Here is a 144,179-nt window from a genome sequence, read left to right on the forward strand (position 1 = left end):
TTTAATTAGCAGTATTTTTGATAACATTTACACTGAAAAAATATTTGTAAATCTTGGCTGTTGCAGCAGCATATTTTGAGGTATATTCAACACATCCTCTCACAAACATTCCCTTTATTCTACACATCTCTCCCTTACCTTCTCTTCCATGGAAAACTATCTTGGATCTCTGACTTCTGCAGTTCTGATGAAGAGTCATGGACCAGAAATATTGACTGTTTCTCTATCCACAAATGCTGATTGACCTGCTGTCCTTTTTCAGCATTTTCTGTTTTGATTTCTGATTTCTAGCTCCTTTTTTTAAAAATTACTGTATTATACTCAAATTAATTTGGGGGGAGAAAAGCAAGATAAATTGTGATTGAGGTGCCGAAAATTCTGGGCATTAAAGTTACCAACACAAAAATGATCAAGAGGAACACAGCAGGTCAGCAATATCTCTGCTGGGAAATGGACAGTTGGAGTAAAAGATGCTCTCAGAGAAGAAAGCAGGTAATATATTAACCCTTACCAGGTATTATGAAGGCACCTTACAGGAATTGTGAACATAGACAGAGCTAATGTGGTCTCCTCTCCAATGAAGAAACCAAATGTACTCCTAGAGTGAGTGATTTCCAAAGTACTGCGTTCAGTTCACAGGGGTGGGCAAAGGATCCTACTCTTTGCCACTTTAGTACGAGATCTCACTCCACTCTGACTTATCACTCTGTGGTCTCCTGCGCTGTTACAATGAGGCCCAATGCCAGCTAGATGAATATCACCTCATCTTCCGTTTGGGCACCAATATTCTGGACTCAATAATGAATTCTACAAATTCAAATAATTGGATTTCTCTGTATCCATAAGATCATAAGACCATAAGATATAGGAGCAAAATTAGGCCATTTGGCCCATTGAGTCTGCTCTGCTATTTCATCATGACTGATTCAATTTTCCTCTCTGTCCCAGACATTTGCCTTCTCCCTGTATCCCTTCATGCCCTGACCTCTCAAGAATCTATTAACATCTGCCTTAAATATACATAAAGACTTGGCCTCCACAGCTGCCTGTGGCAAAGAATTCGACAGAGTCATGACTCTCTTGCTGAAGAATTTCCTCCTCGTCTCCATTTTGAAAGGACGTCCTTCTATTCTGAGGTTCTGTCCTCTGGTCTTGGTCTCTTCCACAATGGGAAACATCCTCTAGGATTCACTCCATCAAGGTCTTTCACCATTCGATAGTTTCAAGTTGTTTCTCCTCATTCTTCTGAATTCTACTGAATACAGGCCCAGAGCCATCAAACGCTCTTCACATAACAAGCCATTCAATCCAGGAATAATTTTTGTGAATGTCTTTTGAACCCTTTTCAGTTTTAGCACATTCTTTCTGTGATAAGGGACCCAAAATGTTCACAATACTCCAAATGAGGCTTCACCAGTGTTTTATAAAGTCTCAATATTATATCCTTGCTTTTATATTCTAGTCTTCTTGAAATGAATGCTAACATTGCATTTGTCTTCCTCACTACAGACTCAACCTGCAAGTTAAACTTTAGGGAACCCTGCACAAGGGCTCATAAGTCTCTTTGCAACTCAGTTTTTTTGTATTTTCTCTCCATATAGAAAATGATCATTCCCTTCATTTCTTCTACCAAAGTGCATGACCATACACTTCCCGACACTGTATTTCATTTGCTATTTCTTTGCCCATTCTCCTAATCTATCTAAGTCTGTATCTATCTGTAGCCTCACTACTTCCTCAAAACTACCTGCCCCTTCACCTACTTTCAAATCATCTACAAACTTTGCAACAAAGCCATCAATTCCATCATCTAAATCATTGACAAATAACGTAAAAAGAATTGGTCCCAACACAATCCCCTGTGGAACACCACTAGTCACTGGCAGCCAACCAGAAAAGGCTCCCTTTATTGCGACTCTTTGCCTCCTACCAATCTGCCACTGCTTTATCCATGCTAGAATTCTTCCTGTAATACCATGTGCTCATAACTTGTTAAGCAGACTCATGTGTGGCATCTTGTCAAAGGCCTTCTGAATATCCAAGGACACAACAAAAACTGATTCTCCTCTGTCTATCCTGATCATTGTTTCTTCAAAGAATTCCAACAGATTTGTCAGGTAAGATTTTCCCTTCAGAAAACCATGCTGACTACGGCCTAATTTATCATGTGCTTCTAAGTACCCTGAGAGCTCATCCTTAATAAGATACTCCAACATCTTCCCAGCAACTGTGGTCAGACTAACAGGCCTATAGTTTCTGTTCTTCTGCTTCTCCCCTTTCTTGAAAAGTGGAGTGATGTTTGCAATTTTCCTGTCTTTTGAAACCATTCCAAAGTCTAGTGATTCTTGAAAGATCATTACTAATACTTCCATGATCTCCTCAGCCACCTCTTTCTGAACTCTGGAGTGTATAGCATCTGGTCCAAGTGACTTATCTACCTTCAGATCTTTGAGTTTCCCAAGAACCTTCTCTCTAGAAATGGTAACTTTATACACTTCATGACCCCTGACACCTGGAAGTTACACCATACTGGCAGCATCTTCCACAGTGAAGACTGATGCAAAATACTTATTCAGTTCATCTGCTAGTTCGTTGTCCTGCATTATGACCTTTCCAGCATTGTTTCCCAGCAGTCTGGTATCTACTCTTTCCTCTCTTTTACACTTTAAGTTTCTGAAAAACCTTTGGTATCCTCTTTAATATTATTGGCTGGCTTACTTTTGTATTCCATCTTTACCTTCCTAATGACTTTTTCAATTGCCTTCTGTTGGTTTTTAAAAACTTCCCACTAATCTTTGCTTTATTATATGTCCTTTTTTTTAACTTTTATCGTGACTTTGACCTCTCTTGTTAGCAACAGGTCTGTCAACTTGCTTCTGGAATACTTCTTCCTCTTTGGGATGTAAATATCCCGTGCCTTCTGAATTGCTTCCAGAAATTCCTATCATTGTTTCTCCGCTGTCATCCCTGCTAGTGTTCTTTTCCAATCAATTCAGACCAAGTCCTCTTTCATGCCTCTGTAATTCCCTTTACTCCACTGCAATGCTGATACATCTGACTTTAGCTTCTGCTTCTCAAACTTCAGGGTGAATTTGATCATATTATGATCACTTGCCCCTAAGGGTTCTTTCACCTTAGGGTGGCTAATCGATTCTGGTTCATTGCACAACACCCAATCCAGAATAGCCAATCCTCTAGTGGCATCAACTGTGAGGTGCTCTAAAAAGCCATCTCGTGGGCACTCTAGAAATTCTCCCTCCTGTAATCCAGCACCAACCTAATTTTCGCAATCTACCTGCATATTGAAGCCCCCCATGGCTCTTGAATCATTACCTTTTTGGCATGCATTTTCTATCTCCCATTGTAATTTGTAGGCCACATACTACTGTTTGCTGGGTCTCTATACAACTCTCATCAGGGTGTTGTTACTCTTGCAGTTTCTTTGTTCAATCCACATTGATTCCACACCTTCTGATCCTATGTCACCTCTTTCTAATGATTTGATTTCATTTTTTATCAACAGAACAACACCACCCCTTCTGCCTTCCTGCCGACCCTTTCAATACAATCTCTATCCTTGGACAATCACTCCTAGACGCAACACCTTCAGTCCGGTATTTACCTTTCTTGAATTTGTCTGCCTTTAACATTGCAACTCATCCTGTTGACTGCAATTTTGCCCTGATCGGCAGCTTCTCCTCACTACCCATTGCCTCTGTTTGTAAACGAGCAACCTCATCTTCAGCACTGTTATCCACTTTCCTACTCCTTGCTTTGAAAAATAGGCGGCTCAGGACACTAGTTACACCATGCTCAATTTTTTATTCCTATATTGTCTGTGGTCTTACCGTCATCTGTCTCTACAACCTCTCCTCTATCTGTTCTGGCACTGTAGTTCCCATCCCGCTGCAACTCTGGTTTAAACCCCACCGTGCAGCATTATCAAACCTTCCCACAAGGATATTAGTCACCCTCCAGTTCAGATGCAAACCATCCTTTCCGTACAGGTTCCACATTCCCTGGAAGAGAGTCCAATATTCCAAAAATGTTATGCTCTTCCTCCTACACCAACTCCTTAGCCACATAATAAACTGTACAATCTTCCTGATTCGGGTCTTACCAGCACAGATACAGGTAGCATTCCTGAGGTCACAACCCTGGAGGTCCTGCCTTTTCGCTTAGCAGGCAACTCCCTGAACTCTCTGTGCAGAACCTCTTCACTTGTCCAACCTCATCACCCGTATCAATCATCCATCTGTGATATTGGCTTAACTTGTTGGCTTTCCTCTCCTTTTTCCTATCTGTATGTGGAGGACATGTCCAGCCTAACCTTTAGATCATGTCAGTCTGATTTGCATTTCACAACTCCTGCATTCTTTTGTCAACATTCCTTTGTTTTCCTGACCGCCCCCCACCAACCTTCCCTGTAGCTTAATGAACTTACTTGTTTTTCTCCTTCCCAGTTCTGATGAAAGATCTTGGACCTGAGACATGAACTCTGTTTCTGTTCCCACAGGTGTATAAGATGATGGGAGGCATTGATCATGTGGATAGTTAGAGACTTTTTCCTAGGGCTGAAATGGCTAGCACGAGAGGGCACAGTTTTAAAGTGCTTGGAAGGAGGTACAGAGGAGTTGTCAGGGGTAAGTTTTTTACGCAGAGAGTGATGAGTGCATCGAATGGACTGCCAGCGACGATGGTGGGGGCGGATACGATAGGGTCTTTTATGAGACTCCTGGACAGGTACATGGAGCTTAGAAACATAGAGGGCTATGGGTAACCCTAGGTAATTGCTAAGGTAAGGACATTTTTGTCACAACTTTGTGGGCCGAAGAGCCTGTATTATGCTGTAGTTTGTCTATGTTTCTAGATGCACCTTACTTGCTATTACAGTTAGAAGTTATCTTAATTAATTGAAGCAGAAGAATTCACTGTTATGAGGACATGCAGTGCAATCATGATTAAATGGACAAGTTGCACTGATTGAATTATGTAAGTCTGATCTAATTTTTGCTTGCTACCTATCGAAATTAAACCTTCCAACTTTTGCTCTAACCTTCTCTAAATACATGATAATTAGTCCATTATGCAATCTATTAAAGCTAAGGAGGAGAGAGGGAAAATATTATAAATGGTGTCTAATGCATCATTATCCATTAACAAACTATACTTGGGAAATCATCTTGAAACCACAAAGTGAAATGGTGTGAATCATGCTGTTCAATGTCAATAAATGAGACTGCACCATAAGGAAAAGTATATCAACAATTTAATACTGACAACTGTACAATTCAGCCAAAGTACCATGAAACCTATACAAATCAGAATTTATTCCAAATTTGAAAGTGCAGTGAAGGAAATACTAATTGGATAAATCTTGAAGCTAGGATCTTTCAGCTGTGGTAAGTATTTTATGAATTTAAATAAGTTTTATACTTGGAAACTATAAAACAGTTTCCTGATATCCTTTCTGAGATTTGGTTTTTCTAGGCATTTTTGTCAGGAATTTTAATGCATGTGCTACATAATTTTATTCTTAACTTTTTCATTTGAAGACCACAGTCAGTGCAGATTGGTAATAATATCTTCTCCTTGCTGACATCAACACAGGCACGCCTCAAGGACATGTGCTTAGCCCACTGCTTTACTTTCTCTACACTCATGACTGTATAATTAGGCACAGCTCAGACACCAACTATTATTTCACAGATGACACTACTGTTGTTGGCAGAATATCAGATGGTAATGAGGAGCTGTACAGGCACAAGATAGATTGGTTGGTTAAGCACTGATGCAAATACAACCTTGTACTCAATGTCAACAAGACCAAGAATCTGATTGAGGGGTGAGCAGGTTCAAGTGCCTGGGTGTCAACATCTCAGAGGATTTATCCTGTGCTCAAGGCATTGAAGAAAACAGGATAAAGGCTAGACCATTCGGAGTTTGAAGAGATTAGATATGTCACCAAGGACTCTAGCAACTTTCTACAGATTTACCATGGAGAACATTCCAATGGGTTTCACCTCTAGCTCATATGGAGGTTTCAATGTACAGGATGAAAAGAAGCTGGAGAGTATTGCAGACTCAACCAGCTCCATCTCAGCACAACAATCCCTAACGCTGAGGACATCTTCAAGAGGTAGTTCCTTGAGAAGATAACATCCATGGTTAAGGACTGTCATCATCCAAGACATGCCCTCTTCTCATTACAAACATCAAGGGGGGAGATACAGGAGCCTGAAGATCCACACTCAACATTTTAGGAAGAACTTTTTCCCCTCTGCTGTTAGATTTTTAAATGGACTATGATCTACCACTCTATTCCTTTTTTTTCACTATTTATTAATTTACTTATTTTTTGTGTGTAAGTTTCTGTTGTTTGTTTTATGTCATGCACTATACTGCTGTCACAAAGCAACAAACTTCACAACTTCACTTCTGGCAGTGATAATAAACCGGATGCTGATTGAGATGGTGGAACCACTTTTGGAAGATCATGCATATTTTGGATATCGCAATGAGATTATTTTTTCTTGTTAATTTCGCTTCTGTCGCCCGGGCTCAGCCACTTGTCTCGCCTCATAGTCCCCCCAGGCGAATCTAAGCTCTAGGCGGTCATCCACATACGTCAAAACTCCACACATCTTCACTTCCCCCATGGTCTTCCTCATGCCCTGTGGGAAGGTTGCAGGAGATCCAGATATGCCCTTTGGCATCTTTTTGGATCGGAAGAATCCTAGGGAACTAATAACGGCCGTCTTCTCCTCATCAGTTGCACTCCTCAGGATCTGGCAACATCCACTCCTTAGATCCAGCACGTTAAATCACGTCGCATAATCCGCACACATGCTGCCTACATTTCCACGGTGCCAGGGTCCAGTCGCCGCTACCTCTCTCTCACTAAGGTGTCTTCAACGGTCAACTCCCCTCCCTCATGGTAGTTCGGAGCGTCTACTAAGGGCGTCACCCTCAGCTACTTCCCCCAGGCCGTACCACCGCTGGGTCTCGTTTAAATTCGGTACCGGCTCAAGGCTGCTCCACACGTCCTCAGAAGCAACTCGACTCGCTGGGTGCCCAGGCAATGCCCCCAGGAACTCCAGGGTCATTAACCAATCATCATCTTCTGGATAATTACTGGGAATGGTACCCCAAATCTCCGGTGCCCTTGCAGTTGTCAAGGGTAAATGCTTCAGACACCGGTTGTAAAACAAACTGTACAACAACTTGACCTGCGCCCTGGTGTCAAGGATGGCTTTAGCATCGCTTCCATCCATCCGTAACGACACCCTGGGGCGTGGTCCCTGTAAGCCTTCAGGAATAAGGCTTTTTCCTTTCAGAAGTTCCTTGGTACATTGCTGGGAATGTGCTCCCCCAGAGACCCCAAGCTGTTCCCCCACTGGGCCTCCACTAAGTTTCCTGACCCCTCTTTGATCAGCTGAACAACTGAGGGAGGGGCTGATCCCATGAAATGATCCCCCTGGCACTGCAAGCAATTTAGCTGCCCTCCTAGCCAGAGAAGACACACTGAAAACTTTCTCCCCTCTTTCAAATAACTGGCAGCTGTCACTACGGTGCAAGTGAAACTGACAGTTCTAACACTGTCACCAGCCCGCCTACTCAAACTTTCAACCAATCCCTGTTGCTGTCCCTCATCCGAGCACTGCCACTCATCTAACAACTGAGAGATCCGCTCCACCCACGCCTCACACGCCTCTGCCCCTCTTGGGGTGGACACTATTCCAAACGCTAGGCAGTGCCTGCTAGAGCTAGAACATTTATTCGCAGACACTACCTCCGGATCAGACCACTCTTTCCTCTCTCTCCCAACAGCATGGACAGCCCTGAGTCCCACCACCAACTTGTCAACGCTAGTCTGAACTTGAACAGAGATCTCACCCACCACGCATGCAGCAATAACCAGCAAATAACCCACAGAGACACACATTACTGATTTAAACAGGGCAACCACACAGCACACCACCGAATCCAATCCCGGACAAAAACCTCTAAATGTAGCCCCCCGGCAAGCCTCGGGGTCGCTCAGCTCTCTGTCGTCTAGGGAAACAGCCCTCGGCCCCACCAAACTGGTTTGTGTGGATGCTGTGTGATGTACCCCACCCCGCCCGAATAACAGACAGTACACCAGTTACGATTAAATGAATTACAGTTTATAGATATTACTGGAAAATAAAATATAAAAAGGAAAATAAAAGGCGCCACACTTGTCAAAATTCAATCTCTTCGTGCACAAACAGTTGGAGCTCGGGAACCTCCTTTTTCACCCTGCGATCCCCTCAAACCACCTCGACCTGCCACCTGGGACCAACAACGGTGGTTGACCAGACGCTCCACATGAGTCTGTCTCCATCTCCTTTCCTTGCCGAACACCCCGGACCTCAGACTCCTGATTGGGGTCTGACCCCATTAGCTCAGGGGTCCCCAACCTTTTTTGCATTGCGGACCGGTTTAATATTGACAATATTCTTGCGGACTGGCTGACCGGGGGCGGGGGGAGTGTGGGGTAGGGTTGCCAATGGATGAGAGTAGCAGTCAAATACGTTGTGTTTTCCCAGTGTAAGACTACAATGACCATGAAGCCTTGCGCGGGCACCTGTGTGTGCATGCATGTACATGCCGATTCTCCCCCCTCTCCCCCCCCACAAATCGATTTTAGCGATTCTGTTCGAGGGTGGGTTGTTAATCACGACCCGAATATAGGTGATAAGTGGCTAATACACTCAATTTCGTTTCTAAAAGGGTTTTTCTAACGAATTTAATATTAAAAACACAGCGCATATTTTCCTCGCATGAATATAGAGATAAGTCAATTATCAGGGGAGCTTGAAGTAAGTGTTAAACGAACTTCCAGTAGAAGTGGTAGAGGCAGGTTCGATATTATCATTTAAAGAAAAATTGGATAGGTATATGGACAGGAAAGGAATGGAGGGTAATGAGCTGAGTGCAGGTCGGTGGGACTAGGTGAGAGTAGCATTCGGCACGGACTAGAAGGGCAGAGATGGCCTGTTTCCGTGCTGTAATTGTTATATAGTTATGTACGTCAATAGCATCATAATATTTTAAGTAACATTTGGATATTAAACACACAGCACATATTTTCCCCGTATGAACATATAAAATCATTGCAACACACCAACATCGCTGAAACAGTGGGAGCCCTGGGCATGTTTCCCTGAACAACATGGTCCTATCGAGGGGTGATGGGAGACAGCGATGCTCGAAGGGGGTTCCTTATGTCCAATCTATTCCGCAATTTAGTTTTCATTGCATTCATTGCAGAGATATGTTGGAAATGGAAGCAACATTTTCAGTGCTTTCGGGGCTATCTCAGGATATTTAGCCTTTACTTTGAGATCCAGAATGCCGGCAGAGATGTTATGTGAAACATACTTTTCAGCCCGCCGTCATTTCCAAGCTCGAGGAGTTGATCTCCTTCCCGCGCTGACATGGCTGATGTGTGCATAATGACCACGCATGTGTTCAAACTCAACAGTGCGTGACAGGGAATGAGAAAAGGTGCAGCTGACTCCTATCGCCAAATCATAATCGTTTCCTCGCGGCCCCATAGCACCTGCTTTGCGGCCCGGCACCGGTCCGCGGCCCGATGGTTGGGGACCGCTGCAATAGCTGACTCACAGCACCTTGTCCATCCTCACTCTCTCTCTCTCTCGCCTTCTGCCCAAAAACCCGTGCATCACAATAACTTACTGACACACAGAAAGAATAACATCTATCCCAATTGGTTCGTAACATCCTCTTATCAATAACATAATCCAAACAAGCTGCTAGCGGGAGAACTTTCTCAGCAGTTAACATAACAAAGAAGCCATTTCAATTAGCCTACGCAGTAACATAAAAGAAGAAACCCCTTACAAACGTATCTGATGCAACACCAAAAAAAAACATCAGAAGGTAAAGAACACAATAATACAAAAAGCAATAAATACAGAACATAGAACATAGAATAGTACAGCACATTACAGGCCCTTCGGCCCACAATGTTGTGCCGACCCTTAAACCCTGCCTCCCATATAACCCCCAACCTTAAATTCCTCTATATACCTGTCTAGTAGTCTCTTAAATTTCACTAGTGCATCTGCCTCCACCACTGACTCAGGCAGTACATTCCACACACCAACCACTCCCTGAGTAAAAAACCTTCCTCTAATATCCCCCTTGAACTTCCCACCCCTTACCTTAAAGCCATGTCCTCTTGTATTGAGCAGTGGTGTCCTGGGGAAGAGGTGCTGGCTGTCCACTCTATCTATTCCTCTTAATATCTTGTACACCGCTATCATGTCTCCTCTCATCCACCTTCTCTCCAAAGAGTAAAGCCCTAGCTCCCTTAATCTCTGATCATAATGCATACTCTCTAAACCAGGCAGCATCCTGGTAAATCTCCTCAGTACCCTTTCTAATGCTTCCACATCCTTCCTATAGTGAGGCGACTAGAACTGGACACAGTACTCCAAGTGTGGCCTAACCAGAGTTTGATAGAGTTGCATCAATACATCCCGACTCTTAAACTCTATCCCTCCACTTATGAAAGCTAACACCCCAAAAGTTTTCTTAACTACCCTATCTACCTGTGAGACAACTTTCAGGGATCTGTGGACATGTACCCCCAGATCCCTCTGCTCCTCCACACCACCAAGTATCCTGCCATTTACTTTGTACTCTGCCTTGGAGTTTGTCCTTCCAAAGTGTACCACCTCACACTTCTCCGAGTTGAACTCCATCTGCCACTTCTGCATCCTATCAATGTCTCTCAGCAATCTTCAACAATCCTCTACACTATCTACAACACCACCAACCTTTGTGTCATCTGCAAACTTGTCAACCCACCCTTCTACCCTCACATCCAGGTCGTTAATAAAAATCAGGAAAAGTAGAGGTCCCAGAACTGATCCTTGTAGGACACCACTAGTCACAACCCTCCAATCCGAATGTACTCCCTCCACCACAACACTATGCTTTCTGCAGGCAAGCCAATTCAGAATCCACCTGGCCAAACTTCCCTGAATCCCATGCCTTCTGACTTTCTCAATAAGCCTACCGTGTGGAACCTTGTCAAATGCCTTACCAAAATCCATGTAGATCACATCCACTGCACTACCCTCGTCTATATGCCTGGTCACCTCCTCAAAGAACTCTATCAGGCTTGTTAGACACGATATGCCCTTCACAAAGCCATGCTGACTGTCCTTGATCAGACCATGATTCATAAATGCCCAGAGATCCTATCTCTAAGAATCTTTTCCAACAGCTTTTCCACCACAGATGTAAGGCTCACTGGTCTATAATTACCCGGACTATCCCTACTACCTTTTTTGAACAAGGGGACAACATTCGCCTCCCTCCAGTCCTTCAGTACCATTCCTGTGGACAACGAGGACATAAAGATCCTAGCCAAAGGCTCAGCAATCTCTTCCCTCACCTCGTGGAGCAGCCTGGGGAATATTCCGTCAGGCCCCAGGGACTCATCCGTCCTAATGTATTTTAACAAATCCAACACATCCTCTCCTTTAATATCAACATGCTCCAGAACATCAACCTCACTCATATTGTCCTCACCATCTTCAAGTCACCTCTCATTGGTGAATACCGAAGAGAAGTATTCATTGAGGACCTCGCTCACTTCCACAGCCTCCAGGCACATCTTCCCGCCTTTATCTCTAATTGGTCCTACCTTCACTCCTGTCTTCCTTTTTGTTCCTCACATGGTAGATAATATAGCTCATGTACATAAATTGACTGCACATCAATAAACTGAAGAGTCTGTACATGAGGTGAATCTGACAAGGAATGATGGTGGGGGGTGTGGAGGGGTGGTTTAGTGGGTGGAGGTGTTGATCAGCCTTACTGTTTGGTGAAAGCAACCGTTTCTGAATCTGGTGGTCCTGGTGTGGATGTTATGTAGCCTCCGCCCTGATGGGAGTAGGACAAACAGTCTATAAGTAGGGTGGGGGGGGGTGCGATATTTCATGATGTTGCTAGCCATTTTCTGGTTTCTTTCTGTATTAACCTCCTGGATGGTGGATCATTTAGTGCTGCTGATGCATTTGGGCAGTGTCGAGCCTCCCAATTTGCCATTTTGGTTTACGCACCATGCAGTGATACAGCATGTTTGGATGCTCCCTATTGTGCAACTGTCGGAGGATGTGAATATAGTTGGTCATAACCCAGCTCTCTTCAGCCTCATCAGAAAGTAGAGGCATTGGCGAGCTTTCCTGATTGTGAAGAATATGATCTGGGACAATGAGAGATTGTGCAAGTGCGCTCCCAGGGGTTTGAAACCGCTTGCAGTTTCCATTGCTGTGACACCGACGTGAAGAGGATGTGAGTTGTCTGAGTTCTCCTGAAGTTGATAACACTCCCTGAGTGCTCAGCCTGGTATGTTGTCTGGCCAGCCACCTTATGAGGGTTAACTCTTTGCAGAGTCACAGTGGCTCCTCCCATGGCTGGTGTTGTGTTGCATATCTCAAAGCATGCATTAAAGTTGCTCAGAGTGGCAGGGAGGGAGGTGTTACTGGTATAGTTGACACTTGTTTTAAATGAAATAGTCAGAAATACCCTTACTGTCCAGCCACATTCAGTAGGGATCATTATTGGACAGGTGTTCCTGAATATGTTTGTGCATTAGACAGTCTTTGGACTCTTGATGTCAAAGATGAGGTTTTCCCTGACTGCTTTGTGAGCTTTCCTGTCTCTAGACCTGAAGGCATCGTCCCAGGCTTTCAGTAGGGAACACACCTCTGCATTCAGATGGGGATTCTGGTTTGGTTTGTGAGATGACTGTTCTGGAGGAGTCAACTTCCTCTGCACACCTACAGATGTAGTCAATGACAGACAAGACATGTTCCTTGAGCTCTGTGTCTTCTTTATTTGTGGCGACCTCCTTGAACATTTGTCAGTCCATTCAAAACAGTTGTGCCATTCTGCTGTGCTTATTGATGTTCTTGATAGGTGCAGACTGGTCGCTGCTTGACTACTCCTATGTAATATATACTCTTTATTAATGCACAAAGTTGTACTGAGTTCAATATACAATGATTGTCTTATACAATAATATCCACTCATTGACCCAGAGTCAGTTTAGATGATAAATTATCAACCATGGTTACAAATTTTCTGTGTTCCCGAGAAACTAAGATGGTGAAAGAACTCAGTTACAATCAAGCATTGAGGATAGTAAACAAACTTATTTTCAGTAAGGGACTCAACTTAGGTAACTATGATGCAATGAGGAGTTATGTCATTTCAGGATAAATCATGCATTACTATCAGTCAAGAATCTCCAGGTACCTCTGATGCAGGTTGTCAGGATGAAAGAACATTTGATATTTTCCCACCAACAGGCAGCAATTAATGTGATCTCTTTTTAATCAATAACAGATGCAATCACTTCAGCCAAACAGACCTTAAGAGAAACCTATTCACACTAATGGTATTTTAGGCCATTGGCTAACTTTTTTATTGACTTGTAAAAGCTCTATAATGAGGACCCTGGGTGTCATCTGGAATTTCTATCACAATTTCATGTGGAAATATTTCCCAGTTGAAGGTTAAAGGGTCTGCTCTTTATCCACACAATATTTTAGCCTTTCTCCTGAGAACAGAGTGCAATAATGATTGAACAGTGAATAAGTAATTGATTAACTGGATGGCCAAAAGATTCATTGGATCTTTCTTTCCCCAATCTATTCTATATTGAGCTAAAGGAGAAAACAAGCTGATCATTGAAAGGTAATAGTCATAAGAAAAAGTGAATAGAGCACTTTATAATGAATTTTAACATTGCAAAGAGCTGGAAGGGAAAATTGCTGGTGTTTAATGTAAAAACATGAAGAAATGTTTATGGGATTATTAATCTGAAAAATACCAATTAGATAAAAATAAGTGGTTGCAAATGGATATAGGAAGGAGATGACAGCTGAGAATGCTTTCATTTGTTTTTATATTCTGCTGAATCTGAGGGATATTTTATGTGCTTTCCCAATGACAGAATCTGCATCACCTGGATTTTATAGAAAGTTGGTAAAAGTAATTTTGGACCATAATAGAGGCATCTGAATATCTCAGAACCCTGAATGAAACCATTGATGTTACAGGAATTTCGTGACCTGAAAATGCCCCATATATTTTACAGCCAATGAAATTCGTGATTATATTGGAGTAATTGGCACTGCAAAGTACCATGAACAACAATAGCTAAATAACCAGGTGATGTGCTTCATTGAAGCTAATTTTTGGCAAGGTCTTGTTTTTTTTCTCAAGCAGTGCAATGTGATTTCTGTTGAAAATTCATCTGAAAGACCAAAAAAAAATTAAAATGAATCAACATTTTTATTATTTAATTGCAGAAGAAAATTTAAGATAATGTACTTCAGGCAAATTAGAAGACTTCATCAAAAAGAGAAAACAAAGCATGATATATAAAGAATTTATGCAATGCTTTGCTTGTCTTTAAAAGACTGGAGATTTAAAAATGTTTAGTTAGTGCAAACAAACTGAGTTCTTTATCCCTGTGTCATTTGCAAGGAATCTTTTGACCCATGTACCCCTTTGAATTGAGATTCATTGATTTAAAGGAAACAGCCAATAAGAATTGTCAATTTAATTGAGATTCCAAATGCAATATATTGGTTAGTCTCAGATTTTCCTAGAAAGAAGAGAACATGCATTGATATTGCTGCTTTTACAAGATTACTACTACATCCTTGATGCTCTGTACTTTTGATGAGAATAGTAGATGAACATCAGAATTAGAGCAGAAATGCTGTAAAGCCTTCAACAAGAAACAGTTAACATCACAACTCATAACTTCCAGTTTGGGTTTTGGATGTGTGGCCCCTTATCATGATGTAGGAAAAATGGTGTCACAGTTTCTAAATTCTCACTGATTCTTGGGAATCTCTGACTCCATGACCAATCAAAGTGGAAAAGGAACACTTGGAGTTGTGTTAAACCTTGAGTCCATGTATTGGAAGGACAGGAAAATTTTGTGTCTGTGAGGGACTAAGCAGAATTCTTGCAAACTACCCACTCATCTGCCCATTCCCTCCGAACCCATGACATTAAAGTGAGAGGAAGTCATCCACAATACCAAACACTGCTGCAGTTTAAATCTGAGAAAGTCATAAAACTCAGATTAATACAGATCGGAAACAAGCCCTTCAGTTCACTGGATCTCTGCCAACAACCAAGCACTCAGCTTACACTTTTACCATCTAGACATCTCTTGATGGCACAACTATCGTTGGCAGAATTTCAGATGGTAATGAGAAGGCATACAGGAATCGAGACGGATCAGCTGATTGAGTCAAGTCGCGGTGACAACCTTGCACTCATCAGTAAGACCAAAGAGTTGATTGTGGACGTCAGAAAGGGTAAGATGACAGCACACACTCCAGTCCTCACTGAGGGATCAGAAGTGGAAAGCATAAGCAGTTTCAAGTTCCTGGGTGTCGACATCTCTGAGGATTTATTCTGGGCCTAGCCTATCGATCCATTTACAAAGAAGACGCCACTGTGGCTATGTTTCATTAGGAGTTTCAGAAGATTTGGCATGTCACTGAAAACACCCACAAATTGCTACAGGTGTATTGTGGAGAGCATTCTAACTGGCAGCATCACCTTCTGGTGGGGGATAGGGGGCACTGCACAGGATCAGAAAAAGCTGTGGAAAGTTGTGAACTCAGTCAGATCCATCATGGGCACTAGCCTCCCCAGCACCCATGACACCATCAACGAGCAGTGCCTCAAAAAGACAACATCCATCATTAAGGGCCCCATTACCAAGGATATACTCTCTTCTCATTGCTACCATCAGGGATGTGGTACAGGAATCTGAAGACACACACTCAATGATTCAGGAATAGCTTCTCCCCCTCTGCTGTCAGATTTCTGAATGGACAATGATCCCATGAACACTGCCTCCCCACTTCTTATTAATCTTTTTGCATTACTTATTTAATTTAACTATATATATATTTACTGTAATTTAGAAATCTTTTATTATTATGTATAGCAATGTACTGCTGCTACAGAACAACAAATTTCTCGACATATGCCAGTGATATTAAACCTGATTCGGATTCTTCATGCCTATTTTCTCAGTGGTAAAATCATAAATCTCTGTATAAGGTTTTACTTGAAATTTGATGATAAATGAGCAGTCTGCCCTATTTAATCTCAGCTCCATTAGTTTGCATTGTGACCTCCCTTATATTGTTGGTGATTCCTATTGTAATGAATGGAACTATACACAGGTATATCATGAAATTGCTCTCTCTCGCTCATCAAGCTGATGCTTTGTGAAGTGAGTTATTCTTTTTCAGAAGCAAAAGAAAGTCTGCAGATGCTAGACATCCAAAGCAACATACACAAAATGCTGAAGGAACTCAGCATGTCAGCCAGAATCTATGTGGATGAATAAAGAGTAGATATTTCTGACCAAGGTCCTTCTTCAGGACTGGAAAGGAAAGGGGAAGATGCCAGAGTAAAAAGATTGGAGGAGTGGAAGAAGGATGGCTAGATGGCAAGAGGTGAAGCCAGGTCGTCGGAAAAAGTAAAGGACTGGAGATGAAGGAATCTGATAGGAGAGGAGAGAGGACCATAGGAGAAAGGGAAAGAGGAGGGACAGCAGGGAGTTGATAGGTAGTTGAGAAGAGGTGAGAGGCCAGAGTGAGGAACAGAAGAGGGGAGGAGGTAGGGAAAATTTGTTTTTACTGGAAGAAGAAATAGATATTCATGCCATAAGGTTGGCAGCTGCCCAGATGAAATCTATTGTATAGCGTCAAACCTCCACCCTGAGACCCGTTGTAAACTGGGGGACCACTTCATCAAGCATCACCGCTCCATCTGGCCAACTTCCAGGTGACCAAACATTTTAATTCCAATTCCCATTCCAGTTCCAATATAGACATAGAAACATAGAAAATAGGTGCAGGAGTAGGCCATTCGGCCCTTTGAGCCTGCACCGCCATTCAGTATGATCATGGCTGATCATCCAACTCAGAACCCTGTACCAGCCTTCCCTCCATACTCTCTGATCCCTTTAGCCACAAGGGCCATATCTAACTCCCTCTTAAATATAGCCAATGAACTGGCCTCAACAGTTTCCTGTGGCAGAGAATTCCACAGATTCACCACTCTCTGTGTGAAGAAGTTTTTCCTAATCTCGGTCCTAAGAGGCTTCCCCTTTACCCTCAAACTGTGACCCCTCGTTCTGGAGTTCCCCAACATCGGAAACAATCTTCCTGCATCTAGCCTGTCCAATCCCTTTAGAATTTTATATGTTTCAATTAGAACACCCTCAATCTTCTAAATTCCAGAGAGTATAAGCCTAGTCGATCTAGTCTTTCATCATATGAAAGTCCTGCCATCCCAAGAATCAATCTGGTGAACCTTCTTTGTACTCCCTCTATGGCAAGAATGTCTTTCCTCAGATTAGGGGACCAAAAATGTCAATATGTCAATCCATGGCCTCCTTCTGTGCCAAGATAAGGTCACCATCAGGGTGGAGGTGCAACACGTTGTTTGGGTAGCCTCCAACCTGATGGCATGAATTTTGAATTCTCCTTTTGGTAAAAAAAAATTTCCTCCCCTTCTCCTCTTCTTCTTTTTCCTACCCTGGCTTCTTACTTCTTCTCACCTGCCTATCACCTCCCCCAGAGTCCTATCCTCCTTCCCTTTCTCCTATGGTCCACTCTCCTCTCCTATCTGATTCCTTCCTCCCCAGCCTTTTATCTTTCCCACTAGCCTGCCTTTACCTTTCACCTTCTAGCTGTCCTCCTTTCCCTGCCCCCACCTTACTTTTCTCTTTCAGGTATTCCTGCAGCACTAGAAGCACCTTTGATACTTTGAAGATAACAGAAACCGTACTCCAGCATCTGCAGATGTTCTCTAGTTTGTAACAGAAGGGTTTGTATTGTTTGATTTAATAAGGAGGATCCAACAACAGGATAGGAACTACAGTGACAATTATGCTGCACTACTTTTACACTTGCTTATCAATATGAGTACCAGCAAGCTTTAAAAAAAAACAAGGTTAAAAAACTGACTTACTATGGTTGGCTTGAAAACTCCAAACTTCTCCTTGTCAGGTCCTCATGGGAAATGAGACAATACAGGAGTTTGGGTGGTTTGCCAGCAGCATGGATTTTCGTTCAAAGAATGACTTCAGCTAGTGAAGGTGCAGTGTGATTCCACTGTTCTCGCTCACCATTTGCAAGAGCCACTGTCAAGTCTTTCAAATGCAAAGTGACTAGTACAATAGAGTGATGGATAACAATTGGTGCCTGGCATGGGACTGAACAATGTGAAACATGTGGATATATGCAGCAGGTATTGATAATGATTTCTAGTATAGAACTACTTAAAGCAATGGTTAAAGAAATACCATTGTAATTTTAACAGCAGCCACTTGAAGTGAGGAAGAAACCATCATTTTTGCAGGTCAAAGAGTGAATGTAAGTGGTTCGCAGATGAAGTAAGTCCCACTCAAGTGTCCAAAATCTTAGAATACGTCTGAATTGAGGGCATTCTATGAAATGATACATATTGCTCTTGCCTTCTATTGTGAAACTGCTAAAATCTTTTGGGATTGTGGTGGTGTTGGACTAGAAAATATTCTGGAGTGCTAGACATTATTCCTATTAATAAAACAATATACCTTTATTTCACTTTTTTTCAAACATGTTCTGCAATAGTAATAAAATTTTCAATGAGCTCTGTCTGTTTAAATAGTGTGCAACAAACAGGGCCCCAGTAATTTTAAATGGATTATGGGGAATGAGGCCTTGGTGTGTTTAAAGGAAGTGTGGAAAAATAATCTGGTGAGTTTAAAGTGAACATGGGAAACAGGGCCTCGACTTGTTTAAAAGGAGTTCAGGAAATGGAGCTTGGCAAGTTTTAAGGGAGCTCGGGAAATATAACCTTGTGAGCTAGATCATAGTATTTCTGAACAAAACCGAATAGGGCCAGTCAGGACATTTTGATGGTCCTAAGATTATGAGGATCTGTTGGTTTGTGCATTGTGAAAATGAGATTTGAAAAAGTGAGTGGGTTAAGTCAAGATATTTGGTGTGTTACAGATCATGGAGTAATTATGCCTCTGGCAAAGACCAATAAAATGATGTTAGGTTTAAGTAGAGTGGCCATTGTTGGAGTGGGACAGTATCAGTGTGGAGAGTTAAAGCTTTGGTGAGAAAAGGAGAAGGCCATTTCATGAGTAGGCTGGTGGAGGAGCCTAAGGCTGTGGCTCAAGGCATTTCAACCAGGGGGCACAGGTGAGTAGCAGATGTTTTTTATTATATTATTAGTTTTATGTAACTAAAAAGATACCAAACTACAACTTATTGAATAAAAAAAGGGATGCGGGATCAGGTGATATGTTGTAATTGCATGATGTGGGAGCTGAAGACCATATCTGCAGCAAGCGTTAACTGCGCAAGGAATTCAGCCTCAAATCTGATGACCTGCAGCCTGAGCTTCAAACACTGTGATACATCAGGAAGGAGAGAATTACCTGGACACTTTGTTTCGGGAGACAGTCGCACACATTTGATTAATGACTTCAAATTCAGCCTGTGGCCAGGGCAAGTGGGTATGACTGTGAGTGAGGCAGGTAGGGGGATCAAGGAAGAAGTGCTGGAGGAGCCTCAGCCCTTGAGCTTGTCCAATAGATCTGGGATCGTTACTCCCTGTGAGGATGAGAGTGGGGGCTGTAGGAATAATCAGCAACTGAACTGTGGCTCTGTAGTTCAGGTAGCCATTCAATAGGGGGTGAAAAGAGAAATCTAGATATAACTGGGGACAGTATAGTTTATCCTCTGTCGCGAGCATTAAGAGTGCCAAAGGCTGTGTTGCCTGCCTAGTACCTGGGTTTAGGACATCTCACCTGACTTGCAAAGGAACTTGGAGTAGGAGACTTGTCCCTTATTAGCAGTGCAAATCCCCCACCCTATCTTTTCTAAAACTTCAGAAACCTGGTACATTAATCACCCATTCCTGTCTCTCTCTCAACCAAGCTTCAGTCACGGCTACAACATCCTAGTTCAATGTACTGATCCAAGCTCTAAGTTCATCACCCTCACCCATAATACTCCTAGCATCAAAACATATACACGTCAAATTATTCAATCCATCATACCTGGCATTTCAATTTTGCCTTTCAATACCTTCACCAACATCTATTTTTAGTCTGATACTTCCCTTACTGACCTGAGACTCCAGTTCCCAGCCCCCTGAAAATATAGTTTAAGTGCCCCCAAGTGGCATCAGCAAACCTCCCAGCTGGATATTGGTTCCCCTCCAGTTCAAGTGCAACTATTCCTCTCGTACAGGTTACCCCTTCCCCAGAAAAGGTTCTAATGATCCAAGAGCTTGAAGCCCTGTCTCCTGTATCATCTCCACAGGCACTCATTCATTCATGCTATCACCCCATTCTGACCTGCACCAGCCAGCGACACAGGGAGTAATCCAGAGATTGCAACCTTGGAGGTCCATCTCTTCAGCCTCTTTCCTAACTCTATATACTCACTGTATAGCACCTCTTCCCCTTTTCTGCCTATGTCATTAGTGCTAATATGCACCACAACCTCTTGTTACTCCCCCCCCCCACCCCAAGAACATCCTACAGTTGCTTCGATACGTCATGCACCCTAGCACATGGGAGGCTACATACGATCCTAGCATGTCTTTTGAGGCCACCGAATCTCCTTTCTCTCCCCTGACTATCGAGTTCCCTATAACTATCCCATGCCTGTCGAGCCACAATGTCCCAGCCTGGCAGCTGCTGCTGTGCCCTGATGGGTCACTCCCCCACTAATTGTTGCTGAGGGGAATGGCCAAAGGGGAACCCTGCACTGACTTCTTAATCGCCTTAGCTCTCCTGGTGGTCACCCTGGTAGTCCAAAGCCCGTACTGTGGATTTGAACACTTGTCCAATAGTCTCATCTACGACCCCTTCAGCCTCATGAATGATCCTGACTACATCCAACTCCAGCTCCAGTGCCTTGACCCAATCAGTTGGGTGCACTTCCCGCAGATGTACTCATCAGGGAAACTGTCAGGTATCCTGAATTCCCACATCTGACAGGAGGATCATTCCATACTGACTATTCTATACCAAAAAAGGAAAAGGTTTGCCTTCGCCTGTTCACGCTGAGGCCTGTTAAGCCAAAGCCTTCCCACTTTATCACTGGCGCACTGTGAAAATGGCCACTCCACCGGAGACCTGCCTTCTTTTCTTGGCAGGTGAGTTAGGCCTCTGATGTCGACACTTCCCGCGCTTGTGCAGCCCAAAAAGACTGGTCTTGCTTGAATCTGCTCCTTTTATCCTCTCTCTCCCAACATCCATGGGGCTCTGACACCGAAACACACTCCTCACGCTTGAGCTGCTGAAAAGAAAACCTCAACCACTTTCCCTTGATTTCCTTAATATCCATGTTCAAACTCAAGCTCAAGTTCAAGTTTATTGTCTAAAACAATTACTACCCTTCAACAATCAAGCTCTTGAATGAAAAGAGATAACTACAAAAAGACATTTGATAAGGTTCCCCATGCAAGCCTTCTTCAGAAAGTAAGGAGGCATCGGGTCCAAGGAGACCTTGCTTTGTGGATCCAGAGTTGGCTTGCCCACAGAAGGCAGAGGGTGCTTATGGATGGTTCATATTCTGCATGGAGGTCAGTGACCAGTGGTGTTCCACAGGGATCTGTCCTAGGACCCCTCCTCTTGGTGATTTTTATAAATGACCTGGATGAGGAAGTAGAAGGGTGGGTTAGTAAGTTTGCTGATTATGCAAAAGTTGGGGGTGTTGTGGATAGTCTGGAGGGTTGTCAGAGGTTACAGAGGGACATTGATAGGATGCAGAACTGGGCTGAGAAGTGGCAGATGGACTTCAACCCAGATGTGTTAAGTGGTTCATTTTGGTAGGTCCAATTTGAAGACAGAATTTAATATAAATGGAGGATCTGAGAGATCTTGGGGTCTATGTCAACAGGACACTCAAAGCTGCTGTGCAGGTTGACAGTGTTGTTAAGAAAGTGTATGGTGTGTTGGCACTCATCAACCGTGGGATTGAGTTCAAGAGCCGTGAGGCAATGTTACAGCTATATAAGACCTTGGTTAGACCCCACATGGAGTAGTGTGTTCAGTTCTGGTCACCTCACTACAGAAAAGATGTGGATACTATAGAAAAAGTGCAGAGATTTACAAGGATGTTGCCTGGATTGGGCAGCATGCCTTATGAGAATAGGTTGAGTGATCTTGGCCTTTTCATCCTCCTTGGAGCGACCGTGGATGAGAGGAGACCTGATAGAGGTGTATAAGATGATGAGAGGCATTGATCGTGTGGATGGTCAGAGGCTTTCTCCCAGGGCTGAAATGGCTAACATGAGGGGGCATAGTTTTAAGGTGCTTGGAAATAGGTACCGAGAGGATGTTAGAGGTAAGTTTTTCACACAGAGTTGTGGGTGTGTGGAATGCACTGCTGGCAGCGGTGGTGGAAGCAGATACAAAAGGGTCTTTTAAAAGCCTCTTAGATAGGTACATGGATCTTAGAAAAATAGAGGGCAATGCACTAGGGAAATTCTAGGCGGTTTCTAGAGTGGGTTACATGGTTGGCACAATATTGTGGGCTGAAGGGCCTGTAATGTGCTGTAAATTTCTATGTTCTATGTACACTCACTTGCCCCACTGAAATGTTCCTACAACCAATGACCTCACTTTAAGGACACTTCATTTCATTATGTCATGTTTTCCTTATTTACTGCTATTTATTTATATCTGCATTTGCACAGTTTGTTGTCTTCTGCACTCTGGTTGATCTTTCATTGAACCTGTTATAGTTACTATTCTATAGATTTGCTGAGGATACTCACAAGAAAATTAATCTCATGGTTGTATATGGTGACATATACAGTATGTACTTTAATAATAAAACTTACTTGGAACTTTGATTCAGCCATATACACGTATACCACCAAACAAAACAATGTTTGTCAGGACCAAGGTGCACACCACAGTACATATAACTCACACACAACACATAAAGTAATATTACCACATGTAAATTAACAAATAATGAAATATATTCCAGAAGATTGACATTTAGCATAAAGTGCATTTACAACATAAGTTAAAAAGTAAACAGAATAACACTACCCGTGTTTTCTAAGTGAAGAGACTGTGAATGGTGGCCAGAAGTTCAGCTGTCTCACAGTCTGGGGAATAAAGCTGTTACCCATCCAGACAGTCCTTGTCCGAATGCTGTGGTGCCTCCTGTCTGATGGTAGGGATCAAGGAGATTGTGGGATAGAAGAGAAGGATACTTGACAATGCTAATGGCCCTGTGTACATAGCACTCCTGGTAAGTATCTCAGACGGGTAGAAGACAGACCCCAATGTTCCTCTCAGCAATTCTCACAATCCTTTATAGGGTACTGTAGTCATCTACCTTGTAATTTCTATACCCTCAGATGGAAATGCAGCTGGTCAGAACATTATCAATGGTCCTCCTGGAAAAATTGTTTAGAGTGAAAGGGGGGACCTCACTCACCTCAATCTCTTCAAGACGACTAAAAAACACACACAAAGTGCTGGAGGAACTCAGCAGGTCAGGCAGCATCTACGGAAAAGAGTGCAGTTGATGCTTCGGGTTGAAACCTTTCCGCAGGACTGGAGAAAAAAAGCTGAGGAGTAGATTAAAAAGGTGGGGAGGAGGGGAAACAGAAACAGACGGTGATAGGTGAAACCTGAAGGGGAGGGATGAAGTAAAGAGCTGGGAAGTTGATTAGTGAAAGAGACAGAAGGCCACAGAAGAAAGAAAAGGGGGGAGGAGCACAAGAGGAAGGTGATGACTGGTCAAGGACATAAGGTGAGAGAGGGAAAAGGGGATGGGAAAGGAGCGGGGGATGGGTGGCATTACCAGAAGTTCGAGAAATCAATGTTCATGTCATCAGGTTGGAGGCTACCTAAACGGAATACTGTATAAGGTGTTGTTCCTCCATCCTAAGTGCAGTTTCATCTCAACAGTACAGGAGGCCATGGCTACACATATCAGAATAGGAATGGTACATGGAATTAAAATGGGTGGCCACTGGGAGATCGCGCTTCTTCTGGCATTTCCAGCCTTCTCTTGTTTGTGATAAGAAGACTAAAAATGTGGTGTTGAGTGATCCGGTAAATTCGTATGTTATGTACACAGACAGAAACTATCCCTAAATCTATCAAGTTTTCAGTAAATTCAATAATTATGACTCCATAGATCCTTGTGTAAAGAATTCCAAATATTCACCACCCTCTGTGTGAAGAAATTCCTCCTTATCTCAGTCCTAGGTGGCCTCTTGAATATTCTGAGGTTATGACCCTTGCTTCTAGGTTCCTAGTTTGGAGAAACATCCTTCCTATAACCAATCTGTTAGGTTCTGTGAGAACCTTGTAAACTTCAATGAAATCTCCTCTCATTCTTCTTAATTCCAGAGAAGACAGATCTATTCAATTCCTCATTATATGCCAAATACATGGTTCTAACATTCATAGAACTAATTTATTGAATGTTTATTGCAATCATGTTCAGAGGCCACTTTACTGCAGTAGGACATTTTCTCTTGTTTACTGAAATGTTTTTGTATTAAAAGCGAAGATAGCATTAACTTCCTAATCATTTGTCATACCCGCATATAGCTTTTCGATAGCGAGCATCCGAAGGTACCTAAATCCCTGTGAGCAAATCTGTCACCATTGAATAAGCCAAATGCAGTTACAGAATTACAGACAGACAGAAAGGAGCAATGCAAATGAAGACAATTGCTGCTAGTGTTGTGTACAGGCAAGCTTTGAATTCAGATCTAGGAGAACCATTCAGTTGATGTGCCATTTGTTAGGATTATTTAACAATACATTAGGAAACAATATTACCTGGAGGATAGAGGATTAGTTAATTAATAGGAAGCAGAGAGTTGGGATACATGGGTGTTACTCTGGCTGGCAATCAGTGGTGAGTGGTGGGCCACAGGGGTCAGTGCTGGGCCCGCAACAGTTCATGATATACATTATGGAAGAGAGGACCGAGTGAAGTGTATCTAAGTTTGCCAGTGATACTAAATTGAGTGGAAAAGCAAATTGAGCAGAAGGTACGGAGAGTCTGCAGAGAGATATAAATAGGTTAAATGAGTGGGCAAGGGTCTGGCAGATGGAGTACAATGTTGATAAATGCGAGGTCATCCACTTTTGAAGGAAAAATGAGAGCACAGATTTTATTTAAATGGTAAAATATTGCAGCATGATGCTGTGCAGAAGGACTTGGAAGTGCTTGAGCATGAATCACAAAAGGTTGGTTTGCAGGTGCAGAAGACTATCAGGAAGGCAAATGGAATGTTGGCCTTCGTTGCTGGAGGGATTGAATTTAAAAGCAGGGAGATTACGCTGTAACTGTACAGGGTACTGTACAGGCCACATCTGGAGTAGTGCGTACAGTTCTGGTCTCCTAACTTGAGAAATGATATACTGGCTTTGGAGGCAGTGCAGAGGAGGTTCACCCAGGTTGATTTCAGAGATGAGGGGGTTAACCTATGAGGTAAGATTGAGCTGCCTGGGATGGTACTCGCTGGAATTCAGAAGAATGAGAGGAGATCTTATCGAAAAATATAATATTATGAAAGGGATAGATAAGATAGAGGCAGAAAAGTTGTTTCAACTGGTAGGTGAGACTAGAACTAGGGGACATAGCCTCAAGATTCAGGGGATTAAATTTAAGATGAACTGTGCTTTTCCCAGGGTGTGGTGAATCTGGTCACAATTTCACTCATGTTAATATGAAGATCTTTTGAAAAAAATGGTATTAATGTCTCCCTATGTTATCTGAACAGCTGAATTTTCCATCAAAATAGTTAATGATGCCTCAGAGAAATTAATACACCAAGGGTTCTAATTTTCTTGCCTAATGCACCATTTGGCAAATAAACTCTTCTCGGGCTTCCAGGTAGGTATATTTATCAATTTTAAATAACATTTTGATGACGAACTCCAACATCTTCATCAGGAATGAAGATGGCAGGGTTTGTCATTGAAATGTCTTTTAAAATTGATACCTGTACCTGGCTGGAAGCCCAAGAAGAGTTTTTTATTCATCAGACATGTCAGGAGTGGTGAAGTAAAGAGCTAGAAAGAGGATTGGAGATAAAGGGCTGGAGAAGGGTGAGTCTGATAGAAGAGGATAGAAGGCCATGGAAGAAGGGAAAGGGTGGGGGGAAGCACCAGAGGGTGGTGATGAGCAGGTAAGGAGATGAGGTGAGAGAGGAAGGTGGGAATGGGAAATGGTGAAGGAGAGGGAGGAGCCATTACTGGAAATTTGAGAAATCGATGTTCGTGCCATCAGGTTGGAGGCCACTCAGACAGAATATCAGGTGTTGCTGCTCCAACCTGAGAATGGACTCATCATGAGAGTAGAGGAGATTGGCAATGGAAAGATACCAGATTGGCAATGGAAAGCGGAAAGTGGCTCCTTTTCAGTGGCTATAGCTCTGCCTTTAATACCATCATTCCAAATAAACTGATTCCTAAGCTCCGGAACCTGGGCCTTAGCACTCAGATCTGCAGCTGGATCTTCAATTTCCTCACAGACAGGACCCAGGCTGTAAAAATAGGGGACAAGCTCTCCTCTACAATCACTCTGAGCACCAGTACCCCAACAAGGCTCTGTACTCAGCCCCCTGCTGTACTCGCTGTACACCCATGATTGTGTAGCCAAGTTTCCATCAAACTCAGTATATAAATTTGCTGATGACACCACAATTGTAGATGGTATCTCAGGTAACGATGAGTTTGAGTAGAGAGAGGAAACTAAGAACCTGTTGGCATGGTGCAAAGACAATAACCTATCCCTCAACGTCAGCAAGACGAAGGAATTGGTTGTTGACTTCAGAAGGAGTAGCGGACCGCACAACCCCATTTACATTAGTGGTGCTCAAGTGGAACAGGTCAAGAGCTTTAAGTTCCTCAGGGCCAATATCATGAATGACCTGACTTGGTCCAGCCAAGCAGAGTCCACTGCCAAGAAGGCCCAATTGCAACTTTATTTCCTGAGAAAGCTAAAGGAATTTGGCCCGTCCCCTAAAACCCTCACTAATTTTTATAGATGCACCGTAGAAAGCATTCTTCTAGGGTGCATCACAACCTGGTATGGAAGTTGTCCTGTCCAAGACTGGAAGAAGCTGCAGAAGATCGTGAACACAGCCCAGCACATCACACAAACTAATCTTCTATCCTTGGACTCACTTTACACCACACGCTGTCAGAGCAGTGCCGCCAGGATAATCAAGGACACAACCCACCCAACCAACACACTTTTCGTCCCTCTTCCCTCCAGGAGAAGGCTCAGGAGCTTGAAGACTCGTACGGCCAGATTTGGGAACAGCTTCTTTCCAACTGTGATAAGACTGCTGAACGGATCCTGACCCAGATCTGGGCCGTACCCTCCAAATATCCAGACCTGCCTCTCGATTTTTTTGCACTACCTTACTTTCACTTTTCTATTTTCTATTTATGATTTATAATTTAAATTTTTTAGTTTTTAATGTTTACTATCGATTTGTACCCCAGGGAGTGCGAAGCGCAGAATCAAATATCGCTGTGATGATTGTACGGTCTAGTATCAATTGTTTGGCGACAATAAAGTATAAAGTATAAAGAAATAATATAGGTGGCCACTGGGAGCTCCTGCTTTTTCTGGCAGATGGAATCGTGGTGAAGAGGTCTCCCAATCTACATCGGGTCTCACTGATATATAGGAGGCCACACCAGGACGACCAGATACAGTAAATGACCCCAACAGACTCACAGGTGAAGTGTTGCCTCACCTGGAAGGACTGTTTGGGGCACTGAATGGTAGTGAGAGAGGAGGTGCAAGGGCAGGTGTGGCACTTGTTCCGCTTGCAGGGATAAGTGCCAGGAGGGAGACCATTAGGGAGGGATGAATGGACAAGGGAATTTAAGTGAATCCTCCTGACAAGAGTGAAGCGAAAACAAAGAAGTCATTAAGTCAGATCAGAGATTTCAGATCAAAGATAGTTTCAAATCTTGAAACCCCAGAAACAAAACGAATGCAATGGAACAATCTGTGGTTTTACTCAGTGTCTCATCCGGATGGTTCAATCACCTGACTCAAAGACAGATAAAGGCACATTTAAATAATGCCTCAGAATTCGTGGCACTCCCTGCAACAGATTTCACAAGACCACTACAATCATCAGGGCTGTCGGAAAGCTCAAACCAAGTAGCACTGTGTTGAAACAGCAGAAAGCAGAAGAGTCTGCTGAACGCACTTGTCCAGGTGGGTTTAGAAGTGAGAACGTTTCTTCTGAATGTGGAAATAAAAAAGTAATTAGGTCTGTGAAAAGAATGATCGGAATTTACAACTTGTGGCAAGAGTAAGTCTCAATGTTTAATTTATAACCAAATGTAAATAAAATGTATTTCTGTAACCGGTTAACAGCAAAAGAGCTTAGCCTAATTTCATATATTATGGATTTGATTGGATGACTGCTTTATAATGTACCTGGACATAATTAGATCAGTCCCTCCCAGGAGCAGGTGGACTCCACATATATGCATACACAGTTAATTTCATAAATTAGCTTTTTCTTGATATGTTTAATGGACATCCTCTGTCATGAATGTTCATGTGAATAATAAGGTGATTCTCCAGTGGTTGCTTGAGTCATTAAAACAGTAACAGTTACAAACACCAATTTACACCATTCTTCTTTGTGGATTTTTGCTGCCTGGATTCAGCAGCCACTCTTCTTACATTTCAGCACTCGAAAAAATAGATTATTGGCTGTAGAACATTTTGGGAGGTTCCAAAATTGTAGAAGACAGCAAAATTGCAAGATTTAACTTTGCCAAAGCTCATACTAGTTTATAAATAGAGCACAAATAAGTGATAGGATATTTTATTATGGATGGAGATTGTCTTCGACATTAAGCCCAACTTCAGCTCTTTTTGACTTTGTAACCACATTCATGGTTATAGTTATGAGCCAATATGACACCACATCTATTTCAAATTCAGAAGCTTGCTTATATCCTTTGAAAAGAGAAACTTTGCATTTAGAGTTATCATTTTAAGATCAGATTTATAATTTAAATACTTACAGTGAATTATGACAAACCTCAATATCCAGTGGCCTTTTTTTAACTTGAGTATCTTTTGGTGGTGATTTGAGCTGCCAGAGAGTGTTGAGTCGAAAAGTAATCAGAGGGCTAGATTAACATACAGACTTAAAACAACCAAGGATAAGCAATGTTGTTGATATTGCCTTGTCTCCATGTCAGATCCTCTAATGATATCTTCAGTTCTGTTTAAATAAATATTTTTTCTCAGTAGACACTATATATACACAGTGGATTTGATTTCTGCTGTCAGGTGAACTGACCTAGAAACTCATAAGTAGCATTGTTGCAATTAGGGTATGATCCATTTATTGTCTTGGATAAAGATGATTGACCATTCATTCTGCTGGACAAAGACGGTGAAAATTAAACTGGGAAAAGTTGGGTGTCTTGATTTATTAGTATTTAAATTTTAAATGAGAACATGCTGCAGTTACACTTGAACAGAAAGACACATAACTTTAGTTCCCTAGAAACCTGACAATGCTCAGGGGGAAGGCATCATAAGACCATAAGATATAGAAGCAGAAGTAGGCCATTCTGCCTATTGAGTCTGCTCCACCATTCAATCATGGGCTGATCTAATTCTCCCAGCCATCCCCACTCCCCTACTTTCACCTCATACCCTTTGATGCCCTGGCTAATCAAGAACCTATCTATCTCTGCCTTAAATACACCCATTGACTTGGCCTCCACAGACTTACCACCCTCTGACTAAAGTAATTTCTTTGCATCTCAGCTCTAAAGGGACGTCATTCAATCCTGAAGTGGTGCCCTCTTGTCCTAGAATCCCCTACCATGGGAAATAACTTTGCCATATCTAATCTGTTCAGGCCTTTTAACATCTGGAATGTTTCTATGAGATCCCCCCTCATTCTTGTGAATTCCAGGGAATACAGCCCAAGAGCTGCCAGATGCTCCTCATACGGTAACCCTTTCATTCCTGGAATCATTCTCGTGAATCTTCTCTGACTCCTCTCCAATGTCAGTATATCCTTTCTAAAATAAGGAGCCCAAAACTGCACACAATAGTCCAAGTGTGGACTCACGAGTGCCTTATAGAGCTTCAATATCACATCCCTGCTCTTATATTTTATACCTCTATAAAAGAATGCCAATATTGCATTCAACTTTTGCACCACCAACTCAACCTGGAAGTTAACCTTTAGGGTATCCTGCAGAAGGACTCCCAATTTCCTTTGCATCTCTGCATTTTGAATTCTCTTCTCATCTAAATAATAGTCTGCCCATTTATTTCTTCCACTGAAGTGCATGACCATACACTTTCCAACATTGTATTTCATTTGCCGCTTCTTTGCCCATTCCTCTAAGCTATCCAAGTCTCTCTGCAGGCTCTCCATTTCCACAACACTACCTGTTTCTCCACCTATCTTTGTATCATCAGCAAATTTAGCCACAAATCCATTAATACCATCGTCCAAATTATTGACATACATCGTAAAAAGCAGCGGGCCAACACCGACCTCTGTTGAACTCCACTGGTAACCAGCAGCCAGCCAGAATAGGATCCTTTTATTCCCATTCCCTGTTTTCTGCCGATCAGCCAGTGCTCCACCCATGCTAGTAACTCCCCTGTAATTCCATGGGCTCTTATCTTGCTAAGCAGCCTCATGTGTGGCACCTTGTCAAAGGCCTTCTGAAAATCCAAGTACACCACATCTACTACACCTCCTTTGTCTACCCTGCTTGTAATTTCTTCAAAGAATTGCAGTAGGTTTGTCAGGCAGGATCTTCCTTTCAGGAAACCATGCTGGCTTTAGCCTATCTTGTCATGTGCCTCTGGGTACTCCATTCTTCCATAACACTGTTAATTTGTGAGCTAAAGTTCTTCTCCTCTAAAAACTGTGTAACTCTCCATAAAAAGCTGTATGAGCACTTGCCATGTAAATATAAAAGACTGAAAGGAGAAACAAAACATGCATCCAGAAAATACACATTTCACGCCCCAGTGTGATAATGGATTGGTGTGTGGAGGCTGCACATGATAATGGGTCACCCAAGAAAATGGGTCAAAGAGCCACATGAGTTCTGCTGGCTATCAACACTTGCCAGACATTCTTCTACAATGAAATCATTTCCACATATCATTGCATTTTTTCTGTGAGGAAGCTGACCATTCACGTGCGAAATTCTGAAGATCCATTATGGGAGGCTGCATAGAGTGCCACACTTTTAACAATAACAGGCTTTTTATTCCAGGCCCTAAGGGAAGTATTACATGGAGCAATTGGAATGCATTTCATATGCACTGAAGGTCAAAAGACTCTGATATCAGCTGTTTGCTCTCTATTGAAATTTAATCATGTAAGCAAAATATTTCATTCTTCTCTGAGGTTTTAATTTCTAAAGCAAAAGAAAAGAAAGGAAATTAAAGTATTTCTTTTGACAAATGTGAATAAAAATACTTTATTTTTCACTTGCTATTTTTTGATCTCTCTGATGTCCGGTCTGACCTCTGTAAAAATGGTGTTCACTTTGAGCTTTGGCTCCATGCTGACAGATCCAAGCTAATCAAACCCAACCTCAAATTTAATTGACTGAATTTGTCAAACTTTTCTAGAAAATACAATTTAATTCTTGGCAAGAGTTTTTCCAGTACAGTTCTTAACATTCTAAGAAGCAGGTAAAGACAATGACAAAGTAGGAGCACACAAAAAGTGCTGGAGGAACTCAGTAGGTTGGGCAGCATCTATGGAAGGAATAAAGAGCTGAATTTTTGGGCCAAGGCGCCTTGTTAGGACTGGAAAGGGAGGGGAGAGAAAGCTAGAATAAGAAAGTGGGATCGGTGGGGTAACTGGAGCAGTACGAGCTAGAAGGTGATGGGCAAAGCCAGGTGAGGAGGAAGGTAGGAAGGTAGGTGGTGGCAGAGGGGTGGTGAACTGAGAAGCTGTGAAGTGGTATGTGGAAAAGGTGAAGGGTTGAAGAAGGAATCTGACAGGAAAAGGGAGTGGAATATGGGAGGAAGGGAAGGAGGAGAGGCACCCAAGTGGTAGCTTAGCTCTGCATCTTATTACCAGACACCCAGCATGCTGTTCCTGCTTGCTATTTAAAGTTTTAAAAATGAGCAACAGAAGTGAATTTGATCATGCTTTATGAACATTTCAGCAAACCATGCAGCACTTGGAGTTAATGGACGTAGTTACTGTTCACAGGAGTGGAACTGTTAGGCCCAATAGGTTTGATTGAAAGAATGTAAAAATGCTAGCCTGTGGATAGCTTACTTTTTTACGCAAAAAAAATCTGGTGCTAATACATCCAACATGCCTAAGACCTGTGGACATTCATTCCTTGCTAGGGATGAGCCACCCTTCTGCTCAGAACACATTGTAAATTCCCAGAATACCCATTTAAACTGACATACTCACCGAGTTATAAACTACTGCTATGCCTATTCTGTTTGCAACACCTATTCCCATATCATTTTTCATACTTTCTCACAATAAGAGCTCTGTCAAGTCTATGACGGCTCTCAGAACAATTCTATTAATCCCACTCCCCACTTAATTCCCCATAAACCGTTTAAATCACACACCAATTAACTGATCCTGACTCTCATATCATCCACCTGCTCCAACAGTATGTACATTCTCCAATTAAGCTATCAACCCACTTGTCTTTGGGACACGGGGAACACCCACACAGCCACAGGAAGAACATTCAAGTGCTTGTTGATAGTGGATACTGAGATCAGGATCAAACTTGGGTTGTTTGAGCTTAGGGGGCCAGCACTACCTATCACATCACTGTTGCAACTTTTTAAGTACATTGTGAAATCAGTTCCTAATTAACTGTAGTGTAGGCTGTGAATATTGCATTCACTCTCTAGACTGCAAAGCTGCAAAACCAGCAGAATTTAATCAGAATCAGAATCAGGTTTATTATCACCGGCATGTGTCGTGAAATTTGTTAACTTAGCAGCAGCAGTTCAATGCAAAACGTAATACAAAAGAAGAAGAAAAATAATAATAATAATAACAAATAAATAAGGGACTCAATTACAGTATACGTATATTGAATAGATTAAAAATTGTGCAAAAAAACAGAAATAATATATATTAAAAAACTGAGGTATTGTTCACGGGTTCAATGTTCATTTAGGAATCGGATGGCAGAGGGGAAGAAGCTGTTCCTGAATCGCTGAGTGTGTGTCTTCAGGCTTCTGTACCTCCTACCTGATGGTAACAGTGAGAAAAGGGCATGCCCTGGATGCTGGAGGTCCTTAATAATGGATGCTGCCTTTCCGAGACACCACTCCTTGAAGATGTCCTGGGTACTTTGTAGGTTAGTACTCAAGACAGAGCCGACCAAATTTACAACCCTCTGCAGCTTCTTTCGGTCTTGTGCAGTAGCCACTCCATACCAGACAGTGATACAGCCTGTCAGAATACTCTCCACAGTACATCCATAGACGTTTTTGAGTGTATTTGTTGACATGCCAAATCTCTTCAAACTCCTAATGAAGTATAGTCGCTGTCTTGCCTTCTTTATAACTACATCGATATATTGGGACCAGGTTAGATCCTCAGAGATCTAGACACCCAGGAACTTGAAACTGCTCACACTCTCCACTTCTGATCCCTCTATGAGGATTGGTATGTGTTCCTTCGTCTTACCCTTCCTGAAGTCCACAATCAGCTCTTTCGTCTTACTGATGTTGAGTGCAAAATCTCAAAGTAGATGTAGATGTGAGCGCTACCGGGCGATAGTCATTAAGGAGGATACTTGAGATCACCAGAAAAATGCTACTTAATGTGAAGGCTGTAAGGCTTTGTTTGGATCCCCCACTAAAATTCAAAGTTGTTGTGGACTAATACTAGCTTCTACACTCCATCCTTCTCCACACATGATCACTGCTCACTTTCTACCTAAGGGGGCCAGAGGGTTTGATGCCATCATCTCAGCACTTTTGCAGGATGTTTTTTTGCATCTGTAACATGACTGTGTGTTGCATCTAGTGAAGGACTGGTGCTTCTAGAGTGCAATGTGTTTCTAATAAGTCAAGAGCATCATTTTAGCATGGTCTTTTTGCACTTCAGTTTCAAAGCATCAGGCCATACCAGTTTTAGTTTTAAACCCAAAAGCTAAAGCAAATCAACCTGACACCAATTATTCAGAATTTTATAAGTAGAGGCTATGCAATTTATTATGAGGTGCTTTTTCTTGGAGAACTATCTCCATCAAAATTCTGATTCTAAATTACATATGTAGTGCTTTTCAGTTGATTATTTGTATATCCAGAGATTGACAGAATATTATGTAACGCTCAGGGCTATCCGCTCATGTTTGTCTAGGGGAAACCCCGTCTGCCCTCTAAACCGCGTCTCACTTTTGTGTAGTTGCTGTGTAATGCACCCTGGTACAAACTCACCCATAAAATATCAGACAGCACACAAGGTGCGTTTACAGATTACACTTTATAAATCTTACTGGAACTATGTAGTTAATAGAGATACAATATAAAAGGAAAGTAAAAGGCGCCAAACTATCAGAGTTTAACCACTTCATGTACAACCGTTGGAGCTCAATTAACGGGGTCTTCTTTCCACCATTTGATCTCTGACCTCCTCAACCCGCTGGCCAGGACCAACCAAGGCGGTCGACCACAGCGCGTTCAGCACGTCCTTCCTCTTCCGTTCTCGACCCGAAAAGCCCCCGCACTGACCCAGGTTCCCACACATACAGATAAAATAACATAGCTTCCATTGGTTAGTTCCTCCGTTATGTATAACTATAACCCAAACATTTCAGCTACAGCGAACATTACCTCATAGTTAATATTACAAAGAAGCCATTTCGTTATAACACTTCAGAGAAGCCATTTTATAATTAGCAGTTAACAGTTAACATTACAGTTAATATTACTGAGAACCCTACAATCACATGTCCGAGTTTCCACATAATTTTGTATTCCAAATTATGTTCTTGTGACTCATGGGTTAATTTAAGACTATTGCTTAATTTTGCTGGCCATAATTTATTTACTAGTATTACCTCATTTGACAAGCATACCCACTAGGTCAACTCTACGGGAATAATACAACAGCAAAGTCTTAAGATCTAGTCCATTTCCCCACAGTAGATCATAAAAATTTGGAAATTTGACCCTTAAAGCCTACTGGTGCAGAGCAGCTGATTAATCCAGTTTGATTTTCTAGTTCCTTTACTACTATCCATTATGCGACATGTGTCTCAGGAAACTGGGTTACTGTTTCAGTAGGTCACAAAAAAAAGCAGTGAGTCTAATGCAGCTTTAGAGGATTAAGGCACAGCTTTTATCAGAGCAGGAGCTCACTGCGCTTGGGATTATGCTTTGGAGCTTTGCAACTAATGTAAATGGGAAATATCTATATACAACTGACAATGCCTTTGGGGAATTATAATTACTGCTGCAAGAGAGATCAAAGACTGGGAGGGAACCGTCAAGACTCAATATGAAATTATTAACTCACTTTTTGTGTGATAAAAGGCACGATATTGTACATTTGGTATCGTTCACTTTAGCAAAACTAGAATTGGTTGGGGCCAACGTGTTCAAAAGCAGCCACAAGTGCAGTCAAGAAGCTTAGGACTACTAGAGGCCACCTCACTGCACTAATCCATCCCAACCATCTGTTCTTTTATTGATTCAGACATAAACCAGTAAAGTTCTTTTTAAATTTAAAATGATATGCTTTTTAATGGACACATTTTATTTTATGCTGTTCTGATTTCAGTTTTTACAATGTCTAAACCTGTTTTCCAAATCTTGGCAAAAGACTTCTTACATTTGACAGAAGTATTATGGCACAAAAGAAATGGATTGAATATTTTAACTTCTGAGAGAACTTTCTATTTATCAGGCTCCCAGATTAAAGAATATTGATGGGAAACTTTTACAGAACTATGTGGAAAGAGTAAGGCTAAGTGACAAAATGAACAAAACTTGGAATAAGCTGCCACAGACTCTCTGGGACAAAGTGGTCTTCATTTGTTCTGTATGATATGATTCAATGAAGAATGTATTAGTTGTGGTAGCTGGTCTTTTGGCAATGTTACGTCATTGCCGTATATAAAATTCACTCATCGCCTCAGTCTGCATTCTTCTCAACAAATTACATAGTCCATGCCTTCATGCTGCAAGACAAGGATATTGGCTAAGTGATAGGTAACATATTTACTGTTAAAATGCCAGGCAGTGACTGTATCCAATTAGAGAGAGTTCAACCATCTGTCCTTGGCATTCAGTTGTTTAACCAGCACTGAGTTTCCTACCATTAATATCTCAGGGGTTACCATTGAATAGAAACACAACTGGATCAGGCACATAAATCTTAAACTACCGCAGCCCATCTGATAAAAGTGTTAATGAGGTAGGAGTACCAAATGTTGAAGGGTCTAAATAAAGTAGGATGTATTTCCAAATGGGGCTGGGATGAATGTTAGCAGAAACCTTCAGATTGTTGTTCACCAATGTATCTGCTTGGCTTGTTTTCCTTTGTGGGAGCAGTGTTGGGTTTGATAGGTACTGCTGAAATAATTGCAGTGCATTTTGTGGATAGTGCCCATTGAGTGCCATTGGTAGGGAGAATGAATGTGCAGGGAAATACAAACGTGTAGACTGGGTGGCAATTAATTGGGCTGCTTTGTCCTGGCTGATGTCAACTTTCTTGAGATTTGTTAGATTAGCACTCGTCCAGGCAAGTGGTGTGCAAGTGGTTACTCTTTCCATCTTAATGACATCTTTCCCGTAGCATGGTGACTAAACACAGGATTCTAAATGTGGCCTCACCAACATCTTGTACAACTGCAACATAACATCCAGTTTCTATACTCAATGGACCAAACTTACTCACGGCCTAACAACACTTCATTTCCTTTCTAGGTATGCTGCAGACTTCAGCGCTTAATATCAAATTCTCCAACTTGAGGTATCTCACTTTTCCTGTTTGTACAAAAGCTTCTTTTTCGTATCAATCTTCCTTTTCTCTTTTATTGTATGCTCAGACTGTACAAAATCACAAAGAATATGCAACATTAGCAACATATACAGGTATAGAAGCTTAATTGTATTTTAACTGCTTCAGAGAAGTCCCTTTTTGTCACTATTCGTCCAGACCCCAGCTTCTCTAATATCTGGACCAAGAGTTCCCAACTCTTTTTTAATGTGTTACCATTAAATTGAGGGGTCTGTGAACCCCATGTTGGGAACCCCTGATCTAGACTGACTTTGCTTCTCTCTTTTGCAGACCTGATGAACAGTCAGGTCATGAACAGTCTGGACCTGAAATTTCCACAGATGCTGCCCTACCTCCAGTACATCCAGTATTTTCTGATTTAAATAACAGGGATGGATTTAAAGCCACAGTCCATGTTCAATAATTCCACATTAGAGAACTAGTATATTGACCCGTCCACAACTGCAGTTTTATGCATAAAAATAACAATGGACTTTTGTGACAAGTGCAAGAAAGCTAAACAAGGTCAACTAGCAGCATTTTATAAAAAATCACATTAGCTTTTTGAGACTTTTGGGAAATATAGTAACATGGTAAAGGCAATAAAGTGAATGTTTTACACTTGGAATTTCAGGGAGAACTTAGTGAGACATCACCTAAGTAAATTTGTTCTAAAATCAAAATGCATGGCACTAAAAAGCAAATAGCTGCATCACTAGAAAAATCACTGGAGACAGCATACAAAGATTCATGTGGATAGGCACTGACAATTGATATGTCTGACCTAGAATCTCTTTGTAATCCTTGAGATAATTAATGGAATCTTTAAATTATAATCATTTTCCAATTGCAGAAATAAAGATTGTTACTGTCAATACTTTTTCTATATTTGTTTCAATCAGCAAAAATCCAGACAGAAGTTCATGTTGGGACCACACTAAAACTTTCAAAGTAAAGCTTTCTATCAAAGAATCAAGTTCACACAATCTATCAGTCAACTTTTTATGCCTGTTTAGGTCAGTGGGGCTGAATCAGTCTGTGTGATATCAATATACGTATTAAGTCATTTACATGAAAATTATCGATAGATCAGAATTTTGAAAAGGATCACGTAACAAGATTATGAGGAAAAGAAAGAGAAATGAGACCTGGTGGAAATGCAATTCAGAGCATAAACCCACGCAGTAGATTGAATGGTCTTCTGTGCTGTAAAGTTCCAATAATACATCTGGATGAAAGAGAGAGACTGTGTTTGATTTCTGGCAATATGGTAATAATACGTATATATATTTCATGGTGATACAAAGGAGAAAATGTTATTAGTTCACCAGTAGAGTAAGGAAATTCACATGGTATGTACTGAAATTGGGATCAGATTTTCAAATTCTACTTTGAAAACACCGATGTGTTTGAAGCTCTGAAATCTAACCCGGAAGTATCTCATTTTCTCACTTCCACTGTAGCACAAAAGAATGCAGTACCAAAGCCCTCAGAGACCAAGAGAAGAACAGTTCAAGGTAATAGTAAACAGAGCTGCATCATTTCTCTCTCCTGTACACTCTCTCTCTCTTTCTCTCTCTCTCTCTCTCTCTCTCTCTCACACACACACACACACACACACACACACACACACACACACACACACACCACAAACTAAAAACCGAAATGCTTTATCCAGAAAATAGAATTCCTGATGACCATCAGATGCAAAAAATTCAATGTACTGGAGGCATGCTGTGTAATAATACGACAGAGCTTGGCTGAGTTAAAAAATGGGTGAATGACTTTTAAGCCAAGAAATACGAGACTCAGAGAGGTAATGGCAGCAAAGAATCTTACAGGTTACTAAGATCCTCCTCATGGATGGAATCCCTCAGCATGTAGGAGCAATGTTCCAAGATATTTCTCAATCTTAAAAAGAATAACATGGCCTTTGCTCAGGCAATGTGAGGTAAGACTCCCTTACCTGCGTACAATACTCCTTTGGTTGACATCTTCTGGATAGATCATGAAACCATATATTTCATTTCTTTTATGTCTTTTACATTTGTTTCTTTTTGTCTTGAATGTGACCCTGGAACTGTTGGATCCTGTGATTTACAGTTTGGAGATTGCTTGGGTATTCCAGCGCTCTACGATCTCCAAGAGGATTCCAGGAAGCAGAGGCAGCACGCGGGCACCTCGTGCAAAGAAGGTGCAAGCTGAAGTTCAACTCCATTTTGCTAAAGATTTCATTGTTTGCCGATTAAGCGAAAAGGGAGGTTGAAACATCGAGTTGAATGCAGAAGTTTGGAGATCCTTTGGGTGATTCAGCACTCTGCAGTCTACGAGAGGATTCCAGGAGGCAGAGGCAGTGTGCACGAGCCTCGTGGCGGGCAGGCTGCGGGATGGGGTTCAAGCCGATGTTTGACTTCATTTTGTTGATTAAAGTGATGAGGGAGATTGAAGCATCGAGGCGAATGTGAAAGGTGAGCACCGGCTGAGAGACTTTTATAACCCTCTCTATATCATAAAGGTAGCCACAACAAGAGGATCTAATCCAGAGGAGGTTTACAAGAATGATTCTGGAAATGAAAGGGTTAATGTATGAGCAGTATTTGATGGCTCTGGGCGTGTACTTACTGAGTTTATAAGAACAAGGGGAGATCGCATTAAAACCTGCTTAATATTGAAACATTTCAACACTTCACCTGCTGGGGTCGTCTGTTGTGTCCGGTGCTCCCAAGGAGGCTTCCTCTACATTGGTGGGACCCATCAGACATTGGGGGACCACTTTGTCATAAGCTGCCAAAATCAGAACTTCCCGGTGCCCAAATATTTTAATTCCAATTCCATGTCACTCCATGGCCTCCTCTTGAGCCAAGAAGAGGCCAACCTCAAGGTGGAGGAACAACACTTTATATTCCATCTCGGTAGTCTCCAACCTGATGGCACGCATATTGATTTCTCCTTCCAGTTAAAAAAAATCTTCCCTCCCCCCTTCCCTCTTCTATTATTACTCATTCTGGCCTTTTACCTCTTCTTTCCAGCCTGACACCTCCCCCTGGGTCCCCTCCTCCTTCCCATTCTCCTATGGTCCTCTCTCCTCTCCTGTCAGATTCCTTCTTCTCCAGCCGTTGACCTTTCCCACCCACCAGGCTTCACCTATCACCTTCCAGCTAGTTTCTTTCCCCTCCCCCCACTTTTTCATTCTGGCATGTTCCCCATTCATTTACATTCCTGAAGAAGGGTCTCAGCCTGAAATGTTGCCTGTTTATTCAGCTCCATAGATGTTCCTGGACCTGCTGAGTTCCACCAGCATTTTGTATGTGTTGCTTTGGACATCCAGCATCTGCAGATTTTTTTGTGTTAATATTGAAAGGCCTTGATAGAGTGGACATGGAGAGGATGTTCTATAGTCCTGGGAGAGTCTAGGACCAGAGAGCATAGCCACAGAATAGATGGATGCCCTTTAGAGCAAAGATGAGGAGGAATTTCTTCAGCCAGGGGTTGGTGAATCTGTGGAATTCATTGTTACAGAAGACTGCAGAGGCCAAATCATTAGGTATATTTAAAGCAGAAGTTGCTAAGTTCTTCATTAATAAGTGTATCAAGTAGGGAGGAAAAATAAATCAGCCAGAAAAAATAGTGCAGCAGACTTGATGGGCCAAATGGCCTAATTCTGTTCCTATGCTGTATGGTCTTAATTCTGCAACAGCAAAAACATCATTACAAACAACTTGAAATAAACTTTTCCCTTTATCGTAAACAGCAAAAGCATCTCACAATTAGGCACTGTATCAATCAAAGACTGTGGTATACCATAAAGAGCATTCTAACTGGTTGCATTACAGATTGGTATGGATGCTCCAGTGCATAGATGCTGCAGAGACTTGTAGACTCAGCCATCTCAGATCTCCCCACCATTGAGGACATCTTCAAAAGGCAATGCCTCAGGAAGGTGGCATCTGTCATTAAGGATCCTCACCATCTGGGACATGCCCTTTTCTCATAACTACTATCAGGGAGGAGATAAAGGAGGCTGAAGCTGTGTTAGGAACCACTTCTTCCCCTCCACCATCTGATTTCCAAACAGTCCATGAACCCATGAGCGCTACCTCACTATTCCTCCTTTGCACTATTTATTTATCTATTTGCACTGTGTGTGTGTGTGTGTGTGTGTGTGTGTGTGTGTGTGTTGATTGTCCCTCATACCAACAACGACACGGGACCTGTGTGGGAGAGTTTTTAAGGTAGAAGAGCTGATGCACTGGGGCAGTTCCAAACTCTCAGCCTCGGAGGTTTGAGTCTATTGATATGAATAGTCATCACCAACTGGGGCCTTCCTTGATTGCAGTGGATGACCACGATTTCTTCTGTGCCTTGTCATTCCCATTGTTCTGTATGAAGCGTTGCAGAATCACCTTACTGGCCATTGGATCTCATTGTTGATCTGACCGAACTGACTTCACAGCACTGCACTCTCCTGCTATCACAAAAGCAACACAATTCATGACATATGTTAGTGATAAATGGCCTGATTCTGATTCTGACTATGTGAGGTTGGGACTCTTTTCCAAGAGGCAATTATTGACCTTACAGACTGCGAGATTATACATTCTGTACCAACTGAGAAAGTATGCAAGTGTTACAGAACCTTTAACAAACCTCTTTTCCTCATAGATTTAAATACATATATCAACATGCTTATGAAAATCTTCACCAAACTGTGCCATGATCTGCTATCATAAGAGCTTGTTCTAGCTTTCACTGTAGGCAAGGGCCGAGTCCATTCGTTCCATCAGTTCATTTATGTCATTTTCCTTCTTCTTGTTTCCCTACAGATCTGTAACTTACCCTCCTCTCCGAGCACCACCGCCCTCCACTGTTATCACTTTACTTGCATATAATTAGGGCTAAATTATGAGCATGTTAACAAATAGGAGGCAGAGGGATGATCATATAGAGGTTTATACCAGCCAGAGATAAGATAGATAGTTCAAATCCTTTTCCAAACACAGAGTAATCAAGAACTAGAGGCACAGGTTCAAAGACAACAGCGACAGTCTTAATTGTTGTGCCACTGCACAGGTGACTGTGGAAGACAACTGCAGTTGGAGCTTGTTACAGACGTATCATATCCATGGTTTGGTAAATGAATATTGCAGGGAGTTAGCGTGTGCCTTGCTCGACCATCTTCATCATGGAGTGGTACCCTCAGAGAATTCCAGCCAACAGGATAGAATGTAGAGCAAAGGTTTTTCTCTGCTGCCATCAACTCAGAAACCTGTGTGTGTATTTTTATTTTATTTAGAGATACAGCATAGTAACAGGTCTTTCTGGCACATTAGCTCATATCTCCTTATTACACTCACATGAACAAATAACCTACTAACCCATACATCTTTGGAATGTAGGAAGAGATCAGAGAATCCAGAGGAGAACCACACAATCATGGGGAGAACATACAAATGTACAAACTCCCCAGAGACAGAAGTGGATATTGAACCCAGGTCACCAGTGCTGTAATAGAGTTATGAAAACTGCTACAATGCTGGAGCAACCTTGCACTCAACATCAGTAAGACCAAAGAGCTGATTGTGGATTTCAGGATGGTCAAGATGAGGGAACACGAATCAATCTTCATAGAGGGATCAGAAGTGGAGAGAGTGAGCAGGTTCAAGTTCCTGGGTGTCGAGGTTTCTGGGAATCTAACCAGGTCCCAACATATCTATGCAGCTACAAAGAAGGCAAGACAGTGGCTATATTTCATTCGGAGCTTGAAGAGATTTGGTTTGTCAATTAAAACACTCGAAAACTTCTACAGATGTGTCATGGAGAGCATTCTGACAGACTGCAACACACTGTCTGGTATGGAGGTGCTACTGCACAGGATCGAAAGAAGCAACAAAAGGTTGAAAAATTAGTCAGATCCTTCTTGGGTACTAACCTCCATAGAATCCAAGACATCTTCAAGGAGTGGTGCCTCAGAAAGGCAGCATCCATTATTAAGGAGTCCTATCATCCAGGACATACCCTCTTCTAATTATTACCTCAGTCAGGAAGTACCGAAGGGTACACACTCAGCAATTCAGGAACAGCTTTTCCCTCTCTGTCATCTGATTTCTAAATGGATATTGAACCCATGAACCCATGAACACTACCTCACTTTTTAAAAATTATTTCTGTTTTGCACTATTTTTAATTTAACTATCTAATATACATATATATACTTACTGTAATTTATTTATTTGTTTGTTTGTTTGTTTGTTTTTCCATATCTATTAAGTATTGCATTGTACTGCTGCCACTAAGTAAACAAATTTCACGACATATGCTGGTGATATTAAGCCTGACTCTGATTCAGATTCTGATAACCAGAGAATGGGTTAAATTTCATGAACTGCAATTTGCACAGATTACAAACATTTTCTTGTCTTCCCTACAAAAGCAATGAAATTCAATTTCACAGCATGATAAAATATGCAATGCAATTTCTAAGCAACCAGTCTTGAAATGCCTCTGCACTCAGAGGTCTCATTGTTCATTGCTCTGCCAGTCGGTGAGGTATCAGTAACTAACTAATGGCCTTACAGACTTCCTTTCAGGTCTGCCCTATTGCAGATCGCAGAAGAAAATAACTGCTGTAACTGGACAAGCTATGCTGGAGTTGTGGAATGGAGATGACAACTGCTGGATGAGGTCTTAGGAGTTAAGAAAGGTTGCAATTTGCCGTCTAAACTGGGACCTGGGGTTTAAGAGATAAGTGGCTGTTGTGTGATGTCAGACAATGGTTGAGATTTGGGGTTAGGGTTGGAATTTTGCAGTCAACAGAATGCAGGGAAATAATTATATTGAATGGATCCTGTCTGTATCAAATTCCTAGCACTGTGCCGGGATATGGTTAGGGTGCTTATTTTCCATCACCCTGCAAGAGAGAAAGCAGTGTTTTGAAAACCTCGGTGTTTGGAGAGTGACCTAGAACATCAGAACCATGTGAGTTACATTCCTTGGCAATGATTTAAAGGATTACTGCATGTGGAATTATGGACTAGTCTCATAAACAATGTGACTACTAAAGCACATCTGAGGCTGAGTACCCTATGCCAAGTAGCCCAGCTTCTAATACACCAATGCCTTTCCATCATTTCTAAGACACAAGTCAGGAGCATATTGGCATTTACCTGGATGACTGCAGCTCTAACAAATCTCCAAGAGACACTCAACACTATTGAGGACAAAGCAGCCAATTTGATAGACATTGCAACAAACATCTTACGCGTTCATTTGCTCTACCATGGGAACACAGTCGCTGCATTGTGTATCATTTACAAAATGCACTGCCTTGTTTACTCTAGCAGGCTTACCAAACCCATGATTTTATCATCAGGAAGGGCAAGGCAGCAAGCACATGGGAATACCACCACCTACAGATTCCCCTTCCACACACATCTTCTCGATTTGGAAATTTTTTGTTGGTTCTTCATTGTCCCTTCGTAAGAATTCTAGATCACCCATCTGACATCACTTTGGGACTATTTTCACCAGAAGCACTGCAATTCCAGAAGGAGGCTCACCACTACCTTCATGATGCAATTGGAGATGAATGATACCTTCTGACTTTCTGAATTGCAAAGCATGTCTAACAACAAGAATTAGGTAAAATCCACCATCGGCTTGAACATAATTTTTGACATCACATTTTTAATGCAGTTTGATTTGAAATTTACTATAATCATCTTCCATTTTGTGTACTGAATGAAAAACAAAGTCGTGTCTACAAATTTCTAGACAAAGATTCCTTTCCCTATTTGCACAATTATTTGGTGGAAGACACTTTTCATCTGCATATAAAAAAATCAGCGTAAAATCTCCACAATGTTGAAAAGCATATTGTTCATATGTGAAGTAATTAGTCTTTGCGTATTTTACAATCATCTGTTTTCTTTCAAATAGTATCCTCGCTTAAAATCTATTCATCTTGCATGAGCTACCATTCAGTTGTAGCTAGGAACAATTTTTCAGTTGCTTGTACAAATGGATGATGCTTAAAATTGACATAATTGATTGCAGGTAATACAGAACATATAACCACACATTACGTATCTCCACTATGATTAGAATATAAATGATGTTTAAAACATTGACTAGTACAATTTCACACTCATGACCAACAAAGGTTTATGTATTTAATTTTTCTAGCATTGTTTAAAGCAACAGTTTACTTTTTTTTAGATTATGAGGACACACAGTCCTCTTTTATTGTCATTTAGTAATGCCTGCATTAACAAATGATACAATATTCCTCCGGTGTGATATCACAGAAACACAAAACAGACCAAACTGAAAAACTGAAAAAAAAAACACATAATTATAACATATAGTTACAACAGAGCAAGCAATACCGTAACTTGATGAAGAACAGGCCATGGGCACAGTAAAAAAAAGTGCAAAGTCTCTCGAAAGTCCCACATCTCACGCAGACTGGAGAAGGAAGAAAACTCTTCCTGCCATGCCCGACCATAGTCCGACTCCGAGTCATCCGAAAACTTTGAGCCTTTCCTCAAAAGGAACTTTTGATTCCTTTTGCATACCAGTTCTTAGTATTTGTAACTATTCCAAGTTAATATATATTTTTAATTGAGAGAAGTACTTTGCTATTACACTGGGTTTTGGGTGAATGGCCATTATTTATTTTGTATATAGACTACTCTTTCCTGTGTGCGCATAACAAGGATAGTATCTTCTAAACATTCTTCTGTTCAAAATAGTTAGAAATTTTTTTTGCAATTGTCCCAAGCATATTTGTTTTCAATGTTAATTGACACTTCTTTTGGATATTTTTTTAAAATCTTATTCTTGTTTTTAAATTCTGCCTAAGTCTTCTAATCACACAAAAATTGGTCATTCCTCCAATATTCCCCTCTGATATTCGGCACTTCAGCATTGAATTATAACCTCTAAACTCTTAGAGTCTGGAATTCACCTCCTTCAATTTCTTTCCTGCTCTACCTTTCCTTCCACTTCAAGACTCTTCTTAAAATTCACCACACCCAGTCCTAGCTCCTTGATGTTGACATTGTCACATGCACCAAGTTACAGTGAAAAACTCACAAACAAGAGACAAGCTACAGATGCTGGAAATCCAAGCAACACACACAAAAATGCTGGAGAAACTCACCGCTATTAATGTGGGTTCTAACAACCTCGGACACTCGCAAAGTGTTGACTGCACAACCTCCAACTCCAACTCCAACGGTGGAGTCTGGGTTTTGCAATCAGCACCTCGGAGGTGTCTGAGGTGGAGTCCTACCGAACGGTTTTGGCCCAAAATGTCAACTGCACTTTATTCCATAGATGCTGCCTGGCCTGCTGAGTTTCTCCAGCATTTTGTGTGTGTGTGTGTTACAGTGAAAAACTGTCCTGATGAGGAGTCTTTACCTGAAACATCAACTGTTTATTCCTCTCATAGATGACCTGCTGAGTTCCTTCAATAGTTTATGGGTGTTTCACAGTGAAAAGCTTGTTTGCATACTGTTTATAAAGATCAAATCATTACCAGGTTTCCCCCGCCATCCAAAGGTACAGCATTCCTATGGAACGGTTCGTAAGCCAGAATGTCATAAAGCTAAGAAGCAATTACCATTTATTTATATGGGAAAAACTTGTGAGCGTTCACAGACCCAAAAATAACCTACCAAATCATGCCAAATAACACATACAGCCTAAAATAACAGTAACATATAGTAAAAGCAGGAATGATATGATAAATACACAGCCTATATAAAGTAGAAATACTTCTCTACAATCGTTGCCGCACTGTTCTCTGTAGCGAAAATCTCGCGCAAGCACTCTCGGCAGAAACACTCTCTCCAGTAACCTTTAAGCTATGAAGCTGCCAAATCATACCAAATAACGCATAAAAATACACAGCCTATATAAAGTAGAAATAATGTATGTACAGTGTCGTATCACTGACAGGAATCGGGAAGACAGCGCAAAGCACACTGATGATGGTGTGTTAGGCTGAGTCGTCGGAGGTTGGGGTGGTGCAGTGGCCCCCACCCTCCAGGCCGCCGACTGATACCAATCCGCGAAGCATGCAGGTGTACAGCGGTAGCCGGGACGCACCCAGCACATCTTTAAGAAAAAAGCCAAAATAAACAAGCTAATTAATTAGGTGCCGCCCAGCACGTAAATGTCAGCCCAGATCAGAGGCGACGCAATCTGATCTGGCCTCCACAGCTACCTGTGGCAATGAACTCCACAGATTCACCACTCTCTGGCTAAATAAATTCCTCTTCATCTCTGTTCTAAAAGGACGCCCCTTTATTCTGAGTCTGTGTCCTCTGGTCTTAGACTCTCCCACAGTAAGAAACATCCTCTCCATATCCACTCAATCAATGACTTTCACCATTCCATAGTTTTCAATGAGGTCACCCCTCATCCTTCTGAATTCTAGTGAATAAAGGGCCAGAGCTGTCAGACACTCTTCATATGACAAGCCATTCAATCCTGGAATCATTTTCGTGAACCTCTTTTGAACCTTCTCAATTTTCAGCACATCATTTCTAAGATAAGGGGCCCAAGACTTCTCCCAATACTCCAAGGGGGGCCTCACCAGTGCATTATAAAATCTCAGAATTACATCATTGCTTTTATATTCTAGTCCACTTGAAATGAGTGCTAACATTGCATTTGCCTTCCTCACCACAGACTCAACCTGCAAATTAATCTTTAGGGAATTCTACACAAGGATTCCCAAGTCCCTTTGTATCTCATTTTTTTGTACATTCTCTCCATTTAGAAAATAGTCAACCCTTTCATTTCTTCTACCAAAGTTCATGACCATTCACTTCCCATCACTGTATTCCATCTGCAATTTCTTTGACTATTCTCCTAATCTTTTTAAGTCCTACTGTAGCCTTTCTACCTCCTCAAAACTCCCTGCCCCTTCACCTATCTTCATATCATCTGCAAACTTTTCCACCATCCAAGTCAATGACACATAACGTGAAAAGAGCTGGTCCCAGCATAGATCCCCGTGAAACATCACCAGTCACCAGCAGCCAACGAGAAAAGACTCCCTTTAATCCCATTCTTTGCCACCTGCCAATCAGCCACTGCTTTATCTTTCCTGTCATACCTTGGGCGTGTAAACTATTCAGGAGCCTCACATGTGGCACCTTGTTAAAGGCCTTCTGAAAATCCAACAACCCTACATCAACCGATTCTCTTTTGTCTAAGCTGCTTTTTATTTCTTCAAAGAAATCCAGCAGATTTGTCAGGCAAGATTTTCCCATTGAGGAAGCCATGCTGACTGTGGCCTATTTTGTCATGTGCTTCTAAGTATACTGTGACCTCATTCTTAATAATCAACTCCAACATCTGCCCAACCACTGAGGTCAGACTAACTGGCCAATAGTTTCCTTCCCTCTGCTTCTGTCCTTTCTTTCAGGGTGGCGTGACATTTGGAATTTTCCAGTCTTCTGGAACAATTCCAGAATCGAGTGATTCTTGAAAGACCATTACTAATGTCTCCACAATTTCTTCAGCCACCTCTTTCAGAATCTTGGGTTGTATACCATCTGGTCCAAGTGATTTATCTATCTTCAGACTATTGAGTTTCCCAAGAACCTTCACTCTTGAAATGGTAACTTTGCACACTTCATGACTCCTGACACCTGGAACTTCTGTTTTTGCACGTTTTTAAAAAAATCTATTCAATATACGTAATTGATTTACTTGTTTATTTATTATTATTATTTTAATTTTTTAAATTATTTTTTTCTCTGTTAGATTATGTATTGCATTGAACTGCTGCTGCTAAGTTAACAAATTTCATGTCACATGCCAGTGATAATAAACCTGATTCTGACTCTGATTCCCTTTACTCTACTGTAATACTTGTACATCTAACTTTGGTTTCTCCCTCTCAAATTTCAGGGTGAATTCAATCATATTGTGATCACTTACCCCTCTCGTTCTTTTACCTTAAACTCTCTAATCAATTCCTGTTCATTGCACTGCACCCAATCCAGAATAGCTGAACCACAAGCTGCTCGAAAACGCTATCTTGTAGGCATTCTAGAAATTACCCACATGGAAATTAGTCCTCGTCCATGTATGTCATGTAATCATCTATCTTTTGACAACATTCATGTCAACCAGGGGTTTCTAATCTGGTGTCTGTGGACCCCTTGGTTAATGGTAGGGGTCCATAGCATAAAAAAGTTTGGGAACCCCTGATTTTAATGTTTCTGTGTGTTAAAGATGCTATATAAATGCAGATTGCTATTGATTGAAACTTGATTACATACTTCACGTTGTAATCACCGTTGATAAGAGGGGTCTCGTAAGTGTAGAATATTTGGGCTTGCAGATTGTATTAGATAACATGACATAAAGACCACTGCACAAGTAAGGAGCCCATGGTATCGGGGGAAATGTTTGCAAATGGATGGAAGAACTAATTCAGTAATTCTCAGCCTGAAGTTTGCAAACTCCTTGTAGGTTTGAGGAATGGGGTTGCAAAGATTTTTTTTTAACAATGAGAGTAATTGGTTAGGAAGGTCACAAATAACTTAAAATGAAATATATTCAGCAAGTTTGATTTACAGGGCCACACTTTTTGGGACATGCTGGGCAGTACCCATGTCTTTGAAGGGGTGGTCCTTCACATTAGCAGCTGTTTATTTTTTTGCAGAGACACACATCTTATCAAGTGTTTTATTTACAAAAAGGGTGGACACCACTGGGTTAATTTACAGAAAACAGGCAGAAAAAATAGGTCATTTTCAGGTTAGGGTATAATTAGTAGGATGTTATAGGGATCAGAGCTGGGGCCTCAATTAATTACAAAGCGTGTTAGTGACTTAGATGAAGGGCCCAGGTATTTTGCAGCCAAATGTGGTGACCAGAGAAAGATTGATGAGGAAACATAATGCAAGAAAGTAACATGCAATCTGCAAAAATTAAGTGAAAGGACAAAAGAAGTGACAAATGGCAAATAATATAGGAACATATAAGGCTATCCATTTGATAGGAAGAATAGCAAAGCAGAATGTTTTTCAAATGGAGAGAAAATGAATATAATGGAGAAGAGTAGATCAACAACTATGTGGTATGCAACCACTAACGACTGGATACTGCACATGAACAATTTAAGGCATATTTTGTACTCAAAATACAACTAAGTATTTTAACAGAGCTGCAATCAAATACAAACCAGAGAAGGTTTATATCAGGAACAATCTGATTCTGCAGCAACAATATCTTTTAAATCTAGCTGAACTTCATATTTTAAAAAAAGTTTAAGGAATGAGTCTACTTATAATTGGTAATTGTCAGGGGGTTATTCAGCAGTAATGATAATTTTTTGGTGAGATGAGAATGTGCGTATACAATGGACGGCCCTAATTTTCTGCAATGGTTACTCTTTCTTGTGCATTGACCTTACTAACACAATAACTTTATGGAATTCAATGAACTTGAACAGTAAGCTCGGAAGTTCTGTTGTTTTTGTAAAGCTAACACTGGCAGACTACAAATTCCCACTATTAAGTGAGAGTCTGGCCTTGACTACAGTTGTGTGATTTGTACATAAATTACAATCTAGCCATTAGATACATTGTTTTTTCAACAGTAAATTCTAGCCCATTATAAGGATAACTGGACATATTTCATACAATCAAGTCGACTTAAAGGATCAGCACTCTTTCATTGGGAGTCATACACTCTCTATTGGCCTTTTATCATAAAGTTCAAAGTCCTGGAAACTACTTTATTTCTCAAACATGACAGCAGTCTTGAAAACTGACAATTTTTATTGATCTTTTCTTTTAGGGGACTTAGTGAGGCAGGGAGTTGAGATAAAATCTGAAGACCTGGATTCAAATCATTCCAAGACACTAAAGTAAACTGACTTTGAGATTTCTTCTTCCAGTCCCATCAAGTCCAAAACTATAGCATATTTCTCCTCTCTTTAATTGCACAGCTTCAATTGACTAAGGAGAATTAATTTGCATCTGTTAGGGGCCAGCTAGATGCCACCCATGGGTGCTCTGCTGTTCTGTGTACGCAAACACCTGTGATACGGGAACAATAAGATGCAACACGTAAACTGATGAAATAAAAGCATCCTTTGACAGTTCCTCAGGGTCAAGGATGAATGGCTTCCATTCTACTTCTGTGGGTTAGGAGATAAGTCTTGATTGCAGCCTGCAAACTCCGTTGCTGGGCGCAAGTTTCTCGATGAGTTTGGTGGATATCATGATGTGGTGAACTTGTTTCACTGTTTGTGCACAGTATCCATGTTCAGTCATTGTTGAGACACAAATTGTTGAAGCCTTTCCTGGATTCTCCTTCTCTATTTTGAGCAAGCTTGGGCTAAGGATTCCCACAAGTTGGTGAAGATATTACAGCTAGAAAAAAAAACATTATTAAAACATCTACCTGACCTGCAGAGTGTTTCCAGCACTTCCTGCTTTTATTTGAAAAAACATGTTGTCAGTTTTGAAATGGTAAATACTATCCAAGTCACTTCTCAGGCAGGAGTTGATGTGTTTCATCACCAAGCACTCGAAACACTTCATCGCAGTGGATGTAAGTGCTACTGGATGATAGTCACTGAGGCAGGTTACCGTGTTCCTCTTAGGCACCGGTATAATTGAAGCCTAATTGAAACATGTGGGTATCTCAGACTGCTGAAGGGAGAGGTTGAAGATATCACTGAACACTCAGCCAGTTGATTAGCACAGGTCTTTAGTACTCAACTAGGTACACCATCTAGGCTGGATGCTTCCCGTGGGATAATCCTCCTGAAGCGTGCTCTCATGTCATCCTTAGAGACTGAAATCACAGGGCCATTGAGGGCTGGAGGAGTTTGTGAATGTTCCTCCCTCTTTTTATGTAACAGGTAGTAATTGGGGAAAAAGAAATGGCAAGCGAACTTAAATATTTTGCATCAATCTTCACTGTGGAAGACACCAACAATATGCCATAAATTCAAGAGTGTCAGGGGGCAGAAGTGAGTGTAGCTGCTAATACTAAGGAGAAGTTGTTTAGGAAGCTGAAAGGTCTGAAGGAAGATAAGTCACCTGGATTAGATGGACTATATTCCAGGGTTCAGAGGAAGACATTGTGGAAACATTAACAGTGATCTTTTAAGAATCACTAGTTCTGGAATGGTTCTGGAAGGATGAAACATTGCAAATGTCACTCCACTCTTTAAGAATATAAAAGCAAAGATGTAATCTTTGGAGTGCAGTGGAACAGAGGGATCTGGGAATACAGATACAAAATTCCCTAAAAGTGGCGTCACAGGTAGATAGGGTCGTAAAGAGAGCTTTTGGTACATTGGCCTTTATTAATCAAAGTATTGAGTATAAGAACTGGAATGTTATGATGAGGTTGTATAAGGCAGTGGTGAGGCCGAATTTGGAGTATTGTGTTCAGTTTTGGTCACCAAATTACAGGAAGGATATAAATAAGGTTGAAAGAGTGCAGAGAAGGTTTACAAGGATGTTGCTGGGACTTGAGAAACTCAGTTACAGAGAAAGGTTGAATAGGTTAGGACTTTATTCCCTGGAGCATAGAAGAATGAGGGGAGATTTGTTAGAGGTATTTAAAATTATGATGGGTATTGATAGAGTGAATGCAAGCAGGTTTTTTCCACTGAGGCTAGGGGAGAAAAAACCAGAGGACATGGATTAAGGGTGAGGGGGGGGGAAGTTTAAAGGGAACATTAGGGGGGGCTTCTTCACACAGAGAGTGGTGGGAGTATGGAATGAGCTGCCAGACGAGCTGGTAAATGCGTGTTCTTTATTAACATTTAAGAATGAATTGGACAGATACATGGATGGGAGGTGTATGGAGGGATATGGTCTGTGTGCAGGTCAGTGGGACTAGGCAGAAAATGGTTCGGCACAGCCAAGAAGGGCCAAAAGGTCTGTTTCTGTGCTGTAGTTTCTATGGTTCTATGGTAATGCTTTATAAGGCATTGACTTGGAGTACTGTCAGAAGATTTGGGTCCCTTATCTAAGACAAAATGTGCTGGCATTGGAGAGGGTCCAGAGAAAGTTCATGAGGAGGATACCAGGAATGAAAGAGTTAATGTATGAGGAGTGTTTGATGGCTCTGGGCCTGTACTCACTGGAGTTTAGAAGATTTAGGGGTGATCTTGTTATGTTTTGTAACTTCAAAACATTGAGCTAATTCAAAGGAAGACAGAGAGTCCAGGAATACGGATGTAAGTTTCTCTTTACTTTAAGTGAGGTGCATGATGGCGTATGTAATTAATGTATTTTTACCTATAACCAGTAATTAATTATTTAAATGAACAAGAACATTTAATCAACAACATATTTACAAGATTACTGAAATATTATTAAAATATTCAAATATTCAAAAGTTAAAAGGTTCATTTTATTATCAAAGTATGTATGCAGAATACAACTCTGAAATTTGTCTTCTTCAGAATACAGAAAACCATGTAGTAGTTGAAAGAAAGACATCAATCCTCCCTACATGAAAAGAAAACAAAATTCACAGACTCCAAACCCCCCATAACCCTTTCCTTGCACAAAAACTAACAGATCACACAAGCCCCCAGCCTGTCAATTGGCAACAAGAGAGAAAGAATGTGGTCTGTACATACGGGCTACGTGGTGAAACAGGCACAACAGCGCTTCTTTCACCTCAGGCGGTTGAAGAAGTTTGGTGTGGGCCCCCCAAGTCTTAAGAACTTCCTATAGGGGCACAATTGAGAACATCCTGACTGGCTGCATCACTGCCTGGTATGGGAACTGTAATTCCCTCAATTGCAGGACAGCCCAGCGCATCTGTAGATGTGAACTTCCCACTATTCAGGACATTTACAAAGACAGGTGTGTAAAAAGGGCCCCAAGGATCATTGGGGACCCGAATCACCCCAACCACAAGCTGTTGCAGCTGCTACCATCCGGGAAAAGGTATCGCAGCACAGAAGCCAGGACCAACAGGCTCCGGGACAGCTTCTTCCACCAGGCCATCAGACTGCTTATCTCATGCTGACACAACTGTATTTCTATGTTATATTGATTATTCTGTTGTACGTACTATTTACTATAAATTGCTATAAATTGCACATTGCATACTTAGACAGAGACATACCATAAAGATTTTTATTCCCCATGTATATGAAGGATGTAAGTAATAAAGTCAATTCAATTCAATACATCTCAGCTATATACACAGTTACACAACTACTATATACAGACATCCACCGCATAGTAAATTTTAAATTGTCCCATTCAGAAATCGCTGTGAAGGCTTTCTTACTTTTGTGGGATAACATGCTTCCTGACAAGGGGGATCACTCCGCTTGGCATTTGAGACTTGTAGCTGTGAAAATAATCTCAGGCTCTACGGCCTCCTCTGAGATAATTGTAGAAGTTGACTCTGAGACTGCAGGAAGTGATTCTGACAGTGGTAACCACGTTTTTTCTTCTTCCTTTTTCTTCTAGTTTGTGCATCTTCTTTTTGGGAAGGTGCATTTAGTTTACTGGAGTATTCTCTTATCAATCCTTCTATTGCTCCCTTTCTGATCCCATCTCTCCTTTTGGTTGCCTCATCCATAACGTCATCTGACGAATCCTGTGTTTTCGTATTTCCATCGACTCGTTTGTTTTTGATCTTCCATTCATCCAGTCTTTGTGTCTACTTTTACAAGTGGCCTTTGGTCTCCCACTTGAAGTTCATGCAGTAACCTTAGTAAACACAGGGTGGATTTTGGTTCTTTATAGTCACAAAGCTGAATTCTTGCAACTTTCCTGAAGATCCTTGAACTCTCTTCCAGTTTAAAACTCAGCCACATTTCACAAGTAACTGCCTGATTATCATATCAGAAGCTTTCTCAGATATGTTGTCTACACAAACTGTTGTAGGCAGACCATTGCTTTGGTCACCAGTTGGTTAGCAGTAATACCTGTTTGTCCTCTGCTGTGCAATGATTCATGGTGTACAGCATGGAGACAGTTGTGGCACCAGCAGGTATCTTTCTTAATTTGTTTTCAGTTGGCTTTATTGCAGGGGTTGTGGCATGCAATTGGTGGACGGATTTGTAGATGTCTCAGCTAATCATGGTCCCCACAATGTGGGTCCTCCTTTTATCACATACGATTATTATGATTATGATTATGAGGACACGCAGTCCCCTTTTATTGTCATTTAGTAATGCATGCATTAAGAAATGATAAAAATGTTTTTCCAGAATGATATCACGAAAACACATGACAAACCGACTTAAAAACTAACAAAAACCATATAATTATAACATATAGTTACAACAGTGCAAACAATACCGTAATTTGATAAGAACAGACCATGGCACAGTAAAAGTCTCAAAAGTCTTTCGAAAGTCCCATCACCTCACACAGACGGTAAACCTCCAGCGCCGCCAACTTGCCGATGCAGCATCCCGGAAGCATCCGACCACAGTCTGACTCCGAGTCCGTCTGAAAACTCCGAGCCTTCGACCACCTCCCGACACTGAGCACCGAGCACCATCTCTGCCGAGCATTTCGACTCCAGCCCCAGCAACAGGCGATACGCAAAGCCGAGGATTAGGGGCCTTCATCTCCGGAGATTCTCGATCGCGCAGTAGTAACGGCAGCAAAGCAGGCATTTCAGAAGTTACTCCAGATGTTCCTCTGCGCTTCTCATGGCAGTCCCCATCAAATCCGGATTGTGCACGGCCCCCTAGTTACACATATCGATATTCATTCAGAATGGCCGCACGCAGTGCGTCACGCCGCCATCTTCTCATACAGACTCAATGTGGCTTGTTGGTCGTTGTATTTCACTGTTATGGTTGTTATTCCCATAGGAGTTATTTCTTCTCCAGTATGTTCTTAGCTGAATATCTGCAGGTTTCAGCTCAGTATCGTTGAAATGTTATTCAGACTCATTTTGTGGAATGACTGAAATAGCTGAACTAGTGTCCAATTCCATTTTAATTAATTTGCCACTTGCTTCTGGTGTGAGCTATATTGCTTGTCGATGGTTAACTTTCACACTGTAAAGTTCAAGGCTACACAATCCTGTGTTATTCTCTTCACGATCAAATTTTTCATCAACAGCATACCGGTTAGTACTCTTTTTGAAACTGCAACTTGACTTTTTATATTTTTCTCTCCCTAAGCAGTCCATTTATTTTTGTCTGCCTGACATGCTCTTTGTATGTGTCTGCCTTTGTTGCATTTTCAACAATTTCACCTTTAAATCTACGTTTGTTTGGTGTATGTGAGTGCCTCCCACAATGGTAACACAATTTATTCGGCCAGATGGGTTTCTGCTTAGATGCTGCAATTTTAGTCACAGTGACTTTCATTCCTGACTGCAACCCAATTGTATCTCTGGTTGCCGTTTCCATTGAAACAATGATTTCCACTGCTCATTGGAATGTTATCTGTGCTTCAGTTAGGAGCTGTTTTTGAATGCCTTCTTTTAAGATTCCACAAGCTAAACGATCTCTAATACCATCACCGAACTGACAATTCTCTTCAATTCAGCCATGTATGCTGAAAGGGGCTTGCCTTCCTTTTGATTCCACTTATGAAACCTAAAGCATTCAGCAAGCAACAGTGGCTTTGGTTCTAAACGTTCCTGCATCACTTTTACAATATCAGGAATGCTCATTTCTGAAGGTTTGATTGGAGTATTCAAACATAGAAGCAATCTGTACGCCTTTAAACCCCATACACTCGGCAAAATTGGCACCCACTTCTTCTTGGATATTTCATTTGCTTCAAAATACTGTTCCAATAGCTCAGCATACGTGAGCCAATAACCCGTTGTGTAATCAAATTCGTTAGCCTTTCTGATGTAATGAGCTATTTCTGATTTTTTAAAAAATGATTATTATCACCCGGTACTCTCTCTTTATGACCCCTGAATTATTCCATTTACAGCTCTTTTTTTAACACGACGTCTGCTGAAGGGTCTCGCGGGTTTCAGCCTGAAACGTTGATTGTGCTTTTTCCATACATTCTGCCTGGCCTGCTGAGTTCGTCCAACATTTTGTGTGTGTTTCATTAGTTTGATTACTAGATGGAAAGATTTATACAGGGAAGACATATTCTCCGGAGTTCAGAGCAATAAGAGATTCTCAAGAGGCTTGGTGGGATAAATGCGGAGATGACAATTCAAAATAAAGAATCAGCCTTCAGGACTGACTTTAGAAGAAATTTCTTTACCCGGAGGACAATAAATCTTTTCAAGAAGTTGTGGAGACTCATGTGTTGGGTATATTCACGGGAAATATTGATAGATTTGTTGGTATTGGGTTAATGCAGAAAAGTGGAGTGTTGAGTGGCAGAGTGGGTATAGCAAGTTAAATGACCTCCTCCAACTTTCTGCGTTCACATGTTCATTTGTATTGGTGTAAAACGGAAAGTTTCTCCGTAAGTACTCCTACTTTTTTTTCTTCATATGCACCTCTGGTCTTTCTGTGAATGAGCATAGGCTTCTCTCTGTTGGCTTTTCTAAACTTGGCATGACTTTCTACCAAATCTCCTGTCAATCTTCTTTATTCCAAGGAGAACATACCTATTTCTTTTTTCCACCTCGAATTCTTCATACTGTAACAGTTTACAGACACGGGTGATCTGGATTCAATTCCCGCTGCTAATTGTAAGGATTTTGTATGTTCTCCTCATGATTGCTTTAGTTTCCTCCACATTACAATGATGTACAGCTAGTAGCTTAATTGGTGACATGGGTGTAATAGGCTTATTGGACCAGAAGGGCCTTTTACTATGCTGCTTCTCTAAATAACGATAAACAAAATGCCATAGAACCAATTACATAATCTTTCCCTACCCTTCACATCCTTTCTAAACCTGTGCATGCCTTCAGTATTGCCTCTTGCCTCAAAGATCAAAGTCTCTAATCTGTAACTCTAATAATACTTCGGTTGATATTTCTTGCTATTTATATAGCTTTTATAAACAGTATAATTTTTGTGTATTCTCTGTGTGAATGTATGGGTTTTCTCCAAGTGCTCTGGTTTCAGCCTACATCCTAAAAATATTTAGTTTGGTATCTAATTGTCCTTTGTAAATTGTCACTAGTGGTTGAACCAAGGAAAATTGATGGAAACTAAGTTTGATGGGAGTGTGGTCTTACTTTGAGAAGCCTAAGATTTGAAGAATTATGATCAGATTTCCTATGTGCCCTGGAAATGCAGCAAATTGTTCTGCAACACCCTGAGAATAAAGTGGATTAATCTAGGATTAGTGTAAAATGGGTGTTTGATGGTTGGCATGCTCTCAGAACACAGGATGGCCTCTTTCATTATTGTATTTCTCTGTAACCCTATGACTGAACGCCTCTGATAATAAACGAAGAAAAAATCTCTAAACATGTTACATGGATGTTCCTTAATTTAGGTTAATAGAGTCACAAAGTCATAAACTCAAAAACAAACTGACTCATTTATGCCGACCAAAAAGACAATTTGCACTAATCCCTTTTTCTAGCATTTCAGTCTCCCTTCCTTTTCTATCCGTATACTTGTCCAGATGCTTGTTAAACATTGTTATTGTATAATGAGTACACTGTGTTAAATTGTTACCAAACAATGTTACTTGGTTCAAATTACATAACATGCTGTTTTGGACAGATTTTGACAGAAACTCTATTAATATCTACCGTCTGATGATTGTATTTGTAAAGCTATTGCTCAGGGTCAGTTTTTCTAAAATCATCCTTCCATAGTAACAAAAATTATGAATGGGTTAATCACTGATCAGAAGCAATTAAAGTCTTGGTAAATTTTCATTTGACATAATAGTGCATTACATTCCTTCCCAAAAAAATTATTTTTCTTTAAGTTTGGGGGGAGTATGATCTTAATTTGAGAAGCCTTATATCTGAAGCATTATGATCAGAAGACCCATCATAAATGGGGGGGGGGGGGAATTGTTTCATCGAGCACCTCCGCTCCATCCGCCACAAGCAGGACTACCTGGTGGTCAAATATTTGAACTCCAATTCCCATTTGTTGTTGCGTGAATGAAATCGCCAGAGAAACTAACCGGTAGATACGAGGAACACACATCAAAGTTGCTGGTGAATGCAGCAGGCCAGGCAGCATCTCTAGGAAGAGGTACAGTCGACGTTTCAGGCCGAGACCCTTCATCAGGACTAACTGAAGGAAGAGTTAGTAAGAGATTTGAAAGTGGGAGGGGGAGGGGTAGATCCAAAATGATAGGAGAAGACAGGAGGGGGAGGGATAGAGCCAAGAGCTGGACAGGTGATTGGCAAAAGGGGATACGAGAGGATCATGGGACAGGAGGCCTAGGGAGAAAGAAAGGCGGGGGGGAGCCCAGAGGATGGGCAAGGGGTATAGTGAGAGGGACAAAAAGGAGAGCGAGAGAAAGAATGTGTGTATATAAATAAATAATGGATTGGGTACGAGGGGGAGGTGGGGCATTAACAGAAGTTAGAGAAGTCAGTGTTCATGCCATCAGGTTGGAGGCTATCCAGACGGAATATAAGGTGTTGTTCCTCCAACCTGAGTGTGGCTTCATATTTACAGTATAGGAGGCCATGGATAGACATATCAGAATGGGAATGGGATGTGGAATTAAAATTAACACCTTATATTCCGTCTGGGTAGCCTTCAACCTGATGGCATGAACGCTGACTTCTCTAACTTCCGTTAATGCCCCACCTCCCCCATGTACCCCATCTGTTATTTATTTATTTTATATATATATATATTCTTTTTCTCTCTCTCCTTTTTCTCCCTCTGTCTCTCTCACTATACTCCTTGCCCATCCTCTGGGCTTCCTGCCTCCCCCTTTCTTTCTCCCTAGGCCTCCTGTCCCATGATCCTCTCATATCCCTTTTGCCAATCACCTGTCCAGCTCTTGGCTCCATCCCTCCCTCTCCTGTGTTCTCCTATTATTTTGGATCTCCCTCTCCCCCTCCCACTTTCAAATCTCTTACTAGCTCTTCTTTCAGTTAGTCCTGACGAAGGGTTTCAGCCCGAAACGTCGACTGTACCTCTTCCTAGAGATGCTGCCTGGCCTGCTGCGTTCACCAGCAACTTTTATGTGTGTTGCTTGAAATTCCAGCATCTGCAGATTTCCTCATGTTTGCAGTAGATACAAGGAAGCTTCTTTATTCGACAAAACAAGGTATAGCAGGCATCATATGTAGATGCTTTCAGTGGAAAGATCTGCTGGCCCAACGTGGGGCTTGATATTTTATGTGCTAAGCTCAAAGGACAATTCCATATTTACAAAGTATAGACAATGCTTTCTTTAAAAACTACATACAAATTTCACACCTCCTTATTCACATCCATACCACAGACACCAGCATCATCTGGACTGGGATTCACAGCTTTTAGGAATTCATTATCCTAAATTAAATCCACAGTACATAGTCATAGCAGAAGACTGGTAGCCAAGGCCATTTGCTAAATGAAAATGACCTACACCCAAAAATCACTCTAACACCATTCCCATTCCAGCCTGTTGATACATGGCCTCCTCTTACGACAAGACCCTTAGGGAGGAGGAGCCACATATTATATCTAGTCTGGTTTATCCTCCGACATGACAGCATGAATATCGATTTCTCCTTCTAATGAACAAATTCCAGCCACCCCCCTTCTATTCATCACTCTGACCTTCCATTTATTCTCATCTTCCTCCTGGGTCCCCTCCTTCTCCCCCTTCTCCTACTGTCCACTCTCCTCTCCTGTCAGATTCTTTCTTATCCAGCCCTTGACCATTCCCACCCAACTGGCTTCACCTATCACCTTCCAACTAGCCTCTTTCTCCCCACGTTTTTATCCAGGCACCTTCCCCCTTCCTTCTCAGCCCTGAAGAAGGGTCTCAGCCCAAAACATCAACAGTTTACTCTTTTCCATAGATGTTGTCTGACCTGCCGAATTCCTCCAGCATTTTGTATGTGCTGATTATGATCGGGTATTCTACATGCTCAGGAAAATCAACATGGTCTTTATCATTTTGATTTTATTTAATGGCATTATTTTGAAAGATCGTGCTCCTTCCATTTGACAATCCTTTCTTAGTATATCTCAAAACACTTAATACATTTATAGCCGGTGCATTTTTAACACACCTCCCTTCTCAAGACAAACTCTGGTCTACTTGTCACTATTTTTGGTAAAGAATGGAGTATCTTGGTGTGAATACATTCTGTGGTCTAACAGGCAATTTTGAGTCATTTTGGCAGCGTTCTAAAACCACAGACTGTGAATGTGACCAGGCTGATCGTATAAGTTCTTCATCCATTTATTTATTAAATATGTTTCAATTTCTTCTTTAATCAATATTGTGAAGAATTTATTGACTAATAGAAACATTCCATTTCCTTGCAGGGTTCGCTTAACTACAAAGCATCTTCATGAGGGACTTGTCCCCTCCTTACCTCCATAATCTCTTCCAGCCCTACAATACTGATTTTCAGCACTTCAGGAGGCTTAGTTTTAGTATCCCTGATTTTAGTTATTCTACCATAATAACCTTGTCTTTAGTTGCCAAGTACCTAAGATCTGAATTCATTCTCTAAACCTATGTCTCTCCACCTCTCTGCCTGCATCCAAGACATGCTTTAGAAAAAAAACTCTGACCAGGTTGCCATAGAATCTCTTTTCATAGCTTAGTGTCAAATTTTTATTGATACTACGAATATCTTGGGTATGTTATGATGCTAAAATAACTATATTTGTTGCAAGCTGTTGTCATTATGTTAGAAGTAAATAAATTTCCCAAGAGATATTTGCACATGCAGAATCCCAGCTTTGATATTTATGCCATCCTATTATCAATTGACCTTATTCTGGAGTTAACCCTTAACCTTAGCTGAACCCCATTGTTAAGCAAATGTCTGACTGAGAGCTCACCATAGCAAGTATTGCAGAGGAACAGTGGAGACAGTTCAGCAATGAGCAATAACATTAATAATAAACTGCAAAATAACAAGCCACAAGGGGCCACAAAACACAAGAGAATAGATACTTAACACAACAAGGCAACTGGAAACTAGGAGCAACTGGTTGAGGCTGGCTGATTCTTATTAGTGAACAAGGGTTGTGAATGGGAGCTGGGTTTAAATAGGCTGCAGGTGATGAGTTGGAAATGAGTGGAAGATGACTGCTGTTAGCTGGCGGAGACTCCGAGGAGCCTGCATGTTCAGGCCTGACACGCCATTGGGAATATTGGGGAGACAGGGGCACTAGGCTACAAAATGCAGTTTTGCAAAATCTTAAATGGTCAATATTTTGACTATCTCCTAGGAAGGTTCATGGCAACCTCAGATTGTATATTGTAGATGTGACATTTGTTGTAGGATATGACAAATATATGCAAATTAGTAATCAAAGGAATGGATAGAACATTTAGCAGTCCTGGATTCCTACCTTCAGTTGATAAACATTACTCCTTCCAAAAACTGGTGGATATTTTTAAATACAGTCTTACGAATAGTAAAAATGAGGTGGCAATAAAATGGATGTAGACTTTCTCATTCTCATCCCAATCTCAGAATTAAGAGAATATGGCTAGATGTCAAGCATTGTTCTGGGGTTGATGAGAACCCAATTATATAAGCCTTAGTTTGGGGGCCCAAGTGTATCGTGGCACTGGAGTCCAGGGCCTAGAGCAAGTCACTAACCAGTGCTTGGATAATTTAAGTACTGGCACAGATAGACTGCAAGCCTGAGTGTTGGAACTGGAGATGAAGACTGGGCTGATTTTGTTCACTTTCCCGTGAAAGTTCACTCCTTTCTCCATGGCACCAAGCCTGTGGACTAATCTGGCTGCAGTGCATTTTTGTCCCGCTGGTGAGATGAACTGGGACCGAGGTTTGGGCCTACTCTGGCTGCTCCAACAGTGGATCTGGTTCGGAATACTGTTGGCTTCCTTCTGCTGTTTGCATGATTTGTGTTTATTTTTCTCTCTTTCTCTGTGCAGTGGTTTTTGGTCTTTTTTTAAAAATTGGGTTATTTGGGTTTCTTGCTTTGTGGCTGCCTATAAGCAGAAAAATCTCAAGGTGCATAATCTATACATTCTTTGATAATAAATGTGCCTTGAATCTTTGAGTATACATAAATTCTCCATTCTCTCAGATGCGGACTAGTTACCAGATCACTTACAAATATCTGTAGATGTACAGTGGAGAACATTCTGCCTGGTTGCATCACTGTCTAGTGTGGAGGCTCCAATGCATAGGATCTCACCATGGAGCAGAGGGTTATAGACATAGCCAGTTCCATCATAGGCACAATCCTCCCTGCCATCTAGGATATCTTCAAGAGAAGGTGCCTCAGGGAGGTGGTATTCATCACAAAGGACTTCCAGAAATACCCACTTCTCATTCTGAGCATCAAGGAGGAGCTACAGGAGCCCAGGACTCACAAACAATCATTCAGAAACAGCTTCTTCCCCTCTGCAATCAGGTTTCTGTACAGTGAACATTATCTTCCTTTTTTTTTATTACACCATTTATTTATTCTTGTAATATATTGTTATTTTGTGTATGAAACAACAAATTTCATGTCATACAACCCAGATAATAAATCTGATTCTGAGGTAACTTGAGTAAATGCATTCCAATTGTAATGTTTCTTGGTTCCTTATAATCTATTGACACACTTTTTGTGGCACAATAAGGCATTGGCCCACCATTAATTATAATAACTGTATCACTAAGTACTACAACTTTACTTTGCCTGTTAGGCACCTTGCCAGGTTGCTTTCCAAGTATTATTCCAAGATTGCAGATGGCCAGTTTACAACTTATGCTCCTTGGAAATGTTCCAAGGTTTACTGTTGGCCAAAGGCCAGAAAGGTGCCTCTTTTCTCTTTAGAAACTTGTCTAATGATGTTTTCCTGAGATTATGGGATACATCAGAAGCCACTGTCACTTAATGCTATTGGATTGTGATAAGTAAAAGGCTTCTTCTGTGATTAAGAGTATCAAGTGTATCTGTCCATCATTTTACTTAAAGTTAAAATACCCATTTATTTCAGTCCCTTTTGGCAACTATCTATTGGTCTTTTTTTTAATTATATCAAATCTGAACATCCTTGTTTTGAATGCTTGCATCTGATTTAGGTTTTCTAAAGTGTTTCAATAACTGGAAACAGAAAATAGAAAAAGACTGATGATAAAAGGTTACGAGTAGATAACTTTAACTGCTGATATTGGAATGAAATCACTGTGTAACCATGCAGAAGCAGGGACACTTAAATTCATTAGCCTTGGCTGATTGGTAGCACTCTCAACTCTGAATTAAGAGATTGTGGGTTCTAGCCACACTCAAGGACTTAAGTACATTATCTGGGCTGGCACTTCAACACTCTGCTAACAGAGACTTGCTCTTGTGCTTCTCTTGAATGAAGTGGTAAATCAAGACCCTTGTTGCCCATTGAGATGGATCGAAAGTATTTTATTTACCATTTTTCCAAGAAAGCAGACGGATGCTCTCAGTCCTTCACCAATATACTATAGCATATTCTGAAGCTACTTAACACATTTTGTTTTGTAAAATCATGCTGAATATAATTTTAAAATTACCACTAATTGTCTTTGCTATAATGTGTAGTTTTTTAGTGGTTGTAGCACAGTCATCCTGCTACATCAATGCAGTTCTCTTTCTTTCAGGGGCACTAGAAAATTCTTTGTAAATTTTTTACATTTTAATTTTAAAAAGGAGATCCATTATTTGTCATTCCTATATTTTGGTCAGTCACTTTAACCTAAGAAGACCCTGACATGTGTAGAGATAGTATTTTTCCTGATCTTAGAGATACCTGGTGAGAGTGCAGAATTAATTAAAGCAACAAAGATGTAGCATTTGTCTTCTGTTTGGATGAAGGTCAGACAGAGAAATAGGCAGAGCTTGATTTACTTATCTTCCTCTCATCTTCAGTATCAGTGAAGTTGAATTTCACTTATTTCATCGATTTTTCAACTAAATGTGCATATTTCTTTCTTTTCAAGGTGTATGGGTGAAAGCTTCATGATGCACTGAAATGGCTGTCATTCTCCATTTATTTCATTTCTTAGGGTGAGATTTGTCTGACTTCCATATAGTATGTTATATTCATGTGTTGTGGATGGGTCTGTACTGTTAATTATTCAGGCTTTCACTAGGCTGTCAGAGGAGCCATTAATGTGCATTTTCCTGCTCTCTGCACGGAATTTGCTGTGCATTGCTTATATTCAAAGTATCAAAAGACACTCCAGCTTTCATGCAGACACAAAGGGAAAGACTCAGCTGCATAGCCTAGAATCCAGGGGTCTGAGGTGAAGTGGAATTGAAAGCTAGCTCTGGTGCAAGTCAAGAAGAGCTGATAAACAGACTTACTATATGTATCTAGTCAGGAGCAATCCATGTCTTTCCAACCCATCATTTTTAATAGTGTTTATGATATATTCTACTAGTTTCATTATGTAAATATATCCGGCTGATTCATCCAAACTGACTCAAGTACAAGTGGCTTTGTCAACTCCAATCAAATGCATCCCGGATTCCCGGATGCCCCACCGCAGAAAATTTAATGGCTTGTTAGAACAGCTATTACATGTATCCACTATTGTTAGCAACCAATAAATAGAAATATTCCAGGAAAATAGAAAACAAAACGTAAAACTTTTAATGGCAATCAGCTTTTTTCTGTATTTTACTTGCTGCAGTGTTTGGATAATGCTGGAAGTTTCGTAATACTGGTTTCAGGTCAAAGCCCTTTTAACAGAACTCAGTTTTGATCTCAGATAAGATTTCATTTCTGTCAAGAATCTTTAACCTGAAGCATTAACTCTGCTTCTCTCTATGCAGATACTGCCTGACCTGCTGGGTTTTTCATCATCCCCTGTGCTTATTTTTGTTCAATTCATTGTTAAGTTCTGAGAAGTACAACATACCCAGTCAGCAGATGCAGTGATGCTCTGTGTTGAACCTTGCTCGAACAGCTATGGATGACAGAGCAGTCAGTGTCGTAGAATACAGTGGGCAGCAACTGGAAACTCACTTTCCGTCTAACCAACAGAACAGAGGTGTTCTGCTAAGTGCTCATCCAATCTACACATGCTTCTCTCGGTACGAAAGAGGCCACATCATGAGCAACTAATGCAGGTCACCACAGTGCTAGGTGCTAGACGGAGCACTCGGCTCCCTGGATAATGGAAGTGAAGTCCAGATGCTGCACTTCCTTCAGCTATACCTCGGAGGAGCGATCCTTGGTCCACGTCAAAACATTGATTCAATCATGAAGCAGACATGCCAGCAGATCTGCTTCATCAGGAGTTGAGGAACATTTGATATGTCATCAAAGATTCTTGCAAACTTTTAGAGGTGTACAGTGGAGAGGATGCACAATAGTTGCATCACAGCCTAATATGGAGGGTCCAATGCATGGGATCAAAAGAAGCTACAGAAGGTTGTAGGCTCAGTCAGTTCCACCAGCCTCCACATTATCAAGGACTTCTTTAAGAGATGGTGCCTCAGGAAGCTGGCATCCTTCACTGAGGACCCTCACTATCTGGGACATGCCCCCTTCTCATGACTACCATCAGGGAGGAGATACAGGAGACTGAAGATCCCTTTGAAGAACTTTTTCTCCTCCACTATCAGACTTCGATTTGTCCTTCAACTCATGAAACTAATTCATGATTCCTTTTATTTGCAACATTTACTTAAAAATTTATAGTAAATTTTATGTCCTGCATTGTATTGCTGCTGTAAAAACAACAAATGTTATGACATATTTGAGTGATGATAAACTTGATTCTGTTTCTGAGGAGAATAGATGTCAGTGGATGCAATGAAATATTAAGAAGCCGCAGTACAAGAATGAGAACTGCAAGAAAGCCAGTGCGAGAACAAGTGAGTGATATAAACGTCAAAACCTTTCCTGTCCAGCAAGGGTTAATGCCATTCAGTGGCTTAATAAATCGATAGAAAGTCAAAACATGACACGTTAAGGAAACAAGACAGCCCTATATATGAATGTTTCTCTATCTGATTCATGTTAAACAGGAAGGCTAACTGCCTGCCTCCAACCAATCACCATTTCCTGTTGAATTCTGTGACTCCTGTGCAGTTTCTTTACAAAGGGAAATTGTCCATAATTTCCAGATAATCAGTGATCAGTAAGCCACCCAGTCAGTCACATTAGTGCTGCATCTTGTTTAAAAACAGAAATGGAGTTTCATTTGATATCCATGCTTGTCATTGTTGTACAAAAATTAGGACTTGTATGCTTGGTTAATATTAGGACTTTTAATTCAGAGCCCAATGCAATGTCAGTAATTAAAGTAAACAATGTTCATTATAAGAGCTGTTGAGTTGCTAGGTCAGCAATTTAACAATTATCTGTTCAAGAGAAAAATCTTATGTCATGAAAATAGCCAAATAAATTACACAGACATTGTTTATTTTCCTTTTAAATGGGGTTACTGTGGGCAGTCAAGCTACATCAGACATTCTTGTGCATACTAAATGCCAACCTTACACATGAAATGAGATCTTTTTCATGTTACAACTTTGATACTTCGCATAAAGTTGCATCAATTTCTGTCCGAGTGGAGTAACAGCTGATGTACTAGTTTTATAATGTTTTTCTTTAAATTTCAGTACTTACAACAGTAACTCACTCAGGGTCTCAGCCATAATGTTATTTTTCTATATTTGCCATTCAATGGTCCATGCATTCTCAGTTCTGCAGGTTTTGACTGCCTATATTTGATGATCAGATGAAAAATTTAGTAAGTTTCAAGACAGTGCCCTGAAGTACCATTAGATTTGTAGGGTATGCACCACCGAGCTAATTATGAAGAGCTAGTTGCAATTTGATTTAAGCTACCAGATCCCATTGAATGGAATAGATTAGAATGCTAAACATAAATGAGATTCATAGACATGATTGCATTTTCACATCTGTCCATTTGTCTTTTTATTTATTTTTTATTTTAGCAATGCAATGCAGAGTAGGCCATTCCAGCCCGTCGAGCCACGTTGCCCCAGCAACACTTGACAAACATGATTTACCCTAACCTAATCACAGGACAATTTACAATGACCATTTAACCCACCTGGTATGTCTTCGGACTGTGGGAAGAAATGAGAGGCCCTGGAGAAATCCCATGCATTCCACTGAGAGGTCACACAGAGACTCCCTACAGAATGGCGCTGGAATTAAACTCTGAACTTTAGAGCACCCCAAGCTGTAATCGTGATGCACTAACCGCTACACTACCGTGGTGCCACAAACCTGTCTTTCATCCGTCTGTGTTTGGTTATTGCAGAAGACAGATTAAGTAAATTTCAATTTTCTAAACAAAATTAATGCAGGAATATTCACTGAGGGAAAATCTATGTGTCCTATCTGCAGCTGTTGTACCCCGATACCAGAGCAAATATTTCACAGCACAAACATACTGTACACTCAGTGGCTACTTTATTAGGTACACCTGTATGTTAGTGCAAATATCTAATCAGTCAATCATGTGCCAGCAATGTAGTGCATAAATGCATACAGACATGGTCGAGCGGTTCAGTTGTTGTTCAGTCAAAAGTCAGAATGCGGAAGAAATGTGATCTAAATGACTTTGACCGTGGGATGATTGTTGGTGCCAGATGCAGTAGCTTGAGTATCTCAGAAACCGCTAATCTCCTAGGATTTCCATGCACAAAATTCTCTACAGTTTACAGAGAATGGTGGGAAAAACAAAAAATGTCCAGTGAGCAGCAGTTCTGTGTGTGAAAATGCCTTGTTAATGACAGAAGGCAGAGGAAAATAGTCAGGCAAGCTGACTGGAAGGTGACAGTAACTCAAATACTGTAACACACACAAAAAATGCTGGTGAACGCAGCAGGCCAGGCAGCATCTATAGGAAGAGGTACAGTCAATGTTTCGGGCCGAGATCCTTCATCAGGACTAACTGAAAGAAGAGATAGTAAGAGATTTGCAGAAGAGCATCTCTGAATGCACAACATGTCATACTGTGTAGTGGATGGGCTACAGCAGCAGAAGACCAGGAGTACACTCAATGGCCACTTTATTAGGTACAAGTGATACCTGGTGAATGAGAACTGAGTGTATATGTGATTAAAGATAAGGCATGGAGTACAAATTTAATTGTTCTACTATGGGTGATGTGGCTATAAATTAATAATCTAATTCATGCATCATTAAAACTTTTTTTGTCATTTCCTACTGACAGCAGGCATATACAATGTCATTCTGTCACTTACTGTAACTAACTTGAACTTGCTGGAAGAAGAGCTCATTGGCTCTAATACTAAGTCATAAAATGCAGTAAATTGTTGTATGAGTTAATGTGGGATGTAGGAAACTAATGATCACTACACTTTGGCAGGATGATGAAGTCTTTGAAGAGTAATTGTTTACTGTCCTAGATTAATTGTCTATTTTACAACTGAGACACATTAATACAATATACAGTTCTCTCAATTTAGATATTTTGCATATGGTGTGAATCTGAATTGGTCCTCTCTCCTTCTTTTGCTAATTGCCTTAACTATGCTACTTGATTAATAGAATAATGAGTGCTAATAAGTTAATGCTGTGTTTCAATTCATAACTAAGGAAATACATAATTAGAAAACACAATTGAATTCAGATATATTTAACTAGTTTGTCAAAAACTAGTTTGAACTATTATTAAACCTCACCTAAAATAAGTCATTTGCAAAATCTGTATCTGATTCCTTAGTGCTAGGAAGTCTTAATGCCAAGGATGGAACAATTTTCCATTGCCTGTATTCCACATGATAATCCTAAACAGTAATAATGTTTGAAACAGTGAAAAGTGTATCAATTCTGAAACAGCAACTCTATGAAACCAGAGTGAATCGGAAGTATTGACAGAAATGTTTGTGTGTCTGAGGGGGGGGGGGCATCTGAAGTTTAGCACTTAGGAAGGGTTATGACTCTGCAGCCTGCTACAGAATTTGCAGTGATGGAAGGGAAGTAATTTGGTGCTGGGAAATTCTATGTTTAAAGCAACTGCTGCCAGGATGAAGTATGTGCTTATCTGAGGCTGTCAGTATTCACTTTACTAGAAGAGGGATGCTTCAGATTATGGATGGATCGTTGCTTCTCAGGTGACAGTTGGTGCACACAGACATAAAATATTCTAAGTGAATTACCTGCTATGCCTCTACATCTCCTTAGGGAGAAATACCTTGCATCAGAGACAAACTATGCATCCATCATTCGTTTTATCAGCTGGTGTCTCCCATCTCCTGCTGAACCATTATCTTAGTGTGTCCGAGGACTCCAGTTACTGCACAAACATTCCATACATCTCTGAAGAGATAAAACATCTGCTGATTTTGAGCAGCACAGCTGATAGGAATTTGCTCTGTGTCTAGTGGCTATTAGATTCCAATTACCTGTATCATTTCAAAAGATAGTATTAACAGATTGAAGTCTTTGCTAGTTATTTTCAAAGTGTGTGGTACTCATATGTTTGCATAGGAATGTATGCTGTCATTACATTAATGTCAAAAAAGGTAGGAAATTATTGCATCCAACATGTTATCAGTGCTTTCTTGTAGAGGTCATGAATATTAAAACATAGATCATAGAAATTTACAGCACATTACAGGCCTTTCAGCCCATAATGTGGTGCCGACCATGTAACCTACTCTAGAGCCTGCCTAGAATTTCCCTAGCACAATTTTTCTAACCTCCATGTGCCTATCTAAGAGGCTCTTAAAAGACCCTATTGTATCCGCTTCCACCACCGCCTCCCTTTGCTTCAACTTTCCCCTTTTGAATGTTTTAGAATGATTCTGTGGTCAAGTCGAGTCAAGTCGCTTTTTATTGTCATTTTGACCATAAACTGCTGGTACAGTACACAGTAAAAACGAAACAACGTTCCTCCAGGACCATGGTGCTACATGAAACAACACAAAACTACACTAGACTATGTGAGACAGCTCAAGGCTACACTAGACTACATAAAACAAACAAAAAAAACCTAAACTAGACTACAGACCTGCACAGGACTGCATAAAGTGCACAAAACAGTGCAGGGCAGTACAATAATTAATAAACAAGACAATAGGCACAGTGGAGGACAAATTACAATATAATAATAAATGATGTAGATGTCAGTCTAGACTCTGAGTATTGAGGAGTCTGATGGTTTGCGGGGAGAAACTGTTGCACAGTCTGGTTGTGAGAACTGGAATGCTTCAGTACCTTCTGCCAGATGGCAGGAGGGAGAAGAGTTTGTATGAGGGGTGCGTGGGGTCCTTCACAATGCTGTTAGCTTTGCAGGTGCAGCGTGTGGTGTAAATGTCTGTAATGGCGGGAAGAGAGACCCCGATGATCTTCTCAACTGACCTCACTATCCGCTGCAGTGTCTTGCGATCCAAGACAGTGCAATTTCCGAACCAGGCAGTGATGCAGCTGCTCAGGATGCTCTCAATACATCCTCTGTAGAATGTGGTGAGGATGGGGGGGTGGGAGATGGACTTTTCTCAGCCTTCGCAGAAAGTTGAGACGCTGCTGGACTTTCTTGGCTATGGAGCTGGTGTTGAGGGACCAGGTGAGATTCTCCACCAGGTGAACACCAAGAAATTTGGTGCTCTTAACGATCTCAACGGAAGAACCATGGATGTTCTATGTCTGCAATATTTGCCACTTATTCATCCAAACGGCTATTGCTTACATGTAAGTTTGTATATAGTTTGAAGGAAATTCATCTCGGGAGAGCATAATAACCAAGGACCATCCTGTCTCCAAATTTGTGTTTATGTTCATGCACCTTCTACTTCAGTTTGGGAATTATTGGATTGGGTAACAAGGTGAGCCATTGATGATTGCTCTATATTAGAACATTTTAAAACTGTACTCCTGAGAATTCAGTTAACACTTTTATTTTTTGGTTACAACCTCAGGAGCAGGAGTTTCTGCTGACTCCACTTCTCCAATGCAGAATATTGAGGGTTGTTGTCACTTCCCTAATGGTGCTTTGGATGAGAACCATTATCATGTACAGGTTGACCTTCACTAATCTGGCACCATTGGGACCTGAGGAGTGCCGGATTAGTGAAAATGCCAAATTACAGAAGGATCACATTAAGCATAATCAGTGTCGGATTATCGAAGGAACCAGATTATAGGTAGTCGGATTAGTGAATGTCGACCTGTATTAGGAAATGAATTTGGAGCGTTATGAGGCAAAATGAAGCCCCTTGAAGAAGCCCAAAGACACCATTAGATTTCCACACGCTGTTCATCCAGATTATTTCATTTCAAATGTATGGCAATTTAAACATTATCACAGATCTTCAACATCTCCCTGAGCAGTGCCGTCATTCCTACGTGCTTCAAGACCACCACCATCGTCCCCGTGCCAAAGAAGTCTTCAGTGTCCTGCCTCAATGATTACCGTCCCGTGGCACTCACATCCATCATCATGAAGTGTTTCGAGAGACTCGTCATGAGGCACATCAAGTCCCTGCTGCTCCCCTCACTGGACTCCCTGCAGATCATGTACTGTCCCAACCACTCAACAGACATTGCCATCACTCTCCACCTGGCCCTAACCCACCTGGACAAAAAAGACACGTACGTTTGAATGCTGTTCATAGATTTCAGTTCAGCATTCAACACAATCATTCCTCAGAAACTGATTGGAAAGCTGAGCCGACTGGGCCTGAACACCTCCCTCTGCAACTGGATCCTAGACTTCCTGACTGGGAGACCTCAGTCAGTCTGGATTGGTCGCAGCATCTCCAACACCATCACACTGAGCACGGGTCCCCCCAGGGCTGTGTGCTCAGTCCACTGCTGTCCACTCTGCTGACCCACAACTGTGCTGCAACACACAGCTCGAACCACATCATCAAGTTTGCCGATGACACGACCGTGGTGGGTCTCATCTGCAAGAACGACGAGTCAGCGTACAGAGAAGAGGTGCAGTTGCTGACGGACTGGTGCAGAGCCAACAACCTGTCTCTTAATGTAAACAAAACAAAAGAGATGGTTGTTGACTTCAGGAGGACACGGAGCGACCACTCTCCGCTGAACATCGACAACTCCTCTGTAGAGATTGTTAAGAGCACCAAATTTCTTGGTGTTCACCTGGCAGAGAAACTCACCTGGTCCCTCAACACCAGCTCCATAGCAAGGAAAACCCAGCAGCGTCTCTTTTTTTCTGCGAAGGCTGAGAAAAGTCCATCTCCCACCTCCCCCCCCATCCTCACCACATTCTACAGAGGTTGTATTGAGAGCATCCTGAGCAGCTGCATCACGGCCTGTTCGGAAATTGTACCATCTCGGATCGCAAGACCCTGCAGCGGATAGAGAGGTCAGCTGAGATGATCATCGGGGTTTGTCTTCCCGCCATCACAGACATTTACACCACACGCTGCATCTGCAAAGCAAACAGCATTATGAAGGACCCCATGCATCCCTCATATCAACTCTTCTCCCTCCTGCCATCTGGAAAAAGGCACCAAAGCATTCGGGCTCTCACGACCAGACTATGTAACAGTTTTTTCCCCCAAGCCATCAGACTCCTCAATACCCAGAGCCTGGCTTGACACCAACCTACTGTACCCGCTACTTGTCTTGTTTATTATTTATTATTAATTATTATTATTTATTGTAGTGCCTGCACTGTTTTGTGCACTTTATGCAGTCCTTGACAGGTCTGTAGTCTAGTGTAGTTTTTGTGTTTTTTCTTGCGTAGTTCAGTATAGTTTTTGTATTGTTTCATGTAGCACCATGGTCCTGGAAAACGTTGTCTCATTTTTACAATGTTCTTTACCAGCAGTTATGGTTGAAATGACAATAAAAAGTGACTTGACTTGACTTGACTTGAAAAGTTCTTTCAACTCATCTGCAATCTGTAAACCACAAAAATTATTTCTTAAAGTAAGGATGTTCCCCTTTCATGATTTTTTTTCATAACCTCCAGTTTGGCGCCTGAGGTACGAGCGGTGCTTGGTGCAAGCACATGAGATGTGGGAGTTCTCCAGTTTTGAGGCACAATTGTAAAACTCAATCAGAGAAGCCAAACAATGAGAAACACAAGTATAGTCAATTAATTGATGTTAACGTATGTAATCAATTAACAAATGACCATATTCACCAACAAACCAACAGGTAAAAAAGGTAGGTAGGAATTTTGAAACAAAATGTCTCTCACAATATCTTTAATGGGTCACAAGCTGTTTGACAATTTCCCTTGGATATCAAACCCCGGACACCTGGCCCTGCTCATGAATACCTAACTGATACTGCTGTCTTCTAACTACTGAAACACCTCCCCAGCCACTTTTACATCTTGAGGCACCAGATTGAAGCTAAAGGCTCCTCCCAAACCACCTTTACCTACCCACTGAACTACCTTGACTGACACCCATATCTAGGACTGCTGGTATTAGAAACACAGGAGATTCTGCAGGTGGTGGAAATCTTGAGCAACACACACAAAATGCTGGAGGAACTCAGCAAGTCAGGCAACAAACATCTATGGAGGGAGTAAACGGTCGATGTTTTGGGCTTCAGCCCCCTTCCTTTCCAATATTGATGAGGGGTCTCAGCCCTGGAGCTGCTGCTGCTGGCATTAGAACCTGACTTTAGTTCTTCTACCATGAGCAGCTAGGAAGAAGGATCATGAGAGACAGAGATGAAGATAAACAGAATGAGTGAGTGTGTGTGTATGAGAGAGAGAGAGAAAGAGAGAAAGAAAGAGAGGTAACATAGAGGAGAAGGCAAGAGTAAGAGGCTAGTGAGAGACAATAGAAGTGATTTACAGGGGGAGGGTGGGAGAGAGAGAGAGTTGGAGAACAGAGGTTAGAGCAGGTGAGAGAAAGACTGAATAAGACTGAGAGGCAGGGGAGAAAAGTGAGAGAGGGCCAGTTACCTGAGTGAGCACTGCAAAGGAAGTGACAATACAGAAACTCTGATAGGATGGCGTTGGCACTACTGGGTAGAGTCTGAATACTCTCAATGATTGTGACAGGCTTTAGAATCCTCCTGCCTATCTCTTCAAACAGAGGAGACACACCCTCTAACAATACACCACAAACTTTTACAAACCCTTATGAAACTTTGAGAGCTCTAAACAAAGTGGGCTCCCAGCCTGCTCAAGATTCCTTACAGATGCCAACACTGCACCACCTCTGCCCTCCCCACTGCCATATCTTCCCACCTTCATTATGAGATTGGTATATTTAATAATTAGTCCAGGACACAGAAGGAAATCAGGCACAAAGGTTAACTGTATCTTCTTTTAAGGTGGGCATGCATATATGATGTACCATAAGTTCAAGATTGATGTGTGGGGGCAAGTATTGTTGAACACAGAGAGCAGTGGGTACCTGGAATGTGCAGCAAGGGGTGGAAGAAAAGGTATTTAAAAGACTCTTGTTACAATACACACCCAACCGCACCAGCTTCCAGGGTTTAGATGCTCTGAATACGGATGGGTGGTTTGGCCCCTTTGAAGATTCAAGCCAGCCCCACTAATTTTGGCCCTGTTTTGGCAGCAAGATTTTAATGTTTTAAGAGCACCTAAACTAAGGTTCAGTGCTCAATCATCAGCTCAATTTTGGATTATCATCCAGCGTCTAGTTTAAAACCCTGTCATCGGTTCAGTCTCGTATCGTGTCTCGGATTCTAGTCTCAGCTACTGCTGCACTCGGGTCTGAACCATCCTCGCCTAGGTCTCTCGTCACAGTTCGATTGAGCCTAGCGTGGACCCAGCAGGTTATTGATGCTGCTCGTCAGCTGCAGGCATCCACAGTGAGAAAATTTCAAGACAGAGCAAGGAGATACATAATCTTCAGGATGCCAAGCACCACCTGTTAGAAGAAAGCCAGAGTCACTCAGGTGAGGCTGTCGGTCGCTCTGCAGAATCTGTCCATCTACCCCGGAGAGATTCAGCAATGACCCGGGTTCTTGCCACGGCTTCCTCACTCAGTGTTCATTGGTGTTAGAACTCTAGCTGTCCTGGGTCGCCATGGAGCTCAGAAAGGTAGCCTTCATGATCACTCTTTTGACCGGGGGATCCCTGGCCTGGGCCACCATGCATTGGGAATGGAGGTTTGATTTGGAAGAATTCATGAACACCATGCAGAGGGTATTCCATCATCCTGTCGGAGCTTACAGAGCCTTGGACCATCTGATGAAAGTGTGTCAGGGTAGTTGATCAGCAGCCGACTGCACTATTGAGTTTTGGACTTTGGATGAGAAGCGTGGTTGGAATTGCGAGGTCTTGACCACTCTGTACCACCACTAACTCTGAGGTGATTAAAAGGATGCCCTTGCCTTGGGAGAGCCGGTAGAGTATTAGAGGCTCTGATTGATCAGTCTATCCACCTCAATAATCACCTGGTGGAGCGTAAGTGGGATTTTCTCAGGAGATCAAAGATATCTAGTCAAAGCCCGGCCTCAATGCATCACTGTTCTACATCCCAACCTCAGACAATGTCCAGCCATTTTCCTGCACCAGATCCTATCGAACCACTGCAAATCAGTGCACAAGATTCTCCACTGATGAGCGGCGTCAGTTGCTGCTATTACTGTAGGGAAGCAGATCACCTGCAAGCTGAAGGTAGAGATCTCTGGGGAAAGAACCGGCAAGAGGTGAGGGCCTTTATGGACTTTGGGGCAGCAGGTTTTTTCTTGGACTTGGGGACAGCCCACTGGCTCAACATAACTCTGCAGGAGTTGAACCAGCACATGACTGTGACTACCCTGGACGGTCGTCCTCTTGGGTCCGAGCAGATCCTGCAGAAGACATTGGTTTTACGAATGAAGATATGGAAACATTGATTTTCCTCACACACCCCTGATCCTCAGGCACACTTGGCTGTCCAAGCATAACCCTTTAGCCCTACCATCACCCCCACTACCATCAAAGTTTTCACCATAAAAAGTATTCTGGATTCGGGGTGTTCGGCAGCTCCTTGAGGACTGGGAACGATTTGGACTTGACGAAAAGTGCTGGGTCCCTGAAGGGAACATCTTGGATCCAGTTCTCATGCATGACACCAACATTGCCCCTCTGAGTAGCCAGAGCCACCAGGAGGTGGCTGTAGGGGAGGGGTCCTGTTACAATATACACCCAACTGTGCTAGCTTCCAGGATTTAGATGTTCTGACTCTCTGGAATATGGATAGCCGGCCCCTTTTAAGACTCAGGCCCACTCCACTAACTGCTGGCCATGCTTTAGCACCAGGATTTTAATATTTAAAGAGCACCTAAACTGAGATTTGGTGCTCAATCATCAGCTAAACTTTGGATTCTCGTCTAGCATCTAGTTTAGAGCCCTGTGCTCGTTTAGTCGGCCATGTCTCCACTCTAGTTTCGGAAACTGCAGCACCTGAGTCCTAACCATCCTTGGCTAGGTTTCTCGTCACAGCTTTTAGATAGAAACATGGGTTTGCAGAGACTAGAGGGATATGGATGTTGCGCTGGCAGAAGCGATTAGTTTAGCTAGACATGTGATCTCTAGTTTAATTAGTTCACCAGGGCACCATGGACTGAAGAGCCTGTCCCAGTGCTGTACTGTTCTCTGTTCTCAGTTCTATCTGCGTGTTGTAGAGTAGGGAGGCAGTGAATCCTACGGGCCCGCACCACTGTCAGTCACAGAAAATATAACGGTAACTTCTGGAAGCCGATATTCAACATGCTGTGCCTTATCTTTTCTCTGAAATGTTTTGACTAATTGTTACTAGCCCTAATACCTGATTAGTCCACAATTCTCTGCAAGTATGGACAGTATTATTTCTAATTTATCTCTTGTTCCTCATGTCCTTATTAGGAAATACACTGAGTTGTGCACAACTGCTTGATAATGTAAATCTCTAATCAGCCAATCATGTGGCAGCAACTCAATGCATAAAGGCATGCAGACATGGTCAAGAGGTTGAGTTGTTGTGCAGACCAAACATCAGAATGGGGAAGAAGTGTGACCTAAGTGACTTTGATTGTGGAATGATTGTTGGTGCCAGACAGGGTGGTTTGAGTATCTCAGAAACTGCTGATCTCCTGTGATTTTCATGCACAACAGTCTCCAGAGTTTACAGAGAATGGTGCAAAAAACTAAGAACATCCAGTGAGCGGCAGTTCTGTGGGCAAAAAATGCGTTGTCAAAGAGAGAAGTGAGAGGAGAATGGCCAGACTGCTCAGGCTGACGGAAAGGTGACAGTAACACAAGTAACCACGAGTGTGCGGAAGAGCATTTATGAATGCACAACATCTTGAAACTTGAAGTGGATGAGCTATCGCAGCAGAAGACCTCAAGTATACACTCAGTGGCCATTTTATTAGTACCGAATAAAGTGGCCACAGGGTGTATACTTCATAAAAAGATGCACTCATCTCCTGGACTAGTTCAGAATGTTATAAGTGAATAACATGTTTCCATAAACTGCCTTTCTATGTCCTCCAGTTGCTGGGAGCACTTAGATCAAGCTAAAACTAAAACTAAAGTTTCCACTCAGACAAACTTTCACACCCATTTCCTTTCATTTTGTTTAAAAGTAAAGATTTTCATAAGAAACAAAATAAAGTCAGGATTGTGGAATGCAAAACAATGATTGCAGAGAAATGAATAGCAACAATACTTAAGTGGTGACAGCAGCTCTGATGAAAGAGCATCCAGTCTTCTCAAAATCAACACTAGATTCTGAACATGATACACAAAAATAACCCAATCATTTGAACTTATAATTGTGTCCACGGCCAAAGGCACACAAAGGAAGATATATCCGTTTACCTTAATATTTTTAATGCATTCAAAGGATGCGGGTGCCACTAGCTGGGACATAATTTATTATCCATACCTAACTACCCCTGAACCATATGACTAGCTAGGTTATTTCAGTGGATAGTTAATAAAGTCATAGAGCACTGCTGCACAGAAACAGTTCACTGAGTTTGCATGTGCACTTAGGCATGTGTACAGGAGTGAGATATACCAACTAGTTGAGTGGTGCCACAGCAACAACCTTGAATTCAATGTCAGTAAGACCAGAGAGCTGATTGTGGACGACAGGAAGGATAAGACGAAGTAACGCAAACCAATCCTCATAGAGGGATCAGAAGTGGAGAGAGTGAGCAGTTTCAAGTTCCTGGGTGTCAAGATCTCTGAGGATCTAACCTGGTCCCAACATATCAAAGCTGCTGCAGAGAAGGCAAGACAGTGGCTATACTTCGTAAGGAGTTTGAAGGGATTTGGTTTGTCACCTAAAGCACTCGAAAATTTTTCTAGATGTACTGTGGAGAGCATTCTGACGGGCTGCATCAGTGTCTGGTATGGGAGGGGTGCTACTGCACAGGATCGAAAGAAGATACGGAAAATTGTAAAATGAGTCAGCTCATCACGGATACTAGCCTCTGTAGTATCCAAAACATCTTCAGACAGAGGTGCCTCAGAAAGGCAGTGTCCATTATCAAGGACCCCCATCACTCTGGACATGCCCTCTTTTCACTGTTACCATCAGGATACAGAAGCCTGAAGGCACACACGCAGTATTTCAGGAACAGCTTCTTCCCCTCTGCCATCTGATTCCTAAACAGACATTAAACCCATGAACTCACTTTTATACTCACTTTTAAACTTACTAGAATTCATTCATTTACTTTTTCTATATTTATCATGTGTTACAATGCACTGATGCTGCTAAATTAACAAATTTCTTGACATATGCCGATGATATTAAACCTGATTCTGATTAATTTACACTACATCATTCCACTTTATTCTCCCCAGACTGTGACATTTCATTTATTTCAATGCAAAGGGTAATTTCTGGTGGCCAGTAACTAAGAACCTACACGTCTTTGGCATGCGGTTGCTAATCCATGTGAGAATACGCAAAAAACACTGGCGGTCAGGAATGAGGCTGGACGGCTGGCGTCGTGAGGCAGCAGCTCTACCAATGGGCAGCACGGCTGGCACAATTGCTTTATGGCCTCAGTGATCACAAATCAGGGTTCAATTCCCACCACAGACTGTAAGGAGTTTATATGTACTCCCAGTGATGGCATTTCCTCTCAGTGCCCAGGTTTCCTCCCACATGCAGGTTAGGGATACAGTTAATGACTCTAACCTCAGGCTAGGATTAGGGAGTTGTGGGCATGCTATGTTGGTGCTTGCGGGCTGCCTCCAGCACAATCCTCAGTCTAGGCTGGTTGTTGATGCAAAACAAGCACTTCACTGTATGTTTCAATGTTTCAATGTACATGTGACAAATAAAGCCAATATTTAATCTTCAAAACTATGACACCGTGCTCTTAATTTGTGAATAATCATCCACTATGGTGGAACTAAATCCAAGCACTGTCCAATTGGTAACTGCAGATTTTTTGCCCTGAAAAATGTTAGTGAACCAAATGGATTTGTAGGGCAATCCAATTATTACATGGCGACTGAGGTCAGACTCATACTGCTTTGTATAGTGCAGACTCCTGGATGGCAATCAACTGCTTAACCATTATGAGCTTTGACCAGTAGCCAATCTGGACATTGGAAGTTTGGAGAGGATTTCAATCTGGTCCTCTGCTTGGGGATAAAAGGCAGGAGTGTGTCTTGATAGCATTATAGAGTTTTAACCAGTGACCAGTCGGCATTTGGGATAGATTAGTTAGGGCAAATCAAAGACAGGTAGGGGCAAGTGCAGTGACCATTGTCACAGCGGCCGTCATCTGAATGGAAATAGTCAGAGTGATGATCTTAAGGCTTTAACTCTTCGAGGCTTCCACAAAGAGAGACTTCAGCCAGAGAAAGGAAAGGAAAGGAAAGAAAGCTCAAGTTTGTTCTTCTCTTCTCAATATCTGCTCAGCTAGGACAGTAGAGATGCCAGGCAGGATAGTGCAATGTTCCTCTTGTAGGATGTGGGAAGGCAGGGAGACCTGCAGTGTCCCTGATGAATATAACTGCGATAAGTTCATCCAACTGCAGCACCTAACAAACTGCATTAAGAAGCTGGAACTGGATAAAATCCAGATCATTTGGGAGGCTGAAAGGGTGATAGGTAGGGCGTATAGAGAGGTAGTCAGATCGAAGGTGCAGGACACAGGAAACTGTATGACAGTCAGGAAGGGGAAAGGGGTAAAGGAGTCAGTGCAGAGTACCGCTGTGGCCATTGAAACATAGAAACATAGAAAATCTACAGCACATTTCTGGTCCTTTGGCCCACAATGTTGTGCCAACCATGTAACCTACTCGAGAAGCTGCCTAAAATTTCCCTCCCATGTAGCCCTCTATTTTTCAAAGCTCCATATACCTATCTAAAAGTCTCTTAAAAGACCCTGTTGTATCTACCTTTACCACCTTCACTGGCAGTGTATTCCACGCACCCACCACTCTGTGAAAAAACTTACTTTTGACATCCCCCGCTGTACTTACTTCCATGCACCTTAAAACTCTGCCCCCGTATGTTAACCATTTCAGCCCTGGGAAAAAGCATCTGGCGATCCACATGATCAATGCCTCTCATTATCTCATACACTTCTATCAGGTCACCTCTCATCCTCCGTCACTCCAAGGAGAAAAGGCCATGTTCACTCAACCTATTCTCATAAAGTATGCTCTCCAATCCAGGCAATATCCTTATAAATCTCCTCTGCATGCTTTCTATAGTATCCACATCCTTCCTGTAATGAGGTGACCAGTTTAGGCAGTTTGGTGCTAAGTTGAAGGCCAGGACCGATTGCTACCCATACCACATGCTGATGAAGCCAGAACAAGGGAGATTATACAATATGTGGCTAAGGAGCTGCTGTAGAAGGAAGGGCATAAGGTTTTTAGATCATTGGGCTCTCTTCCAGGAAGGTGGGACCTTTCAGAAGGGACAGTTTGCACCTGAACTGGAGGGGGACTAATGTCAAGCAGGAAGGTTTGTCAATGCTTCACGGTGCTCAAACTAGAGTTGAAGGGGATGGGAACCAGAATGCCAGAACAGTTAGTGGAGAAGTTGCAAAGGCAGATGTTGGTAAGGCCTCAGCCAAATTTAGAAATAAAAAATCGAGCATGGTGCAACTAGTGTCCTGAGCTGCCTATTTTTCACTACAAGAAATAGCATAGGAAAAAGTAGATAATAGTGCTGAAGACGAGATAGCTCGTTTACAAATAGAGGCAATGTGTAGTGAGGAGAGGCTGCTGATCAGGGCAACATTGCAGTCAACAGAATGAGTTGCAACATTAAGGGCAGACAAATTCGAAAAAGGTGAATACAGGACTGAAGGTCTTGTATCTGGCAGCTTAATGTCCAAGGATACACATTGTATTGAAAGGGTCGGCAGGAAGGCAGAGGGTGTGGTGTAGCTTTGTTGGTAAAAAATGAAATCAAATCATTAGAAAGAGGTGACATTGGGTTGGAAGTTGTTGAATCATTGTGGATGGAGCTAAGAAACTGCAAGAGTAACAAGACCCCGATGAGGGTTGTATAGAGACCACCCAACTGTAGCAAGGATGTGGCCTACAAATTACAATGGGAGATAGAAAATGCATGCCAAAAGGGTAATGTTATAGAGTCATGGGGGGACTTCAATATGCAGGTAGATTGTGAAAATTAGGTTGCTGTTGGATTACAGGAGGTGTAATTTCTAGAGTGTCTATGAGATAGCTTTTTAGAGCACCTCATTGTTGACCCCACCAGAGGATCAGCTATTCTGGATTGGGTGTTGTGCAAAGAACTAGAAATGATTTGCAAAAGAACCCTTAGGGGTAAGTGATCATAATATGATCAAATTCACCCTGAAATTTGAGAAGGAGAAGCTAAAATCAAATGTATCAGTCTAACAGTGGAGTGAAGGAAATTGCAGAGGCATGAGAGAGGAGTTAGCCAGAGTTGATTGGAAAAGAACACTAGTAAGGATGATGGCAGAGCAGCAATGGCTGGAATTTCTGGAAGCAGTTCGGAAGGAACAGGATATATACATCCCAAAGAGGAAGATGTATTCTAAAGGGAAAATGACAGAGCAGTGGCTAACTAGAGAGGTCAAAGCCACCATAAAAGCCAAAGAGAGGGCAAATAATAGAGCAAAATGGGTAGGAAGTTAGAGGATCGGGAAGCTTATAAAAACCAACAGGCAATTAAATAAGTCATTAAGAAGGTAAAGATGGAATACAAAAGTAAGTGAGTATAGAGAGCTTGGTAGGAAGTTGAAAAGCAGGACCTCGAGGGTGGTAATCTCAGGATTGCTACCTGTGCTAGGTGCCAGTGAAGGTAGGAATAGGATGCTCTGGAGGATGAACAAGTGGCTGAGGAACTGGTGTAGGGGGCAGGGTTTCAGATTTCAGGATCATTGGGACCTCTTCTGGGGCAGGTGGGACCTGTACAAGAGAGACAGGTTACACTTGAACTACAGGGGGACCAATATCCTTTCAGGGAGGTTTGTTAGTGCTATTGGGGAGGCTTTAAACTAGATTTGCAGGGGGATGGGAACCAGAGCGCCAGAGCTGACAGTGTGGCTGGGGTGAAAATAAATGATGTTAAAAGTTCAAGCAAATCCGCTGATAGAAAGGTTGTGAGTGGTGGTAAAAATCTTCTGAGGTGTATATACTTCAATGCTAGGAGTATTGCGGGGAAGGCGGATGAGTTGAGGGCATGGATTGACACGTGGAATTATGACATTATAGCAATTAGTGAAACTTGGCTACAGGAGGGGCAGGACTGGCAGCTTAATATTCCAGGGTTCCAATGTTTCAGATGTGGCCGAGGCAGAGGAATGAAAGGTGGGGGAGTAGCATTGCTTGTTAGGGAAAATATTACAGCAGTGCTCAGGCAGGACAGATTAGAGGGCTTGTCTTCTGAGTCCTTATGGGTGGAGCTGAGAAACAGGAAAGATATGGCCACATTAGTGGGATTGTATTACAGACCACCCAATAGTCAACGAGACTTTGAAGAGCAAATCTGCAGAGAGATAGCAGGCAACTGCAGGAAACATAAAGTTGTGGTGGTAGGGGATTTTAATTTTCCATACATTGATTGGGACTCCCATACTGTTAGGGGTCTAGATGGTTTAGAGTTTGTAAAATGTGTTCAGGAAAGTTTTCTAAATCAATATATAGAGGGACCAACTAGAGGGCATGCAATATTGGATCTCCTGTTAGGAAACGAGTTAGGACAAGTGACGGAAGTCTGTGTAGGGGAGCACTTTGGTTCCAGTGATCATAACACCATTAGTTTCAATTTGATCATGGACAAGGATAGATCTGGTCCTAGGGTTGAGGTTCTGAACTGGAAGAAGGCCAGATTTGAAGAAATGAGAAAGGATCTAAACAGTGTGGATTGGGACAGGTTGTTCTCTGGCAAAGATGTGATTGGTAGGTGGGAAGCCTTCAAAGGGGAAGTTTTGAGAGTGCAGAGTTTGTATCTTCCTGTCAGGATTAAAGGCAAATTGAATAGGAATAAGGAACCTTGGTTCTCAAGGGATATTGCAGCTCTGATAAAGAAGAAGAGGGAGTTGTATGAAATGTATAGGAAACAGGGAGTAAATCAGGTGCTTGAGGAGTATAAGAAGTGCAAGAAAATACTTAAGAAAGTAATCAGGAGGGCTAAAAGAAGACATGAGGTTGCCTTGGCAGTCAAAGTGAAGGATAATCCAAAGAGCTTTTACAGGTATATTAAGAGCAAAAGGATTGTAAGGGATAAAATTGGTCCTCTTAAAGATCAGAGTGGTCGGCTATGTGCGGAACCAAAGGAAATGGGGGAGATCTTAAATAGGTTTTTTGCGTCTGTATTTACTAAGGAAACTGGCATGAAGTCTATGGAATTGAGGAAATCAAATAGTGAGATCATGGAAACTGTACAGATTGAAAAGGAGGAGGTGCTTGCTGTCTTGAGGAAAATTAAAGTGGATAAATCCCTGGGACCTGACAGAGTGTTCCCTCGGACCTTGATGGAGACTAGTGTTGAAATTGCGGGGGCCCTGGCAGAAATATTTAAAATGTCGCTGTCTACGGGTGAGGTGCCGGAGGATTGGAAAGTGCTCATGTTGTTCCGTTGTTTAAAAAAGGATCGAAAAGTAATCCGGGAAATTATAGGCCGGTGAGTTTAACATCCGTAGTAGGTAAGTTATTGGAGGGAGTACTAAGAGACAGAATCTACAAACATTTGGATAGACAGGGACTTATTAAGGAGAGTCAACATGGCTTTGTGCGTGGTAGGTCATGTTTGACCAATCTATTGGAGTTTTTCCAGGAGGTTACCAGGAAAGTGGATGAAGGGAAGGCAGTGGATATTGTCTACATGGATTTCAGTAAGGCCTTTGACAAGGTCCCGCATGGGAGGTCAGTTAGGAAAATTCAGTCGCTGGGTATACATGGAGAGGTGGTAAATTGGATTAGACATTGGCTCAATGGAAGAAGCCAAAGAGTGGTGGTAGAGAATTGCTTCTCTGAGTGGAGGCCTGTGACTAGTGGTGTGCCACAGGGATCAGTGCTGGGTCCATTGTTATTTGTCATCTATATCAATGATCTGGATGATAATGTGGTGAATTGGATCAGCAAATTTGCTGATGATACAAAGAATGGAGGTGTAGTAGACAGTGAGGAAGGTTTTCAGAGCCTGCAGCGGGACTTGGACCAGCTGAAAAATGGCAGATGGAGTTTAATACAGACAAGTGTGAGGTATTGCACGTTGGAAGGACAAACCAAGGTAGAACAAACAGGGTTAATGGTAAGGCACTGAGGAGTGCAGTAGAACAGAGGGATCTGGGAATACAGATACAAAATTCCCTAAAAATGGCGTCACAAGTAGATAGGGTTGTAAAGAGAGCTTTTGGTACATTGGCCTTTATTAATCAAAGTATTGAGTATAAGAGCTGGAATGTTATGATGAGGTTGTATAAGGCATTGGTGAGGCCGAATCTGGAGTATTGTGTTCAGTTTTGGTCACCAAATTACAGGAAGGATATAAATAAGGTTGAAAGAGTGCAGAGAAGGTTTACAAGGATGTTGCCGGGACTTGAGAAACTCAGTTACAGAGAAAGGTTGAATAGGTTAGGACTTTATTCCCTGGAGCATAGAAGAATGAGGGGAGATTTGATAGAGGTATATAAAATTATGATGGGTATAAAAAGACCAGAAGACATGGGTTAAGGGTGAGGGGGGAAAAGTTTAAAGGGAACATTAGGGGGGGCTTCTTTATACAGAAAGTGGTGGGAGTATGGAATGAGCTGCCAGATGAGGTGGTAAATGCGGGTTCTTTATTAACATTTAAGAATGAATTGGACAGATACATGGATGAGAGGTGTATGGCGGGATATGGTCTGTGTGCAGGTCAGTGGGACTAGGCAGAAAATGGTTCGGCACAGCCAAGAAGGGCCAAAAGGCCTGTTTCTGTGCTGTAGTTTCTATGGTTTCTAAGCTAGCCAATAATATTAAAGAGGATACCAAAGATTTATTCAAAGACTTAAAGTGTAAAAGTGAGGTAAGAGTGGATATTAGACTGCTGGGAAACAATGCTGGAGAAGTAGTAATGGGGGACAACGAAACAGCAGACAAACTGAATAAGTATTTTGCATCACTGTGGAAGACACTAGCAGTATGGTGTAAGTTCCAGGTATCAGGAGGCATGAAGTGTGTGAAATTACCATTTCTGGAGAGAAGGTTCTTGGGAATCTCAAAGGTCTGAAGCTAAATAAGTCACTTGGACCAGATGATATACACCCTGGAGTTCTGAAAGACCATGGAGTGATCTTTAAAGCAGCACTAGATTCTGGAATAGTTCCAGGGGATTGGAAAATAGCAAATGTCACTCCACTCTTCAAGAAAGGGGAGAAGCAGAAGAAAGGAAACTATAGGCTTGTTAGTCTGACCACAGTTGTTGGGAAGATGTTGGAGTATCTTATTAGGGATGAGGTCTCAGGGTACTTAGAAGCACATGATAAAATAGGCTACAAGTCAGCATGGTTTTCTGAAGAGAAAATCTTGCCTGACAAATCTGCTGAAATTCTTTGAAGAAATAATGTTCAGGATAAACAAAGGAGAAATGGTTGATGTTGTATACTTGGATTTTCAGAAGGGCTTTGACAAGGTGCCACACATGAGGCTGCTTAACAAGCTATGAGCCCATGGTATGACAGGAAAGATTCCAGCATGGATAAAGCAGTGGCTGATTGGCAGGAGGCAAAGAGTGGGAATAAAGGGAGCCTTTTCTGGTTGTCTGCCGGTGACTCGTGGTGTTCCACAGGGGTCTGTGTTAGGACAAATTCTTTTTCCGTTATTTGTCAATAATTTGGATGATGGAATTGATGGCTTTGTTGCAAAGTTTGCAGATGATTTGAAGATAGGTGGAGGTATTTCTGAAGAAGTAGAGAGGCTACAGGACTTAGACAGATTAAGAGAATGGGCAAAGAATAGCAGATGGAATACAGTGTCAGGAAGCATATGGTCATGCACTTTGACAGAAGAAATGAAAGGGTTGACTATTTTCTAAATAGAGAGAAAATACAAAAAACTGAGATACTAAGGGACCTACGAGTCCTTGTGCAGGATTCCTTAAAGGTTAACCTGCAGGTGCAGTCTGTGGTGAGGAAGGCAAATGCAAGAGGATGAATACAAAAGCAAGGATATAATTTTGAAACTTGATAAAGGCCTCACTTGATGTACTGTGAGCATGTTTGGGCCCCTTATTTTAGGAAGGGTGTGCTGAAACTGGAGAGGGTTCACAGGAGGTTCACAAAATGAGTCCAGGATTGAATGGCTTGTCATGTCTGAGCTGTTGATGTCTTTGGGCCTGTTTTCAGTGGAATTCAGAAGAATAAGGAGTGAGCTCATTGAAACCTATCGAATGGTGAAACCTTGGAATTCTTTGCCACCAGCAGCTGTGGAGACCATGTCTGTATGTATTTTTAAAGCCAAGGTTGATAGATTCTTGATTGGTCAGGGTATGAAGGGATACAGGGAGAGGGCAGGAAATTGAGCCTGAGAGGCAAATTGGATCAGCCATGATGAAAATGCAGAGCAGAACTGATGGGCCAGATGGCCTAATTCTGCTCCTATATCTTATGATCTTATGTCACCATTAATCAAGTTCCTGGATGTAAAGCAATTCAAACTGGAAACCACTGTTCAATAAGTTTTTAACAATTGACCAGGTCAATTGTCTTAAGAAACCATTCTGAATGAAAGACAGAGCCACTTCTTTCTCCTCCTTCCAATGACATGTCGCTGCAATAATTTTCTTCACAAATGTCCTCAATAGAAATCCAGGAAATATCATTTGCATATTCTAGTAAAAATTGGAATTGCCTTCTGGTTCTTGAGAAAATTCGTAGCATCTAGAGGGAAGTTTAAAGGGATTTTAAAAAGACATTTTAAATTTAGACTTTTTTTGAGAAAATCTTAGTATTTAAGGGAAAGTTTAAACTTTTAAATGTACAATATGATTCATCTACATAGAAAGGTAGAAAGAAAAATATACAGCATATTTCACAGGTAAACTGCTGTTCAAACACATGCAAGGTATCTTCAATATGAGCTACAGTGAAAACATTTTTGTGTTAATAGCTATGTCACAAGTTATTAAGACAAGGTAGAGACAACACTGTAACCACCATGAAATTCATTTCATTTGCACATAAGAGAAACAAAAACAACAGATTTCCACCATCGCTCAAATATGAGGTATTGTGTGGAAAATAACTAGATCAAAGTAAGATTTATTTATCAGAAAAAAAGGGGATTTATTTTGTTTGCTCAGCATATGCCCAGAATGGTTGAGCTTGTTTGGTTATCATCTACACTCAGTCCACTCTGTGAACTGGGCACCATGAGGCACAATAATTGGTATCAGCACCACTGGATCAGGAAGGTACAAATCTGTCCAGATTCCAATAGTCTCTTGAGTGCCACCCCTCCCCTTCCCCAACAGGAAGTCCATTGTGAAAAGCGGATGAGGACAGTCTATGGTTCTGCAGTGGTATCCTGGTGCTTGATTGATTAGCCAGTGCATACTGCAATAGTTCCTGCATGAATAACAATCTCCGAAGCAAGGTGTTGGAACGTAACTGGCACACATAGAATTTGATTTTAGCGAGACGTCACCACCCTCCAGGAAATGAATGACAATTGCATTCATTTCCATTTGAATGTTATGTCATCACCAAATGTAAATAACACACCTCAGGAAATTGCATTAATAATGAATGGCAAGTATGTCAGGTGGAAAATAACAATGGTAATAAAAATAACCTTGCTCTATATATATAATATTGTGCTTTTATTCAAATGGCTGTCAGCTTCAGCTTCACTCGCGGGTGGAACAAACCAGCTTCCTTTATCATGAAACAATGGTCCAGGATAACAGTAAATCAGTTCAGCAACAATCCTAAAATAACAGACAAACAAAAAAAAAGAAACTTTATTTGAAATATCCCTCCCAAGATTTGTAAATGTCTGGACAGACATCAATACACTACACAGAGTGAAACTGTCTTCTGTTACCAGTTTCAAATTTCTAAGCAGCTCACGTCAAAGTCCAGGAAAGAGACGCTGCTGCCTGGGTTGCTGGGCCCAGCACCTTGAAAGTTCTGTGAGTATCCTGGATGTGGCCGGAAACATACTGCTGATAATGCAGAGGGCAATATACTGTAATTGTGATGGCTTACCTCCAAAATATGCTCTTGTAAATTTTATAAATTTGCTGATAAAACCATTGCCATAGGGTTTCAGATGGCAATTGGAGGAGTGCAGGAGTGAGATAGATGGACTAATTGAGTGGTATCAAAACAACAATCTCTCACTCAGTGCCCGCAAGTTCAAGGAACCGATTGTGGACTTCAGGAAGGGGAAGTCAGAAGAACACACACCGGTACTAATCAAAGGATCAGTGGTGGAAAGGGAAGCAGCTTCAGGTTCCTAGCATTAAGATCTCAGAGGATCTATCCTGAGATCGCCATATTGATGCAAACTTTGTCTGAGTCTCAGCCTGAAATGTCGACTGTACCTCTTCCTAGAGATGCTGCCTGGCCTGCTGTGTCAACCAGCAACTTTGATGTGTGTTGCTTGAATTTCCAGCATCTGCAGAATTCCTCGTGTTTGAGACCTGAAACAGCTTGCAGTTTCCACTGCTGTGCCGCTGAAGTAAAGAGGGGTATAAGTGGTGCGAGTTCTCCTGAAGTCAATAACTATCTCATTTGTCTTGTTAATATTGAGGAAGAGGTCATTTGCTTGGTACCAGGTCTCCAGCTCTTCCACCTTCTCTCTGTAGGCCCTCTCATCGTTGTTGGTGAGCAGCCCCACCCACCACTGTCACATCATCGGTGAACTTAACAATGTGATTGCTCATGTGTTGGGCCATGCAGTTGTATGTGAGCAGAGTGTAAAAGCAGTGGGTTTCGCACACAGCCCTGGGGGGTATCTGTGTTGGGGATGATGTGGAGGGAGAAGCTATTCTGCCTACTGACCATCTGAGGTCTGTTGGTTTGGAAGTCCAACACCAGTTGCACAGTGGTGTACTTCGACTGAGGAGTAGAAGTTTGTTCACTAAGATCTGTGGGACAATAATGTTAGCCCCTTACTCTACTTGCTTTATACTTATGATTTTGAGGTTAATAAAACTCCAATGCTGTACGTTAGTTTGCTGATTGCATCATTGTTGTTGGCTGAAGCAAAGATGGTGACAAATTAGCATATAGAAGGGAGATTGAAAATCTGGTTGAATGGTGCTACAACAACCACCTTGCACTCAGCGATATCAAGTCCAAAGAGCTAATTATTGACTACAGGAGAAAGAAGCTGTTCATGAGTCAGTCCTCGTAAGGGAGTCGGAGATGACAGGGTCTCTGACTTTAAAACCTTCGGTGTTGTTACCATGTCAGAGAATCTTTCCTGGGACCAGTAGGTAAACACCATCACAAAGAAAGCATATCAGTGCCTCTACTTTTTTAGAAGTTTGCATAAAGTACAAACTTCCATAGATGCCAAGTAGAGTGTATACTAATAGGTTGCATCACAGTCTGGAATAGAAACACCAATGCCCAGGAAGGAAAATTTTTACAAAATGTGGTGGATAGAGCCCAGTCCCGCACAGACAAAGTGCTCCCCACCATTGAGCACATTTACATGGAGCACTGCCACAGAAAAAGGCAGCATCCGTTATCATGCTTTCTTCTCGCCACTAACATCAGGCCCAAAGAAGAATAAGTATTCTAAAGGTAGGATGATCCAACCGTGGCTGGCAAGGGAACTCAAAAACAACGTAAAAGCAAAAGGGAGGGCATATAATAGAGCAAAAATTAGAGCAAATCCAGTGGATTGGGAAACTTAAAAACCAACAGAAGGCAACTAAACACAGCCATAAGGGAGGAAAAGGTAAACCAGCCAACAATATCAAGAGGGGGAACATTTTTTCAGATATATAAGGAGTAATAGAGAGGCGAGAGTAGATATTAGATAGCTGGAAAATAATGCTGGAGAGGGAGTAATGGGGGATGTGGAAATGGTGGAAGAACTGAATAAGGATTTTGCCAACACAAGAAAATCTGCAGATGTTGGAAATCGAAGCAACACACACAAAACGCTGAATGAACAAAACGGGGCAGACAGCATTTATGGAAAAGAGAAAACAGATGAGGTTTTGGGCCAAGACCCTTCATCAGAACATTTTGCATCAGTCTTCACTGTGGAAGTCACTAGTAGTATTTCAGAAGTTCAAGAGTGCGAGGGGGCAGAAGTGAATGCAATTGCTATTACTAGTGAGAAAGTGCTTGGGAAACAGAAAGCTCTGAAGTTAGATAAATCACCTGGACCAGATGGACTACATCCTAGGGTTCTGAAAGAGGCAGTGGAAGAGATTGTGGAGGCGTTAGTAATGATCTTTCAAGAATCACTAGGTTCTGGAATGGTTCCAGAGGACTGGAAAATTTAAAATGTGCCCCACTCTTCAAGAAAGGAAGGAGGCAGAAGAAAGGAAATTATAAAAACGCATTGACTTCTCTAACTTCCGCTAATGCCCCACCTCCCCCTCGTACCCCATCCGTTATTTATTTTTATACACATGTAAGGGGGTTTCTTTCTCTCACTCTCCTTTTTCTCCCTCTGTCCCTCTGACTATACCCCTTGCCCATCCTCTGGTTCCCCCCTCCCCCGTCTTTCTCCCCGGACCTTCTGTCCCATGATCCTCTCATATCCCCTTTGCCAATCACCTGTCCAGCTCTTGGCTCCATCCCTCCCCCTCCTGTCTTCTCCTATCATTTTGGATCTCCCCCTCCCCGTCCCACTTTCAAATCTCTTACTAACTCTTCTTTCAGTTAGTCCTGACGAAGGGTCTCGGCCTGAAACGTCGACTGTACCTCTTCCTAGAGATGCTGCCTGGCCTGCTGTGTTCACCAGCAACTTTGATGTGTGTTACAGGAAATTATAAGCCAGTTAGCCTGACATTGGTGGTTGGGAAGATGTTAGAATTGATTGTTAAGGATGTGGTTTTGGTGTGCTTGGATGCAGATGATAAAATAGGCCATAATCTGCATGATTTCCTCAAGGGAAAATCTTGCTTGACACATCTGTTGGAATTCTTTAAGGAAATAACAAGCAGGATAGACAAAGGAGAATTTGTGGATGTTTTGTACTTGGATTTTCGGAAAGCCTTTAACAAAGTGCTGCACATGTGGCTGCTTAACAAGGTAGGATCCCATGGTATTACAGGAAAGATATTAGCATGTACTGTATAGAGCATTGACTGATTGGCAAAAGGCAAAAAGTAGGAATAAAGGGAACCTTTTCTGATTGGCTGCTGGTGACTAGTGATTTTCTCCAGGAGTTGGTGTTGAAACGAATTCTTTTTACATTGTATGTCAAAGATTTGGATGATGGAATTGATGGCTTTGTGGCCAAATTTGTGAACGACATAAAGATAGGTGGAGGGACAGGTAGTGTTGAGGAAGCAGGGAGGTTACAGAAGGTCTAGGACAGAGCAGAAGAATGGACAAAGAAGTGGCAAATGGAATACTGTGTTGGGAGGTGTATAGTCATGCATTTTGGTAGAAGGAATAAAAGTATAGACTATATTCTAAATGGGGAGAAAATTCAAAATTCAGAGGTGCAGAGGGACGTGGGAGACCTCATGCAGGATGGCGGGACTGTCATATGTCGAAAGATTGGAGCGACTGGGCTTGTATACTCTGGAATTAAGAAGGCTGAGAGGGGATCTTATTGAAATATATAAGATTATTAAGGGATTGGACACGCTGCAGGCAGGAAGCATGTTCCTGCTGATGGGTGAGTCCAGAACCAGAGGCCACAGTTTAAGAATTAGGGGTAGGCCATTTAGAACGGAGTTGAGGAAAAACTTTTTCACCCAGAGAGTGGTGGATATATGGAATGCTGTGCCCCAGAAGGCTGTGGAGGCCAAGTCTCTGGATGCTTTCAAGAAAGAGATGGATCGAGCTCTTAAAGATAGTGGAATCAAAGGTTATGGGGATAAGGCAGGAACTGGATACTGATAGTGGATGATCAGCCATGATCATAGTGAATGGCGGTGCTGGCTCGAAGGGCTGAATAGCCTACTCCTGCTCCTATTGTCTATTGTCTATTGTCTTTTGTCCTGAAAGGATAACTTGCAGGTTGAGTCAGTGGTAAGGAAAGCAAATGCAATGAATTCTTTTCAACAGGACTAGAATACAAAAACAAGGATGTAATGCTGAGACTTTTATAAGACATTTGTCAAAGCACACTTGGAGTATTGTGAGCAATTGTGGGCCTATTATTTAAGAAAGGATGCTCTGAAAATAGAGAAGGTTCAGAGGAAGTTCAGAAGACTGATTCCAGGAATGAAAGGGTTGACATATGAGGAGTGATTGATGTGTCTGGGACTTTCTCACTTGAATTTATAAGGATGAGGTGGGATCTAGTTGAATCCTCTCAAATTTTGAAAGGCCTAGGCAAAGTGGATATGGAGAAGATGTTTCCTATTGTAGGGGAGTCCAGGACCAGAAGGCATAGCCTCAAAATAGAGGGATATCCACTTAGAACAGAGATGAGAAGAAATTTCTTTAGCCAGAAGATGGTGAATCTGTGGAATTCATTGCCATGTGAAGGCCAGGTCATTGGGTATATTTAAGTCAGAGGTAGGTTCTTGGTTAGTTGGGGTGTGAAAGGTTGCAGGGAGAAGATAGGAGCATGGGGTTGAGAGGGAAATGTATCAGACATGATGAAATGGTGGAACAGACTCAATGAACCGAATGGTCTAATTCTGCTCCGATGTCTTATGGTCTTATGTGCCGAATCCAGAAAGAGCAGTCAGATAGAAGTGCCCTTGTTTTCTAAGTGCATGACAGGTGCTATGCTATCTGTCGTAGCGTGGTTCTGTCGGTAAGCATATTGGTGAGTGTCCAGTGTGGCTGAAATGGAATTTTTGATATGTGCCATTAGCAGACATTCAAATCTTCATGATGATATGGTGTCAGTGCTACTGGGTGGTAGTCGTTTAGTTCTGGATGTGTAGGGTTCTTTCACAGGGATGGTGGGGGCTGACTTGAAGCGTGTTGGCACGGCAGTCTGAATGAGTGAAATGCTGAAGATGCTCATTGTTTTGTGACAACAAAAGGTTCATGGAACCAGCTCGGATAAGCAGAATGACAAAACTATTATTTACTTAGAACTGGAAAACTTCCTTTATTAGGACAGAATCACAAGCATTAAAATACTTATCTAGGTGTGTGCAGGCCCCTCTTACTGCAGCACACCTCACACTCTGCCCAACCTGTGGCACCATTCATGACCAGCCCATCAGTGAGGCCTGGAAGAATTACTCCCAAGCCCCACTGAATGCTCTAATTAGTCTGCACTGGTATAAAATGCTGTGGTAAGTGAACCAATATATTAGCACCAGCTTGAACTATCGAATCAGAACCAATTATCACTAGTCACCGCACTTCACAAATCCTACCCCTGTGTTCACTGAATTTCACCTTCTCAAGGCCGTACTCTCCCAGTATATTACATTCTCATGGTTACTGTATAGTATTCCCACAGTCTAATCAAAGCTTTTGCAGCTCGTTCTGCTACATTCAAGGACACAGTGGTGCTGAAGACATTCAACAAGCACAAAGATTAACCCTTTACAATACATCCGTGAAGACATCAGTGAACTGGTGTGCTGAATGGGCTGACAGCCTTCGGGGGTTGACTCTCCGCTGATCAGTTCTCACGTCTGTTGCTGTTACTGACAATGGCTGCTTACTTGGAAGTCAGGTAAATTTTTTTTGTCTGGCATTGTGTTGCATGCCTAGAAGCATGCATAAAAGTTGTTTGGAGCATCAGGGAAGAAGGTTACATCCATTACAAAGGACCCTCATGATCTGGGACATGCCCTCCTCTCATTACCATCATTGGAAGGAGCTATGAAAATCAACATTATAGGAGCAGCTTCTTCCCTTTCACCATGAGATTTCTGAACAGTCCATGAACACATGAATACTACCTCATTATTACATTTTTAACATTATATTTTTGTAATCTTTTTGCTTCTAGACTGAACGCTGCTACATAACCATGAATTTCACATCATATAAGTTAGTGATAATAAATATCATTGACACCTCCAGGCTGGTAGGAGATTGAGAGATGCCCCTTCTGAGAAATCAACTTTACTACTACCTTGTGACATGCCCTCTTCTCATTACAACCAACAGGGAGGAAGTACGGGTGCCTGAAGACCCATACTCAGTGTTTTAGGAACAATCTCTTCCCTTCTCCATCAGATTTCTGAATAGTCCATGAACCCACAAACACTACCTCCCAATTTCTCTTTCGCACTCTGCATTTTTCTGTTATAGCTTATAGTAATTTGTTATGCCTGTACTGTATTGCTGTCACAAAACAACAAATTTCATGACTTTTGTCAGGGATAATACACCTAATTCTGATTCTGATTTTGACAAGCAGACCACAATCAATAAGGATAGGCAGCAACTCCTTCGCCATGATTAGTGCTGCATCCTCAGCTCCCTGGTCTACTCCTTGTGCACTCATGACTCTATGGCCAGATCTTGCTCTAACTCCATTTGCGAGTTTGCAGATTATACCATCATATCTCAAATAACAATGAGTCCAAGTAGAAGAAGGAAATAGCGAAATGAGTAACATGGAGTCACGGCAAATATTCTCCGTCTCAGCAGAACAAAAGAGCTAGTCATTGACTTCAGGAGGTGGTGGGGAGGGGTATGCACATGCTCCTCCCTTCATCAATGGTGCTGTGGTGAAGAAAGTTGGGAGCTTCAAATCCCTTGGAGTGAACCTCACCATCAGCCGGTCGTGGTCCAACCCTGTAGACACCACAGCTAAGAAAGCTCACCACCGCTTCTACTTCCACAGGTGACATGCACCCTTTGACCTTCACCTGTTTTTATCGATGCGTCCTATCCAAATGTATCATGGCTTGGTACAGCAACTGCTCTGCAACCACATCACAGAAACCAGCCTCCCCTCCATGGACTGTCTGCACTTCCCACTGCCTCAGTAAAGCAGCCAGCATAGTCAAGGACATCACCCATCCCAGATATACTCTCTTCTCCTCTCTCCAATCAGGCCAGAAAATACACATACCTGAAAGTACATACCATAAGGTTCAAGGGCGGCTTCTGTACTGCTAGTACAAGACTATGGAATGGTTCCCTAGTATGACACGATGGACTCTTGATTTCAATGTACCTCATTGTGTTGTGCACCTTCAGTGCTCTTTCTCTGTAATACCTTCTACTACCTCAGTGAGCTATTGTACCAAATTGATCTGTATGAATGTATACAAAGTAAGTTTTTCACTGCACCTTGCTACATGTAACAGTAATAAAGCTACTAATTTAATAAACCAATTTACCATGTCTGTCAGGACTTTACCTATTGGTAAAGGAATTGGTTGTTGACTTCAGAAGGAGTAGCGGACCGCACAACCCCATTTACATTGGTGGTGCGCAAGTGGAACAGGTCAAAAGCTTTAAGTTCCTTGGGGTCAATATCACAAATGACCTGACTTGGTCCAGTCAAACAGAGTCCACTGCCAAGAAGGCCCACCAGCGCCTTTACTTCCTGAGAAAGCTAAAGAAATTTGGCCTGTCCCCTAAAACCCTCACTAATTTTTATAGATGCACCATAGAAAGCATTCTTCTAGGGTGCATCACAATCTGGTATGGAAATTGTCCTGTCCAAGACCAGAAGAAGGTGCAGAAGATCGTGAATACTGCACAGCGCATCACAGAAACCAATCTTCCGTCCTTGGACTCACTTTACACTGCACGCTGTCAGAGCAGTGCTGCCAGGATAATCAAGGACACGACCCACCCAGCTAACACACTTTTCGTCCCTCTTCCCTCCGGGAGAAGGCTCAGGAGCTTGCAGAGTCATACGGCCAGATTTGGGAACAGCTTCTTTCCAACTGTGATAAGACTGCTGAACGGATCCTAACCCAGATCTGGGCCGTACCCTCCAAATATCTGGACCTGCCTCTCGGTTTTTTTACACTACCTTACTTTCCCTTTTCTATTATCTATTTATGATTTATAATTTAAATTTTTAATATTTACTATCGATTTGTAATCTAGGGAGCACGAAGTGCAGAATCAACTATCACTGTGATGATTGTACGCTCTAGTATCAATTGTTTGGCAACAATAAAGTATAAAGTATAAAGTATTGACATCAAGACAAAGTTAGGCCCAGAATCGTGATGATCTCAGCCAGCCCCCAATACAGATTACTACACCCGATCGACTATTCATGCCCATGGTGAATAAGAGGATTCTGTCTGAGCTGCTTCATTGAGAGTTGCTTGTGTGAATACAGGTTTCTGCTGCAAAATAGAAGAAATTATTGAAATTCACCAGATGCATCCAAAAATATGCATGTGTTGGTTAATGCTGAAGGATTAGGTGGGACAATATATTTCAGGGTGCAGGATGGTATATGGGCATGAGTGGGAGTTCCACGTAGTAATACTATCAGTGGTTTAGATATAACATTGATTATACAGAGCATACTTCTTTGGTCTGCGAGGAATAATCCAGGAAAGGATGATCCAGTCTTCCTGAAAATGCTGAGGAAATGGCTGAGTTCTGCAGGCTGGGAAGTTTTAGACCTGTGGGATCTACCTGCCCCAAAATAATATCATGGGCTGGGGAAATGGACCAGAGGGGAGATAAGTTGCAGAATGGCTTTAGTGAATGCAGCTGCTGTGACAAAACAGGACTTGCTTTGTGCATCAGCAACCGGGACACTTAGCAAAGGAACCCTGGAATAGAAAAGAAGGGTAAAGGCGACGATAAGTTACATCTGTGGCCTCTCAGACTTTTCAGCTCAGGTTAGAGGCAGCATCCTCTTAAGGAAGGAAGATCCAAGAGTCACCCAGCAAGGCAGGCGGAAACCACAGTAGCAGCTCTCTGTCCATTCTGACTGCCTACTAGACCATGCAGCTGGTAAAGACAGGATCCATATCAAAGAGCTTGCAACAGCTTCCCTTGTCAGGACTGGTCTCCCAATGGAAGTGCACCGGAGGTCTATTTGGGGTCAGAAATATACAATATGCTAGTGGGCACAGGGTCATTGATATCAATAACAGATCTTCGCTTGCACATGACTGGAGAGGGCATGTGCATTACCAGTGCAGGGTGAAACAATGACAACAGAGAGAAGTCAGCCTCAGTTAATTGATAGAGGAAGTGCAACTTTCAGAAGATTTTTGGATATGTCCAAACAATGAGGGTACTGTCAGGGGAAAGACACACTAAGTAAGGCAGGTGTTATCATAGACTCAGGTTATGTGGATGAGTCAGCGTCAGCAAACCGATGTGATCTACAGAAAGACAGCATGGCCAGAGAGGGACAGGAGTCAGGTCAATGTGTGTGAGTTATGTCAGGAGGTCTCGGAGGTAGGGGCCAAACTCAGACCAGAAGTGTTAGACGCAGTGGGAATGTAAGGTGCAGAGGAGTATGAGTGGGAAGACCTCAGGGAAAAAAGGGCACAAGAACAGGATACCAGAGAAATTGTAAGAACTACTGAAGCCAGTTTAGTAAGATGTTATGGAGATGTGAACGACTGTTGTAACTAGCTTAAATTGTTGAGGGACTGAGCAAAACAGCAACAGATTGCTGTTCAAAAGGAGCCAGAGGGAGACTAGGTGATGTTTCCATAGCAGGATGACTAAGTCACTGTAATGGAGATATCTGAAAAGGTAGAATTCACTGCCAGATGGATAGGACCACAGGTGGTACTCCTGACAAATGACACCTGCGTCTGTGAGCAGAGCCAGTGAAGCAGCCAGTGGAAACACTGGACCCAGGTCAAACATTATGATTCACTTTCTTGTCACCCTCACAGGCAGAACAAAAGACAATAACAATGTCCTTACAGAGAATTAAATGACAGATACCTGCTTGTTACTTCAATTTGACAGCTCCAGCTGAAAACAAACCTACAAATGAAAAGGAACAGGAACATGAATGCTGAAGACACAGATGGTGCATATCAGCAAGTTGTGATAAAAAAAAAGCATTACAGTGTAATGATAGCAACACGCACAAAACACTGGTGGAACGCAGCAGGCCAGGCAGCATCAATAGGAAGAAGTACAATTGATGTCTCGGCCCAAAACGTCGACTGTGCTTCTTCCTGTTGATGCTGCCTGGCCTACTGCGTTCCACCAGCGTTTTGTGTGTGTTTCTTGAATTTCCAGTATCTGCAGATTTCCTCATGTTTGTGACAGTGTAATGATAATTGGGGACGCAAGGAATTCTGCATATGCTGCAAATCTTGAGCAATAAAATCAAAAAGTTGGAGGAACTCAGCAAGTTCCACAAACTTAAAGGCCAGGCAGACTAAGGGGAGGGAGAGGGAGAGAGGGAGATATATGTGGCATAGAAATTAAACTGCTGAGTGTGATCCTGAAACAAAGTTAACCAGCTGGTGCCCTTTGCCAACACAGTAACTACTGACAGTCATGTCTGATAGTCCTCCTCCTGTATCAAACTCTACACTTCCCTACATTGCATTCCATCTGTCACTTCTTTGCCCATTCTTCCAAACTATTCAAGTCCTTCTGCAGACTACTGGCATCCTCAACACTTGCTGCCCCTCCACTTATTTTTGTAACATGCAGAAACTTGGCCACAAATCCATCAATTCTGTCATCAGGATCATTAACATATAAAGTGAAAAATATCAGTCTCAACACCGAACCCCTGTGGAACACTGTCACTGGCAGTCAATCAGAAAAAAATCCCCCTTCATTCTCACTCTTTACTTTCTGCCAGTCAGCCAATCTTTCTGTCCATCTTTCCTGTAATACCATGGGCTCTTACCTTATTTACTAGCTTCATGTGTGGCACCTTGTGAAAGGCCTTCTGAAAATCCAAGGAAATGACATCCCTGAACAACACACACACAATGCTGGAGGAGCTCAGCTGGCCAGGCAGTATCTATGGAAAAAGCACAGTCGACACTTGAAATACCAATTATACTCTTTTCCATAGCTGCTGCCTGGCCTGCTGAGTTCCTCCAGCACTGTGTGTATGTTACTCGGATTTCCAGCATCTGCAGATTTTCTCTTGTTTGTGGAATGACATCCCTGACTCTCCTTTGTCTGTCCTGCCTGTAATTTCCTCAATAAATTCTAGCAGATTTGTTAGTCAAGTTTTCTCGTTAAGGAAACCATGCTGACTTTGGCCTATTTTATTGTGTGCCTCCAAATGCCTGAAAATCTTATCCTTACTACTGTTATTCCAACCACTGAATTCAGGCTAACTTGCTTATAATTTCCAGCCTTTTGCCTCTCTTCGTTCTTAAAGAGTGGATTAACACATAATTGCAGCATGTTTTCATTATTCTTCTACTCAGCATACCTACCAATGAAGGCAAGCATGCCATATGCCTTCTTCACCACCTTATGCATTCACTTAGATACTTCCAGTGAACTAGGAACCTGGACCCCAAGATCCCTCCATGCCTCAATGCTATTAAGGAGTCTACCATTAACTGAATATATACTCCTTTCATTCTACCTACACATTGCAAAACCTTACACTTCCCCAAATTGAACTCCATCTAGCACTTCTCTGTCCATATCTATAACTGATTAATACCCTGCTTTCTCCTTTACGCTGCCCACATCTGCACCAACGTTGGCATCATGTATAAACCTGTTAATCCGCTCTTCTACATTTTTATCCAAATCGTTGACATATATTGCAAACAGAGCTCCCGGTACTGATTCTTGTGGGACATCACAGGTCACAGATCTCCAGCCAAGCCTTCCTTCTGTCTTCTTTGAGCATGCCAGTTCCAAATCTAAACTTGCAATTCACCCTGGATACCAAATGCATCCAAGATGAAACTGTGGTCAAATGCCTGGAACAACATTTTATTGCCACTGCTGCTACCATCTTGTAGATAACCATTTAGGTATAACGACTGTACAATTTCAGTGTAGGCCCACAAGGAAATGTGATAGTTGATTAATTGTGGATCAGAACTTCAGTGAAGGGCATTTTGGCTTCCCTGCTGATTCAGAGACTCATCAAACTTTAACCTTCCTGGGATTATTCTTGGGTTACGAAATTATGGATAGAAGGAATTCATTTCAGTGTGAACTAGTCTTCCAGAATTTAGCTTCAACAGATACTTTAAATGCTTTGAAACCAATGATTGGTATTCTGAATCGGTCCCATTGAAACTATGCAAGGAAAGACAATCAATGAACATTCATGTTAATTGAGGTCATTGAAAACTTAATGGGGATGTTAATGAAGGCATAAAGTGACTATCTCCTGTATTTAAAGGTTTGTCAATCGTCATTGATGAAGACCTCGACATCATTAGTCAAGAATCCGTAATTATCCGTAATTTCAACGTAATCAACGGTCAAGAAGGCGTTCTCTGCAAGCGTCGTGGAACGTGTAGAGCAGGACAAGACACAGAAGACGTCTTGTTCATCCACTGTGCCTAGGTCCCATTCCCAGCCATCTCGACTCTTGTCTTGTCACTGGATCCAGATGGGAATTGGGAAGAGACAGTGAGGCTGACGCCGCGCGTCTCTCCCTCACTTAAATCCAAATCAGGCGCTAGTCTCGACACCATCACGCCGGCTGGTGGCGCAGTGACATCAGCACCGGACTCCGGGAGCAAAGGTTCACGAGTTCAAATCTACATCATTAGTACTTTTTACGAGGTCGAGTTGCTAGCTCGACACTTAATGCGGCACGGATGGAAAGCATGCCCAGTAACGGCTCGACTAGATTTGAACTCGTGAACCTTTGCTCCCGGAGTCCGGTGCTGATGTCACTGCGCCACCAGCCAGCTATGATGTTGTCGAGACCAGCGCCTGATTTGGATTTAAGTGAGGGAGAGCTGCGCAGCGTCAGCCTCACTCTCTCTTCCCAATTCCCATCTGGATCCAGTGACAAGACAAGAGTCGAGATGGCTGGGAATGGGACCTAGGCACAGTGGATGAACAAGATGTCTTCTGTGTCTTGTCCTGCTCTACACGTTCCACGACGCTTGCAGAGAACGCCTTCTTGACCGTTGGACCTTTCATTGGTCTCGCCCGCTCAATCCGCCGGAGTCTGTCTTCACATGCTGGGATAGGCAACTCCCTGTCTCACTAAGGATTTGAGACCCGTCGGCTACCCTCACCTGGTTTAGCCAGCTTGTCAAAGCCGTTGCCCGGGGTGTGGCCGCTGTCACATGCAAACAGCTACGAGGAGTCACAGGTGAGAGCTGAGTGCCAGGTGGGGACCAAAGGTGGACAAACCGCCCTGAAAAGGATGCAACATGTTCCCCCACCAGAGGTGCTACCCCTCCCTGACCCCTACACCCCATCTCCTGTATTAGCACATTATTAAAGGCACAAGTCTGCCACTTAATGTGCAGTTCAGGACAGATCTGTTTTAAGACATAAAACCAGAAGATTTTGGAGCAGAATCAGGCTATTTGGTCCATCAAGTAAGGTCCACCAATTTTCCTCTTAGCCCCAATTTCCTGCCTTCTCCCTATATCCCTTCAGCCCTTGAGCAATCAAGAATCAATCAATTTCTACCTTAAATATACTGTACATAAAGACTTGGCCTCCACAGCTACCTGTGGCAAAGAATTCCACAGATTCATCACTCTCTGGCTAAAGAAATTTCTCCTCATCTCCATTTCTAAAAGTATGCCCCTCTATTCTGTGGCTGTGTCCTCTTGTCTTAGACTCTCCCATCATAAGAAACATCCTGTCCACATCACTCAATCAAGGCCTTTCACCATTCGGTAGTTTTCAATGAGGTCACCCCTCTTTCTTCTGAATTCCGGCGAATACAGGCCCAGAGCCATCAAACACTCTTCATATGACAAGCTATTCAGTCCTGGAATAATTTTCGTGAACCTCCTTTGAACCCTCTCCAGTTTCAGCCCATCCTCTCTAAGATAAGGGGCCCCAAACTGCTCACAATACTCCATGTGAGGCCTTACCAGTGCTTTATAAAGTCTCAAAATTACATCCTTGCTTTCATATTCTAGTTTTGTCATTTAATAGCTGGATGTGTATCAAAGGAACTACTTAATACAGTAACAAAAAAGGCGTATTTTGCGTGTCTGGACTTCGTGACGAGAAGCATTTTTTAGGCTAATGACCAGTATTTGCATATTCAGAGGTCTGTTGATTGGGATGTGCTCTCATTGTAAATATGTAATTATGCAATTACCTGATCACATACAAAATATTAAAGAAAGGTAAGTGATTATGACCATTTAAACTGTAGTTAATTATTTGTTGATATTATAGTGCTAAAAATATAAAAGATTGCGTTATGAGCAGAACTACAGATTCTCTCCCAAAGATCTACTGTGTTTAATATGACTTGTATATCATGGATGTGATTTAGTTTAGTCAGTCACAACAAGGCAATCTTGGATAATACTTATCTTTCAATTCATATCAACAATTCAAATCATCTAGTCATTATCATTTTGCTGTTTATGGGAACTAAATGTGAGAAAATTAGCTGCTGTGTTACCATAGTGAATGCATGGCAGAAGTCCTTCCGTGATCATAAAGTAATTTGGAATCAAGAAGCAAAAAAAAACTGAGCACAAGAGACTGTGTGCAGATGCTGGAAGTCCAGAGTAACACATACAAAACGTTGGAGGAACTCAGCAGATCAGGCAGGATCAATGGAGAGGAATAGAGAGTTGGCATATTGGGCTCAGACCCTTCAACAGGACAAAAAACAACTGAAAATTTTGGAAACCTAAAATAAAACTTAGAATGGTGGAAATATTCTTCGAGACTCACATATTTGTGGAGAGAAACACAGACTTGACCTTTCAGATAACTGGAGCAAAAACATAAACATCTGTAGTGTGAAGGTATTGGTTTTACTGACTGTGAAGTTCTAAATTCAAATGAAGACTATCCATGAGTATTCTCACTAAAGGGAAATTATGCTGTAATTACTCAATCTTCAAAAGTACCAGTTCATTTTCCTGTTTATTCTTAGCAGTTGCCAATATTCCCACTATTAAAATGATGGGTCTCCTCTCCCTAGCAAGGAGAAGATACTTCCAACTAACAATGTAGTTTAAAACACAGTTAATTTATTTTCAGTGATACACATTTAAATCCAAGCACCCTTCTTAAAATTTTAGACTCACAGAGGATTTCTATCTTAAACATTTCCAAATAATAAACCATTTCTAAAAACAGATTTCCAAAACAAGGTACAATTCCTAAACGTAAACACGAGGAATTCTGCAGATGCTGGAAATTCAAGCAACACACATCAAAGTTGCTGGTGAACGCAGCAGGCCAGGAAGCATCTCTAGGAAGAGGTACAGTCGATGTTTCAGGCCGAGACCCTTCGTCAGGACTAACTGAAAGAAGAGCTAGTAAGAGATTTGAAAGTGGGAGGGGGAGGGGGAGATCCAAAATGATAAGAGAAGACAGGAGGGGGAGGGATGAAGTCAAGAGCTGCACAGGTGATTGGCAAAAGGGATATGAGAGGATCATGGGACAGGAGGCCCAGGGAGAAGGAAAAGGGGGAGGGGGGGAAAAATGCCAGAGGATGGGCAAAGGGTATAGTCAGAGGGACAGAGGGAGAAAAAGGAGAGAGACAGAAAGAATGTGTGTATATAAATAAATAACGGATGGGGTACGAGGGGGAGGTGGGGCAGTAGCGGAAGTTAGAGAAGTCAATGTTCATGCCATCAGGTTGGAGGCTACCCAGACGGAATATAAAGTGTTGTTCCTCCAACCTGAGTGTTGCTTCATCTTTACAGTAGAGGAGGCCGTGGATAGACATGTCAGAATGGGAATGGGATGTGGAATTAAAATGTGTGGCCACTGGGAGATCTGCTTTCTCTGGCGGACAGAGCGTAGGTGTTCAGCAAAATGATCTCCCAGTCTGCATCGGATCACTATATCCCTTGCCCATCCTCTGGGTTTTCTCCCCCCTCCCCCTTTTCCTTCTCCCTGGGCCTCCTGTCCCATGATCCTCCCATATCCCTTTCGCCTATCACCTGTCCAGCTCTTGGCTCCATCCCTCCCTCTCCTGTCTTCTCCTATCATTTTGGATCTCCCCCTCCCCCTCCCACTTTCAAATCTCTTACTAGCTCTTCCTTCAGTTAGTCCTGACGAAGGGTCTCGGCCTGAAACGTCGACTGTACCTCTTCCTAGAGATGCTGCCTGGCCTGCTGCGTTCACCAGCAACTTTGATGTGTGTTGCTACAATTCCTAAAAACTGATTGTCCATTGCAGAAATTGAAGCCAGGCAAATGCATTCTAGTTTACCCCATGTTTCTAGATGTCTCTACTCTGTTCCTGATAAGCCTGAACAGCTCTCTACATTCCTCCCCATTCTCTGCCATTTGGGTGACTTCACACATATTTCCTCAGACACCCTTTTTACACAAATGGTCTAAAAGCCTCTTGGAGACACAAATTTCAGGTAATACTATAAAGCTAACTTCTTTGAGTACATAAACTTTCCAACTATAAACACATCTATTATTGATATGCTAAATAGTATTACTCATTTGGGTCTACAAGCTTTTTCTGTTTTGAAACAAGACAAATTAAATAACCTATTGTCTTATACTGCACTCTCAAGCAGTAATAAACCAGGTGTAGTGAGCTACATCCTACTTTTCAAAGACAGAGCTGTGCTTTTAATTTCAGGCTGATTACTACTTGCCATCGACATTTTAAGTACAGAAGACTAACTCCCGTTTTATGACCAGAAGTAATCAAACCAAAATTAGTTAGACATTTATTTACAGTACATCTATTTACGATCTTTCAAGTGGCAACTGCTGTGTTTAGAAAGTGAGTTTTGCAAAACATGACCAAGAAAGCAAATATTAATTGCAGTAGGAACTCAACAGGTCAGGTAACATCTGTAGAGGGAAACCGGACTCACACCACCAGCTTCAAGAACAGTTACTACTCCTCAACTATTAGGGTCTTAAACATAGGAGGATAACTACACTCATCTATTGAGATGTTCCCACAACTAATGATCTCACTTTAAGGACTCTTTATCTTGTTATTTCATGCTCTCGTTATTTATTGATATTTATTTATATTTGCTTTTGCAAAATTTTTTGTCTTCTATGTTCTACCTGATCTTACATTGATCCAGTTGTAGTTACTATTCTTTTGATTTGCTGAGTATGCTCGCCGGTAAAAGAATCTCAGGATTATATGTAATAACATGTATATACTCTGATAATAAATGTTATATTGAACTTTGAAGTTGACTGCCGACATTTCAACTTGAGACATTTCCTCTGACCTTTTATCAGATGAAAGCAATTTGGAGTATTCCATAGTTATGAAAGTTCTTTATGGGTATTTTATTTTGGTGCACAGACATCAATTAGAAATAAAATAAAACCAAGTAATTTCTAAACAGGTTGCCAATCTGGTGGGCAGTTTACTGCTCAAATTACATGTTGGAAATCAGCCTAAACAACTCATCCAAAAATTCTAGTACCGTATTTGCAATGAGTCATTATGTTTTGAATGAAACACAAATGTGGAGCTTAGGAGGGACGATGGCGTCTAACGGCGACTCTGTTTGGAAACAGTTTTACTTCTATCTTTGATATCTCTATTTTACCCTTTCAGGGTTCTTTTGAAGACTCTGACCTGCAGGTGCATGCTGACTTCGGTTCTTTGCGGGAATGGGACCTGCACTTGGACTCTCACAAATGGCCGTTATTTGAGATGCCAAGAACGTGGCCTAGAGGATTAGCACGCCTTCGGAGTTTTGGGATTTCATGGCAGGCGGACTCGAGGTCAGTGCCTCTGCAGGAAATTGGTATGTCGTGGGAGACAGAAGATTGAAAGCAGCTAGCTGGCAGCTGGCTGTGTGCCCAGGGACCCAATTTCTTTGGGCACAGAGTTCGGAAAAAGGGATGCAATCGATTTGTAACACTGTACATCAGTGATTAGTTTGTTATGTTTCCCCTCTTGTGTGTGAAACGGGGACACTTCTTCTTCCCTTATTAGGGAGTGAGAGAGCCTGTGGTATGTCAAATTACCGGGTGAACAAGTAGTTTTTGGGGTACTGCAAATCTGTGTCTTTATTGATGACACAATAAAGACACGCTTCAATGCTCAGTGGGGGGATGCCAATGTTTTTTTGTTAGTGGGGATGGGGGGGATCATTGCTTTGTTGCTGCTTACGCGTTGGGGGGGACTGGGTGGGGCTTTGTGGTTCTAACATTAAACTGTTGTTCATTCTTTGGGGCACTCCTCTGTTTTCGCAGATGGTTGTGAAAAAAAAGAATTTCAGGATGTATGTTGTATACATTTCTCTGACATTAAAAGTACCTTTGAAACCTTTGAATTCACTTCTTTCTGTCCAAAATGTATTGGTATGAACTAGATTTTGTGGAGTAGAAGAATCCTGCTTTAAGGAATGTCCCTTTTACAGATTATTTAGCAAATTATTCAACAACCCAAATTACTCTACAAGTAATTCTCCTTTTTTTTTAGTATTTGTTGTGCATTATAGTTCTGCCTCTCAGCTAGTTTAATTTTCACTCCATTGCATTAAGTTTTAAGTACATATTGACTAGAATTTTCTAAACCTTTTCAGAAATCACCTGCCTGCATTCTGACAGTTTAAACATATTAGGCTATAATCCAACCTATGACACATTTGCTTTAATGTGTACATATCGTGCAGACTGGAAGTCATGGTGTATTGTGCCTTTACAGGAGATTATGTTTGCAGTGTTTTACTATACTGATCAAATCTCATATGAAAAGGTGAAATGTGAGAACAGCATTTCTGCTTTAAGAAGGTGGGTTTGTGCTGGAATTTGCAGCACACCTCTGAACATTAATATAGGTTTGTCTATGAATTAGTATAGGCAATGTATGCCCATCTGTGGTTTGGGGTTAGAAAAGGGGTCATACAAAGGATAGGCTTGGAAACTCAGAGAGATGTGAGCATCCATATAAAATGAAAGCATTGTTATTCAATACCACTGACTGTTCGACTTTTGAGGGAGACATTTTCTGGGAATTAGTTCTGTTAAAGGTCAATTGCAGGGGTCAAGAGTTGGGTGCAATTACCTAACGGAATGAAGTGTTGAGGATGTTCGGTTAGTAACATGATCCAAGCCAACAGGCAGTTTTCCAGTTGACTCCTTAAACAGAGTACAAACTGATCACCAAGGAAAACATTTCAGCAGCACAGTCCTAAAGAAAAGGTAGAAAAATACAATGGAAAGACACCTTATTTCTGTTTCTTACTGTTGAATTAAAGTCAACATTTGACCTTTAGCTATCGTAGTGAGAAAATAAGAGCTGTTTCATATCTTTTAATCTCCTTTAAAATGATTGCAAAGTTACTCAAGTATATGTTTAATTAAATTGTAAACAATAATTAGAGAAATGTAAGTTAACCTCAGTAAAACAAGTGGCAAAGCATAAAAATGTAAATGCAACACTTCTGGAATATTTTACAGTGAAATAAATATGTAACCTGATCATTCGTCAGATCTTCTCCTTGGCAATCTGAAGGACATACTATTTTAATTAACCATATATGTTATCATGCACTAATAAGCAAGCATTAATAGCTCACAGTGAAGATATCTGGGACATTAAACTGTGGGCCTACATTTCCTGTTTCTAAAATGGATGCCTGGACCATGGTTTCTGCATTCGGCCTGAGCAGTGCTAAGTGGAGGTTCAGTTCAATGGAAGGAACTTAGCTGATGCCAAAATAATTTGGAAATCATATTTGACCATATGTTGGCTTATCAACAACATCTCTGGAACACTGGAGCAAAGGTCATACCTAAACCTTCAACCATGTAATGACAGCCCCCTGTGACTCACTAAGCTGATCATCCTACCTTTTCTCAGTTGTGAGCTTGACCATCATCCATCTCCTGCAGCTAATCAGGAGCCAATGCCAACACACACGCCTACTATCATCAACAAAAATAATCAGACAATCACAATCCATACCAATGAGATGCAAGTTTTTTCATCTCCTCCCTCCAACTGATAACCCAGCTGTCCTCCTCCTTGACCCTCTCATTCCCACAGCCATGCTTTGAGCAGGGGGAATCAAGGAAAGGAAGAATGGCTACGTAAATAAACATAATCGGTACATCCATGGTCCATTAGCAGGTGCCAATCACACATAAAGACAAAAAAGTGTCAAAATAAAATGCTTAAGATCTGATTTTATTGTATGCCTATACCAGGGTTATGTGCTGTGCTCCATGTTCTGAACTGTGTTTCATTTTGATATAAAACTTTATTTAAGATTCAAGTACTTACAGAAGTCTCAGTTCTTCAACATTCTGCTTATTCTCAGCAAATTCTTAGTGGTCTAAACAAAATCCTTAAACTCAGAGCTTAATAATCATGAACTCTAAGGCTGACAGAGTAACGTCCAATCCCTACAATGCAAGCAAATGGCAAATAATTAATTTATTTAATGATACAGTACAGTAACAGCCCTTTCTGGCCCAACGAGCCTGCACCAGCCAATTACACCCACGTGATCAATTACCCTACTGAACTGTACGTGCTTTGGAATGTGGGAGGAAACTGGATTATCTGGAGTAAATCCATTGGTTCACGGGGAGAATGTACAAACTCCTTACAGGCAGCAGCGGGAATTGAACCTGAGTCACTGGTGCTGCAATAGTATTACACTAACTGTTACAGTACCGTGTCACCCCTAAAAACGTTTTAATCATTTTAGACAACTTTGTTCACAAGAATGGAAGTCAACAGCAAGGTCAGCATGTAATGGCCATCCCTAATTGCACTTGAATTAAGTTGCTTACCAAGTCATTTGAGGGAATTGAAAAGAATCAGAACAATTTGCTGTGGTTCCAGTGTCATATACAGAATAGGAAGTGATGCATTTTTCTACCCAAAAAGAATGATAAACTCATTCAAATATTATAGTAATCTGTAGCTTCATGGTCATCACGACTGATACCAGACTTTTATCCCAGAACTTATTTCATTAAATAAATTTAAATTCCATTGTGTGACTTGATTTTTTTCATCCCTGAATCATCAATGCAAGTTCCTGGGTTGCTAATTTAATAACTTGTCCAGTGTAGTAATGCCACTAATTTAATCCCAGCGTGGAGAGGATCTGGTGTCATACAGTGACACAGAAAATACAAAGACTCTGTCACCCATGGCTGGGATCAGTAAATATGTCTTCAGATGCCACATATTATCCACGTACACAGTTCAATGCACGGCCCATTACTCACCTTCCAACAATGTCTGTCACCATTCTATACTTAGCACTGCTGTGAGTCTCACTCCCATAATCTCATTAATGACGTTGTTCAGGTTGGTGTGAAGCACTGGAGTTGAACTAGTATTACCACAAGAACTGATATTGCAATTTGAAACATAGAAACATAGAAAATAGGTGCAGGAGTAGGCCATTTGGCCCTTCAAGCCTGCACCACCATTCAGTACGATCATGGCTGATCATCCAACTCAGAACTCTGTACCTGCCTTCTCTCCATACCCCCCGATCCCTTTAGCCACAAGGGCTATATCTAACTCCCTCTTAAATATAGCCAATGAACTGGCCTCAACTGTTTCCTGTGGCAGAGAATTCCACAGATTCACAACTCTCTGTGTGAAGAAGTTTTTCCTCATCTCGGTCCTAAAAGACCTCCCCTTTATCATCAAACTGTGACCCCTCGTTCTGGACTTCCCCAACATCGGGAACAATCTCCCTGCATCTAGCCTGTCCAATCCCTTTAGAATTTTATACGTTTCAATAAGATCCCCCCTCAATCTTCTAAATTCCAGCAAGTATAAACCTAGTTGATCCAGTCTTTCATCATATGAAAGTCCTGCCATCCCAGGAATCAATCTGGTGAACCTTCTTTGTACTCCTTCTATGGCAAGAATGTCTTTCCTCAGATTAGGGGACCAAAACTGCACACAGTACTCCAGGTGTGGTCTCACCAAGGCCTTGTACAACTGCAGTAGTACCTTCCTGGTCCTGTACTCAAATCCTCTTGCTATGAATGCCAGCATACCATTCGCCTTTTTCACCGCCTGCTGTACCTGCATGCCTACTTTCAATGACTGGTGTACAATGACACCCAGGTCTCGTTGCACCTCCCTTTTTCCTAATCGGCCACCATTCAGATAATAATCTGTTTTCCTGTTCTTGCCACCAAAGTGGATAACCTCACATTTATCCACATTAAATTGCATCTGCCATGAATTTGCCCACTCGCCTAACCTATCCAAGTCACCCTGCTTCTTCTTAGCATCCTCCTCACAGCTAACACTGCCGCCCAGCTTCGTGTCATCCGCAAACTTGGAGATGCTGCATTTAATTCCCTCATCCAAGTCATTAATATATATTGTAAACAACTGGGGTCCCAGCACTGAGCCTTGCGGTACCCCACTAGTCACCGCCTGCCATTCTGAAAAGGTCCCGTTTATTCCCACTCTTTGCTTCCTGTCTGCTAACCAATTCTCCATCCACATCAATACCTTACCCTCAATACCATGTGCTTTAAGTTTGCACACTAATCTCCTGTGTGGGACCTTGTCAAAAGCCTTTTGAAAATCCAAATATACCACATCCACTGGTTCTCCCCTATCCACTCTACTAGTTACATCCTCAAAAAATTCTGAGATTCGTCAGACATGATTTTCCTTTCACAAAGGAAAATCATGTCTGACGAATCTCATAAAATCATGTGCGCTCCAGGGTTGTTTTGAGGTGACAGACTGGCAGGCACTCTGTGAGCCACATGGAGAGGATATTGATGGGCTCACAGAGTGCATCACTGATTACATCAACTTCTGTGTGGACTGCAATGTTCCGACAAGAACTGTCCTTTGTTATTCAAATAACAAGCCATGGGTAACAAAGGACATTAAGGACATCCTGACCGCTAAATAGAGGGGGTTTAGAGATGGAAATAGGGAGGAGCTGAGGGCAATACAGAGGGACCTGAAAGCCAGGATCAGGGAGGCTAAAGACAGGTACAGGAGGAAGCCTGAGTGGAAACTCCAGCCGAACAACATGAGAGAGGTCTGGAGTGGGATGAGGACCATCACTGGGTTCCAACAAACTAGCAACAGAGGAGCTGAGGGCAGTGTGGACAGGGCCAACGAACTTAACCTGTTCTTTAACAGATTTGACAGTGTGGCCCCTGCCCATCCCCCACATGAGTCATCTGTTGTCGGCCCCCAACAAACACATATTCCACTCTCCCCTCCTACCCCTCCACACAGTCCCCCACCCTGCTCTCATGACTATACCCCTTCCCCACATGAAACCACCACGGTGGGCTTCACGGCTGAACAGGTGAGAAGACAGCTGAAACGTCCCAACCCAAGCAAGGCTGCAGGACCAGGTGGTGTTAGTACCAGGGTGCTCAAAGCCCGTGCCCCTCAGCTATGTGGAGTACTTCGCCATGCCTTCAACCTGAGCCTGAGGCTCCGGAGAGTTCCTGTGCTGTAGAAGACATCCTGCCTCGTCCCTGTGCCAAAGACGCCACGCCCCAGCGGCCTCAATGACTACAGACCGGTGGCATTGACCTCCCACATCATGAAGACCCTGGAGAGACTTGTTCTGGAGCTGCTCCGGCCTATGGTCAGGCCACACTTAGATCCCCTCCAGTTCGCCTACCAGCCCCGACTAGGAGTTGAGGATGCCATCGTCTACCTGCTGAATCGTGTCTATGCCCACCTGGACAAGCCAGCGAGCACTGTGAGGGTCACGTTTTTTGACTTCTCCAGTGCGTTCAACACCATCCACCCTGCTCTGCTAGGGGAGAAGCTGACTGCGATGCAGGTGGATGCTTTCCTGGTGTCATGGATTCTTGATTACCTGACTAGCAGACCACAGTACGTGTGCTTGCAACACTGTGTGTCCGACAGAGTGATCAGCAGCACTGGGGCTCCACAGGGGACTGTCTTGTCTTCCTTTCTCTTCACCATTTACACCTCGGACTTCAACTACTGCACAGAGTCTTGTCATCTTCAGAAGTTTTCGGATTACTCTGCCATAGTTGGATGCATCAGCAAGGGAGATGAGACTGTGTACAGGGCTATGGTAGGAAACTTTGTCACACGGGGTGAGCAGAATTATCTGCAGCTTAATGTAAAAAGACTAAGGAGCTGGTGGTAGAACTGAGGAGAGCTAAGGTACTGGTGACCACTGTTTCCATCCAGGGGGTCAGTGTGGACATGGTGGAGGATTACAAATACCTGAGGATATGAATTGACAATAAACTGGACTGGTCAAAGAACACTGAGGCTGTCTACAAGAAGGGTCAGAGCCGTCTCTATTTCCTGAGGAGACTGAGGTCCTTTAACATCGGCCGGACAATGCTGAGGATGTTCTACGAGTCTGTGGTGGCCAGTGCGATCGTGTTTGCTGTTCTGTGCTGGGGCAGCAGGCTGAGGGTAGCAGACACCAATAGAATCAACAAACTCATTCGTAAGGCCAGTGATGTTGTGGGGATGGAACTGGACTCTCTGGCGGCAGTGTCTGAAAAGAGGATGCTGTCCAAGTTGCATGCCATCTTGGACAATGTCTCCCATCCACTACATAATGTACTGGGTGGGCACAGGAGTACATTCAGCCAGAGACTCATTCCACCGAGATGCAACACAGAGCATCATAGGAAGTCATTCCTGCCTGTGGCCATCAAACTTTACAACTCCTCCCTTGGAGGGTCAGACACCCTGAGCCAATAGGCTGGTCCTGGACTTATTTCCTGACATAATTTACATATTACTATTTATGGTTTTATAGTTTTATTATTATTTAATTACTTATGGTGCATCTGTAACGAAAACCGATTTCCCCCGGGATCAATAAAGTATGACTATGACTATAAATCTATGCTGACTTTGTCCGATGATTTCACCGCTTTCCAAATGTGCTGTTATCACACCTTTGATAACTGACTCTAGCAGTTTCCCCACCACCGATGTCAGGCTTCCCGGTCTATAATTCCCTGGTTTCTCTCTCCCTCCGTCTTAAAAAGCGGGGTTACATTAGCCACCCTCTAATCCTCAGGAACTAATCCAGAATCTAAAGAGTTTTGAAAAATTAACACTAATGCATCCACTATTTCTTGGGTCACTTCCTTAAGCACTCTGGGATGCAGACCATCTGGCCCTGGGGATTTATCTGCCTTTCATCCCTTCAACTTAACTAACACCACTTCCCTACTAACATGTATTTCCCTCAGTTCCTCCATCTCACTAGACCCTCGGTCCCCTACTATTTCCGGAAGATTAGTTATTTGCCTACCTACTTACTTCCACAGAGCAAAGCATCACGTGCATTAACTCCTCCACCATTGTGGCAGGTAATGTAGCTAGCTCTACAAATGAGCACATAAACATTAAGTACTGAAGAAATTGCTACTGATGGTACAAAGCATTGCTCCACCAGCCCACAGCCGATCTTTATCAACAAAATATTTGAAGAGTATTTTTAACCCAAAATGGAATATTACATTGGAAGAAAATGACCAGTGTGTTTGTTGATAGAAAGGCTTGGTAGAAAGAGTTCATCAACACTGACACATTTACATGTACTGTAGATCTGAAGCAGTAGATTGACAAGTCAGTGTCTGCTGCCCTTTTGATGACATTTCAAGTTGATTCTGATTAATAAGCTTTAAGTACAAAAACCAAAGAAATTGCACTTCACAATGCATTGGACATGAAAATGATGTTCCAAGTTCTCTGCAAGTTTGAAATTTAAACCACATTGAACTGTGATTGCTAAGTAATCACTTTGAAGAGAATATGTTATAACATATAAGCAGATGAAACCAGAATAATTTTTTACTGAGTTACTGCAGCATCTGAATGTCTGGAAGGGGGAAAATGAATTCAATACATTTTCAATGCTGAATGACCTTTAGCTCAATGCTACAAGGGACTATTGAATGACTACCGCTTATGATTATTGTGATGATGACACCAAATCATCTTGTCTCCTGGGGGCAAGAGGAATATTCACAGGCTAGATGACTGACATCAACAGAAACAAACAAACTCACCATGAGGTATGGAGTAGTATTTGGCCTTTAACCTTTGACCAGGTGATTTGGGCATGATTAAATTGGAATCACATAAGCTTCGGGTTAATTTTTACATCTGGATTTTTTTTGACTTTGACGTATATTAAGAAACTGCCTGCTTCCATTCTGAATGTCATCTGTAATTTCTGTGTGGTTCTCTTTCTTTCGAAGCAATGGAGACGTATTGACAGCCTGCCGTAACATACAAGTGACTGCTTCATTTTCACCAGCTTCAGATCACAACCTTTGGTCAAATAAACACTATTCAGAAATGAATGAAGTCATTTAGATGGTCCACTAGACCTTGTAATTGCAGCTTCATCAAACTAAAATAATATTGCCTGAGAAAAACCATATGAATTGCCAGGCTTTTATCTGGCTGGGTGTACTGGGTGTCAAATGGTGGGGATTATCCTTCAAGCTGTTACATGTGCGTCCTTCAGTAAATCAAGCCTTCTAAATGCTGACAGTTGTTGGTGAGGTAGGACTGATTGTGTACACTGTTTTCGGAATCAAGTTTCGAAACTCCAGACTGGTAATTAGTGCTGTCCAATGGGTTAAACATTAAAGTTATGCATCAAGTCTGGAGGTCCAAGTATCATTTTGAATTAAACTGACCACTGGCTAAAGACTTAATATATTTGTTCATGCTCTTATTTTGTTTAGGCAATTCTCATTGGCTCCTGGCCACTACTACTATGAGATAATTTGTTCAAAGGGATTCTTCACTGAAGAACTTGCTCCCTCTGTATCATGAAAGAATGATCCAAACACAAGAAAGAAGATAACTTTATTCTAGCCCTCTACACAATTTCAAAAATCAGAAAACCACTACATATTCCTTGTAACATCAAATATGGCAGCTGATTTATGCAAAAGCTAGATCCTGCAGACTACAGTGAAATTAATGCATGGCAAATCTGTGTGTCTTTTGTCAAGTTTTTTGAAGGACAAATGTTGGCCAGGATTTCAAATAACTTCCATTTTCTCCTTGTATTAGTGCCATGGGATATTTTACCACCAGTTGAAAAACCAAACAAAAGTTTCATTTAGCAGCCAATTCAATAAAAAACCCACATGAAAGTGGAATAGTAGCATTGGTCTATGGACGTCAATGTTTGCAGAGGAATAGGGTCTCACAACTTCTTGACACAAAGGCAGCAGCAGTAGCAATGAACCAAATAACAACTGCATGTTGGCAAAGCTGGGAATTTCAACACATATTCACTAGTATCGGGGGGATAAGTTTTCTTATTAAATTTACTGGTCTGAACTGTGTCCTTTTTACAGGAGAGCTGGCACAGTTGCAGTTAGACTAGCCAACAAACAAATAGCCAATTTCACATTTTCTTGATCGACTTTCCACCTGCAGAAGATGCCACATCATCAGTAATTGTCAGAGGGAATACTGCAAACTATATGCTAATTCTTTGGCCATCGGAATTCTATATTGATTTGTGTGTGTCTACTCCCAAAGACCCACTCCACCATTACTATGGCCAATATTTCCACATACAGGGTCCACATCCTCAGACTGGGTTGGTCGTTGATACAAACAACACATTTCACGTCAAAGTTGCTGGTGAACGCAGCAGGCCAGGCAGCATCTCTAGGAAGAGGTACAGTCGACGTTTCAGGCCAAGACCCTTTGTCAGGAACTTTGAAGTGTGTTGCTTGAATTTCCAGCATCTGCAGAATTCCTGTTGTTAACACATTTCACAGTATGTTTTGATGTACATGTGACAAATAAAGCTAACCTTTAATCTTTAATCTTAAAAATGCTATTGGACTTCGTCAAAGTTCAAATTTGTTCATGGTATTCATATAACTTGAAAAAATTTGCAGATTATATGGTATCAAACAGCTTTCAAAGAAAAGTCATAGTGTTCATCTGTGCGAAAGGACTTTGAGGTTAAAATGAAAGGTAGCTGATCGGACTTAGGCACATTTCGCAACTCTTTGCCTCCCAAGGAACATATGTCATGCCATCTGTGTTAAAGGATTGTCTTCAACTGCTGTGCTTCTGTCAATGGCAGCCCTGTAAGCAAAACAGGGCTTATATTACAGGCTTTCTCTATCTCATGTCATTGATGAAAAGTTTCCAGCTTTTACTATCATGGTGTCGGTATCCATTGAAGTACTTATCTTTAAAACAATAGTTTGCCCATCTTTCAATAAAAGCAAATTTATTTCTAGCAAATTAAAAATAAGCTAGCTTTTGAGCGAGAGTATCTGAAATTCCTGCAGCACGAAATATCAATTATGGAAGAGTAGAATTTCAGACTGCAATGTGAACAGAACACAGATAATAATAGAAAATGTTTTTGTTAAAAATAAGTATTCATGTTGAAAATAGGAAAATAGCTGGTTCTTTAGTCATAGTCATAGTCATAGTCATACTTTATTGATCCCGGGGGAAACTGGTTTTCGTTACAGTTGCACCATAAATAATAAATAGTAATAGAAATAGCAATAGTAATATTACTATTAGTAAATAGTAATAGTCATAGAAATAATAAATAGTAATAGAATAGTAATAAAAAATAGTAATAAATAGTTAAATAGTGATATGTAAATTATGCCAGTAAATTATGAAATAAGTCCAGGAGCAGCCTATTGGCTCAGGGTGTCTGACCCTCCAAGGGAGGAGTTGTAAAGTTTGATGGCCACAGGCAGGAATGACTTCCTATGACGCCCTGTGTTACATCTCGGTGGAATGAGCCTCTGGCAAAATGTACTCCTGTGGCCACCCAGTACATTATGTAGTGGATGGGAGTCATTGACCAAGATGGCATGCAACTTGGACAGCATCCTCTCTTCAGACACCACTGCCAGAGAGTCCAGTTCCATCCCTACAATATCACTGGCCTTACAGATGAGTTTGTTGATTCTGTTGGTGTCTGCTACCCTCAGCCTGCTGCCCCAGCACACAACAGCAAACATGATAGCACTGGCCACCACAGACTCATAGAACATCCTCAGTATCGTCCGGCAGATGTTAAAGGACCTCAGTCTCCTTGGGAAATAGAGATGGCTCTGACCCTTCTTGTAGACAGCCTCAGTGTTCTTTGACCAGTCCAGTTTATTGTCAATTTATATCCCCAGGTATTTGTAATCCTCCACTATGTCCACACTGACCCCCTGGATGGAAACAGGGGTCACTGGTACCTTAGCTCTCCTCAGTTCTACCACCAGCTCCTTAATCTTTTTCACATTAAGCTGCAGATAATTCTGCTCACCCCGTGTGACAAAATTTCCTACCATAGCCCTGTACACAGTCTCATCTCCCTTGCTGATGCATCCAACTATGGCAGAGTCATCCGAAAACTTCTGAAGATGACAAGACTCTGTGCTGTAGTTGAAGTCCGAGGTGTAAATGGTGAAGAGAAAGGGAGACAAGACAGTCCTTATCTTAAAAACAACCAATTTTATCTGAGTCCATGTCCTGTTTTCAGTTCATTTCACATTTTCCTCTGAAATTATTTATGTCCTCTCGCACACACGTTTGAGAAATTTCCTCAAAACTGCCTGCCCCTCCACCTACCTTTGTATCATCTACAGTCTTTGCAACAAAGCCATCAATTCCATTATCCAAATCATTAACATATAATGTAAAAAGAATTGGTCCCAACACAGATCCCTGTGGAACACCACTAGTCACTGGCAGCCAACCAGAAAAGGCTCTTCCAACCAGCCATTGCGTTATGTTGCAGTCCTGTTAACACGATCCACACTTTGTGGACAACACCTTTCCAAATTTCTGGCAGGTTCCAAAGATCTGGCAGATGGAATACAGTGTCGGGAAGTGTATGGTCATGCACTTTGGAAAAAAACAATGAAAGGGTAGACTACTTTCTAAATGGAGAGAAAATACAAATATCTGAGGTGCAAAGGGATTTTGGAGTCCTTGTGTAGGATTCGCTAAAGGTTAATTTGCAGGTTGAGTCTGTGGTGAGGAAGACAAATGCAATGGTAACATTCATTTGAAGAGGACTAAAATATAAAAGCAATGATGTAACATTGAGGCTATATGAATCACTGGTGAGGCTTCAATTGGAGTATTGTGAGCAGGCTGGACCTCTTATCTTAGAAAGGATGTGCTGAAACTGGAGAGGGTTCAAGGGAGGTTCAGAAAAATGATCTCAGGATCGAATGGCTTGTCATATGAACAGCATTTGATGGCTCTGGGCCTGTATTCACCAGAATTCAGAAGAATGAGGGGTGACCTAAATGAAACCTATCAAATGATGAAAACCCTTGATATAGTGGATGTGGAGAGGATATTTCCTATGGTGGGAGGGTCTAAGATTCTTGAATGGTCAGGGCATTTAGGGATACTGGGGGAAAGCAGGAGATTGGAGGTTAGAGGGAAAACGGATCAGCCATGATGAAATGGTGGAACAGAGTCAATGAGGTGAATGGTCTAATTATGCTCCTATATTTTATGGCCTTATGGTCTTAAATGAGGAATTGACTGTGCTTTGGAGACAGGAAATGAATCTCGTAGCTGCTCAGTAAAATATGTTGATATTGGTCCCAAACTTTAATCCATAAAATATTGGTCATGCTGCTGAAGTCATGACCAATATTTTCTCCACTAGATTTTGGAAAAATTGTAGATCAACTTTGAAGTATGATTGGCAGGTTTTTGAAAACATAATAGTGAGAAGCATTGGTTGAGACTACAAAATGATATACATCGGTAATGGGCAGGGCAAGGGTGGAAGGAATTTAATCCAGGTGCACTTTGCACTTTGTCCTAATAAAGATAGGACATACCGTACATAATGATTGATCAGATACTGTGGAGTACTGAAGAAAAGAGGGATAATGGTGTACAAGTACAAGGATCTCTGAAAGTGGCGTCCAAAATATTTATCTTCAACAGCCAGGGCACAGATTATAAGGTCAGAAAGGTTATGGTGCAACTTTATAAAATATTGGTTAAGCTTGGGATGGAGCATTACAGTCGTGCTGCTTATTGGATAGGCTGGGTTGTTGTCTTGAAGTGGAACTGAACATCACATTATCATATCAGTGAATCTGTCCTGGGACCAGCACGTAAATGGCTCTTTAAGGAATGCAAAGGCAGCACCTCTACTTTCTTAGAAGTTTGTGCAGATTTGGCATGTCATCTAAAACTTTGACGAACTCCTATAGAAACACCACTGCCCAAGAATGGAGTACTGAAGACCTGTGTTCCAACTGGCTGGTGTATTCATGGCTCTTCAACCTCTCACTCCAGCAGTGTGTGGTACCCATCTGCTTCAAGCAGGCTTCAATTGTACCGATGCCCAAGAAGAGTTTGGTAACCTGTATATATGACTTTCACCCAGTGGAACTTCATCCACAGTGATGAAGTGTTTTGAGAGGCTGCTGTTGAAGCATATCATCTCCTGTCTGAGTAGTGACTTGGATCCGCTCCAATTCACCTACTGAAACAACAGGTCTACAGCAGATGATATCTCATTGGCTCTTCACACAACACTGGAACATCTGGACAGAAAATATAGATACATCAGGATGCCCTTTATCAATTACAGCTCAGCATTTAACAACATCATTCCTTCAAAACTAATTAGCAAACTCCAAGTCCTGGCCTCAATAAACCCTTGTGCAATTAGATCATGGATTTCCTCACTTTCAGACCCCAGTCAGTTTGGATTGGCAAAAACATCTCCTTCATTTACTCGCAAACACGAGGAAATCTGCAGATGCTGGAAATGCAAGCGCACACATAAAAAATGCTGGTAAACGCAGCAGGCCAGGCAGCATCTATAGGAAGAGGTACAGTCGACGTTTCGGGCCGAGACCCTTCATCAGGACCGCCATCATTTACTCCATCAGAACAGCAGCACCACAGGAATGTGTACTTAGCCCCCCTCGATCTACTCGCTTTACACTTATGACAGTGTGGCTAAGTACAGCTCCATTGCCATGTACAACAATGATGACACCACTGTTGAGGGTCATAGCAAAGGTGGTGATGAATTATCATACAGGAGGAAGATTGAGCATTTGGCTGAGTGGTGTAATAACAACAACCTGTCACTCAATGTCAATAAAACCAAGGATCTGATTGTAGACCTCAGGAAAGGGAAACCAGAGGACCATCAGCCAGTAATCATTGGAGGATCAGAGGGGGAGAGAGTCAGTAACTTTAAATTCCTGCGTGTCACTATCTCAGAAAACCTGTCCTAGGCCCATCATATAAATATAATTATGAAGAAAGCACAAAAGCACCTCTACTTTCCCAGGAGTCTGCAGAAATTTGGCATGTCATCAAAAATGTTGGCAAACTTCTATAGGTGTGTGGTGTAAAGTGTACTGACTGGCTGCATTACACCTGGTGCGGGAACAGCATCGTCTTTGAGTGGAAAATCCTACAAAAGGTAGTGGATTCAGTGCGGTACATCACAGGTAAAATCTCACCAACCATTGAGCCCATCTACATGAAACAGTGCCACAGAAAAGCAGCATCCTTCATCAGAGATCCTCACCACCCAGGACATGCTCTTTTTTTGCTGCTGCCATTAGGTAGAAGGTACAAGTGCCTCAGGACTGACACTTCCACGTTTAAGAATGATTACTACCCTCCAGCCTTCAGGCTCTTGAACAAAAGGGATAACTGCACTCATTTAAGGTATCTTTTATCTTGTTATTTCATGCTTGTTATTTATTTCTGTCTGCATTTGCACAGTTTATTGCCACTAATCCTGTTTACAGTTACTTTTTTATAGACTTGCTAAGTATGCTCACAGAAAATGAATCTTAGAGTTGTTTTTGGTGATATGTATGTACTCTGATAATAAGTTTTATTTTGACTTTTGACTTTGACGTTGGAAAATCCTATGTAAAAGTAATGGATACAGCCCAGTCATCACAGGAAAATTCCTCCCCACCATTGAGCACATCGACAAAGAGCACTGTCACAAGAAGGCAGCATCTATCCTCAAGGACCCCTGCCACCTGGACCATGCTCTGCTCTCACTGCTACCATCAGGAAGGAGGTACAGGAGCCTTTGTCCTCCACCACCAGTTTCAGGAAGAGTTATTACCCTTCAACTATCAGGCTCCTGAACCAGCGTGGATAATTTCACTCACCTCAACACCTAAATAATCACAGGACACACTCTATGGACTCACTTTCAAGGACTATAGTGGCAGAATATAGTATTAATGGTAAGACTCTTGGCAGTGTGGAGGATCAGAGGGATTTTGGAGTCTGAGTCCATAGGACGCTCAAAGCAGCTGCGCAGGTTGACTCTGTGGTTGAAAGGACATACAGTTTATTGGCCTTAATCAATCATGGAATTGAGTTTAGGTGCCGAGAGGTAATATTGCAGCTATATAGGACCCTGGTCAGACCCCACTTGGAGTACTGTGCTCAGTTCTGGTCGCCCCACTACAGGAAGGATGTGGAAACCATAGAAAAGGTGCAGAGGAGATTTACAAAGATGTTGCCTGGATTGGGGAGCATGCCTTATGAAAACAGGTTGCGTGAACTCGGCCTTTTCTCCTTAGAGCGACGGAGGTTGAGAGGTGACCTGATAGAAGTGTATAAGATGATGAGAGGCATTGATCGTGTGGATAGTCAGAGGCTTTTTCCCAGGGCTGAAATGGCTGCCACAAGAGGGCACAGGTCTAAGGTGCTTGGGAGTAGGTACAGAGAAGATGTCAGGGGTAAGTTTTTTATGCAGAGTGTGGTGAGGGTGTGGAATGGGCTGCCAGCAATAGTGGTGGAGGCGGATACGATAGGGTCTTTTAAGAGACTTTGGATAGGTACATGGAGCTTAGAAATATAGAGGTCTATGGGTAACCCTAGTAATTTCTAAGGTAGGGACATGTTCGGCACAACTTTGTGGGCTGAAGGGCCTGTATTGTGCTGTAGGTTTTCTATGTTTTTATGACTCAACAATTCCTGTTCTCAGAATTATTTATTTACTTATTTAGTTCTTCTTCTTATTATTTTTGTATTTGCACAATGGCTGCTTGTCAATCTTTGCATGCAGTTTGTCATTGATTCTATTGTATTTCTTTGTTCTACTGTGAGAATGAGTCTCAGGGTTGTATATGATGACATATATGTACTTTGATAACAAATATGCTTTGAACTTTTGACAAGCATTGACCTCAGTGGGGATGATATGTTGGCAGACTTAGTGGACCATATGGTTGCATAATTTGTCAGGCATTGCTATAAAGAAGTCACAAGCAATTCTTCTACTATGGTGAAAGCCTCTGGGTTTATTCCTTCATGAACTTACATTCATGAGAAAGCTAAAGAATTTGGCCTGTCCCCTAAAACACTCACTAATTTTTATAGATGCACCATAGAAAGCATTCTTCTAGGGTGCATCACAACCTGGTATGGAATTGTCCTGTCCAAGACCAGAAGGAGCTGTAGAAGATTGTGAACACAGCCCAGCACATCACACGAACCAATCTTCCATCCGTGGACTCACTTCACACCACACGCTGTTGGAGCAGTGCTGCCAGGATAATCAAGGACACGACCCACTCAGCCAACACATTTTTCGTCCCTCTTCCCTCGGAGAGAAGGTTCAGGGGCTTGAAGACTCATACGGCCAGATTTGGGACCGGCTTCTTTCCAACTGTGATAAGACTGCTGAACGGATCCTGACCCGGATCTGGGCCGTACCCTCCAAATATCTGGACCTGTCTCTCGATTTTTTTGCACTTCCTTACTTTCCCTTTTCTATTTTCTATTTGCGATTTATAATTTAAATTTTTAATATTTACTATCGATTTGTACTCCAGGGAGCGCAAAACACAGAATCAAATATCGCTGTGATGATTGTATGTTCCAGTATCAATTGTTTGGCGACAATAAAGTATAAAGTATGAAGTATTTATTAGGTGCCTTATATCACTTCAGGATATCTCAAGAAAGTACATTATTGATTAAATAAGGAAAGGCAGCAGTGAAGTCATATGTTATACCTTACGAAATATTGACAATGGTGCTGGAGAGTAACGCTTTGTTGTCATTTGAACTATTGCCATGTCATCTTTCACATCCACCTTAGAGGGCATATTGGGCCAACATTAATATCTCATTTGAGAAACAATCCTTCCAAGACTTATTTTCAATATCAGTCTGGAACTTTGTACACAAGAACTTGGAAGAGTGACTTGCTGACCTAGGGCCAATGTACAACAGCCGAACTGATTTTGATGCCTGATGCCTACTGCTTACTATAGATTTCCACCAGGTATTCAATGTGTAAACTTGACTGGCCAAGCTCCATATGCACAAATGTCCACATGACAAAGTACATGTGTTGTTGTGTTGTTTGGTGTCAACAAATTTTTACATAGATTGACATTACTGGTTAGCACCACTATTACTATTAATGAAATTCACAGGCACTGTTAATACCAGGTCTGTTACTTCATTCAACAATAAGTTTTATACTAAGCTTTTACTGGGAAATTCCAATGGTGACCGTTGTTTTGTGTTGTCCCAACATCTCAAGTGATTTGTACTTCCTTCAATAAACTTTATCTACAGGACAATTTTTCATGTCTCCCAATACCTGATACACTAAATGTTTGAAATATTTGAAAGAACGACAAGTGAAAACTGTCAGAAAATTGCTGGATTCAATAATATAATTAATTATAAGACTGATAACCCATTTAGAAAATCATTGAGACCAATACAATTACTTCACAGGCACCTACTTGGCAATAGAAAATTTCAACTTTTTCCTTAAAGAAGGGTACTTCATTTTGCATCCACTGTACTGAGAGTAAGTTGTTCTGCTTCGGGCTACTTTCCTCTAAAAGTCAACCTCCCTAGCAAGCCTGCACTTCATGTGAACCAAAACTGGACCTTATTGGCTAAATGTTTTGGATTACTTGAACAATGAATCTTTTATACTATTGGTTCATTCACTGGGAATATTATAGAATGCAAATGATTTCTTCCATGCTTTTTAACTTGGCAGAAAATAAACCACCTTAACAGGTAATGCCATTCTGGACTATAAGAAATACGTGCGCACAAATAAGTAGCAGGTATTCTTTTCACATTACATGTCAATGATTTGGATGATTGATGGCTTTGTTGCAGATGAAGATAGGTGGAGGGGCAGGTAGTTTTGAGGAAGTGGAGAGGTTACAGAAGGACTTTGACAGATTAGGAAAATGGGCAAAGATGTGGCAGATGGAGTACTGTGTTGGGAAATGGATGGTCATGCACTTTGGTAGAAGAAGTGAAAGGACTGACAATTTTCTAAATGGAGAGAAAATACAAAAAACTGAGGTGCAAAGGGACTTGGGGATACTTGTGCAAGATTTTCTGAAGGCTAATATGCACGTTGAGCCTGTGAGGAGGAAGGCAAATGCGATGTTAGCATTCATTTCAAGAGGACTAGAAAATAAAAGCAAGGATGTAATGTTAAGACTTCATAAAGCACTGGTGAGGCCTCACTTGGAGTATTGTGTGCAGGTTTGGGCCCCTTATCTTGAAAAGGATGGGCTGAAACTGGAGAGGGTTCAAAAGAGGATCACAAAAATTATTTCAGGATTGAATAGCTTGTCAAACGAAAAGCATTTGATGGCTCTGGGCCTGTATTCACTAGAATTCAGAAAAATAATGGGTGACCTAATTGAAGCCTATCCAATGTTGAAAGCTTTGATAGAGTGGATGTGGAGAGGATGCTTCCTGTAGTGGGAGAGTCTAAGACCAGAGGACCCAGCCTCAGAATAGAGGGGTGTCCTTTTAATAGAGAGGCAGCGGTGGAAGCCAAGTATTTTTGCACAAAGTGTATATTTAAGGCAGATGCTGATTGGTTTTTGATTGTTCAGGCATGAAGGGACATGGGGAGAAGGCAGGAGATTGGGGCTGAGGGGAAAATCGGATCAGTGATGATAAAATGTCGGAGCAGACTCACTGGGCCAAAATGGCCTAGTTCTTCCCCTATGTCTTATGGTCTCATGGTCGAAATAGTAGAACTTTAATCCGAACCTCACCCTCATCGTAATGGCTGGTTTTGAGACTCTTATGAATGGTCGTGTCCTTGGCTCAGTGACGTCAGTGCTCTGTCCTACTGTCCACACTTGCCCTTTGCAGCAGGGCAGAGAACTGGCAAAACTGGCAAGAAGGAGAGATGGAACAGGGACTGTAAAGTTGGTTGGAAGGCCGATATTGCTTGGAATTCTAGTTAAATATTCAAATGGTACCTACAGCACAGGAACAGGCCCTTCATCCCACAATGTTGTGCCAAACTAACGGTGAGTGAGCTTATGTTTAAAAGATTTCATACTTTCAGTTTTCCAACTTCTTCCAGGTTCCCTTTTAGGTATCAGCACTATATCTCGAAGTTTTCTCAACACAATGGACTCTTGTAATCAATTGAATTGTCCTGTTAGCTTGTGTCATGATCTGATACTACAATTCAAATGCACAGGAAACTAAGAAGCTCCAGAGAGTAGTGCATTCTGACCACATGTAATCCCTCCTCACCACTCACGTGTTTTCATGAGGCACTGCTTCATGAAGGCAGGATCTATCATCAAAGATCCCCATCATCTGGGCTATACCTTCTTTTGCGGCTATCATCAGGCAGGAGGCAAATTTGCTGTGCACTTATTTGCTTGTTTTTTTAATGTAAGGAGGCTTTCATCTATCTTCAGGTGATTGTAAAAGCTATTTAGAAAATGCCATCAGTCCTGATTAGATCTCTGAGGATCTAACCTGGTCCCAACATATTGATGCAGCTATATAGAAGGCAAGACAGCGGCTATATTTCATTAGGAGTTTGAAGAGATTTCGGTTGTTACATAAAACACTCAAAAACGTCCCTAGATGTACGGTGGAGAGCATTCTGACAGACTGCATCACTGTCTAATACCGTGGAGAGCGGTCTGACAGGCTGCAGCACTGTCTGGTATGGGGGGGGGGGGTGGCTGTTACTGTACAGGACCAAAAGAAGCTACAGAAAGTTGTAAACCTTGTCAGCTCCATCTTGTGTTTTAGCCTCTGTAGTATCCAATACTTCTTCAAGGAGCAGTGCTGCAGGAAGGCAATGTCCATTATTAAGGACGCCCATCCACGAGGGCATGCCCTCTCCTCATTGTTACCGTCAGGAAGGAGGTACAGAAGCCTGAAGACACACACTCAGTGATTCATAGAAACATAGAAACATAGAAAATAGGTGCAGGAGTAGGCCATTTGGCCCTTCGAGCCTGCACCGCCATTTATTATGATCATGGCTGATCATCCAACTCAGAACCCCGCCCCAGCCTTCCCTCCATACCCCCTGACCCCTGTAGCCACAAGGGCCATATCTAACTCCCTCTTAAACATAGCCAATGAACTGGCCTCAACAGTTTCCTGTGGCAGAGAATTCCACAGATTCACCACTCTCTGTGTGAAGAAGTTTTTCCTAATCTCGGTCCTAAAAGGCTTCCCCTCTATCCTCAAACTGTGACCCCTCGTTCTGGACTTCCCCAACATCGGGAACAATCTTCCTGCATCCAGCCTGTCCAATCCCTTTAGGATCTTATACGTTTCATAGAAACATAGAAACATAGAAAATAGGTGCAGGAGTAGGCCATTCGGCCCTTCGAGCCTGCACCGCCATTTATTATGATCATGGCTGATCATCCAACTCAGAACCCAGCCTTCCCTCCATACCCCCTGACCCCTGTAGCCACAAGGGCCATATATAACTTCCTTTTAAACATAGCTAATGAACTGGCCTCAACAGTTTGCTGTGGCAGAGAATTCCACAGATTCACCACTCTCTGTGTGAAGAAGTTTTTCCTAACCTCGGTCCTAAAAGGCTTCCCCTCTATCCTCAAACTGTGACCCCTCGTTCTAGACCTCCCCAACATCGGGAACAATCTTCCCGCATCTAGCCTGTCCAATCCCTTTAGGATCTTATACGTTTCAATCAGATCCCCCCTCAATCTTCTAAATTCCAACGAGTACAAGCCCAGTTCATCCAGTCTTTCTTCATATGAAAGACCTGCCATCCCAGGAATCAATCTGGTGAACCTTCTTTGTACTCCCTCTATGGCAAAGATGTCTTTCCTCAGATTAGGGGACCAAAACTGCACACAATACTCCAGGTGTGATCTCACCAAGGCCTTGTACAACTGCAGTAGTACCTCCCTGCTCCTGTACTCGAATCCTCTCGCTATAAATGCCAGCATACCATTTGCCTTTTTCACCGCCTGCTGTACCTGTATGCCCACTTTCAATGACTGGTGTATAATGACACCCAGGTCTCGTTGCACCTCCCCTTTTCCTAATCGGCCACCATTCAGATAATAACCTGTTTTCCTATTTTTGCCACCAAAGTGGATAACTTCACATTTGTCCACATTAAATTGCATCCGCCATGAGTTTGCCCACTCACCCAACCTATCCAAGTCACCCTGCATCCTCTTAGCATCCTCCTCACTGCTAACACTGCCACCCAGCTTCGTGTCATCCGCAAACTTGGAGATGCTGCATTTAATTCCCTCATCCAAGTCATTAATATATATTGTAAACAACTGGGGTCCCAGCACTGAGCCTTGCGGTACCCCACTAGTCACCGCCTGCCATTCTGAAAAGGTCCCGTTTATTCCCACTCTTTGCTTCCTGTCTGCTAACCAATTCTCCACCCACACCAATACCTTACCCCCAATACCGTGTGCTTTAAGTTTGCACACTAATCTCCTGTGTGGGACCTTGTCAAAAGCCTTTTGAAAATCCAAATATACCACATCCACTGGTTCTCCCCTATCCACTCTACTAGTTACATCCTCAAAAAATTCTATGAGATTCGTCAGACATGATTTTCCTTTCACAAATCCATGCTGACTTTGTCCGATCATTTCACCGCTTTCCAAATGTGCTGTTATCACATCCTTGATAACTGACTCCAGCAGTTTCCCCACCACCGACGTTAGGCTAACCGGTCTATAATTCCCCGGTTTCTCTCTCCCTCCTTTTTTAAAAAGTGGGGTTACATTAGCAACCCTCCAATCCTCAGGAACTAGTCCAGAATCTAACGAGTTTTGAAAAATTATCACTAATGCATCCACTATTTCTTGGGCTACTTCCTTAAGCACTCTAGGATGCAGACCATCTGGCCCTGGGGATTTATCTGCCTTCAATCCCTTCAATTTACTTAACACCACTTCCCTACTAACATGTATTTCACTCAGTTCCTCCATCTCACTGGACTCTCTGTCCCTTACTATTTCTGGAAGATTATTTATGTCCTCCTTAGTGAAGACAGAACCAAAGTAATTATTCAATTGATCTGCCATGTCCTTGCTCCCCATAATCAATTCACCTGTTTCTGTCTGCAGGGGACCTACATTTGTCTTTACCAGTCTTTTCCTTTTTACATATCTATAAAAGCTTTTACAGTCCGTTTTTATGTTCTCTGCCAGTTTTCTCTCATAATCTTTTTTCCCCTTCCTAATTAAGCCCTTTGTCCTCCTCTGCTGAACTCTGAATTTCTCCCAGTCCTCAGGTGAGCCACTTTCTCTGGCTAATTTGTATGCTACTTCTTTGGAATTGATACTATCCCTAATTTCTCTTGTCAGCCACGGGTGCACTACCTTCCTTGATTTATTCTTTTGCCAAACTGGGATGAACAATTGTTGTAGTTCATCCATGCAACCTTTAAATGCCTGCCATTGCATATCCACCGTCAATCCTTTAAGTGTCATTTGCCAGTCTATCTTAGCTAATTCACGTCTCATACCTTCAAAGTTACCCCTCTTTAAGTTCAGAACCTTTGTTTCTGAATTAACTATGTCACTCTCCATCTTAATGAAGAATTCCACCATATTATGGTCACTCTTACCCAAGGGGCCTCTCACGACAAGATCGCTAATTAACCCTTCCTCATTGCTCAAAACCCAGTCCAGAATAGCCTGCTCTCTAGTCGGTTCCTCGACATGTTGGTTCAAAAAACCATCCCGCATACATTCCAAGAAATTCTCTTCCTCAGCACCTTTACCAATTTGGTTCACCCAGTCTACATGTAGATTGAAGTCACCCATTATAACTGCTGTTCTTTTATTGCACACATTTCTAATTTCCTGTTTAATACCATCTCCGACCTCACTACTACTGTTAGGTGGCCTGTACACAACTCCCACCAGCGTCTTCTGCCCCTTAGTGTTACGCAGCTCTACCCATATCGATTCCACATCTTCCCGGCTTATGTCCTTCCTTTCTATTGCGTTAATCTCTTCTTTAACCAGCAACGCCACCCCAGTTTCCTCCCCTCTGCCGTCTGATTCCTAAATGGACATTGAATCCTTGAACACTACCTCACTTTTTTGTTTAATATACAGTATATTATTTCTGTTTGTGCACTATTTTAAAACTAATTAATACACATACAGTATATAAACTTACTGTAATTGATTTACTTATTTATTTTTCTTTCTATATTACCATGTATTGTGTTGTCCTGCTGCTGCTAAATTAACAAATTTCACGACACATTCTAGTGATAATAAACTTGATTCTGATTCTGATTTTGTCTGTTTCCCAATATATGCATATGTTCCCTGTAACCTGCACAACCCTATTTACTACAAGCAACACACATCAAAGTTGCTGGTGAACGCAGCAGGCCAAGCAGCATCTATAGGAAGAGGCGCAGTCGACGTTTCAGGCCGAGACCCTTCGTCAGGACTAACTGAAGGAAGAGTGAGTAAGGGATTTGAAAGCTGGAGGGGGAGGGGGAGATGCAAAATGATAGGAGAAGACAGGAGGGGGAGGGATAGAGCCGAGGGCTGGTCAGGTGATAGGCAAAAGGGGATACGAGAGGATCATGGGACAGGAGGTCCGGGAAGAAAGACAAGGGGGGGGTGACCCAGAGGATGGGCAAGAGGTATATTCAGAGGGACAGAGGGAGAAAAAGGAGAGTGAAAGAAAGAATGTGTGCATAAAAATGAGTAACAGCTGGGGTACGAGGGGGAGGTGGGGCCTAGCGGAAGTTAGAGAAGTCAATGTTCATGCCATCAGATTGGAGGCTACCCAGACAGAATATAAGGTGTTGTTCCTCCAACCTGAGTGTGGCTTCATCTTTACAGTAGAGGAGGCCGTGGATAGACATGTCAGAATGGGAATGGGATGTGGAATTAAAATGTGTGGCCACTGGGAGATCCTGCTTTCTCTGGCGGACAGAGCGTAGATGTTCAGCAAAGCGGTCTCCCAGTCTGCGTCGGGTCTCACCAATATATAAAAGGCCACATCGGGAGCACCGGACGCAGTATATCACCCCAGTCGACTCACAGGTGAAGTGATGCCTCACCTGGAAGGACTGTTTGGGGCCCTGAATGGTGGTAAGGGAGGAAGTGTAAGGGCATGTGTAGCACTTGTTCCGCTTACACGGATAAGTGCCAGGAGGGAGATCAGTGGGGAGGGATGGGGGGGACGAATGGACAAGGGAGTTGTGTAGGGAGCGATCCCTGCGGAATGCAGAGAGAGGGGGGGAGGGAAAGATGTGCTTAGTGGTGGGATCCCGTTGGAGGTGGCGGAAGTTACGGAGAATAATATGTTGGACCCGGAGGCTGGTGGGGTGGTAGGTGAGGACCAGGGGAACCCAATTCCTAGTGGGGTGGTGGGAGGATGGAGTGAGAGCAGATGTACGTGAAATGGGGGAGATGCGTTTAAGAGCAGAGTTGATAGTGGAGGAAGGGAAGCCCCTTTCTTTAAAAAATGAAGACATCTCCCTCGTCCTAGAATGAAAAGCCTCATCCTGAGAGTAGATGCGGCGGAGACGGAGGAATTGCGAAAAGGGGATGGCGTTTTTGCAAGAGACAGGATGAGAAGAGGAATAGTCCAGATAGCTGTGAGAGTCAGTAGGCTTATAGTAGACATCAATGGATAAGCTGTCTCCAGAGACAGAGACAGAAAGATCTAGAAAGGGGAGGGAGGTGTCGGAAATGGACCAGGTAAACTTGAGGGCAGGGTGAAAGTTGGAGGCAAAGTTAATAAAGTCAACGAGTTCTGCATGCGTGCAGGAAGCAGCACCAATGCAGTCGTCGATGTAGCGAAGGAAAAGTGGGGGACAGATACCAGAATAGGCACGGAACATAGATTGTTCCACAAACCCAACAAAAAGGCAGGCATAGCTAGGACCCATACGGCTGCCCATAGCTACACCTTTAGTTTGGAGGAAATGGGAGGAGCAAAAGGAGAAATTATTAAGAGTAAGGACTAATTCCGCTAGACGGAGCAGAGTGGTGGTAGAGGGGAACTGATTAGGTCTGGAATCCAAAATGAAGCGTAGAGCTTTGAGACCTTCCTGATGGGGGATGGAAGTATATAATCCCCTTTTGCCTATCACCTGTCCAGATCTCGGCTCTATCCCTCCCCCTCCTGTCTTCTCCTATCATTTTGTATCTCCCCCTCCCCCTCCAGCTTTCAAATCCCTTACTCACTCTTCCTTCAGTTAGTCCTGACGAAGGGTCTCGGCCTGAAACGTCAACTGCGCCTCTTCCTATAGATGCTGCTTGGCCTGCTGCGTTCACCAGCAACTTTGATGTGTGTTGCTTCAATTTCCAGCATCTGCAGAATTCCTGTTGTTTCCTATTTACTACATCAGCTTAACAACACAATGACCACTTTGATCACTTTGCATGACAATCAGCTTTTTGGATCTGATTGCGTTCTTTCCAACAAAAATGTGTATAATTTATTTTATTAATTTTTGCTTTTATTGAGAATGCTGCTTATCTGATGCTATGTGCCTGTAATGCTGCAGCAAGTGTTTCATTGTACCAGTAATAAATGTGCATGACAATAAGCTCGATTTTAACTTTGAATTAAATGGTTGCAAATACCTAGATTGAATGGAAACCAATTAATCTACATCACCATAAACAGCAGGCCTTGTAATCTTCCAACTCTTCCCACCCAGGAGCCTGGGCATTCTCCGGAATCAAGGGTCAAGGAACTTTTCTCCAGGATTTGTCTCTGTATGTTAAGTTCCTTCACATGTGAAAATCACCATCTCAACCTTGTGATAAGGAGCTCAAGTCCTCAGTCACAGCTCACAGTTGGTGACCAAGCCAGTTAGAATTTTCTTTCTATGATATCAAAATGGCATATACTTGCTAATACATATTGGGAATAAATGAGCAGATGGTGTGTCAGGACTTATAGTACTGTCTCAACACCTCCCTCTGTAACTGGATCTTGGACTTCTTAAAAGAAGGGCCAGTGTCAGTCCATGTGGGCAGTAACTTCTCTAGTCCCATTATGCTGAGCACTGGCACTCCCGAGGGCTGTGTGTTCAGCCCACTGCTGATGCATGATGGTGTCACAGGATCCAGCTCAAACTGTGTCATAAAATTTGCAAATGACACAACAGTGGTTGGCCTCATCAACAACGATGATTCGTCAGAGTGCAGGGAGGAAATGGAGCTGCTGGTGAATTGGTGTGAGAAAAACAACCTAAGCCTGAAAGTGGAAAATACAAAGAAAATCATTGTGGACTTCAGGAAGGTGCAGATGAACCATCCCCCTCTGTGAATATATGGCTCCACTATAGAGAGAGTTAAGTGCACCAAGTTCCTGGGAGCTCACATCACGAATGACCTCACCTGGTCCCTTAATATCACCTCCCTGAAAAATAAGGCACAGAAGCATCCCCACTTCCTGAGGACACTGAGAAAAGCAAGACTTCCCACTCCCATCTTAACTCCATTTTACAGGAACACCGTTGAGAGTGTCCTGACAAGCTGCATCTCCATTTGGTACAGGAACAGCCAAGCATCAGACAGGACGTCCCTACAAAGGACTGTGAGAGCAGCTGAGAGGATCATGGGGGTCTCCCAACAAGGGTTTTTATCAGGAGCGCTGCATACCTTAGTGCTCAACAATATCTCAGATGAGAATTTAGCTCAGTCCTAGCTGAGTCCCAATTGAGCTGATTGAGCTGGCTTATGTATTTGTCCTGCCCTTGGCTGAACAAGTTAGACATAGAATCTTTTAACCAATTCCAAAATTAATCTAACCCTTCCCTTCCAAATATAATGTCCTGTTGTACGAGAGAACCATTCACTAGTCTCATAACAGTGGGGTTAAATCTATTCTTGAGCCTACTGGTACATGCTTTCAAGCTTTTGTGTCTTCTGCACAATGGGAGAGGGGAGAAGAGAGAGTGTCTGGGATGGGTGGCATTGTTTATAATGCTGGCCATTTTACTGAAGCAGTGAGAAGTATAGACAGAGGGAAAACTGGTTTCCATGAAGAACTGAGCCATGTCCACAACTCTCTGCAGTTTCTTGCGGTCAAATCATTCAAAGTGTCACTAGTTAACTAGCACTGTACCTTACAATATTTAAATTATGCACTTTACTAAGTTTATTTATGCGTAATTCATTTGTACATTCTATTCTCACTTTCCTAAGTTATTTTGTGTAAGTGCACTACTGTGCTTTACACAATGGTTCAGAAAAACATTGTCTCATTTGACAATATACAAGTACATAGTTAAATGACAATATACTTGACTTGACTTGAAAACCTCAAGGTAACTTCAGTACTTCATCCCGTGGTTTTTCCCTTAGCTACTTTGTTCAATTATTATGGTTTAGAAACACAGAAAACCTACAGCACAATACAGGCCCTTCCGCCCACAAAGCTGTGCCGAACGTGTCCTTACCTGAGATATTACCTAGAGGTGCCCATAGCCCTTTAATTTTCTAAGCTCCATATACCTGTCCAGGAGTCTCTTAAAAGACCCTATTGTATCTGCCTCCACTATCGTTGCCGGCAGCCCATTTGACACACTCACAACTCTCTGCATAAAAATCTTACCCCTGACATCTCCTCTGTACCTACTTCCAAGTACCTTAAGACTGTGCCCTCTTGTGTTAGCCATTGCAGCCTGGGAAAAAGCCTCTGACTATCCACATAATCAATGCCTTTCATCATGTTATACACCTCTATCAGGTCACCTCTCATCCTCCATCGCTGCAAGAGAAAAGGCCGAGTTCACTCAACCCGTTCTCATAAGGCATGCTCCCCAATCCAGGCAACATTCTTGTAAATCTCCTCTGCACCCTTTCTATGGTTTCCACATCCTTCCTGCAGTGAGGCGACCAGAACTGAGCACAGTGCTCCAGGTGGGGTCTGACCAGGGTCCTATATAGCTACAACATTACCTCTCGGCTCCTAAACTCAGTCCCACAATTGATGAAGGCCAATGCACAGTATGCTTTCTTAACCACAGAGTCAAACTGCGCAGCATCTTTGAGTGTCCTATGGACTCGGACCCAAGATCACTCTGATCCTCCACACTGCCAAGAGTCTTACCATTAATACTATATTCTGCCATCATATTTGACCTACCAAAATGAACACCTCACACTTACCTGGGTTGAACTCCATCTGCCACTTCTCAACCCAATATTGCATCCTGTAACCTCTGACAGCCCTCCACACTATCCACAACCCCCAACCTTTGTGTCATCAGCAAATTTACTAAACCATACCTGCACTTCCTCATCAGGGTCATTTATAAAAATCACGAAGAGTAGGGGTCCCAGAACAGATCCCTGAGGCACAGAACTGGTCACTGACCTCCACGCAGAATATGACTCGCCTACAATCACACTTTGCCTTCTGTGGGCAAGCCAGTTCTAGATCCACAAAGCAATGTCCCCTTGGTTCCCATACTTCCTTACTTTATCAATAAGCCTTGCATAGGGTACCTTGTCAAATGCCTTGCTGAAATCCATATACACTACATCTACTGCTCTACCTTCATCAATGTGTTTAGTCACATCATCAAAAAATTTAGTCAGGCTCGTAAGGCATGTTATGCCTTTCACAAAGCCATGCTGACTATTCCTAATCATATTATGCCTCTCCAAATGTTCATAAACACTGCTTGTCAGGATCTTCTCCATCAACATACTGACCATTGAAGGAAGACTCACTGGTCTATAATTTCCTGGGGCATCTCTACTCCCTTTCTTGAATAATGGAACAATATCCGCTACCCTCCAATCCTCTGGAACCTCTCTTGTCCCCATTGATGATGCAAAGATCATTGCCAGAGGCTCAGCAATCACCTCCCTCGACTCCCACAGTAGCCATCTCGTCCAGTCCTGGTGACTTATCCAACTTGATGCTTTCCAATAGCTCCAGCGCATCCTCTTTCTTAATATCTACATGCTCAAGCTTTTCAGTCCACTGTAAGTCATCCCTACAATCACCAAGATAGTTTTCCATAGTGAATAGTGAAGCAAAGTATTCATTAAGTACCTCTGCTATCTCCTCCGGTTCTATTCACACTTTCCCACTGTCACACTTGTTTGGTCCTATACTCTCACGTCTTATCCCCTTGCTCTTCACATACTTGTAGAATGCCTTAGGGTTTTCCTTAATCCTGTCCACCAAGGCCTTCTCATGGCCCCTTCTGGCTCTCCTAATTTCCTTCTTAAAGATCCTTCTTGCTAACGTTATAATCTTCTAGATCTCTATCATTACTTAGTTCTTTGAAACTTCCGTAAGTTCTTTTTTCCTTCTTGACTAGATTTACAACAGCCTTTGTGCACCACGGTTCTTGTACCCAACCATCCTTTCCCTGTCTCATTGGAACGTACCTAGGCAGTACTCCACACAAATATTCCCTGAACATGTGCCACATTTCTTCCGTACATTTCCCTGAGAACATCTGCTCCCAATTTATGCTTCCAAGCTCCTACCTGATAGCCTCATAATTCCCCTTACTCCAATTAAACGCTTATCTGTCCCTATCCCTCTCCAATGCTATGGTAAAGGAGATAGAATTGTGATCACTATATCCAAAATGCTCTCCCACTGACAGCATTTCAGTGAGAGAGCACATATTGTGTCAAGAAACCTTCCTGAACACACCTAACAAACTCCACCCCATCTAAACCCCTCACTCTGGGGACATGCCAATCGATATTTGGGAAATTAAAATCTCCCACCACGACAACCCTGTTATTACTACATTTCCAGAATCTATCTCCCTATCTGCTCCTTGATGTCCCTGTTACTATTGGGTGGTCTATAAAAAACACCCAGTAGAGTTATTGACTCCTTCCTGTTCCTAACCTCCACCCACAGAGACTCAGTAGACAATCCCTCCATGTCTTCCTCCTTTTCTGTAGCTGTGACACTATCTCTGATCAACAGTGTCATGCCCCCACCTCTTTTGCCTCCCCCCCTGTCCTTTCTGAAACATCTAAAGCCTTGCACTTGAAGTAACCATTCCTGCCCCTGAGTCATCCAAGTCTCTGTAATGGCCACAACATCATAGGTCCAAGTACTGATCCACGCTCTAAGCTCATCCACTTTGTTCATAATACTCTTTGCGTTAAAATAGACACATCTCAAACCATCGGTCTGAGCGCAAACCTTCCCTATCACCTGCTTATCCTCCCTCTCACACTGTCTCCAAGCTTTCTCTATTTGTGAGCCAACCGCCTCTTCCTCTGTCTCTTCAGTTTGGTTCCCATCCCCCTGCAACCCTAGTTTAAACTCTTCTCAATAGCCTTAGCAAACCTCCCTGTAAGGATATTGATCCCCCTGGGTTCAAGTTCAACCAGTCCTTTTTGTATAGGTCACTCCTGCCCCAAAAAAGGTCACAGTGATCCAGAAATCTGAATCCCTGACCCCTGCTCCAATCCCTCAGCCACACATTTATCCTCCACCTCACTCTATTCCTATACTCACTGTCACAGGGCACAGACAGTAATCCCGAGATGACTACCTTTGTGGTCCTGCTTCTCAACTTCCTTCCTAACTCCCTGAGTCTGCTTTCAGGACCTCATCCCTTTTCCTACCTATGTCATTGGTACCAATATGTACCACGACCTCTAACTGTTCACCTTCCCACTTCAGGATATCATGGACGTGATCAGAATCATCCTGGACTCTGGCACCTGGGAGGCAAAGTACCATCCATGATTCTTTCCTGCGTCCACAGAATCACCTGTCTGACCCCCTAACTACAGAGTCCCTATCACTGCTGCCATCCTCTTCCTTTCCCTACCCTCTGAGCCACAGGACCAGACTCTGTGCCAGAACCGCAGCCACTGTTGCTTCCCCCGGGTAGGCCGTCCCCCCAACAGTACTCAAGAAGGAGTACTTATTGTCAAGGGGTACATCCACAGGGGTACTCTCTAGCCTCTGACTCCTGCCCTTCCCTCTCCTGACTGTTACCCACTTATTTGTCTCCCCAGGCTCCGGACTGACTACCTGCCTATAGCTCTTCTCTATCACCTCCTCACTTTGCCTGACCAGACGAAGGTCATCGAACTGCATCTCCAGTTCCCTAACATGGTCCCTAAGGAGCTTCAGCTCGATGCATCTGGTGCAGATATGGTCATCCGGAAGGCTGGGAGTCTCCCAGACTTCCCACATCTGACATTGAGCACAGAGCACTGGCCTCACACACATTCTTCCTCTCTGTATTCTACACAGTTAAGCTACCTCGCCTCGACCCATTATAGCCAAAGCCCCGTTGAGCCAAAGCCTTCCTACTCTTGGATGCCCGCTCTATAAAGCTGTCTCCTTTGAAACTCTTCTCACTGTTCTCACCGGCTGACATCCACGTGCTTGCGTAGTCATGCCCCAGTCAAACCACTGAAGAAATAACCGTCTCCCTTTAAACTCTTCACGTTTTGAAACTCTTCTCACTGTTCTCATTGGCTGACATCCACGTGCTTGCGTAGTCATGCCCCAATCAAACCACTGAAGAAATAACTTTCTCCCTTTAAACTCTTCACGTTTTGAAACTCTTCTCGCTGTTCTCACTGGCTGACGTCCACGCGCTTGTGCAGTCGTGCCCCGAGCAAATGGCTGAAGAAATGAGTTCAATCAGCAGCTGAAGTTAAAATGTTAATCGGAAAAGCTATAAAATTTATAAAGAAGCTCCAAATGTTCAATTTGAAGTTTTTTTTATGGTCAGAGAACTGGAAATGTTGCAATTGAATTAAGACAATCGGATGTTGAAATGATATCATAATGTGTCTCCCTGGAGGTAGCGCTCGGGTCTGAAAGTGGGAGACCAGAATCCATGGTGCAAGAGACAAGCCTGCTTGTGGAACAAGAAGGAAGCATGTTTTGAAGTCATGAAGGAAGCCAACAGCAGAAGAATTGGAATTGGAATTGAATTGATTGACTATTGACACATGTATCAAGATGTGATGAAAAGCTTGTCTTGGATACTGTTTACACAGATCAATTCATTACACAGTGCACTGAGGTAGATTAAGGTAAGACATTAACAATGTAGAATAAAATGTAACAGGTACAGCAGGTAAACAATAAAGATCAAGATCATAGCGAAGTAGGATTGCGTCTGGGTGTGTTAAGCATCCTTTTTCTTCCCCATGTCAGCTCGCTTACCACAATTCATCACTCCTCATAGCCTCTTATCTTGGATATTCACCCACCTTCACTTTCTTTTTCCCAATGTATCTGAGCATGAGCCCATTTAAATCCCAGACTTTTGTTCTCTCATACCTCCCTATCATAACCATTGTTACTAACTTTACTCTATCAGTAGATTAGGTCCCATTGCACTCATTCACAAATCTGTTTTTCTCCTCTTTGCAGCAGAGAGCAGAAATCACCCAAGAGAGGAATGGAGCCAGATGGAAGGACTTTCTGTGGAAGTGGTGATGCTGAGGAGTATTTTCTTCACCGTTTTAACCAAGAGATAAATGCAACATCATTAATACAGCAGCTGACAATGTTCCATAATAACAGGTTAACACTTTCATTTGTTGCACCCCCAGATTTGACGTCAAAAAGGGTCTTGTTTCAATAATAAAGAAAATCCTTCTATTTAGTTCATCAATGTGAAATTTTTACCACATTAATAGTTTATTATTCAACAGTGAAAAATGATATTTACAATATTAATGAAAACCTGAAATACATATGATAAAATGCTTCAATTTCAAGTAATAGGAGTTAATGAAGGGATATTTGTATCGCTATTCACACAAACAGTCAGATAGCTTTAATTTCTTTTATACATGAAACATATTTTGGGTATATTTTTCCGGGCTGATTTATCAGGCAAGAAACGTGCTTCCTGAAGAGTTTCAAGAGTTGGGTAGCAGGAACTGGTTTTGATTGGGCTTTTCCTCTACTGACAACCTTCTACATTGATATTAATGCTGACATCACTGTGCAGGAAAATAATGATGTAATTCTGAATCACTAGATCAGGCATTATAACATCAATGTGGAATGGAAAGTCAGCAAAGACTTACGGATATTCTTTTCTTTGTTGACTTAAATAAAGAGTTGACTTGGCTCCAGATCAGAGAAGTCTGCTTACTGCAACCAAGTTGTTCAGTCTGACATTGAAGCTGTTCAATAAGGTTGTGCCAGCCTCTCTGTAATACCTCTCCTTTCGGAATGACTATGCAATCCTCCTCTCTGGTTATGGTAGTGAATAATTTGGCAATTTGCATTTAAATACTTTGGAACCAAAGGTAAATTAGGATTAGTTTTTAAGTGTTTGTGCAATTTATTATGGAACCTATGCTAATACTGGTCCTGCTTAACATTTTAGCTTTCAAAATAAAATTATAAAGACTCAAGAGACTGCAGATGCTGAAAATTTGGAGCAACACTCAGATGAACTAGAGGAACTCAGTGAGTCAGGCAGCATCTGTGGAGGGAAATAGACAGTCGATGCTTCAAATCAAGACTCTACAGTAGGACTGGGAAGAAAGATGGGGAGAGCTAATATAAAAAGCTGAGGGTAATTGGTGAAACAGAGCTGGCAGGTGATCAGAGGATCAAGGTGAAAGAGGTAATAAAAATTTATTTTCTGTTTTAGGATCATTTCAACAATGAATTGAATTGAAATGAATTGACTTTATTACTTACATCTTTCATGTACATGAGGAGTAAAAATCTTTATGTTACGTCTCCGTCTAAATGTGCAATGTGCAATTTATAGTAATTTACAATAAATAGTATTTACAGTTGTGTCAGCATGAATTAAGCAGTCTGATGAGCTGGTGGAAGAAGCTGTCCCGGAGCCTGTTGATCCTGGCATTTATGCTGCGGTACCGTTTCCCGGATGGTAGCAGCTGGAACAGTTTGTGGTTGGGGTGACTCAGGGTGATCCTGAAGTGATCCTTCAGGCCCTTTTTACACACCTGTCTTTGTAGATGTCCTGAATAGTGGGAAGTTCACATCCACAGATGTGCTGGGCTGTCCGCACCACTCTCTGCAGAGTCCTGCGATTGAGGGAAGTACAGTTCCCATACCAGGCAGTGATGCAGCCAGTCAGGATGTCCTCAATTGTTCCCCTATAGAAAATTCTTAGGATTTGGATGTAACATAAATACAGCTACAGAATCAGAAAAGATGCTTGACTCACTGAAGTTCATTTTTATAGTACCCAAGCATCCCACTATTAGAATTAATTGTATTGCAAATGTTTCAATAGTTCTGTTTCTGCTACTCTGATGGATAACTCAATCCAGATTTTTTCCTCTTTGGAATCAATGCAGGAATACATCCAGGAAATGTGTTAAGGTGCAAAGCTAGTTTGATTAAGCGTTCTGCAGAACTCTCAGTGCTTTGCAACTGACATGCAGTGGGAAATCATCCACCATCAGCTTCTAAATAACTGCTCACCATTCTTAAAGCCGTCCTCTGGAAGTAATATTAAAATGGGTATGACTATCCTGGATGAGAAAGGCACTCTGTAGTCTGGGGTGTAAAATTCTTAATGTGCCTAGGCCCAACAGATGCATGCACACAATGTTTATAGAGCCAGTTGGTTTATTAAGCAATAATTATGTTGTGATTTAATTTCATGTCTTTTGGAAGCTGCTTGATTCTATGGGACCAAACTACAAGCACTGTTACCTGTGACAGGGGACTGAAGCAGCATAGTAACAATGAGTCTTCTGACTCATTTACTTCTCCAAAAACCTAATGCACAATAATTCCTTGAAATCCCATAGTTACTTATAAGTTTTGCACAATAATTATGGAGGCATTCACAGCTTTATCACCTAAAAAAAATCCAGAGCAACATGTTGCGGAACGCCTTTCTATTTTATACTTCTTTCTCCTGCGCTATTCACCATTCAGAATCTACGTGTCCCCTGTGTTTCAATCCCAACTTCTAAAGTATGAAATGGATGCCATGTGTAAATCAGGTACAACAACACCAGTTTCAGTTTTCCAAGAATTGCAATTTAAGTGACAACTATTAATCAATTAACTAACGATTAATGCTCATTAATATCTGTGCCACACTGGTTTTTTCCTTGCACAATATTTAGCCTTGCACCAGCAATCAATCTATTAAGCCCAAGTCACAAACTTATTGAAGAACTAATATCCACTACTTTTACCACATGGAAAAAGAATGTATAAGTAATTCTGGTTGCTGGAAAGTGGGATTCACTATTGTATGCAGAGGCAAAGCAGCAGGAATATAATACAGTAATTGGCCAGTTGTAATTATAATCATGGTGATTTTAATCAGAAATTTCTTGTGCAAGGCCTTTAGATCAATGTTACTGAGAAACATCCAGATTGGGTGAACTGGTTACAATTATTCTTTATCAAAGGCTTATGAAAATATAAACAATCTGCTTAGTTTTTCTACTGGTTCCATGATCTTTTCTGTGTGCTTTTGGTTTTACATTTGTTATGAACAATGATAATACCGTAAAGAACAAGTGCTCAGACATACTGTACTTTTTGTCCTATGGGCAAGTTATTTTTCTTATGTCATACAATAATAATATAGTTCAGTGTAGATATTGGAAGTGGGTAAATCCATGCAGATTCCAGTCTCATGTTAAAGGGGCATGTGATTAATAACGTGCGCATTATGTCAGAATCAGAATCAGATTTATTATCATCGGCATGTGATGTGAAATTTGTAACTTAGCAGCAGCAGTTCAATGCAATACATAATCTAGAGGAAAATAATAAATAAATAAATAAATAAATAAATAAATTGCTCTATAGTTGTTTACAATATATATTAATGACTTGGATGAGGGAATTAAATGCAGCATCTCCAAGTTTGCGGATGACACGAAGCTGGGTGGCAGTGTTAGCAGTGAGGAAGATGCTAAGAGGATGCAGGGTGACTTGGATAGGTTGGGTGAGTGGGCAAACTCATGGCAGATGCAATTTAATGTGGATAAATGTGAAGTTATCCACTTTGGTGGCAAAAATAGGAAAACAGGTTATTATCTGAATGGTGGCCGATTAGGAAAAGGGGAGGTGCAACGAGACCTGGGTGTCATTATACACCAGTCATTGAAAGTGGGCATGCAGGTACAGCAGGCGGTGAAAAAGGCAAATGGTATGCTGGCATTTATAGCGAGAGGATTCGAGTACAGGAGCAGGGAGGTACTACTGCAGTTGTACAAGGCCTTGGTGAGACCACACCTGGAGTATTGTGTGCAGTTTTGGTCCCCTAATCTGAGGAAA

At 42.0% G+C, this 144,179-nt stretch overlaps 1 long non-coding RNA gene across 2 annotated transcripts; it reads left to right on the top strand.

Moving 5' to 3' along the window:
- Window positions 1-28,266: 28,266 nt before the first annotated feature.
- LOC134358716 (uncharacterized) lies at window positions 28,267-107,740 on the top strand. 2 transcript variants are annotated; one of them, XR_010020930.1, is made up of 5 exons: window positions 28,267-28,355; window positions 33,317-33,499; window positions 38,616-38,669; window positions 39,256-39,620; window positions 107,253-107,740. It is a non-coding gene; the product is annotated as an uncharacterized LOC134358716 (long non-coding RNA). The 2 variants fall into 2 exon arrangements; XR_010020929.1 differs by lacking the exon at window positions 39,256-39,620.
- The last annotated feature ends 36,439 nt before the right edge of the window (window positions 107,741-144,179 follow it).

The sequence above is a fragment of the Mobula hypostoma genome, chromosome 2 (assembly GCF_963921235.1).
Source record: "Mobula hypostoma chromosome 2, sMobHyp1.1, whole genome shotgun sequence".
In the NCBI taxonomy this organism is placed as follows: domain Eukaryota; kingdom Metazoa; phylum Chordata; class Chondrichthyes; order Myliobatiformes; family Myliobatidae; genus Mobula; species Mobula hypostoma.